The sequence below is a fragment of the Pholis gunnellus genome (assembly GCF_910591455.1).
Source record: "Pholis gunnellus genome assembly, chromosome: 20".
NCBI lineage: Eukaryota > Metazoa > Chordata > Actinopteri > Perciformes > Pholidae > Pholis > Pholis gunnellus.
In genome coordinates, this window is record NC_136547.1 from 948,686 (window position 1) to 1,074,310 (window position 125,625).

Below are 125,625 nucleotides of genomic sequence, written 5' to 3' on the forward strand. Positions count from 1 at the left end.
TAGCACACGGGCAGTATCAGTCCATGGCAGGCCGAAGCTGCAGAGCAGTCTCTGAGCTGTCTGCAGTCTGAAGGCTGTGAAGCGTGATGCGATCCCCACCAGGCCCTTTCCTCCCTCCTGGACCAGCAGGTACAGCATCGCAGATCTCATCCAGTGAAGCCCTGACCAGAAGAAGTCCACAACTGCCCTCTGGATTTCTTCAATCAGGCCCTGTGGTGGAGGTAGGACTACCAGTAAGAGAGCTGAGGTAGCACTCATTTCCATTTAGACAGTCTGGTACACACTCTCTCCATAGCACCCTCCCAGTTCTGTCTTTGAAACTCCTCTGTTCCCCAAAAAACACCCAAAACCTTCAAGCCCTGCCTTCCCCATCTGATGTTTCCTGTTAGCTTTGGTGTTTCTTTGTCTGCCCACTGCCCAACTTGCAAAGCTTCACTTTTCTCCCAGTTTACCTTTGCTGAAGATGCCCTCTCAAACAAATCTAAACTGCTGCCTAGGAACTTGATATCCCTCTGGTCTTTGATGAACAGATAAATGTCATCAGCATATGCTGACACCACCAGCGAGGGGCACTGAGGCAGACGGGATCTAAACCTGTTCAGAAGAGGCTCAATGGTAATGGTATATAGCTGTCCAGAGATAGGACATCCCTGTATGATGCCTCTCTGGACCTGAAATCCAGAGCTCAGCACGCCCCTCACCTTCACCAGACAAGTAGCTTCCTTGTACATCAAACCCAACAGTGACACAAACCCTTCAGCAAAACCAAATGCTCTTAAAGAAAACCATGATCAACCCTATCAATGCTGATCTAATGTTATAACACCAACATCAATATTGTACAGTTTACAAAGATCCAACATTTCTGTCACGAGAGCTCTACGATACCTCACATCAATAGAGACCGGACCAAACTATGTGTATAAATGTGTGTGTGTAAACCCTATGGTACCGTACAAACAATGAAAAAGCAGCTGCCGTATTTACGTCTAGATGATGTTATTGAGTATTGATAGAGCTGCTACAATGTTACCATAGTCTAGCACCGATCGATCCGAGCTCCATTGAGAAAACAAGTACAAATCGGCATCATTACGTAGTTATTTCGGAGTTAAATCACAGCCAAATCAGTTTATTTTGTGTTCATACAGCTGTAGTAAACAACCAACGTGTAGCTTGCTATCTTGAAAATCTCCTTTTTTCGGTAAAATAGATTTTATTGCTCTCCTGCAACTGAGAGGCAGCAATATGTCTCTAAAACTCTCATTAAAAACAGTTAAAAGATCTTTAACCATCATGCTCCAGAACTCTTTGTAGAACTCTACTGGGATCCTGTCAATTCCAGGGGCCTTCCCCCTTCCATGCCCTGCAGAGCCGTGTACAGTTCCTCTACCACCAGAGGACCCTCCAGCCCGGTGTTCATGTCTTCTGGGACTTTGGGCAGCTCTCCACAGAAGGAATCAAATATTTCATTGTTATTGAAATGTTATTGGTGTACTCACTACAGTAGAGTTCAGAGTAGAAACTCACAGCTCTCCTCCGGATCTCCTTGGTGTCCCTAAGTTCCTATCCTGTAGTAGAGCGCAGAGCATGAATAAACCTGCTCTGCCCATTCTTCTTCTCCAGGCCGAAGAAGAACTTTGACGGTGCGTCCATCAGCGCTAGCTACATTGGTGACCTAACCAGTGCCCCCTGAGCCTTAGTGCCCAGCAGGTCTGTAAGAGCAGACTTTTTAACTTGAGATCTTTAATGTGATCTTGATTTCCAGTGAATTCTGCTGAACTCTGCAGCTCCACGATTTCAGTCTCCAGATCCTTCATAGATGTTAGGATTCCTGTCTGCTCCTAGTGTGTGCTCCTCTGTTTTTCCCCAATCACCTCTCCTCGCGTGTGTTTTTATTCCTCTGTCTAGTTTGTTATTGAGTGCCATGTGCTTGTGTTTTGTTTTTCGTGTCAGCCTGCAGTTTCCACCCCCGAGTTCCGCCCACTACCACGCCCCTCTCCATAGGCTCAGCTGTAGTGCATTCCGGTGATCATCTCCAGCTGGCTTAAATACCCCGGTTTTTCTCCGGCGTGTCGTCAGTCCGACCGTTTACCAGTCCGGTTCCTAGTCGTGTAAGTCTGAGTAATTATTTCTGAGAAGATCCTGTCCCGACTCTCTGGCTGTCTTCAGCACTCGTGCCGCTCAGTGTAGATCGGGATTCCCTCGGGAATGACCTGTGCGAAGAGGCCGTCCAGTGTCGTACCTCGGAGTACACCTGCCGACGACCTGGCAATCCTGTGTAGGTCCTTGAGTTTCCACACAGTTGCGCTGTCCTGCTCATTGGAGGTCTTCTGGCGCTGGTTGCCTGCCGTGTCCACGGCCTCAACTGATCCGGTCCGGACCTTTTCCCGGTGAGAGAGTTCAGTAGAGTTTTCCTCCCGACTCCGGAGGAGAGAAGGAGAGACTTTGGCCCACTGGAGACTGTGCCTCTGTTTAGCGTGTAACCTGTAATAATTCTGCATATGAGCAATACAATCCCTAGCTGGATTCAACCTGATGTGTCAGTGAGCGTTTGGGTCCGCTTCCTACACTATCACATAACAATAGACCTGGTAATGTCCAGTGTGACATTGAGCGTGTACTGCTGACAGAGCTGCTTTATCTCTGCCTTCCCACAATGCCACCACTGTTTTAAAGACATGTTTTATGCCCTTAAAACCACTCCAACAAAACCTAAAACACATGTGGTTATGGGTATATCCATGAACTGACTGTCAAAAAAGCACAAGGTGTCATTGTTTCCAAGCATCATCCAAACATCTGCCTTCAGGTCTCTGTATCTGCTGTAAGATCAACAGGTTAGGACACATTTGAAGCTCTCCTCAACACACCATTGCAGTCACTTCACTTGTTAAGACAGTTGTTAACATGTTTAAAGGTAGGTTTGTGGCCAGGACTGATTTCCTTCTGAGAGATGCTTGATAAACACAGAAGCAGTTCTGCTAATGGGCCCAAAACAAGGTGGTACATCTTTGACTTTCTCAGCATTGGACAGCTGATTTGCATGTACCTCTCTTTAATATTTTAGTTTGAGGAAGCAAAGTGCAGTGTTAAGTTGCCACTTGAGGAGAACGGAAGCAGAGTGGCTCTTTGCAAAAGCACTGCAGTGCTTGTTATGCATATTAGGGAGTGGATGCATGACGGTTTCCTCCTGTAACTGTTGGTTACTCATGAAACATGCAGAGAACACTGTCTTTCACTCACTGTAGGGGAAACACTTTCTAAACCAGGGGTATTCAATTCAAGTTCAACGAGGTCCATTTAGAGAGAATTTCCTCACGCAAAGGTCCGGAACATCACAATAATGTCTAACTTGCTAAGATTTAGTTCCATATATATTGAATTAGCCAACAGTTGTATTGACGTCTGTATGTAGACAACTACTGACTGTCAAATCAAATAAAGAAAGTTCAATTGAATAATATCTCAACAATATTTATTGTCATCTTTCAAATTGAACTGGATGAATTATAAATGATACATACTCTAATAATAAATAAATGCTCTTCTCTTGTAAAACAAGGGCTGGATTGAAAAATAGATTCTAATTATTATTAATTAGAATCTATTTCTATAATCTATATTGTTAACGTTCGTCATTATCGCGATTTAGCCCTCAATAAGCTATTTTTTGCATTTTTTGCAAACTTTATTTGCATCGTTCTAACAAAGTGATTGCACATTGTATTTGTTTTTGTCTGATGGAGTAATCTGTCTTTACTTGACAGTCATTGCAATTTTATTCTATTATTTGAAAAAGCACAGATGGAGGAGTTCAACATGGACCATTTTGTTACAATTTTGTTGGGGCGGTGGGGCATGAACATTTTTCCTCCTCCAAAGTGGGGCGTGACTATATATATATGTATATATATATTAGTGCTGGACAATGATTAAAATTTTTAGTCGCGATTATGCGCAAAGTTCAATAATGAATTCAAAAGTAGAGTATTGTGCACTTTTATTTTAAAAGTACTGCTATATGAACAAAAGGGCAATAACATTTGTTTTGCAAACACTTTAAACAATTAAGGTTATTTTTAACAGCAGTATTGTCTTTACACAGTAGCAGTTATATCTCTTCACTATCTGTGTGACTTTATGTGAAACGTTCCACTGCTGTGCAACATGAATAAAATGTTCCGCGCACATTTCAGCAAAATGTCTGTCTTCTGTTTTCATGACAGTCAGAGCATGTGAATGCAGCTCTACTGTTCATCAATGTAATACTGTAACTCAGACGTGATGATGGTTACCCAGCGATGTCCAGTAGTCTCCAGTGAGAGCAACAGCTGGTGCACGTTGTAACACTGTAGCTTTTGTAGTCCTCTCGTTTTATACAACTCGTGTGTTCTTCTTGTGATGGTGTGTCTTGAGGCTCATACGTGCCGTCATTCGTTGCGATCCCAAAGGTTCGTTCACACCAAATGCGACGCGAACGCACCTTGAGAACGTTCCTCAGACCGACATCTTCCACCATACTGATCAGCTGCAGTTTGTATCCACTTCTTTGTAGCATTTGTTAGCTTGTCTTGCTTTTATCTATACTTCTCCCACACGCTGCATCAACGTAGTCTGCTGAAGACGTCCTCCACCGCTACAAGTGAGCAACGGACTTTCAAAATAATAATAGCTTCCAGCACTAATATACAGTATACACACACGCACACACACTACACAGACAATGAACGTCATTCTTCCAGCACTATGTAGGGCGTCATATTGTGAAGCTTAGTGCCACTGACCAAGCTGTGTTATTTGATGGATTGTGGGAGAATGTGTTTCAGCCTCAGTGACGACAGGGACAAAGGACAAGGTACAGGTCGTGGTAGAGATAGTGGGGCCCCTGTTAGGGGACGTGGCGTTCATATGAAAAGCTCTATTGAAATTAAAGCGATCACTGATCACATAGTCAATCATTGCCTCTCCATTAGAGAGGTTGGCCAAAGGGTTCAACCAAACCTGAGCCGTTGCATCAATTGTTCCTACGTTCAATGAAAAGTCACTTCGCCGGACTTTACAGGCAATTTACTGTACTGTATTTCACTGCATTTTTGTCATTCCATTTTCTGTTAAGGGCTTTGTGAGCTGTTTTTCAAACTGTAAATGGAAAAAGATCCCAAAGCAATCAAGAAAAGCTGAAACTAGGACTTTTACCAGGTGGAGATATGTGAAGACCATGACAGCTTCTCTGTGGGTACATCCCAAGTCTCTTAATTGCATCCACGTTTCCCTCACTTGTCTCCTTTCCATGCGTCTTAGTCCGTCCCACCAGGGATGCATGGAGAGATGCAAGGAAACCATGCGAGGAGAGAGGAAACGAGGAAATATGTTTGAAGAGATATGAGACTTCCTTTCCTTTGTATCGTCACATGAATCAGAATCAGAATCAGAATCAGAATCAGCTTTATTGGCCATGTATGCGTACGCATACATGGAATTTGTCTCCGGTTTCCACTCCGCTCTCAATGTACATACACTATTTTACAATAAACAAGACAAAATATATAAAGAATAAGAAAGGGCAGCAAAAAAGTAGAATAGATGTTGGTATAAACATTTAACAGCTATATACAATATAAGTATAAATATATATCCAAGAAAAAAGTGTATATATATATATATACACACACACACACACATGTGAACATAAACCTATAAACAATGGCAGTGCAAACAGAGGTAGTAGCAATATGACTTATTTATTGTTCATCAGAGTGACGGCCAGTGGAAAGAAGCTGTTCCTGTGTCTGGTGGTTTTGGCGTACAGAGCTCTGTAGCGCCTACCAGAGGGGAGGAGTTGGAACAGCTTGTGTCCAGGATGTGAAGGGTCTGCAGTGATCTTTCCAGCCCGTTTCCTGAGTCTGGAGGTGTACAAGTCCAGGATGGAGGGCAGGCTGGAACCAATGATCCTCTCTGCAGACCTGACAATCCATTGTAGTCTGTTCCTGTCCTGTTTTGTGGTCGATCCAAACCACACAGAGATAGAGAAGCGACGTCTGTTTCTGATGACGGCGGCTCTGATCACAGCTGGATCAGCTATCAGTCGGCTTTAACAGCTGGAGAGACTTTTGAGAAGTTTGTGTCTGTACACATGATCACTGTACTTAACTTAACTAATGACACTAATAACTAATAAAGACACACAGTAATCATCACTGTCAGAGTAGAGGCTCTGTTACCTCTTTAACAAACTGTGTTCTATTTCCCGTTTATAAGTGCAGGATCGCTTTCTACCGGCAGAATGCATGTGACTTATTTATGAATTATTTGCATCTGTAGGTTTTGAAATTCAGATTGTGACATCATTATTAATTAACCCAGAATATGATTATGGTTTCTCTTGAATACTGGAATTAATTTATTAGGTTCCATGTTCCAGATCATGAAAAAGACAAATCTTTCTAATCAATTAAGAAAGTTGTTTGTGGTCCTTTTGTTGTTCAGTCTACAATGAACATATATTTAGACCAGACGGTGAATCAGAAAACTAATCAAATATAAAGCTTGAGTTTAATCTGTGATCTGTCTTCACTCTGGTATGAAACTCGATGGATGATGGATGATGGATATGATGGATGATAGATATATGGATAGATGTATAGATGGATGGATTATATATGTACAGATGGATGGATGGATGATAGACGTATGGATGGATGATAGACGTATGGATGGATGATAGATGGATAGACGTATGGATGGATGATAGATGGATAGATGTATGGATGGATGATAGATGGATAGATGGATGATAGCTGGATAAATAGATAGATAGATAGATAGGTTATGGATAGATTGATGATGGATGGATGGATAGATAGATAGATGAACGGATGGACGGACAGATCGAATGTCCACTAAATAAGTAATGAAGTGCATGGTGTTGTGTTTAGGGCTGGGGAACCTACATGATTTGAGGTGGTGATGCAAAAAATCTGGGCAAAAACACTTTATGCTGCAAGTCTCATTTAATTTCTGTATTTCTTCAGGGAATATTACTTTACATTTTACATTTTTTACATTCATACGTTGAATGAATGATGAAGGCACTGCAACTACATACCACTTGGATAATGTCTTTATGCTTGGTCCTGGTGTGCTGGTAAGTCTGCTAGCCGAGAGGCTGATTGGCAGAAACAGGAAGTTTCCCAGTGCGCTGCGAGAGCCGCTGACAGTGACAGCGTCGACTAAAGATCATGTAGGCTGTTGTTTTAGGTTCTTTAGTGTGATTAGGTTTATGATCCATTCAATATCCACTTCATACAGCAGCATTTAGCAGTAGTCTAACTTAACCATGAGTAGCTCTGCTTGGACACACATGCTCTGTGACCCCTGATCTCTAACGCATGATGACGTAGAATGTCTTGAATTACTTAGATTACACGACGCAGAACCCGGGTAGAAGATGAGCAGTGAGAAAGGAAGAGAAATATGAGTAGATTACAAAGACGAGATGGAGATTAGTAAAATGTATGCAAGGAAATCGTGAACTTACGCTGGCGGCTTGAGAGTGAAGCCACAGAATAAGTGCCAGAAGTTGATGTGTGCTGAAAATGAGAGCAATACATAGTAAATATATAATTATACAGTACATTTCCAGTATAATGGGTTGTGAACTAAAGGGGGCTGGCCTAAGGCATGAAACTCCCCGGATGAAAATGAGTCCCACTCCGGCCCTGCCTGCAGGTACAGAACACTGAGTAGAAAATGTATTAGTTTATTGGTATTAATTATATTCAGTCAATAAAATTAATTTAACTTTGATTTGGCCCAAAAAAAAAATATCTTTCATTGTGACACGTCTCAGAACTAGATACAGTTGTTGAGTATAACCTTTAAATATATGACATCAGGTTTAAAGAGCTGTAGAATGTGCAGCTGGTAAGTTAGAATTAAGCGCTACGCATCGAGAGTGCATTGAGTGGTAATATATATAAATTAATTTACACATTTACAGGATTAACAATTTTCTGCCAGCATATTCTTCATAGTTATCCATTATACTAACCTGTTTCTGTTCACTGAAGTAGGCAGCAGGCCATTTAGTACAGTAATAATGATGCACCATTCCTATAGTTGTAATACAACGATATAGCTTACTATCACAATTTTTTTTAAACAATAGTGTATCGATACATCCGTGACTGCTAGCAATACAATAAATAAAACAATAATCCTGTTTTAAACAGATTTAAAATATCCTTTAAATTGCCTCAAATCCCTGTGTGTGTCAAACAACCTCTTCCTCCACTCCTGTAACACTAGATGTCGCTGCCAATTACTGTTTAAGCTAAGGCCAGTGACCTCCCGGCCTGTCACATGATCCGGCCAAAATCCCAACATGGCGTCTAACAAGCAAGCGGCCGTAAACTGTAGAGACACGCTATGTGATCCTGACTCACTGACACATGATGGATGTAGCAGTGTAGTGCCAGGGTGACGAAACACCACAGTATGAGAGCCGTACAGGCAGTAACATGGCAAAGTTTCTGAAAACTGAACCTGGAGGAATGGGACATAAATGTGAAGGACCCAGCCATAGTGACAGACCACTTTACTTAATGCACTTTATTTCTTGTGATGTAAGGAGTGATCAGTGACACAATAAGAAAATAATACAGTATGTATTTTATTTTCAAATAAAGTTGTGGCAAGTGCATCTTTGTAAAAAAGTGTTCAGCTACATAATGAGAATACAATATGCACTTTATTTTCATACAATTTTTTATGGCAAGGGCATTTTATTTCAGTGTGTTCACTGCTGAGTGACTATGTAATACAATTACCTTTTGATGGAGTTTTAATGCTAGGAGGACAGAAACAGGAGAATGCCTAAAAGCTGAAGTGTAGCGGGTTATGAAACACATACACAGAAGTATACAATCTGGTATACACATTATAATAATAATCATGGCTTTAGTTCTGATAGCACATGGAATTTAAATTTGAGGTTCAGTTGGTTTTATTTGGGTGGCAAGTTTGGAAGGTAATATATGGCAGCTAAAAAGGCACTGGAGGCAGACATACATTTGACAGTACATGTTGGGACATCTGACTATGCATGTATTGTCAAGAAAAACAACAGCTGTGTGGCAGAAACAAAATGACTTCTCTACAAAAAACAGTGTAAAGAGAGAGCGTTGTTACTTAAGGAGAGACTAGCATGAGACATGGCAAGGATAGGCAAACATGACAATGGACTTTGTGGAACCTTTAGAATACAACAAACTGTGAAGCACCTACCCATGGAATGCCACCATTATTAGGAACAAACAGCAAGGGTATATGCTGCATTATCATGCCTGGACTCAAAGACAGTAGAGATGAAGAACCTGCTTTATCCCACTGAGAATTAGTAACGACACCAGCGCACTGGCTGCTCACTTTGCAATTTAGCAATAGGAATAGAAGAGATGCCAGCTGGGACTGTAGATAGAAGACTTATAGAACTGGAATTACATGTAGTAGCTACTATTTCTATTTTGGGCTTGATTTTTGGTAACCAGCAGAGGTGAAGGGATGTGATATACTCTGCCTGTAATGGTCAGGCCATTGAGCACCGCCCGACTAGGGGTCACACAACCTAACCACATGTGCACATGCAAAACCATTTTGTACGGTTCACTTGATGAAAAATGTCAACGTCTACTTTTAGTTTTGCAAAAGACCAAAAGTGCAGTTTGTTTGACCCATCCAACACCACTCCCCTCCTTCCTGTGTGGACTATCTCTTGCTCTGACCATCTAATAATGATGCTGGTGGGTTTACATTGGAGTTAATTGAAAATCCAGTGTGTCTACATAAGATGCAGAGGGGCACTGACCAAGCATCACTATATGACAAGTTGGGAGACCTACAAGCCAGGGCACAATCATCCCAATTATAGCTAGCTAGTGACGTAACCTGAGCAACATAAGCTAGCCTAGAAGTTAGCAGTCACCTACTAGAACTACTAGTCACCAGAAGTCATAAGTGCATCTCCTTTTTTAAACAAACAGAGAAGGGAAGTTGTGTGGGAGAACTTGGCGTGATTGAACACCAGATGAGCTGCAGCTTTCTGGACAAGCTCAAGAGGTCTGATGGCCGACGCCGGGGCTCCGGCAAGTAGTGAGTTGTAATAGTCCAGGCAGGAGATAACAAGAGCCTGGATTAGCACCTGCGCCGTCTCGTCAGTGAGGAAGGGGCGAATCCTCCTAATGTTGTAGAGCAGGAATCTGCACATTAATAAAAGTATCAATATCAATACGATTATTGACAAATATTTAAAATAACGACATCAGGGACCAATAACCAAACTATACATTAAGTCTCAAAATTGGTGTTCACTCAAAATGTACTATTCCACATTCAGAGTGAAGGTTTGAAATCGAACACAGGCCACGATATCCAGCTATTATCACAATACACATGCACAAAGTAATCACAGAAAGCTGCTCTTTAAATTATAACAGAGTTTATTCAATTCTAACAATACTGATCAAGTCAAATAATATCTAAAACTAACAACAACTACCATACAATTACGAGCCAACTATCTAAAATCAACAAATAATCTGTGGTAAGAGAGAGAGTGTGTGTGTGTGTGTGTGTGTGTGTCGGGGGTGAAGCGAGAAAACTATCAAAATGGTGGCTGTAGTCTCGTACGTGATTACACTACGCAAAACTATAAAAATGGCAGTGGGGCCATGATAGATGCCGCGTTTACACACAAGTTGCATCTGAGATGAGTATCAAAACCTATATGTGTGTGTGTGTAGTTCAACAAGAAGGCAAAGAAAAAGAAGAAAAAGAAAAAAGCACGTTACACATACACAATAGCACGTTAACATTACAGTAAACTTAGAACAACACAAAAAAAGGGAACAAACACACTATGACCTATCTCTGCCCATCCACAAGCCTCTTACTCTGAGATGGCTTCATAGCAGTCGATGTGTTTCTTTGAATTTCTGTTTTTGAATTCGGGATCTGGAGCTTCACTTGTTCGGTGGCAGTGGGAATTCTTCGTAAGTTACGGGAATTTTTCTCCTTACCACCAGCAAATGTCGACTTGATTGGGAAGAGAATTTGTCGTTCTCTTCCTCTGAAGAATGTGCTGCTTCCTTCTGCAGGTTAAACTCTTTAATACCTAGCCCTATTTTTAGGCCTCTGCTCAAAAATTGCATACCCATACCAAAAAGACTGTAGTTCTGTAACTACAAGGTCTATTTTAATAATTTTATGTCATAATAATGGAAACACTTGTGAGATTTGTTTAGATGTGTAAATATCAGTGTATATATTACTGGTTAAGAGTAAATGAGGATGGAACACAGCTCAAATTGAAAAGTGTCAGGTTCGCCTGGTTCGCCTTGTTATTTTGTTCTTGAAATGAGGCCCTGGCTAGCCTAAAAACTCTCCCAAATCATAGCACATGTCCATCCATCCATCCATCCATTTTCCTCCGCTTATCCGGGGTCGGGTCGTGGTGGCAGCAGGCCAAGCAGGCTGACCCAGACTTCCCTCTCGCCCGCAACATTTTCCAGCTCATACTGGGGGATCCCGAGGCGTTCCCAGGCCAGCTGGGAGATATAATCCCTCCAGCGTGTTCTGGGTCTTCCCCGGGGTCTCCTCCCAGTTGGACGTGCCCAGAAAACCTCCAGTGGGAGGCGTCCAGGAGGCATCCTAATTAGATGCCCGAAGCACCTCAGCTGACTCCTTTCGACGCGAAGGAGTAGCGGCTCGACTCCAAGTTCCCTCCTGATGTCTGAGCTCCTTACCCTATCTCTAAGGCTGAGCCCGGCCACCCTACGGAGGAAACTCATTTTGGCCGCTTGTACCCGCGACCTTGTCCTTTCGGTCACGACCCAGAGTTCGTGACCATAGGTGAGGGTAGGAACGTAGACCGACCAGTAAATTGAGAGCTTCGCCTTCCGGCTCAGCTCTCTCTTCACCAAGACGGTCCGGTGCAGCGCCTGCTTTACTGCTCCAGAATAGAGATGAGGTTCTTCCTCTCTGCTGTGATGCAAGACAGTAGGCAACAATTTGGGGATGTCCCCAGAAGGAGGGTAGAGGGAGGGGGGTAGTGATATGATGGGGGAAGTAGTAGTAGATTGAGGTGACAGAAGGTGAGGAAAGTGAGAGGGGATGAGTAGTTCTCGGTCTACCAACACTAACTCTACACCCTCTGCTAGACACTGCTCTGCATGCGTGTGTGGCTGGCTTATAAGCGTTGTAAAGTGTCAGCATGAATAATTGATGCTGCCCAGATGTCAGGCACTTACTATTCTGTCTGTTACACAAAGAACATCAGATCAGTTTGAGATGTTTTTTTGTGAATGGGTGGAGTAGAAGTCAGGTTCAGTACCGGGTGTGGTGAGATAAAGACTCGGTCTCAGCCGATGCAGCAGAACGAGGAACATTGTGTCTCTAAGAAGAAAAAGATCAGTGGAGCCCTACTGGCACAATAGCCAGCTGTCCTCTGGGCCCCGACACATCAGTGTGACTGCAGCACCCACGTCCACATTCCCTCCATGCTGGGTGTGGGTGATGTCATCAGGAGGAAACACTGGCTCTGTGGAGCCACAGGACACCGGGGCGACAGTTGATAGATGGGAGAGAAATGAGAGAGACAAGGGAGAGAAAGATGAAAACCTAGATCAAAGACTCATCTCATGACAGGTATCGTGTGTGTTTGTGTTATTTATAGAAAGTTTTGTTTCTGATAGGAGTAAACTCAATTTGCATTTGTTGTGCAAGTAAGGAAGTTCTCCCTGGATCTACTTTCTGATATGAACAAACATTGTTTTATGTTTTTGGGTTGTCCGACCGTCTTCCAGATGTCTCAGGAGGGCATTGATGGAAATTCTTCAAATTTGGCACAAAAAGTCTGATGAGAATTTGGTGATCATAGGTCACTGCATCCTCACCATGAATCAAGAATTGACATGCTCTTTTTAAGTCTTATCATCACAGTGACATAGTGAAGTTGCCAGATATGGTACAATTGCGCTATAATAACAACAGCACAGAAGTGCTGGGCGGATGGATAAACTTGTTTGTCAAGAAAAAGTGAAGTCAAGAAATGCCTTTGTAGATGATCAGAGCGGCTGAAAAGATCTGATAATGTGACATGTGTTACTATTTATTTAATTTGTTGCACACACCTGGTTGTCCTGCCAACCAGGATACCATATCACAGTAGCTAGGGAATCTTCTTCTGATGACATCAAGAGTAATCAATAATTTACGTTTGTTTGTCTACTGTTGCATTAATTGTTAAAGATAGAGCATATACATCTCAGTATGTAAATTATACGTGTTGAGGTAGCACAGGTAACACATTTTCTCTAATACTGTTATTATTAGAAGATATTAAGAGTTGCAAAAAAATCTGAATTTTAAAAGTAATACAACTTACCACAAACAAAACATCGCTTCTCAGAGTCATGTTTAGTCAAACTGAAACACACAGACATAATTTTGAACATGGAATTCTAGTGGGTGATTCTCAAAACCTTCATTGTGGAGGCGGCTTCAGGGAGTTGTGTCTGGAAGGTCGTTGGTGATGTGGGACAAAGTTCAGAGTCCTTCTCTGTATCCTCTGTATAAAAATGCATGAAGTTCAGCTAAAGCTAATATGAGGTTCCATCTTACTCATCTTCCTAGGCAACAATATGTTGTTGTTTTTTCAAATTTCCTTCTTTTGTTTCCGCAGACAGTGTTTCCTTGCTGAACAGCAGTAGAGGAAAAGTAACACAAAGCAGGCTTTATATAAGCCATTACCGATCCATGAAAATATGCTGGGTTTGACTCCAAAATGTTCCTTAGAAATGACTCTCTAGTTTTCAGACACAAAAGACACAGAACAGAATTTCAAATCATTAAACAATATAAGAAAATGTGACCAGTGACTAGTAAAAAATACTTTTATTTTACCTTTTTTTAAGGCAAGGGAAGGCAAGTTTATTTGTATAGCACAACAAGGCAATTTGAAGTGCTTCACATAAAACCATTAAAAGCATCAAAACATAAGGCAAAAGAAAAGGAGATTTAAAAACAATTAAGAACATTCATTGAAACATTAAAAAGCAGTGTAAGAAATAGAATACAGTAGTAAAATGCAGAAATGCAGGAAATTGATTAATATCCTTGAATCTGGTTCAATTAAAGGCAGCAGCAAACAGAAAAGTCTTCAATCTGGATTTAAAGGAGCTGAGGGTCTCAGCAGACCTGCAGCTTTCTGGGACTTTGTTCCAGATATCTGGAGCAGAAAAACTGAACGCTGCTTCTCCATATTTAATCCTGACTCTGGGAACAGAAAGTAGACCGGTCCCAGACGACCTAAGGGGTTGGTATGGTTCATGAGGTAGGAGCAGATCAGAGATGTATTTTGGCCCTAAACCATTCAGTGCTTTATAAACCAACAGCAGGATTTTAAAGTAAATTCTTTGTTGGACAGGAAGCCAGTGTAAAGACCTCAGAACTGGAGTGATGTGATCCACTTTCTTGGTCTTAGAGAGGACTCGAGCTGCAGCGTTCTGATAGACTTTTTACAGAGACCTGTAAACACACCGTTACAGAAGTCAAGACTGAAGATAAATGCATGGACAAGTTTTTCCAAATCCTGTTGAGACATAAGTCCTCTAATCCTTGATATATTCTTCAGGTGATAGTAGGCTGATTTTGTAATTGTTATGGCTGCTCGGGTTGAGGTCTGAATCCATAACTACGCCGAGGTTTCTGGCTTGGTTTGTGGTTTTTAACATCAGTGATTGAAGCTGAGCGCTGACTTTCAATCGTTGGTATCAAAAACAATTATTTGAATTATTACTTTGTTTAATTGAAGAATTGAAATTCTGGCACATCCAGTTGCTGATTTGTTCAATGCATTTACCCAGCCCTTGTATGGGATTATAGTTCCCTGGTGATAGTTATGTAGCTTTGTCTGTCGTCTGCATAATTATGATAACACACTTTGTTTTTTTCCATAATCTGAGCTAGTGGAAGCATGTATATGTTGAACAGAAGAGGCCCCAGTATTAGGGGTGGGAATCGCCAGAGATCCTGCGATACGATATTATCACGATACTTAGGTCACGATACGATATTATCACGATATTGCGATATTATCACGATACTGCGATATGTTGAGTATTGCGATAACATATATTGCAATTTATTACCTTTTTTCAACTGCAAATGATGTCCCCAAAGGAAAACGGTGTCAACATGTTTTATCTAATAAGATAAAGTTTTCAGTCTGTTCATCTCACTTCAATCATTTTTATTGCAGCAAAATGGGATTGTCAAGCAGACAGACTGACCAACACTGTCATAAAAACCTGTCATAAATGTTGCACCTGACAAACTGAACTGTTTGTATTACAGTCTACATAGTCCAACTTAACTGAATGCAAACGTGTCTATAACTTCTATAAGTACGATATAAGAGTTATATAACTCTGTATAACTTGCGATGCGTGGACGTCGAGGGCAGAGAGCCAGTTATGCGCTGCACTCTCCCCATGAGCCTGCTGCTGTTGGCAGATTTAACGCCCGTTGTGAGGCCAGAGATGGGCAAAAATACATCAAAATGTATTTTGATACAAAATACAAAATACCCCCAAAGAAATTTATTACAACAAAATACAAAATACAAAATACTGGTGCCAGAAAATGTAACAAAATACATGTATTTTGTATTTAAAATATAGGAAATACTTTTTTCTGGATTTTCTGTTTACTCACAATTTGGTATAGCAGAGCATTCAGGTTTGGGCTATAATGTACACAAAGCTCTAGTGAACCCCACAAACAGGAAGAACAGTCACAGAATGTTAGTGTAACTAAGCAAAGCTATTGAAAGACAACAACTTGATTATGTATATATATATATATTTTTATTAATGGGACTTAACAGCCCATAAACTTTGGTTTGTATCAACAAGAAAATATTCATCACATATGACATACAAGCTCCCAATCTCCCTCTTCCTATAGCTAGCTACTCGACTGATAAGCTAACTTGCTAAACACTGGCTATGCACTAGCCTAGACAGCATGCTAGCGTCATTAGCATGTTAGCATCGATCGCTAGCTTGATATTATAACCATCACCATGTATATACAATAGGCTATGTAGCCAGACCCAGCATAAGTTATACATCAAGTTAGTTGACATCTGTCACACTCAGATAAAATATTTAACTTGACAGATAATCCGTTGAACTTGAAGATCTGAAGACTGAGCTCGTGAACTGTTTTTTGATTCTGGAGAAAGTATTTTGAGTATTTTAAATACAAAATTACTCCACTCTAAAGTATTTTGTTACAAATTACGTTAGCTTTTTAATCGGCCCTATCAAATTCAAATTACAAAATACTCAAAAGTAATTGAAATACGTATTTCAAATACAAGTAATAGAAATACTGCCCATCTCTGTGTGAGGCCAGATTGAGCGTGTGAGCGAAACACTTCACATGCAGGAATCCCGCTAACTGAACGGCAACGCCCACATTAGAAGCGTTGTCGGTTACAACCCCCAGGTTTTTGTCGGCAATCCCCCATTCTTATGCTGCATTTAGCAGAAGGTCTGTCATGTTTGCCCCGGTGTGACTTACATGTACTGTTCTAGTTTGGAGAATGAGAGACAGCAGTCGCCAGTCCTCTGTGAGATATTGTGCTGTTATAGTCACATAGGAATCCACTGCGCTTGACGTCAACGCATCGCAAGTTAATGCAACTCTTTCTGCTGTACTCAAAGATTCCTCCACTTTAAGCTTCACTTCTCCATAGAGCTTGGGCACGGCTGTGTCTGTGAAAAAACTCCGCGACGGCCTTCCTTGTCAAATAAAAAAATCCAAATAAGTCCAGACGTCTGATTCAAACATGGACGGCGCATTTCTGATTTCTTTCTCCGATGTCTCTATCTTGGTTTTGACCAACTTCCAACTTCCACACTGACCCGGGAGCTCTGCTGACTTCACCAGAAAACAACTCAGCACCATCTAGTGGACTGAAAAAGCAAATGATTTTATTTTTCTAGTACCAAAAAGTGTATAGTTTATACATAGATTTATAACTAAATCCTTCAATTTCAGTCGAATACATGTGCTATGTGGGTGTGAGTGGTGTTTGTCTAGTTTCTAATGTGTGTATAAATGTACAAGTTTGTCATCTAAAGAATCTAAGTTAACTCACCCTCTGTGTTGTATTGTGTGTACGTTGGTCCATCACTAGGGGTCCACTCCGCTTGCCTGCCGCACCCCCCCAGTCTGATGGCTGATTGTCGATCCCTCCCCCCACTCCTTGTTCATGGAGGATGAGCAGCCTCTTCTTTAATGTTCAAGCTGCCACATTTATGGCACACAGTCTTCAGTTGGTGTGTGTCAAAGTCTCAAAGTCTCTGCCCCGTCTTTCAGCTTCCTCTCATGGCCTGATACCTTATCAGCTGGGCATCCTTGCATCTGTGCTGACAAAACGTCTCTGTCCATGTCACACAACTGTCTTGTGTGATGTTTTCCAGGCTCATGGATGGCGGAAAGTCTTCAGTCAGGGCTGACACTGTAGATCTTGAATGAGTCTCGTTCGTCTTCTTCATCCTCGGCGTGTTGAGTGGTGGGTGTTGTTCAAATAAAATATTGGTTAAATGAACCAATAAACATTGTGAACTATGACAAAATATTCTTCTTCAAGCAAACATAGATCATTTATAGGAGAAACAAAGAGTTGAATACCTCTGTCATCTTAACAAAAGATCAGAGAGTGAATAAAATAGAATAGAGCCTAGTCAGCATCGATGCATCAGTTTCAGTGGTTAGCCGGATACATTTTCAACCCTTATTTTCCAGTCGTTTATAGGAATTCCCTAAATAGATACTACAGTAGCCCAAAAGCCAGCAGTGCTGCTTTTCTGTCAATCTGCCTGCGAGAAACATTTCATATGGTCCCATAGTAAATATATGAGGACAAAAACCATCCAACTCATTCACATCTACAAGGTGAGGCAATAACCTCAAGCTGTTAAAAGAGAAAACAGCAGTTTATGCTTGACCTCGACCAACAGCACATGACAAAACATTCTTAACTCAAGGTCCAATGTGCTCCAACAAATAAGTAAGTAGAGATGAGTGGCCATTGTTTTTAACTAATTCTGCTATTATTAGTGGAAATGGATTTCTCCAGATGTTTAATATGTGGCCTACTGTTTAAAAGATAATGGCACTACTTTTCCTGGTTTACTTTGAACTCTAGTAATGTCATGTTTTTTTGAATTACAAATAAATTAAAGAATAGAACTGTTTATCTTAAGAACTAAACAGAATCTTTACTGTAATGGGTTATTGCTCCATATATATATATATATATATATATATATATATATATATATATATATATATATATATATATCTTCCATATATAGTTTACAGTTTAGACATAATGACAATTACTTTAGACCACAGAGAGAAAATACATAGGAGAGCTAGTGTATAGTGATTGAATGCTATTCGAAACACTCTATGATCAAGTATGGCAGTTTGATCAACAACTTAGTTTGATAAGGTCTTGTGCAGAACATGCTTCTGTTTAAATATACAACCCATGGTGCTATTTTTTCCTAATGTGATTTGGGTTAGCTTGCATTAAGGTTACTTGTCCTTGAGTTAAGTTGTCATGTACCCTGCATTGCCGCTCTGTATTTATAGCAGGGCTTCTTAATGTCTTTCCTTGTTATTGAGACACAGAGTTCACTGTGCACCTGCTGTTCTGAGGTTGGATTAATCCTGTCTACTGTAAAAGGACCACATCTTAGACATGCAGTGGAAAGGGAAGATCTGCTTCTGCCTGTGTGTACAGTTATCTGGCTGTAAGGCATTATGTTAAGGCCAGTCACTGCAGGTAGATAGAGAAAGGGGTGAATCTGTACTGGAAGATTTGGCTCAAGCCCAATTGATGATCAAGGAAGATGAACACAGATACAAAGGAGGACAAGTGCAGAGGGAAGCTACAGGCATGTAGTATCAGAAAACAGGAGACCCTGCGACTGTGTGTATGAGCCGTGTGGTCATGTGTGTGAGCGTATGTGTGTGGGATGCCCTGGGAGCAGTGCTGAGCTGGTTTGCTGCTCGCCTATGTGCTCTGGTGCTGGATACAGCTGATGCATTGAAGCACTGGAGAGTAAGTAAAACGTTGACATTTATTTATTTATTTTTTATATATATATATATATATATATATATAGATAGATAGAGAGAGAGAGAGAGAGAGAGAGAGAGAGAGAGAGAGAGAGAGAGAGAGAGAGAGAGAGAGAGAGAGAGAGAGAGAGAACAACTTGTATGGAGATCATTTGTGATTGTTTCAGAAACAGTGTCACCTGTAACACGATTTTGCAGAAAAATCACTGTATATCTTCTTGTTTGTTTTGACTTGTGTGCTTAGGTCAAAATTGTAATCATCAAAACAATTTGTTGCAATGATTTTATTGTTCCAACTGACTCCATGCATTATCCTATGGTTTTAATGAAAGATAAACATACCGAGTTACGTACAGTACAAGTGTTGAAATAGCAAGCAAAGAGTAAAGTCCAGTCGGAATGAAGGCTAACGTTAGCAAGCTAGGTTAACTAGCTTCCACTTTCTGAGTAGAGTACAAACTAAAGCAGTGGTTCTCAAACTGTGGGGCGCGCCCCTCTAGTGGGGCGCAGCGGTATTGCAGGTGGGGCACAGGGGGAAATGCAGAATCTTTTTGTTTCAAGAACTTTATTCATACTTGCAGACTTGTCGCTATTCGGAGAAATTCGCCGTTTTGAATCAAAATATATCATCCACGTGAATTGTGTAGATCCATAGAGTTGGGGGGGGGGGGGGGGGGGGGGTTTGCAGGGGGGGGTCAGCCAGCGTTTCTCAGATTGGAGTGAGACGAGGAGAAAAGGTGATGTTGTGATCTTCACAATAAAACAACTTTGATGTGACGTGTCGAGTCTTGGCCAATCAGCGTTAAGGTGTCTACAGCGTCTTTCCCTCCGTTAAAGTTTAAGTTCCGTTATGTTCCGTTACAGTTCAGACTTGCTGGGTTAAATTAACGTCCACTGCATGCGGAACTTTGTGGACTGTTAACGTTCGTCATCATCGCGATTTAGGAGGAAAAAACGTAACGTGATGAAACATGCATCCCCCCCCGTGTTCCGGTTCAGTTCACGCGGTCACTCGTTAACGTTAAACCCGAATACCGGCGGATCTGGTTGCAGGTTGTTTGTTTTAACTCAAAGTAGAATGAAAGACCCAGATACTGATGAGATGATGAGGTCAAAGAGCTTCAGGAAGAGGAGGCTGTTAGTGTAGCGCAGCTTGACGCAGGGCTGAGCTGTGAAGGAGCTGGGCCTGGATAAAGGTGGAGGTGGGCCTGGATAAAGGTGGAGGTGGGTCTGGATAAAGGTGGAGGTGGGTCTGGATAAAGGTGGAGGTGGGTCTGGATAAAGGTGGAGGTGGGTCTGGATAAAGGTGGAGGTGGGTCTGGATAAAGGTGGAGGTGGGCCTGGATAAAGGTGGAGGTGGGTCTGGATAAAGGTGGAGGTGGGTCTGGATAAAGGTGGAGGTGGGTCTGGATAAAGGTGGAGGTGGGTCTGGATAAAGGTGGAGCTGGGCCTGGATAAAGGTGGAGGTGGGTCTGGATAAAGGTGGAGCTGGGCCTGGATAAAGGTGGAGCTGGGCCTGGATAAAGGTGGAGGTGGGTCTGGATAAAGGTGGAGGTGGGTCTGGATAAAGGTGGAGGTGGGTCTGGATAAAGGTGGAGCTGGGCCTGGATAAAGGTGGAGCTGGGCCTGGATAAAGGTGGAGGTGGGTCTGGATAAAGGTGGAGGTGGGTCTGGATAAAGGTGGAGGTGGGTCTGGATAAAGGTGGAGGTCTAAATAGACGTGAGTACAGCTTCCTGCTGTCACAGTGTTTTAAACACATTGATAAAGCAGGGTATGCTAAATGCAGCCTCTGCTCCAAGGAGATAAAGTACAGCAACAAGGGCTCACTGTCCTCTCATCACACACAGACACTGTTCACTGTGATGACCACAGACAGTGGACTTCCGATCCCAACAGTCCCACGTGCAGTTAAATCACAGCTATTATTTTACTCTTGATAAGCTACCTTAGCCAGAGTAGATTATCATTTTCATTTAAATAATTTAACTGGATTGATTGCATATTAATTGCAAATAGAAGATAGGCCACAATTCTAACAGCTTCTCAGTAACAGTATAATTAATATTAAGCCATACAGTAACAGGGTTCAATGAAAACTAATCACTTTATTTGTACAGGCGATGGTTCTCGCTACTCTTGCTATCTTTGTTTTTATATGACTAAAACTTTTAAAGGTTAATAATAATAGAGCTGAAATACTGATTAATAACTGAATAATAAATTAGTTTTTTGCTGAAAGTAAATGTCTTATCACTTCATTTTCTTCTCAGAGTTCACCAGAATGCTACATTTTAAAGCTCATATTTAAAATAAAATGCATTTTATTTAGTTTTTCACACGTTGCACTTTATTATTATCTTGAAAATATATTCAGTGCAAAACAGGTTAATTGCAGCCACTATTTTTTGCCAAATATTAGTTATTTTATGGACAGATAGAACTTTATTTGCATTGTTCTAACAAAGTGATTGCACAATGTATTTGTTTTTGTCTGATGGAGCAATCAGGTTTACTTGAAAGTGATTGCAATTTTCTTTATTCTAGTATTTGAAAAAGCACAGATGGAGGAGTCACAAAATGTTGTTATTTCAATAAAAATTCAACATGGACCATTTTGTTACAATTTTGTTGGGGCGGTGGGGCATGAACATTTTTCTTCCTCCAAAGTGGGGCGTGACAGAAAAAGTTTGAGAACCACTGGGTTAAAGTAATGCTGCAAATGGTAGTTGTGGAAGTTAACCCCTTATAGTCTATACCAGGGGTGTCAAACTCATTGTTGCTCTGGGGCCGCATCGGCATCATGGTTGCCCCCAAAGGGCCGGTTGTCGGGGGGGGGGGGCTGCTGCTGCCACATACGCTGGTGGAGGTGTGTGCGCGCGGATCGGGGAGGAGCTCCGCCGTGCGCGATTTCCATTTTTTTTTTTTTTGCTGGTAGGTTTGCGGGCCACATAAAATGACGTGGCGGGCCGGATCCGGCCCGCGGGCCGTATGTTTGACACCCCTGGTCTATACAGTACAGCATTCTGACAGTGTCTCCTAGCAACTCTGTCTCTCAGTATATGTCATATATGTCCAAAAACAATTTCATTCCCTTAAAAAAAATCCACTTTGAAAAGGTGAACAAAAGAATATTCACAAGCAGCGATAGTATAATTTATAATTGATATTTCATTACAAAAATGTGAGAAATCAAGTTTTAGTTTAACTTTGTAACAAAACGTGTCATGCAATGGACTGAAATAATTTCATTTTCATCTTTCATTTTTCTCAAAAACATGTTTGCTAACTTAAATAGAGGAATGTTTGATAATGTTTGTTAATTATACACTAAGTGACTTCAGACAGATTGGTACTTTTATATATTGTATATCTTTGAACTTGTTGATTTAGTTGACTAACTGAGGGATAAAGTCAATGCTTTACATATTGCCTTCTAAATGATGGCTCATCAGTGGCTGTATGAGGATCAGCTTTGAAATTCTTACTAGCATTGTGCTCGACCCACTTGATCTCACACTCTTCTTCTTTACTGTGTCCACAGCCCCAGGAAGCTCTTGAACACTCCCCCCACCTCTCTGAAGGATTAGGCTTAGAGGAAGAGGATTTGGGAGCTGATCCCCTGGAATGGTGTGAGAGAGGAAAAGGAAAGGGTGACACTTCTGCTAAGTATTTTGACTCCAACTCTTGGCACAGCGACACTCTGTCAGATTTTAGTCTGGGCGGGGAAGACTCTCTGGATGCTTTGCTAGGTCTTGAGGGGACCTCCCTTGGTCGGCGAGCGACAGGCCGAACCTTCCGCACAGGGCAGAGAAAAAACAGATGGAGAGAGTCAGTGACGGCCAAGGACGACCACAGAGATGCCACAGAGACATATGTTGGACGGTTTAGATGTAGCAGGAGGAAAAGCCCAGACAGCTATGTGAACCCTAATATTCCCTCCAAGCTCAGCACTAGAGACCTGTGCTCAGTTCAAATTCGACCCTGTCCAAGAAAAGAGGAACTAAAACAAGACTTGCACCATGAACAGACCAGTTCAAAGGCTGTTTGCAAAGAAATTCAAGTCAAGGTTAGAACGGATTCATACAGTTTACATGTACAAAGCCAACATAACACAGACACCTTTGACAAGAAGATAAATAATCCACTAGACACTCGGGAAGAGAAATTGCATTTACAACCTGAAAAAAGCAATCCCATCAGACTGAATGAATCTACAGACTCAGAAACATGCATAATACATCTAGATACCACAGAGGACAAGATTGTGGAGACACAACAGCAAATCAGACACAAGCAGAGTGCAAGCTTACAGACAGGAAACAAAGAAAGTAAAAACTTAGAGAAGAAAGACAGAGAAAGATTAGAAATCTGTAAAGTTCAGGATGTAGACTTAGAGAATCTTGATTTACTCAGAACTTACTCTGTAAAGAAAAATAGAAGCTTCAATAGATGCAATAGCGACAATAATGATAGACATTACAGACAGAGAGACCATTTAGAACACCGGCGTATAATCAATGAAGACAAAGACATACAGGCTCTAAAAGTGGACAAGGACAAAAGGGACTTGTGCCCAAGTGTGGGGACATATTGTAATGGAAATCATCACAAAATAGTGAGTAACTGTAAAGACAACACATGCATAGCTGATACACATTTCACCGACCTATTAAATGCACAAATACCTGACAGATTTCGAGCGTGCTCTCGGACATATACTGAGACAACATACACAGACCCTCAGTTAATTACAGATATTGTTGTAGCAAGTCCAAACATCACAGAAGCACAAAGCGCAAATACAAATAGTGTGTCACATAACACAAAGTCAGCAAAGCTCAGAGACACACTCAATACAGTCAGTATATTGGCAGACAAGTTAGATATTTGCTATTCACAAACTCTGTGTGAAGAGAGCTTCAACAGAGGACTGTCAGAGATCCACCCTCAGGTTTGTACTATAGATACAAAGCCCCAGGATAAGGCAACGGTGTCGGATGTCTGCTTCCAGGAGGAGCAGTTTGGGTGTGTTTGTACTACAACAGAGGGGACAACGCCACCTGGGACAGTAAATGAAATATGTTCCTCCATTACATTTTCCACAGAGACCACAGCCTCTTTTTCATTGGATACCTGTTTTACTGAGCTGACTGTGGTTCCAAAGGTTTCTACACTATCCTCACCTGTACTGTTAGCAGACTCAGATAGGATGGAGCTCACTGACAGGCAACCAGATCAAAAACAACTTCAGGGAGCAAGGTTACAATCATGGCAAATTCCAGGTCAAACCCATGGTTTAATACCTAATCACTTGGATCAGGGGGATGCTATGATGGAAATACCCACTCATATGCAACTCCATTCTGTGGACAAGCTTTTCGAGAGGGCACAGGCAGGCTCTGTAGAACCAGGAACTGATTCAACTCAAATCCAATCTGACACTGGTAAGGACTCTGAGGAATTTCTGTCTCATCACCCATTCTCGAACCAAGAAGCAGAGGATACATCCACTCTATTATCAGAGAACTGTGGAGGAGAGAGGAGGAGGGAAGGATCACCATGCTCTCTTATTTTGCAAAACAAGCAGCAGGAGGTGGAGAGTAGTCATGTTTATCATGACCAGGAGTCCATTCAGGACAGTAGTAGAGAACACCCAGACATTGCTCAAAAGGCAATTTCCAAGACAAACATACAAACTACTGTCAGCAACATTTCTAGTCATTGTAAGCAAGTTCAGCTGGTACTAAAGATCCCTGAAGCTCCCTGTGGCCTGAATGTCTCTTTGTCTCTGCTCTCAGACTCCAACAATAACACCAATGCCAGTATAAATGGAGTGGGGAGAGGTGAGGGCCTAGGCTATTTCTCACAGGGAGCCCAGAGAAACTACGAAAGTAATGAAAGAATAATTTGTCCCGTGGTTGAACCATCAACAAATGTGACCACTGACTCCTTGGAAGATATAGATAAGTCCCAGGAAGATTTGGAGGTGTTCCTGTCTTCACTTGACCAAGGACCCAACCGGAGCAGTGAGGACACTGAATCTGTGCCTTGGAAAAACTTTGAAAGCCACAGCCATTTAAGTCTGGCTCATGCAGATGAGCAAGAAAAACTAAACAGAGAAAATAGTACTGAGGATAACACTGTCTTAAGTCTAAAGTGCAAGTGTTCTAACTCAGAAAGACCCTTAGTGTTATGTTTAGAGAGCAGAGGGCTATTAATGGAAAGTGAATTCAATGAGAGAGAGGGGCAATATTGTAGCCAACCAAGGGGTCACAGCTTAACGAACAGAAGAAGAGCCAGCCTATGCGAATCATTTGAAGAATATACAATGGCTGAGAAGTATAGAGACCACACACAGTTCAGATTGCCAGCTCCACAGCAGGAGGTGAGGGTAGTAAGGTACTCACACCCTGATGTCAGCCTCAACCTGCTTGCTGTCAGTAGTTTAGAGCCAATTTTGGAGTCTGAGCGTTCACCAGAAAATTGTGGCGTAACAGAGGATGATTTAAAAATAGAAACACAGAAAGAATATGATGTCATAAGGCATGCTGAGGGAGTTGGCAATATTACCAACCTTTCAGTGGACATATCCAGTCCCAAGAGTCCACACCACCAGCCTGAGCAGGAAGAGGTATCTTTCACTGCTGAGATAGAACCTGAGGTGAACCCAGCAACACCTGTTCTATGTGGTAGTAGCCAAGAGCACTGTAGACCTATGACTGTTGCCTATGATGCTGTGTCTTACACCTGCGATGAGTTGGAGGATCCTCACTCTGCTATTTCAGCCAGAAAGGCCAACCTTGACAAAATGACCAAGAGAAGCAAAACAAAAGGCAACCAAACAGGAAATAAAGGCTCTAAGTTTTCTGTCTTTGCTCAAATGCCTTCTTTTAGGAAGGCAAAGGGCTCAAAGGGTGCCAAAAGTGAGGAGGTACCCCAAGAGTCATCAGATGGGGGAGGTGAGTGCCTTCTGTCTGAGCAAGGGGAACAGAGGGACGACTCAGATGATGAGTTTTTTCACAAAGGTGACATCCTCAACCAAACAGTCCCCCAAACATTTTCCTCATTGCATTACAAGATAGAAGAAGAGGACTACGGCTTATCCCCCTCTACTCCCCACACTTGTCATGTCCGTCAGCTAGTCGGCCAAAGGAGTAGTGGTGAGGATAATGAAGGACCAAGCCCACACAACCCCTTCCTCAGGCAAGTCCAGTCACCTAATGGGCAGACCTACCAGAGGAGCAAGAGCAATGACAGTTTAAACATTCGCATGCACTTTGCACAAGCACACAAGTCCCTTTCCAGGCTGTTTGAGTCCCATTCAATGGATAAGGAGAATGAGGAGCAGGCTACTGTGGGCTTTGACATGGATTTTGGTAGAGCCAAACAATCCTGGAGGAAGCCAAAGAAGACCAAGGAGGCTGAGCTGCTAAAAATAACTTTTTCAGTGCCAGATGGGGAATGTAGCAACACAGCTTCTTGGCGTGGCTGTGGAGATATACCATCTTCTCCACTCCTGGACAGTCCAGGGTCACTGTTCTCCCTCAGAGCCCTTCCCCACACTGACCCCATCACCAAGCGGGGAGTTCCACAAGGGAGGGGAAAGGAAATACCCCATGGGTGTAAATCTGAGGGCCAGAGAAGAAAATGTTCACCAAATGGTCTACATACCCCACTGTGTATGTCTGGCCTACCTCCCTTTTTAGATTACATTGCAGTCCCACTGCCAAATCACACCAGCCCTATTTCACCTTTAAGCTCCTACTCACTAGCCACCCATACTCATCCGTTTTCGCCATCCTGGGCCAGGTCGCACCCAGTGGCCAGCGAGGGCTTGTCTAAGAGCCCCCTTCGGCCAATGAGCCCTAAACCTAACAGTCCAAGGCCAGCGGCTCAGCGTAAACATTTTTGCTACCCCCTCTCACCAAGGGCCAGTTCAGTCTGTCCTATCCTTCTGGGACAGTCGGTAAGCGTGGAGGGATTAACAGACCCCCCAGAGAGACCTAAGACCCTTAAACCATCAGCTAGCCCTCTGGGTCTTTGCCTCAGTCCTCTGGATGCAGCTGAAGGCAGAGTAGACAGCCACCCACACATCAGCCTGTATGCCATTGGCTCTATCAACGAATTACAGGTAAGGAAAATTAGTTTGTCATGCAAAGAGCAAATTTTGTTTACATTTAAATAGAAATGTGTAATATTTTGATACGTAAATTATAATCTTGATAATAAGTAACAATGTTTTTTTGTGTGTGTAAATGTTGTAAATGCCCTTCTTTTTTGTATGTTAGACATCCCTAAAAGGTTGTAAAGATGAAACAGGCTTGTTCAGGCCTCAATTGAAATGTCAATGAGGTTCCAACTCCCTGGGAAAACTGTTTCTTCCCTGCCTACAACTCACACACACTAGCTCTGGCTTGGAATGAAAAGGCAAAAAATCCAACACCAGTTAATCTCTTGCTCTGCAGACGAGAGTGTTTGTGTGTGTAGGTGTCATGGTGGTTGCCAGTGTAGATCTGTCAGTATCTGAGTTGGGACAGAGAACAAGTCCCTCTTTCTTTTGGACTCTTTATAAACTAGATGAAGAGGAGGAGAAGAAGAACAGGAGAGTCAACTCTTGCTCATTCTCAGCCCCCAGTAGTTTGGTAGATTTCCATTCTCTGAGTTAGCTGGTTACCATAGTCCCACCTCCCTGGCAGTGCCTACAATGGTCTTGTGATACACAGCCAGAGCAGGATAATTTGAGGATTAGCTCTCCCTTGTGGAATCCGGCCATTTGATGTTCAATCTGATAAAAAAATATTGCTTTGATGTATGATCTGGCAAAAAAGAACAACAGTATGATTTTGACCTTAAGCAGTTCATTTTTTTTAGAGTTATCTTATCTAAATGAAGTTGCATCGAAAAGGCAAGGATTGCTTTGTGTCCCTACATAAAGCTTAGATTCCCTCCAGCTAAAATAAGCTGTGTGACCTAATCAAGCAGTTAATCTAAATAACCATTATTTTTCTCATACCTTTGACTGTTTCACTACTACTTCTCCACTTTAAAAAGACCTGTACAACTGTACAAACAGACATTAAAAAATGCATGCATTTTCACTGTTGATTTATGCAGTGGCAAGATGAAATTGAAGTATAATTCAGGTAGTGGTTAAAAACACAAAATTGTTATATAGAGAGTTTAGAACGCCTGATACTATTTCATCTCAGAATTTTGAACATAAACAGACATTTAAAGAATTGTAGTTATTAAAGGAATGTATTCACGATTTGTACTGAGCAGACTTGTTACATAGGCTTGTCAGTGCTCTCTGGTGGAGAGTGGTTTATTTTTTTAAACCTTTATTTATACAGGGGGTAGCTTTGTGGAGAGCAATAATCACTCTTTCAGGAAGGCCCTTGATCAAGAATATCCATAAAGGAGACTGTTTCTGAATGATGTGAAGAGTATCTTTATTCTCTACTGCCTTGTAATACACCATCACATCGGCAATATGCTTAGATTGGCCAATAATATCAGCCAGCGACTCTGTGTTAAAAATCTGCTGTTTTTTTTTATCAGCACATCTCCTGAAGTGCAGTGGCTGGCCAAATGATATTCACCAGGCTGACTAATATCACACATTTGCTGGATAAAATTAGTTTTCCAGTAGGCTGCATGAGGATTATACAGGAAGAAAACAGCCTTGGTTTTATTTGTTCATTCATTGGTCTTCTTTCCAAACAGTGACATTTCAATGCTCATGACGCTTGGAACCTCCATCAATCTTTGCAGACGCCGTTAATAATTTCAGAACACAGCAAGAGAGTTCACTCTGTGAAAAAAAAAAACACAGCGGGTCCCTTGATGTGCTCATGTCATGCACGTGTCACAGTCAGTGTGGATTATTACATTTAATCGGTTATTTGTTTCCTTTTTCCTTTTCATTCCTTTTCAAGTATTTGTGGAATGCAGCTTATTTTATGAAATATGGAATCAGCTATTTTGGAATATTGGCAGTACAAATTAATTTCTGTTGAAATAAATGAAAAAAAAGGTAGTGGAAGCCTCTCTTCTTACCTAGAGACACAGAGGTGAAATGTGATTGGATAAAAGCTCTACTTAAAACAAGCTGCACTGGAAGCAGAGCAACTGAAGAAGACAGTAGCTGTGCAATGAGAAAATAAGCTAAAGGGAAAAATAATAGAATACATATAGTGTATTTATGAAAAATGATTAAATTATAAAATAGTTATAACTTTGTGATTCTGTTTAGGCCAGCAGAGAAGGCTTTGCTGGCCCTGACGGCCCACCACTGCATTATACAAATATGTTCCTTTGATAGTCTTCACTGTCCTGTATCCAAAGTTACAATCACAAACTAAAGTTAAAAGTAGACAGTCCTGCACTGTACCTGGGGGACTAAACGGGAGTGGAGTTGTTATAGAAAACGGTGACTGGGACTAACCAGTAAACTGTGCACTCAAAAGGGCACACAACGCGATGCCAGCCAGTCCAGATCAAGAAGGCTGTTGGAGCTGAAGGATGAAGGGAAGACCTCTGTGGGTCTTGGTGGGCTGAGGACTGGCTGCTGGATGGATGTGGGCTTTGATGGCGGTGGCCAGCAGCGAAGACGAACATTTTCAGACGACATCTGGTTTGAAGAGCAAAAGAAAAACAAACGCAAACTGGCCAGAGCCATCAGGGGGAGCTTGGGACAACTCAACACACTGTTATCTGAGGACATGGACAAAGTAAGATGTGGCCCCAGCATTGTGAGCTGCCAAAGCAAGGATCCAAACCTTGGAAGTCTTTGTAATACTCATCTTCTCCCTTCTCTGCCTTGCTTCTGAGTTTCCATTCCTCCTGCACAGTCTGTTTCTCTCTGGTGGTTTCTGACAGGTTACCTTTGATATGAAGCCTGTTATCACTAAACCTTCTGTTTCAGGCATGGCCTCCTAATTTCCACTCTTCTTTACATTCATTTATTTATCACCATTCTTCTTCTATTCATTTATTTTACTATTGCATTTTACTCAGTTGTATTGATTTTTGTTCGCGGGTTCATGTCAAGGTCGTCATTAGCAGACATTCGGTGATAATATCCGTTACTTGAAATAATCATCTTTCAATCCCACAGACCGATGCTGAAGTCATCTTGGGGCCCATTGAGGCCTTCCGGGGTATGCCCCTCAAAGCCCACTGCTTCTCTCAGAGCACCCCCATTGGTCTTGACTGCCTGGGCTGGAAAAGACACATCTCCTCCTCCTGTAAGTACCCAGTCTGGTCAAATCTTTTTAGAAGTTTTAAATAGTTAAGATTCAACTAATTTGAACCTGTGACATTTTGGTAACTAGATAGTCAAAATCATGTTTTATGCCTCTGCACACACAATAGCCATTGTGTTTTTGGGTTGTTTGTCTGTCCGTAGCATTCTTGTATGTGTTTCACACAAATGTCTAATAGGATAAAATGATGACAATTTGGTGAGACATGGATGTAAACTACAACTTGAGTGATTGGTGGAGGCATACAACCGCGAAACAGTTGTGTCGGGCGTCACTTTGCAGCCTTCCATTGAAAATTACTTGTAGACTGTTGATTTGTCACTCGTGGTATGAACACAGCACAAGTTGTGTCCTTGGGCAAGACAATGACCCCTAAATTGCTCCCGTAGGCTGTATGAATGGGTTTGAATGGTTAGACAGTGGACAGATGGCAGGTGGAACCTTGCATGGAAGCCCTTGCCATCAGTGTGTGAATGGGTGTAAATGGGTGAATGTCATCTAGTGTAAAAATCACTTTGAGTGGTCAGAAGACTAGAAAAACATTACACAAGTACAAGTCTATTTACTATTAATATTTAATTAACACTTAACTGCAGGGTTGGCAATTTGAGCCCTGGTTCCTCCTGTCCACATGTAGAAGTGTCCTTGAGTCTAAACTACTGCTCCCCAACTCTATTCCTATTGTATACATAATACCTATTGGTGTCCTGATGATCTTTGAAGAAAACACTGGAATCAGACAGAATTTAATGCAATAGAGTATATTCTTCAAGCAAAGAACACAACCCATGTCATTCTCCGAAACATTATTTATTCTGTTCTTACATAGTCTTATATAGTGGGACTGACATCGCTTTTGCCCTTTTAAGCTCTTCCTCCGTTTCCCTTTTCCTGTCATGTGGATGTGAGTTATGTTTGTATGGTTTCTAATGTGTGTATTGCATGTACCAATGTGTCATCGTCAGCTTTATCTTTCTAGTGGGAGTTGAAAGCCTTTTCCTGATGCTGCCCAGCATAACATGAATCTTTTTTATCACAGATCAGCTGTTCTTTCACAGCCCGAACGGCCTTCGCTTGCGTTTTCCATGATAGTCTTACCACACACCTATGCCTCTTTAGTAGTAAAGACAGCCTTACCACACACCTGCTACACCTCCTCAGTAGTTTTTTTCTACAAGAGACCCATTCAGACCACACTATATTCACACTATTCTCAATATGCGAATGTCATGTGAGTTTCAAATATTTAGTTATATTTAAATAAATAGATATAATCCATGGTGCTATTATGATAAATCAAACTCCAACACTACTCTTCATACAATGACACTCTAGGTACCCCTCTAGGGTAAGTTTTGCCCTCAGGGATGGCATGTCTGTTACTTTCCACTCATTACATGGTGAGTGTCCTTACAAAATAAACTTCCAGTGTATCTTTAACCCGTCTATCCTCCTCTCCCACCCGCCCTGCGCAGATTCTTTTAGCTCTTTATACTCCGTCAGTTGCTCTGATAGGGTCTCATAGGGACAATAATGGATTTACGTTGGAGTTAGTTGAAAGCCTGGTGAGTGTCATATAGATGCCACTGTCCATTGAGAGCTCATTCTTGCATCTTGTACTGTACGACATGGTATTCAAAACAAAAGATAATTGACTGAGCTTAATTTGGAGATGTACCTAGTCCCAGTTTAGTCTAGTTGAAGCTAGCATTAACACAGAACCATTGCAGTTCTTTACTTAACCTGCTGGCTGCAGTAAGTCCTCACTGTAAGGTCCCTCTTACCTTACAGATGTATGCAAACAGATACTAATGTGCCATCGGGGGCCTCATGCAATTTTATTTTTTGAGGGGCCCTTGTGACAGAGAGTTCTACATTTATCAGACAACATAAAACATTTGAGTCCAGCCAAACAAGAACTTCACCTAAATAACTAGCCAATTTATTAATTATATGAGGGAATATCTTGCCAAAGGTAACAGGACTATGAATCTAACCTAATAGGTGCAGATTTGAACACACTTGAAACTCTTTCATCTCTCATTTTCATCAAAGTTTCTAGCCAAGCAGTACAACAAACTAAAATCCTAATATCAAGATATATCAATTTAAACTTGATCCATGTAGGAAATATACAGGACTGTCTCAGAAAATTAGAATATTGTGATAATCCCCATACGTGTGATTTAGTTTACTGAACCAAGCTGAGTGTTTTTCAAGGCTCAGGAAACCCTTGCAGGTGTTTCGAGTTAGACGATTCAAGTGATTAGTTGAATACCCTACTAGTATACTTTTTCATGATATTCTAATATTTAGAAATAGGATATTTGAGTTTTCTTAAGCTGTAAGCCATAATCAGCAATATTAAAAGAATAAAAGGCTTGCAATATTTCAGTTGATTTGTAATGAATCCAGAATGCATGACATTTTTGTTTTTTTTAATTGCATTACACAAAATAAAGAACTTTATCACAATATTCTAATTTTCTGAGACAGTCCTGTATATATATTTTTTTTATGACTGCCACCTATTTGGTTCTTGTTGATGTGTACAACGGCCTTTCAGAAGCAGCTGTGTGGGGGCTTAGTTTTATATTGTAGCATGTTAGGTCACTTAGCCTCTGTTAGCACCCAGTTGCCAGTTTATTTATCTAAAATGAATGCAACAGTCATGTAGTAAATTATACCTTCATCAATGTTCAGTTTTGTTGAACTGTGTGATAGAGGTGTACATTTTGGAGGGGCCACAGAAGTTGTGATAGGCAAGGCAAGGCACGTTTATTTGTATAGCACAAAGTGCTTCACATAAAAACATTAAAAGCATCAAAACATAAAGGCAAAAGAACGGGAGATTTAAAAACAGTTAAGAACATTGATTGAAACATTAAAAAAAACAATGAAAAGCTAAAAATAGAATACAAGTTGCAGTGCAGTTTAGCAGTGGTGGGCCATGCATTTTATACCTGGGCCTTCTGTGCTGTCCTACTACAGTTGAATTACCTCCTAATAACCTCATTATGACCCATCAATCCAGCAGACCTGCAGCGAGGAGGAACACACTAGCTGTGCAATGAGAAAATAAGATAATGGGAAAAATATTTTTATAAATTATGATACATGTAGTTTCAGAAAGATTATTAAATTATAAAATAGCTATAACTTTGTGATTCTGTTTAGGCCAGCAGAGAAGGCTTTGCAGGCCCTGATGGCCCACCACTGAGTTTAAGAAATAGAATACAGTAGTAAAATGCAGAAATGAGGAAATTGATTAATATCCTTGAATGTGGTTCAATTAAAAGGCAGCAGAAAAAAGTCTACAATCTTGATTTAAAGGAGCTGAAGGTCTCAGCAGACCTGCAGCTTTCTGGTACTTTGTTCCAGATATGTGGAGCAGAAAAACTGAACACTGCTTCTCCATGTTTAGTTCTGACTCTGGGAACAGAAAGTCCCAGACGACCTAAGGGGTTGGGATGGTTCATAAGGTAGCAGCAGATGAGAAATGTATTTTGGCCCTAAGCCATATAGTGCTTTTTAAACCAACAGGAGGATTATAAAGTAAATTATTTGTTGGACAGGAAGCCAGTGTAAAGCCCTCAGAACTGGAATGATGTGATCGACTTGCTTGGTCTTAGTGAGGACTCGAGCTGCAGCGTTCTGATAGACTTTTAATGAGACCTGTAAACCAGTGGCGGGCCGTGCATTTTATACCTGGGCCTTCAGTGCTGTCCTACTAGTGTTGAGGCTGGAACTTCACGAGAGGAGGTAGGCTGCAAACTTTCGCCGCTGCTGACTTCCAGCAACGGAGACTAATCAAAAACGAACTGGATCCACTTAAAAGTCAAAAATAGTATTTAATAAAAAGATAGCAGATACAACTGCAACCACGAAGGTAAACAATGCAAACTGATGCACTCAATTGCAACCTAATGTTTTACAAATGCAATCTGAAATACACCATGCATGGTAATGTTCTCGAGAACAGAGTCCACGTGCAATTTCACTCACAGGTCCGACCTGGCCGGGTTCTGAAAAACGAATATTGCCGAGAACTGAAACTTTCTCTCTCAAACATTCTTTTTATGTTCTTTGATGGGCGGAAAGCGTCCCACGCTGTCGCAAAACATAAAGGTCGTCATCCGGGGTCAGTGATTGGTTTCCGATTGATCTGACCCCACCTCTATCGATCCGTTGCTCATCTCAGTGGCTGGTTCCTTGTGACATCACCTCTGACATCACCTCTGACCTGGGACCGCATGGTTTTTCCCAGGAGTCCTCTCTGTTATATGGCCGTCTGCTTCCTCATCAGTTGTCTCCGGTTCTCCTCCTCCTTCCTTGGCCATTTGTCCAGCACCTCTGTGTCCCCTTTGATGTCTCTGAAAAGCCTTGCCTTGAATACCCTAACTTTCCCTGATGGCTATTCTTTACAGTGTTTAAATCCTCCAGTGTTTATGCATTCATGATTTCAATACATTCAATATGTCAATATACTGTAACATATAATATCCTTCATGTAAACATATTACAAACATAATTCATTCTTCAGCAAATATTTTGTGACTCTTACATATTTTACATTTTATTATTGTGACACTTCTATTCACCACTAAGGGTGCTACAAATTCTACTACTTCTACTTCTTAATACTGTAATTCTCCACAAATCCCCCCTAATTCGCTGTTCACAGCGAATTAATCAATTCCCTGGAATTACACAATCCCTCTCTAGGTGGTCCTTTATGGTCCGAGGGTGTGTTCCCTTAACTAAACAGTAGCCATCGACAATTCAAATTCATCCTCATCTTATACACCTAATTGATTGCCCTACATGTTTGTCTCACTGAGCGCAGTATCAATAAGCCTGTGTCAAGTCCACGGATGCAAGGGATGGAACAGCATCCACGAAGGACAAGAACTATCTGGGCTGCCTAGTTGGAACATGGCATGTGCATGAGGTTGACGATGGAGGAGATTGTGAGGTTGCTGGCAGGAGGGCTGGTTGGAGATGGGTTGAAGTCAGGCTCGCTTGGTGTGGGTGGTCCTTGCTGGTGCTGCTGGACCAGGTGGAGGACATCCATCGAGGTCAGGATCCATCCTGTAAAGTGAGGGATAGAGAAGGAGATTTCTGAGAAGCTTTGTCTGCTCTTTTTACAAAAAATTCTATTTTCTAATTCCTTGCAATTCTAAATCCCAATTTGACATCAAAACAAAACATAAACAAAACAATTTCTCAGAGTAAATTTCCCAAATTTCAGTATCTCACCGGATGTTTTAGAAGTCTTTCTGGACTGAATCAGGTCCTTTAGATCCCAGTGAAGATGATCAGGCGCTGTGTTGTTTGGAATGAAAGTACAACAGGCAGATCCAAACATTCTGCAAGGCCATTAAACTAGTTTTCTCTAGCTGTGCGTAAAGTCCTAATATGGCGTCACTAGTGAAGTTTACAAAACGCTGTTGGTTATATTATATGTAATTAATCCAATCGACATTTTTGTTGATTGAGACCCTTCAGAAGAAATCTGATTTCTGGCTTTAAATTAATTAAGCACCCCCCTTGGTACTCATAAGTCATCAATGTAAACTTGGCTATAAAATGAGCCTCTCGGGCTATCGGCATCTCTTTGGATCTTCTGTTGACCTGTGTGCGTAAGGAAATTAATTCTTCATAAGTCGTGTCGTTTACAGGTAAAATATATAATGGCAATATAAGTTGCACAAACGAGCATGTGCCTGTCCAATTACTAGGCAACATTGGATCTATGGTTCTGTTTGTTAATTCTAGCTTCCCACACTAAGTTTGAAACTACTGCTACTGAAATTAAAAAAAGAATAATAACTGACTTCCATAACCCACTGAATCTAGGTTTCTGAATGGATGTCATTGTTTAAGCTGTGGGGGAGGCATCGTTTCTAGTGCCATCTAACCCCTCTGCTTGTATGCTTTCAGATTCAAAATATTGATTGTGCGATGTTCAATCGAGTCTCTGCGATGGTTCGACTCGGTACCTTAATAGAACAGGAGCCTGCTTTCTCCCGTCAGTGGCTACCTCTGTGTTCGCCACCTGTGAAAACAAAACTTGACTCATGTTAGTTAGCGCTCTAGTTCATCTTATTGGTCAGCGCCGTCCCAATGCCTTGGTGGCAGCTTGGGCATCTGTTGATGATGGGAGGTACAGGTAGTCCTGGCGGACCTGGTCTTGAGTACTGCTGATGTTGTGGTGGGAATGGAGCCTGTCGTGGTGGTGCATTGGACTGTCTTCCTCTCCTTTTATGTGGGCAGAGTCCTGTCCAATGACCTTCTTTTCCACATATGTAGCATGTATCTTTACTTGCGGGTCTTTCACACCCCCCTTGCTGAAGTCCTCTTCCACTGTACTGTGGAGGTGGTCGGTTGTACACCACTGTAGGGGGCGGGACTGCTGGATATGGGGTCGGGGGTGCTGCTAGATGTTGAGGCCGTTGCGAGGCCTGAGCCTCGGCTACTGCCATCTGTTTCCTTGCCCGTTTCCTTTGATCTGCTACTCTATCGGCCTCCGCTATTTTAATTTTCAGCAGCCGCTGCATGAGTTTAGTCAGATCTTCCTCTCCGTTACTCCATCTTTTCCCCTCTTCTTTACTCTCTCTATGTCTTTCCTCTATCTGCAGTCGTAGATTTTTTCTGGCGCGTTCTTGTTTTCTTAATTCTTCTCCCTCTTCTTTACTATTCCTTTCATACCCTCTCTCTTCCTGCTCCACTATACTCAGCACGTCCGATAATGTCATTGCTTGTCTGTAGACACCATTGTTGTGCCTTGTGGTCTCTCTTTCTTCTTTTCTCTCTTTGCTCTGTCTATACACCTCCTTTTTCTCTCTCAGCACTTCCTGTCTTTGTCTTTCCAACACCCCTGCAGCCGAAGTTGATGTAAACATTATGCAGCCTAGGAGCGTTCCCTTACCTCTCAACTATCTCTATCCTATGGATCTCCTATTCTGTCTGTAGCCCTCACTGAGTGAAAAATCAAGTTTTTTCTCAAAATTAAAAAATTAAAATTCTGAATTAAATTAAATAAAAAATTCTGAATTAAAATAAAAAATTACAAATGTTGGAATCAAAGTCAAAATCAACTATGCAAGTTAAAACATTGAATCAAAGTTAACAAATATAGGATCAAATTGGATTAAAGCTGAAGTTAAAATATTGGATTAAAACCAAACTTACCATCTGAAGTTAAATTGTTGAATTTAAACTAATTACCAATCGAATTATCTACGGTAGTCTAAAATGCTATATTGATACTAAGCAACAATTGAAGTCACTATGCAAGTTAAAAGATTATAGAGTCACAAACAATGAATGCTGCAAGTTTATCACCGAAACACTTAATTGCAATTCATCTATCAATCCTCTAGATGGCGTACTTTCCTTCAACTATTTTCAGTTTCAAAACAATAGCTCATTCCAACCACTGGTGGCGTAGTTCTGCAGTTCTAAATCAACTTCGCCTCTGGGTAATGGAGTTTTCTGTAATTATCATGCAATTACTCATCCAAACCGCTAGATGGCGATGTTTACGGATTCTTCTTCTATGGTTTTTCAAAACATGTGTCTCGAACCAGCTCGCAGCTAGAGAACAATAGGCTAATGCTACAAGTTATGCTAACCGGCAACAACGTATCTCCAGCTTACGCACAAAGCACCGTATTTTAACTCTCACAGCATGCTTGAGCATGAGTTCACACACATATTTCTGCTAGACCGTGCTTTGACTTCTCCACATGCACCGGTTATTTTATAATCTCCTCGTTTATCTAAATATCTATAGTAAGCTCCGGAGCAGGCCTTTAGCTCCCGGCTTCAAACAATTCATTCACACCGTACGTTACCCTTTCTTACAACACAACTTTCAACAACACTACAACATTTATCACAAAATACAGCTGTTACAAAACAAAATGCACAATTCGCCCCATTCATTACCTATTACCAACCCCCAAATTAGATTCCCCTGAACTCAGTCATACCAGCGTTTCGCGACAGCTAGCTTCCAACCAGTGGAGCTAACAAAAACGTGACCCGTTCTTTCGGCTTCTTAAGCTCGTATTCAATTTGTACCCTTCCCGTTAGAGTCGTCGTTTCACCGAAGATCACTCGACACTCAGAGCCGCTTATGCCACTCTATTAGCCCGTAGCTATATTAGCTTCTTCAAAGCTTGCGTTCTCTTGACGCTCCGTTCTTCTGGACGGACCGTACTTCTGGACGGACCTCACCGGTAGGATTTCGCAACAATATTTAGAGCCCGAAGCTCATAGAGTTAACAACACTAGTTAAATAAGTATTTCAGTTTGCAGATGCAATACATACAGTACTCTAAATTTGACTCCTCTCGTCTGGCTGTCCAAGGCGCCGGCCACGATACCTTCCCTAAGTTTTCCTATAACTACCTACACAGATTTTATTAAAAAGGTTCTGTTTACCTGTTTATATGTGGGCCCGGAAGGTATCGCCGTCAACGTCCTCGTTCAGTCCAGTCCAGGTCTGCTTGATGTCCTGCCGCAAGGTCGCCAAATTTGTTGAGGCTGGAACTTCACGAGAGGAGGTAGGCTGCAAACTTTCGCCGCTGCTGACTTCCAGCAACGGAGACTAATCAAAAACGAACTGGATCCACTTAAAAGTCAAAAATAGTATTTAATAAAAAGATAGCAGATACAACTGCAACCACGAAGGTAAACAATGCAAACTGATGCACTCAATTGCAACCTAATGTTTTACAAATGCAATCTGAAATACACCATGCATGGTAATGTTCTCGAGAACAGAGTCCACGTGCAATTTCACTCACAGGTCCGACCTGGCCGGGTTCTGAAAAACGAATATTGCCGAGAACTGAAACTTTCTCTCTCAAACATTCTTTTTATGTTCTTTGATGGGCGGAAAGCGTCCCACGCTGTCGCAAAACATAAAGGTCGTCATCCGGGGTCAGTGATTGGTTTCCGATTGATCTGACCCCACCTCTATCGATCCGTTGCTCATCTCAGTGGCTGGTTCCTTGTGACATCACCTCTGACATCACCTCTGACCTGGGACCGCATGGTTTTTCCCAGGAGTCCTCTCTGTTATATGGCCGTCTGCTTCCTCATCAGTTGTCTCCGGTTCTCCTCCTCCTTCCTTGGCCATTTGTCCAGCACCTCTGTGTCCCCTTTGATGTCTCTGAAAAGCCTTGCCTTGAATACCCTAACTTTCCCTGATGGCTATTCTTTACAGTGTTTAAATCCTCCAGTGTTTATGCATTCATGATTTCAATACATTCAATATGTCAATATACTGTAACATATAATATCCTTCATGTAAACATATTACAAACATAATTCATTCTTCAGCAAATATTTTGTGACTCTTACATATTTTACATTTTATTATTGTGACACTTCTATTCACCACTAAGGGTGCTACAAATTCTACTACTTCTACTTCTTAATACTGTAATTCTCCACACTAGAGTTGAACCACCTTCTAATAACCACATTATGACGCCACAGCTACGGTTATTATTTGTTTCTAGGGGTGTAACAATACATGTATTCTACACTCAACCTGGCAACATGCTGTCTGACACTTCCACCCCGGAACCACAACATTGTACCCTGGTGAGGCGCGTGTGTTCTGGGAGGCACACTATGCTAAACTAGCTTAGCAAGAAAACAACGGCAGCGCACAGGCTACAAACTCTCCCCGCAGCGTTTAGGCAGCTGTTCCCTACTGATTCAAACAGGGCTAAAGCAATCGCCACACAATCCCCATTTCTCCAGACCATAATTCTTGCTTTGTACGCATATAGTCAAAATCAATGTAATTAACACAATGACAAGAACAAACTCACAAGAACCAGTCACATATATTTATGACAACAAATTGATGACAAATCAATCCAGCAACACTGCAGCGCTAGAACACGTATTCCGCCGCACACTCAAGAGCACGAGCCATTCAAATATTATTCACATCAGAGGGAACAATATTAACTATATCATAAAAATGACACCATATACAAATGAACACAGTAGTAATGCTACTGCAGATGTAAAAAAACAAAAGCACTTCACTTACCAAAGCTGCTGTTCACTTAAAGACAAACTCCATCCTCCTTTCTTTGTTAACAAAGAGTTTAATGACACGGTTGTATAGAACATTGGTGCGGTTCAGTTTCAGCCAGAGGTCGTCCTGCGAACTTTTTCGTTGAGTTGTAGATCCACTCGGGTCTCAGCAAAAGTTTTCAAAAGCACCGTAGCTTGTAAGTGTCCTGCTGTGCTATGGTGTCGTGTTGCTGCCTTGGTTAACCACCTCAGGTTAGCATAGCATAGCTCCAAACACCAAGACGCTCAGTTGCAAATGAAATGCATTCCCAGCCATACAATGTGCAAAGCTTCTCAAACGCTGTTAGGCAGGAATACCGTTCATACAAATCATTTTCCTGGCTGGGTCAGGGCTGCTAGCTGTGGGGTTGGCTGACCCTTTCATACGATGTCCATTTTTTCCTGAAATGTCCTCCAGAAAGGCGTTGCCAGTAACTCCGCCACCAAATCTGTTTCTCCTCCTCCTTCAGCCATTGAGTTTAAAAAATAAAAAAAATAGGTAAAAAAAAAGAATCTACACCAAGCAAAATGCTAAAAATGTCATGTCCATGTTATAACTTCTTACATATCTTTCAACTTAAACTCTTACTACTAATACTAACTTCTGGTAGCTGCTTCAGTTCGACAACAGTGACGCTAGCCCACTGACCAATCACGGCGCACGTTAATGCTGAGCTGCATGTTAATGCTGACGTACTTGTAGACTACCTCTGGCACGTCAAAGAACACACCCAACATGTTAAACTAAAGATCTGATTGATTGAAGACTATGACAATCAACAGTATCGTCTCCATTTACTTTAATCTGCAAAGTCTATCTAGAGGGCATCGGGCCTCTCTTCTTACCTAGAGACATAGAGGTGAAATCTGATTGGATAAAAGCTCTACTTAAAACAAGCTGCACTGGAAGCAGCGCTGCAGGCTGGAAGCAGAGCAACTGAGGAAGACAGGAGCTGTGCAATGAGAAAAATAGCTAATGGGAAAAATGATTATAATACATGTAGTGTAGAGTGAAAAATTATTACATTATAAAATAGCTTTAATTTTGTGATTCTGTTTAGGCCAGCAGTGAAGGCTTTGCTGGCCCTGACGGCCCACCACTTCTGTAAACACACCGTTACAGTAGTTGAGTCTACTGAAGATAAATGCATGGACAAGTTTTTCCAAATCCTGTTGAGACATAAGTCCTCTAATCCTTGATATATTCTTCAGGTGATAGGAGGCTGATTTTGTAATTGTCTTGATATGGCTGTTCAGGTTGAGTTCTGAATCGATAACTACACCTAGATTTCTGGCTTGGTTTGTGGTTTTTAACATCAGTGATTGAAGCTGAGCGCTGACCTTCAATCGTTCGTCCTTGTTACCAATGTTGTCTTGTTACCTTTGTTTAATTGAAGAAAATTCTAGCACATCCAGTTGTTGATTTGTTCAATGCATTTACCCAGCCCTTGTATGGGAGTTTAGTCCCCTGGTGATATAGTTATGTAGATTTGTGTGTCGTCTGCATAATTATGATAACACACTTTGTTGTTTTCCATAATCTGAGCTAGTGGAAGCATGTATATGTTGAACAGAAGAGGCCCCAGTATTGAACCTTAGGGAACATCACATGTCATTTTAGTCAGCTCTGATGTGTAATTAGCTACAGACACAAGTATTCTCTGTCCTTCAAGTAGGATTCAAACCAGTTAAGTGCTGTGCCAGAGAGTCCTACCCAGATTTTTAGTCTGTCTAGTAGTATGTCATGGTCAACCGTGTGGAATGCAGCACTGACATCCAGTAATACTAAGACTGAAGTTCTGCCATTGTCTGTGTTTAAGTGGATGTCGTTGAACACCTTAACAAGAGCAGTTTCAGTACTGTGGTGCTGTCGAAAGCCTGACTGGAAGACATCAGACGAATTAACAGACTAGCTATCATGTATATATAGTATAATACTGCTGCAGTGACGTTAACCTCATCATCATCATCATCATCATCACCCTTTCAGCAACAATACACACCTGGGTTGTGGTTCCTGAAAGCATCCCCTGTCTGGGACACATCGGCACATTTAGAAAAATGGCAAAAAAAACAATCCATGCAGATGTGTTGTCTAGATTTGGAGATAATGCAGATCATGTTGTGAAGGATAGGTATTTCCAGAGAAAACAGCTGTTCTGTGGGTTATCCAAACTAACAGGGGCACTGTCTGTACAAAGCTGTGAGCACCTCAATTGTATTGGGGTGGAGGCAGAAACAGCAACAGAAAATATGATCTAGTTCAGCCACTATCATCCCCCTCCACTATGGCAATACAAGCTTTATTTATTTATTGTTTGGTCTTATTCTATTTTGGATTGTACTATACTGGCTTAGTAGGCTATAATCCATTATATATATAAGAATCAATCACTGATTTTGTGAATAAAACATTGGTTGGTGTCAGGTATCTATTTGACCAAAATGATCTATTAGAACATAATGTATTACATAGATGCTGCATGTTGAACATTATCAACATAAAAACAGAACCAGTACGTCAGAAAATTCTGAAGCCTGATATTTGCTCTGTAACTCACTGTGGATTTGAAAACCAACAGGGAGTGAGCACTGTGTGTGTTTGGGAGGCGGAGGAAGGTGGTGGGGGCTATTTTCATCTCCTCTGGATGGATAGGCTACTGCACCATTAGTGAGCCGTCCATGCTGCAGAACCCCCCTGCAGGACCCCCACTGATGTCAGTAGAGAGAGAGAGAGAGCGAGCGAGAGAGAGGAGAGTAGCGCTGCTTCAACTCTGCTCTACTGTGAATGGAAGATGGAAGCAGCAAGTTGACAGCTGGAGCTTACCTCAGCGAATAGAGCCGCAGATATCACCAAGGAGGCTTCCTCCTCCTCCTCTTTTTACTCCTCCTCCTCTGCGCTCTCGCCTTGGGAATAACCACCTGCTCAGCCGTCTCGCCTCCTCTTCATCTCCACTTATTTCCTCACTCCACACCTCTATTTCCCCTCTTTTTGTGGTGCATTCAAATCGGGATGCGGACCCAGCAGGGCTTGGAGGTGGGCGTGTCCCTGCCTGGGGGCAGCTGTGGCAGCAGCGGCAGCTTAGGGCTGTCGCCTGGGTCTGACTCGGACGGAGGGAGCCCAACAGCCGAAAGGGTGGACAGCATGGCGGACGGAGGTCTCGGGGTGGGTGGATGTATGGGTGGAGGAGGTAGTTTGGGCGGAACTCTGAGGGGGGTCCTGTCTCGCTATTGGAGCTTGGAGAGTCTGCATTCGACCACAGGTAAGTGCCTTCCACACACGATGCAGGTCTGTGCAGATCTCCCTCCAGATCACTGGATTGCTGAGGCCTATATTATTAAAAAGTCTCCTTTTCATGCACATGGGTAGGCCATGCTCTCTATGCTATATGTGACCACACCAGCAGACCGACACATTGCCATGACGTTTGTTTTTCAGGGTTGGATTGGATGTACAGTGTGTGTGTGTGTGTGTGTGTGTGTGTGTGTGTGTCAGAAAATACCAACAGCTTTTACAGCTTCTTTCAATCCCTATGTCTGCTACACACATGCTCGCATATGTGCTCTCTGTGTTTGTTGCACTCAAGGTCCTCCGGTAGCATGAAGAATCAGGAGTCAGGACTTGGACTGGGTATCATTTGAAGTTATTCAAAGTCATTGCTGAGATGGAATGCATATTTTGGGATATTTCTGTCAGGTTATTTGAAAATGACAGCACGTAGATGAAAGAGAGAGAGGAGAAAAGGAGGAATGACATGAGCAACAAAGTTTCCCAAGCGTAGTCAAACCAGCAACATCAAGCCGTGGCCGCCAGGATGCCAATGTTAAAGGCTACTTTGCTCCATATCCTATTTTAAGAAAAATAAACATTTAACAAAAATCTCTTTTGCAAACACAAAATATCTGTAATGTCAACTCAAATATAACATAAAATATTCTGAAACCAACAACATTTCCCAAAGGTTCCCAGAGCCCAAGGATGACATCTTCATATTGATTGCTTTATTTGACTAATAGCCCAAATGTCAAAGATATTACATTTTTATCTAATTTACAAAGATGTCAAGCTTTCTGACAGTCGAGAAAATGGAAACACAATGTTTGACTTTTTTACTTGATACATAACTTAATGATTAATGATGTTTGTTAACGAGCCCTCTTCTCTCCTAGAGGCAAAAAGGCAGGAAAAAAACTAAACTAAACTGCTAAAGGTAAATGGTAAACGGACTGTACTTGTATAGTGATTTTCTAGTCTTCCGACCACTTAAAGCACTTTAAGACTACATGTCATCATTCACCTATTCATACTCATTCATACACTGATGGCAGGGGCTACCATGACCATCAGGACTAACTAACATTCATACCCTTGGTGTCTTGCCCAAGGAGCAAGGAATCAAACCGCTGAGCTTCTGTAGGGATGACCCATTCTACCTTCGGCTCTGCCTTCTGAGCCGTCGCCCTAAGCAGTACCTGCCTTCATGTGATTTGGTGTGGTTAAGCTACAGTACATGTAAATCACTTGAATTTATTAAGTTGCAAATTAATGTATTATATTGATGTCAATATAGATAATAGAAGAAGCCTACATATATAAACTCAAACACTTGATTCCCTCAATCTTCTTCTTCAACAAACCAGTTAGAATGGAGAAGATAGCTGAGAACACATTTTGTTGTTAAGCAGTTTCTCTGAGCATTGCATTAAGATTAGGCAAAGGCAGAGTGCAGTATCTATTATGTCTTTTATTTCACCTTTATTCCAGGAAGTCCCTTGAAGGAGACATGACCAGAAAGACAGCACAACAGTTACAGTTTAGATATAAATAAAACACATCAGACAGGAAATACAATCATCAGACACACAAGGAAGAGACTAATTCCAGCTCAAATAAAGCAGTTAAATTTCTCAATTACATGGACTACTCTTAACATGGCTTTACATTTTATGTAGGGGAGACTGCTGGAGGTCTGCGTCAGGAGATTACACAAGGGGAGTTTCTCCAGCATGACATAGTATACAAAAATATACAAGTGAAGATGTCTCTGTAGACTTAGTGACAGCCAGTCTACCAAATTTAAAGTGCACAATGATGAGTACAGGAACCAGTATTATGAATCATAAAGCACTGTGGTATGCACAATCTAAAAGGTATACACGTATAAAAGAGGCAGTATGTATTTAGACAACTTCCCCTGCAGTTCAAAACGCTTCAAAATGCTGCAGCCGCCACCTTTTTTCTGGCTCACGTGGTAACTGCACTATGCCTTTGTAGGGAAGGACTTTGGTCACCTTTTAAATATTTCTGGACACTTAATACATAAAGAGAGAAGCCTTTAACTCCCAGCACTTTGTAAACGTATAGAACTTTAAACTACTCATGAGTTTAGCAACAATACATGTATCTAAAATTATCTCCAAATAAACATCATAAATTCCCACATCTTTTAATAAGCAACCTCAGTTACCATGCCAATGGTGTCTGTGGTTTGCCAGGTCTGTGGTCTAAGGCCAAAGTGTCAATACCAGTACTTAATGGCCACCCTCTTTTCAAACACTTTTAGATGATTCAAAGAACACTTTGAACACATGACTCAGGCCTGTATAGGTGCCTGAACTCAACTAAACCTTACTTATAGTGGTGGTGGAACAGAAAGCCCTCATATGAATCAATACTGCAAAATAACGACATGCTGATTGGAGCATTATAAGACTCGAAGACTTGTTGGTCAGAAAACATGTACAAGTATCTACCTAAGGCTCGTTTTGTGTTGCGGAGGGACTGAAAGGCAGTTTGGGGTGGAGATTTAAATTGATGAGATCAGAAGAGAAGTTTAATGTGATTCATGTTGGAGGATGTTTTCTCTTCTTTTTTTGGAAGCAGGGGCACATGAAATGGCCCTCCAGTTAGTGCTGGCAAAGTGACAGAAGGACTTCCTTCTCATGTATGGATCAGTCACACCAGAAAATGGCTCAGCAAAATTAATTTGCAACTCATGGAAGAGAAAAGCTCCACTGGTATCGCTGCTTTTTCAGCAGAGCAGGCTTTTATATAGAATTGCAAAGTGCAAAACACCTTATATGTTGCTGTCAAAGATACAGTAAACACGTTTGAAGGTTTGAATTCACCGTTCTAATTCTAGTCAAGCTCTTTGACAAAGTGCTCCGGAAATGCACCCTACCTCTGTGAGTGAATCCATCGATTCTATTTGTTGAAATGAATTCATTTTGACATGCAATGTTTCTGTTTTAGATTATGGTGCAGTGGGTCCCGAAAAGCAAGAATTAACCAAACTTATCCTGTTACTTAAGGGTCCCAAATTTGCAACACCTTATGAATGCAATTCTGCTCATCATCTGAATATTTTTCTCTCTCTGTAACCATATATAATATTCACTGTGATGGAACATGTTATAAGGATTTTTAGAGTAGGAATGAAATTAATAGCTACTAAGTAGGAAGAACTCAGTTGTTGGAATCTGGCTGCAAAGATTTGTCCCCATTCAGAAACAAGAATATTATTGAGGTCCAACACTGATGTTGGTGATAAGGTCTGGCAGTCAAGTTCTTCCTTGCCAAACATTTCTTTGTGTAGCCTGTTTGAGCATGGGGCATAAGTCATGTGTTTCCTTTTTGGGGATTTATGGTGTATGCTTGTTTCTGCTTTCTGTCTTCGCACTGGAACTAAGCTAACATGCTGTACCAAACAATTATCATCAACTTTGTAATAGTAATGTTTTTTGTATGTTGAAACAACAAAGGGACACACAAACTGTTGTCACAAAGTTGAAAGCAAAGTTGAACTATCTTAAGTATCTTGGTTTATTTTCTCGTCATTGGAAGTGAAGGGCCTGTACCAAACCAGGAAAACACAAACCCAGAACAAATATATCTGGACAGGGGTTTCCACATACACTTGACAAAATAATTGTTGGGACTTCACCATGTGGCTGAAACTGAAGAGCCTGGACTGGTTTAACCACGCCATTCTTCATCAGGCGTTAAAATCTCACCAATGTGTGAGATTTGGTTCAAACCAGTTGGACGAAGGCCACAGGAACCCCAAGGAGCTTCTGTGACATGGCCCTGATGTCACTGAGACTATAAACATCAGCGCATACCTTTTCTATGCGCCATCCGACTCGGCTTGGATGAAAGGAAGCAGAACCAACGTTGTTGCTTTTAAGAAAACACAAAGAATAGTTCTGCATTGCTGGTCGAACAATAGACTGTTTCGGATCTCGAAAAAAAATAATTAATTTGTGCGGCCATTTCGCAGCAGTCTCTCTCCTCGTTCTGTGAAAAAAACTGTCTCTACCAGCTTCTATGATGAATGAGTAATAATTTCAGTTTTGGCCAATGGGTTTGACCCATGGGGGCGGATCACAGTTTTCGATTATTTTATTGGCTTAAAATTCTGTAAACAACTCAAAGAACATATGACTACACTGCCCACACTCTTCTGGATTCAGATCTGTGAGAATTGCGCAAATCGGCCAATCACAGGCTTTGGTGAGGTTCAATTGCATCCCGTAAAACTGAAACTGACGAAAATGAGCCATGTTTTACAGGTTTTTATATGGCCCAGGCTCTCAAAATGATGCCAAACTGCTGTATTAGATAGATTGAACACTATTAGTGATAAAAGAAGTGAAATATATAGTTATATATTATATAAAAGTACAATAAAATAGCTATATGTGCTCCTTCCAAAATCAGAATTGACGTTGGCTGACCTCAGCTGACCTGTACACCGGCATTGATTTCTCAGGTATACTTCACTCTATCAAAGCCAATTCTTTTTTAAAAGGACTGCTGACGTGTTGTGATATGATTAGGCCTTCGTGTGCATCATTTCAAATCAATAAAAGTGCTTTTTAGGCCAAAAAAAGTGTTTAAGAGGTTAAGTTAGCTGTACTGTTATCGTGTTGTGTATTTTTACGGACCGCCGAGTTCATTCAGTGCTGTGTAAAATTACTGTTGTTTCAATACTGTTGTAAGAGTGCTGTTCCATGCGGCTGTAATAGTGTTGTGTTTAGATAGTCACCACGAGTAAGGTTGGTAACTGTAACTTTATCAGTTGAAAGACCAATGCCGCAGCGGCCGAATCTGAGTTCACCAGTTGGTTTTCTGTGTGATAGAGAAACAGTTGCTGTATTTTACTGCGACAGTGAGGATCTGCCTTGCTTTGAGTGTTTCTTTCCTTTTCCTTATTGTTTAAACTGACCCACGCACACGTATACGTACTCATACACACATATAGTCTGTGCTGTTACAGACACACACACACAGAAAAACACACAGGTAGTATGCTTGTATTTTTATAGTAGTTTGTTGGTTTATGATATTATTGACTTGATCGGTAATGTTAAGTAAATATACTCTTTTATACTTTAAAGATTAGTTTTCTGTGATTACTTTGTGCATGTGTGTTGTGACAATACCTGGTTGTTGTAGTCAGTGCTCGGATTCTAACCTCCACTGTTCACTCTGAATGTGGAATAGTACCTTAACTATTAACAATTTAAGTGAACACCAATTTTGAGGCTTCATTTATAGTTTGGTTATTGGTCCCTGATCCCAGGGTGGATCCCAACATAGTGGAAGTAGATTTTAGTCCTGAACCCTGAGTCTATTCCCTCAACCCTTTTTAGAATGAATTCCCCTCCATTTACCATCATACACCATTGAGCTGCTGTTTCCCAGCAACGCTGCGTCCTGTCCTCTACAGGGCTTTGTCAGGCTTGACCCCAAACCACCATTACCCATGTCTCTTCCTTGCACTCAGTGCTGTACGTCCCCATTGACAGTACAATTAGTCCTCATGATGTTTCATGTGTGAAGTCATGTGTGTAAATATGGCTGTGACTGGCCCATTCTCGTTTTAACTCTTGCCTCTGTGTGGGCCTGTAAATCAAAGCAGGGCCTGCTGGCCACACACACACACACACACACACAACTGCCAAATATCCTCATCTGTGGGGCAAGAAAGAGTGGGGGAGGAGGGCGGGATGTCTGGAAGCATCCATCACAAAAGATGGGAGGCACAGGGCTCTCTGGGAAATAGGTCGCTGTGGAACAGCCATTCAGCCTGAGGCGTCTTCGTGTTTTACCTCTGCTGAAGTTACTTAGTTGAGATGAGGGCAGGGGAAACAAAGAACAGTACTACTGCAATGACTTCCTAAGTTTTCTCTCATTGTGAACTATACTTGTCATCTAATCCATCACCTTAGCTGAACAGTCTGTGTTAATAGGGCATGACCAAAGAAAGTGATATTTCCTGGTCACAAGGCATTGTGTCAAGTTGAGGACATTAAAGTAAAATAGCCAGCACAGCCACCTGCTGCCATCAAGTTTGCATTAGACACCAGGGGAAAGCGCTCTCAGTCTGAAAGCACTTTGTATGCTAGCATGCCAATGAAAGCCACAAATACGTGTAAACCAGACAACAAATTTAGTTGGTTTATACTTTCAACATATTTTGGGTTGTTTTTGTACACAAATTACATGACAAGAATTAGAGATTGACTGATAAGTCAGTTTAGATGATTGATTGGCGCATATAGGACGTTTTACAAACTATTGTTATAGGTGGAGCTGAGCTCCGATGGTGGCCGATGGCTGCACAGCCGCTACCACTCACTCCAGGATGTACAGTAGAGCTCTGCATGGAGGCTCCATACGCGATGTAATCCATCAAATAACACTTCAGGATGTTTTCTTACTGATTACTGATTCAATTCTGAGTCAAAAAAACACTGTATGAAAAAGTGGCCAACTTGCTGCAGAGGTAAAGCTTGTCATAAACTCGATGATGAAGAGGCAATTCATTTTCACTTTTCTTTCAAAAATGTTAAGTTCCTCCCACTTTGATTTTTTTATTATATTATATTATTTTGATGTTATATTCTTGGGGATCAGGTAGATTGAGACAAACTCAGAAGGATGTAGATATTATTTCAGAATTATCTCTAAACAACTGTTCATACTGTTTGCTCATCTCATTTTCTGGTTGGAACTACAGGTTATGAACATCAATCAGGCTGACACAACTTTTTCTGTCTTGTCAGCCAATAAAAGGTGATAACAGATCATTTCATTAAAAAAAATGTTCAGGTACTTGCAATTGTTCAAAATTAACAAAATCAGATTTGATATGGAATAAAAAGAAAATCTGATTTGATACTGGATTTAAATGTGAAAACATGCTATTGAAACTCAACTCTTGAAGGGCATCACACAGAATCACCCTAAAGACCAATGGTAATCCATATTGCAAAACATTGTCCTCGATCAATACAATGTTGTTGAACGTTTCCCTCCAGTGAACATGAGTGTCAAACCAGAAGCACCATCTGAAGTGCTGGGAGCAATTAACTCTGCTTAACGGCATTGTTGTCTCTAAACAGCCCATTACGTCATGGTGATTCCATAAAGAGATGTCGTTTGGGGGCACATGATGTCATGAAGCAACTGAGAGGTTTTTCGTCAAATCAATAGTCTCCAGTGTTTTTCCTTCAATGATGATTGATCAAACAGTAAATTAGAACTGAAATATCGTTTGTTTTTCCTCAGAATCATTCATAATCTTTTGAGAGTGGATCATAATGTCCTATGTTTTGTAATTCATGATGCCCATGATTTATGATAATTTATATTACCTAGTGTTCTGTTCTGTGACCCTCTATTTGTGTGGGGACAAATGTAAGTACATTCTGATGACACCTATGCTTGGTAGTGGTTTATGTGATTGGCCTTGCTTTAATACAAGTGGAACCAGTAGTCTAGTAGAGCACAGCTGATAGGGGGACACATGGAGGCCAACAATAATCATTTCCATCCTAAATATAATCCATCTAAACTTTTATTTTGAACCAAAATATTCACTGTTACTTATTAAATCAAGAAAAATAAACTTTGTATTTTTGCTGCTTTGTTGTAGCATTAAAATATGTAAACGGTACGATGGTGACCATGGTAAACATTAAACATACCAAACATCAGCATGTTAAAAGTTCTAAATTCAATATTCAGAACATTTATATCTCAAACAACTATCATCTATGTAAAGATGATGGAAAGGAGGTGTAAAGTCTACCTGAGCAGAAAAGGAAGTCTCTCTCCCTCTGTGTGTGTAGTTATCGGAGCTTCTACTTGCTTTGTTGATACAGCTGGCCGGCTACATGTGCATGTTAGAGCACGTCAGTGCATGTTGGTGCATGTGAGCGTCCACACCTTTGTACCAGATTAAACGTCAATTACTGAACAGCAGATGAAGTCTTGAATATTGTGTTTACACTTAATTGATTTTCTTTTTTCTCTTCATGTCCTTGGAGTCTCCTCACTGTGAGGTGCATAAACCAAACCTCTATAATGTGATGTAGCATTAAAAAAAACTTGATTTAGCATAACAATGTGTAATCAAGAGCCTCCCTGTGGCTGGCTGCACGTGAACCACACAGAAAGCTGAAATGATTTCTCTGTTGGAGAAAGTAGAGGGGATGAAAAAGGATGGACTCCGTCTCTGCTCTCCCATTGTGAGGATAGTGAGTAGTCTTTCCCCTTCAAATAGATTGCATCTGATGACAAAACATGACAACCCAGGCTGAGAAGAACTGAGGCCAAAACTCTTGTCCTCTTTCTGTGACTCATCATCCCATCCATCACTCTGGCTTTTCCTTGCGCTCACCTCGTTACCTCTCTGCCTGCCACCACTGGGAAGAGCAGAAAAGCGTGAGCAGGTTTTGCACGAGGTTTGATGGTACAGCGGCCTACATGCTGGCTGCTCACTTTAGTGTTGATTGACAGGCAGGCAGACTGGCAATTAACAAGTTGACACATGTCTATAGCTGCCACTGCACCATTTGCACAGCCACGCCTGATTTAACTCAAACATGAAAGCTTCTTCTTTGTCAATGTCCTTTTTATTTTTCTATATGAAGTACAGCATTTTAAAACAATTAGTCACTAGGAGCAGTAATTTCCCTACAGTCTTGTCTATAACATGGTGTTGATACATCTTTCCATGAGTTAAGTAGCATCTTCTCAAGAGCTGCAGTTTACAGCTTATATTGGTGTTCAAGAGGTTCCTGGTCCATGTATGAACACACCATTAGACAATCCAACATTAAATGTTGCTATTTGACATATCTGTGTTGTCTTGAGTCAGAAACACAATGGCTAACCAAATTAGTCTGGTTCAAACCTGACTTACAGAACAAATTTGAAGTCAATACCAATGTTTTAAACTGAAGGCAGTGGTCAGAGACAACTTGCTGTTGAATTCTCAGTAATTGTCCATGGTTAATATCAAATTATATTTGGGTTTAGTTATGTTAGAAAAATGTACTTGACACCGATGTAAAAATCATTAAACAGGACATTTATTCTTGCAAGAAGGAAACAGAGTTGAAACACAAACCGGTTATGCATCAAGGCTGCTGCTCAAAGGTCTGTCTGAGTCTGACATATATACTAAGGCTAACACAAGTGCATTGGAACAGAATGATTTGCATAAAGTCTGGACATCATTTGGATCAGTTTCTTTGATAATTCGTTCTGTCAAGGGTCATTTTATCCTAATCTCGGAAGACGTCATGGTTGCAAATCAGCCTACGTATATACTGACGTGAACACAACAGATTTACTATCTTCCCTTGACGCCCGGTCATAAGTAAACAAACAGATGAGATAGCCATTAATTAAGAAAGACAACTAAGACACTTAATGAAGAACACAGCTGAGAAAGCTTGTGTGAAGATTGGTTCATAAAAGGACTGTAAGGTTTTTGCAGAAACTAAAAGGGCTGGACCCAAATGCAGGGAGACACGGGAAACGGAAGGTTGGATAATAGTGGGTTTAATTAAAACAAAAAAGGTATTCAACACAAAAACGTGTGAATCACAAGTCCATAAAAATACAACATCCAAAGAATCAGGGAACACAGCAAAACGTACCAGACCCGCCGCCCTGTCTGCATGGCACCCGACCCCGATGCTTGTCCCTGCGGGTGGTGGGTCCACAGGGTGCCTGCTCCACGTTGTTTCTTCGGGCTGAGCCCGACCGGGCCCCATGGGCGAACGCCCGGCCACCAGACACTCTCCCTCCTGGGTCTGGCTCCGAGAGGGATCCCCGGTTTCCCTGGTCCGGGCGAGGTGGCTGAAGACGGTGGACTGCTTTTCATTGGGGTTATATTGAACCGCTCTTAGTCTGGGCTCTCCCCTGAGACCTGTTGGCTACTGCCCCGGACAACATAGCTCCCAGGATCACTGAGCCACTCAAACTCCACCACGTTAAGGTGGCGATTCGCGGAGGAGATCACATATCATCTGTTTATAATAAACTATTATCTTTTCTACATCAAACTTGTCTGACTTCAATCTCCTGATTGAAGTATTTTAGTGTCCTTTGGGCTCTCACCAATATCACTGATGCTAATGAATATCAGGGATGTTCTGGGTGGTTTTAATCACCCACTGCAGAACCCTCCCGTCCTGGGCTTTGCACAAAGAATTTGTAATCTTTCTAGTCAGGATGCTTTCTATTGTTCCTCTGTAGAACTTAACAAGAACGTGGCACAGTTTCCTTCAGAAATACAGCTCTTTCAAAGCTTTCTTAACCAGGGTGGAGTGTTTACCTTGCACGACAGCTGGATTCTTGTGTTTAGATCAGGCATGTCCAAAGTCCGGCCCGCGGGCCAATCACGGCCCGAGGTCAGATTTTATACGGCCCGCGCCTTCTGTCTTAAAATGCATTATTTATGGCCCGCCAGCACAGTCAAAGCGGAATGAATAAATCATACAAATTAAACATGCAATTCCTCTTTTCACCTCATGGTGGCAGCACCACTCTGTAACTGTCTGGCTTTTTTTAATTGTCTCTGACCCTTCAACTGTCATGGCTACGGCAAGTAAAACAAGGAAAGTCGAGTCCGAGGGCCGCCGCTTTCATAGTTTTTCACCGAAAACCAAAACAACTGTGTCTGCCTAATTTGTCATGAGACTGTTGCCTTGTTTAAGTGATATAATGTAAAGAGACACTACGAGAAAAAACATGCTAATACTTCAACAAGCTATCAGAGAGCGACCGTGCTGGAAAAGTGAAGCAACTCCAAGATAACTTGGCCACACAGCAGCGGTCTTTTTCGCGGGCCCACGAGTCAAATGCATACCTGCAAACGTGTTGCTTTTCAGCGAAATTAGCCGTTTTGAATGAAAATATATCATCCACGTGATCCGTAGATGTTTTCTCTTTAGGGGTGGGGGTCATCTGGCCAGCCAGCGTTTCTCAGATTGGATTGAGACGAGGAAAAAAGGTGATGACGTGATCTTCGCAATAAAACATCTTTGATGTGTCGAGTCTTGGCCAATCAGCGTTAAGATGTCTACACCGTCTTTCCCTCCGTTAAAGTTCAGACTTGCTCGGTTAAGGATAACGTCCACTGCATGCGGAACTTTGTTTGTTAACATTCGTCATTATCGCGATTTAGGAGGAAAAAAAACGTAACGCGATGATACATGCCCGGTTCAGTTCACGCGGTCACTCGTTAACGTTAAACCGGAACACCGGCGGATCTGCTGGCAGGTTGTTCTTTTTAACTCAAAGTAGAATGAGGATGATTTCGTGGTGACAATAACTTTTAAGACCACGATGATGAGGCCCAGATACTGATGAGATGATGAGGTCAAAGAGCTTCAGGGAGAGGACGCTGTTTGTGTAGCGCAGCTTGATGCAAGGCTGAGATGTGAAGGAGCTGGGCCTGGATAAAGGTGGAGGTCTACTCTAAACAGACGTGAGTACAGCTTCCTGCTGTCGCAGTGTTTTAGAAATATTGATAAGGCAGGGTATGCTAAATGCTGCCTCTGCTCCAAGGAGATGAACTACAGTAACAAGGGCTCACGTGCCCTCTCATCACACTCCCAGACACTGTTCACTGTGATGACCACAGCCAGAGTACTTCCGGTCCCAACAGGGCCCTGAAGTAATGATAGAGAGGGTTAAGGTGCCTGTATCTTCATTTCAGCAGCTTGCTAATGCAGAGGTGTATAGATCACAGCTATTACTTTACTCTTCATTCTAATTTAAATAATTGAACTGGATTGAATGCATATTATTTGCAAATAGAAGATAGGCCACAATTCTAACAGCTTTACAGTAACAGCGGAAGTTAATACAGTAACAGGGTTCAATGAAAACTAATCACTTTATTTGTACAGGCGATGGTTCTCGCTACTCTTGCTATCTTTGTTTTTAAATGACAAACTTTTGAAAATGAGACCTCGTTCTCAATGGATTTTGTCTACATAAAAGGTTAATAATAATAATAGATTGAAAAAAACTATCCAGCTGTTCAACCAGAGCTGAAATACTGATTAATAACTGAATAATAAATTAGTTTTTTGCTTAAAGTAAATGTCTTATCACTTAATTTTCTTCTCAGAGTACACCAGAATGCTACATTTTAAAGATCATATTTAAAATAAAATTATCCCTGCTGTGTCATTGAAAACATAATTATTAAATAATAGTGTATGTATAGGCAACTTGTATTGTTTAAAATAATGTCAGCAGGGACTGTTGGCCCTTGGGCATCTTCACATTATCAAATCTGGCCCTCTTTGAAAAAAGTTTGGACACCCCTGGTTTAGATAGATAGATAGATAGTCACTTTATTAATCCCGCAAGGGGAAATTTTTTCGCTACAGCAGCATTATGATACAGGTAAAGCTATAAAAATAACACAGTAAAAAATATGAAATACGAAAATGAAAATATAAAAATGAAAATGCACAATGTATACAATAAAAACAGAGTGAAAATATGAAATATAAAATGCACAATAGTATATACAATGAAATAGAATAATATTAAAATGAACTAACTAAACAACAGTGCAAAGATTTAACCAAACAACGAACAACAACAACAGTGTAGCGGTGTTATAGTTGTGTGAATGATTTGGCCAAAGGTGATTTTGCCAAATCACCTTTACTTAGCTTGTCTATTATGTGTTTCGTGATTGCGTTTTCATAATTTATAAATGATGTAAAGTCTTATTGCAGTGGGCAGGAATGTTTTCCTGTATCTGTCCTTGTGACAGCGGAGCTGGATCAGTCTGTTGGAGAAAGTGCTCTGCTGTCCCTGCAGTAGGTGTTGGTGAGGGTGGTCCGGGTTATCCAATATGGATAATAGTTTCTTTGTGTCCTCCTCTCCACCACCTTTTCCAGAGTGTCCAGTTTACAGCCAATGATGGAGCCGGCCTTCTTAACCAGTTTGTTAAGTCTGTTGATGTCTCCGGCTCCAATGCTGCTCCCCCAGCAGACTACGGAGAAGTACAGTGCACTGGCCACAACAGACTGGTAGAACATCTCCAACATCTTGCGTTGAAGGATCAAAGTTTCCTCAAGAAAAAGAGTCGACTCATCCCCTTGTACACGGCGTTGATGTTGGTTTTCAGTTTGTCTTCAGTCTTCAGTGTGTCAGAACCACAGTGGTTCAGACCAATCATAGTCCTATCAGGGGTGGTTTAGGTGTATGTGCCATGACGCGAAGAGGCGACTGTTCTTTCAATAGCATCAGTTATATCTGAGCTGCAGAGTATTTCTATATTGAAACAAGAGCAAAGAACTGCACTCAAGGCTTTTCTCTTTTCTCTTCTCCTGACTAACTTCTTCCTGCCACATATTTTTTGAAAGGGCCTGCCCTTTTCCAAACAGTTTCCAATGACGGCTTCTCAGAGAGTTCTGTTTGACGAAACCTCTGGTGCATCAGGTTAGAGATGTGTCATGACCATGTCAGGTTCTCTGTGATGCTAATTCCCAGGAATTTAAAAGTAATGATAGCTGACAGCTGTTCTGGTGCCTCGGCGATTCTACACAATCATTACAATTTGCATTTCTTCTTCCACGAGCCTCTCATTGACAGCTCTAATGAGTGCTGGCAAAAATATTGATATGCAATGATATGCAAACAGATGTTAGAGGGCATATTCTATACGCCTTTGGGAGTGCCAATAAGGCTCCTGCACAGACGCCCAGTTCCACAGTGATTGAGATTTTAAAAGTCTGAAGAAAATAATGCATATTACTGTTCTTGTGCATACACTACATTTTTGTTGTGAATCTACACAGAGATTTATGCAGAGTGCAGCAGTGAGATAAAAATGCCTGGGAGTCTATTTTTCTGCATCACTGATGGTTTTCAAACTTGTTTTGTTGTTCAAACCTTCATTAATGACTGTTGTGAGCACAAGTCACATGGAATCCACTGATACATTTTCATATCAATTCATCATTTAACGTTTTTGAAAAGTGAATTATGCTGCCCGTTTCATAAAGTAGAAGCAGGGCAAGCTTCCAAATGTCATTCATTAATCCATCCATGATGCAGCCTATGTTTGAACTGACAATACTCTTCTTCATGACTTTCCAATTTCCATATTGGTTTTGTGATGTGTTCAATCAATACAGAGCAGACAGAGAAAATAACAGAGAGCTACAGTGTTAGTGGCATCACAGCAATGTCTACCTTTCCCTCCTCAGCTTGTCCTCCATCTGCCCATCCCCCCCTTTCACTCCTCTTCTCCATCCTGGCCTTCCCCATTTCTTTGATAATAATGCAGGCGAAGGTGTGCAGCAGCAGGAGGAGAAGGGATGTCAAGGTTTGGTAACACTTTATAATAATTACACACTATGAAGCATTAGTTAAGTATGAGTAAACACTGAATTCATCATTTGTAAAGCATTGTTCCTACATTAACACTCATTAATATACAATTTATAACAGTTATAAATGTTTTATCATCTGTAAATGAAGTATTATATATATTAAAAACCAATTATTAAGGAGTTGTAAATGTTTAATAACTTATTTAGATGTACATTATGCATGCATTTACATATATAATGATTTAGATATGCACTAATGGGTAGGGACTATGTTAATATATGCTTTATAAATGCGTATTAATTCTGCAATTCATGCTTTACAAATGATGAATTAAGTGTTTCCTCATACTTAACTAATACTTCATAGCGTGTAGTTATTATAAAGTGTAACCCAGACCTGCGTGTGTGTGTGTGTGTGTGTGTCACATTCCATTTAGTGGCAGTAGTGTGCTTGTGTCCTGGTACTGTTTACATTCTGGCTTTCATATACTGGCCATGTAAGGCAGAGAGCCAGAGGAAGAATTCAGCTCAGCCTGGCACTTCCTTGCACACACTTTAACCCCCCCCTTCCCCTCCTCCCTCCTCTCTCTATTATTCCCACACTTTCTCTCACTCTGTCATTTCTCCCCGCTTCACTTGGTCGGAGCCTGAGTCCTCATCCGAGAAGATCAGTTGTGAGTCCTCACTTCGCTGTTTGTTGCACAGTGATGCCGGGCTGTAAACGTTGCTGTCATTGTCTTTGTGAGGATGTGTGCCTTTAAGAGACCAGTATATTAGACTGGTATATCAGAGGCCTTTTAACACTGACAAGATTTTATTACATTTTTTAAAACTACTGCTCCCTCCGCATACTTGTTATCCATGCACTGTATTTATCTGGGATCCTGTGTGTATGTTCTTTCCTTGTGTGGGTAGAAATCAGATGTTTTTACTGAATGCGTGCTAAACTAGTGCTGCACCTCAGCTCAAAACATCCTGCCGTTTGCAGTCACACGTGTCAGATTTAAAACACAAGTCTGCCAACTAGCTGGTTTGGAGGCTGTAGATTTTTTTACACAATATTAATTTACATTTGTACATCATATTGATTATATAACAAAGAGGAACATATTTTGTAGACTTGGACAATTGGGTTAAAACTGAGATGTCATAACATTAATGATGAGCTGTTTTCGACTGTTTATTTCCCTGAATAAGTATATTTGCTTTCTAAGTGAGCCTATAGTACAGACTCTACAAATATAGATATAATGTGAGTCACATGATTGATAAAGGAAGCGGAACACAGTAAAATAAAAGTGATATTTCTACAAGCTTGATCATGTCTGTCCTCCACTAATGGAGTGGCTGGTCACATAAAGAAGTGAGGGTTGATAAGAGAAGACAGTGTATATCTGACCCAGCGTCTGTTTGGTACGCTGATCTGTGTCAGCCTGCAGTGTTTGAAGATAATGTCATTGACTGGCTGTAATTACTCCTCTCTGGCCTGTTAATCCCAGTGGATGTGACACACACACGCACTGTTAGACCGACAGACAGTTTGAGATGATCCGCTGCACAACCTGCCACATGCTCTTCTGATCCACGTCATCATTCACTCTCATAATTACAGCACACATAATCCTCCCTCCAAAACACACAGCACTTTTTCACCTCTGTGATTCCACCCTAACCCATTTTCCTTTAGTCTTCATTCTGAAAACAATACTCCCAGGCTCAGCTGTTTTGAAACCCACCTGGAAGCCTTTGCACTGGACATAAGAGGACAATTCCATTTTAGTAAACTGGAATATACAGTTGTGTATTTCCTGGAGGGAGTGATAGGAGCGTTACTACTGTGTGAATTTGTCTATGGTGTCGTTTTCATGATATGTTTAATATTGTTCCCTCTGATATGAATAATATGTGAATGGCCCGTGCTCTTTAGTATGTGGCGGAATGCGTGTTTTAGCTCTGCAGTTTTGCTGGATTTATTTTGACTGTATGCATTGTCCGTTAACGACGCAGCATCGCGTCATGCGGGTATTCATGTATCTGCACTCTGCAGTTAGTGTATTTGTAGGTGTTGAGCTTCATTTATACACGAAACAAATAATAACCCGTAGCTGTGAGGTCATAGTGAGGTTATTAGGAGGTGGTTCAACTGCAGTAGGACAGTAGTGAAGGCCCAGGTATAAAATGCACGGCCCGCCACTGGAAGACCAGATAAATAGATCTTCACTCTTCGGACCCTGTTTCCAGAAAAGGTTCCTATGATCTAATTTACTGTGACCTACTCTTATATGTATTGATATGCACTAGGACCAGCCTGTTTTTGCAACGCATTCGTCATAATTTATATGTTAATGCAAACCACAGGATTCTGAAACGGAACGAAGCAACACAACAAAACAACGCAATATAGTAAAACATCACAACAATGCAACAACGTTACAACATAACATAACTACCATAACAATGCAACATAACAATACAACATAACAACAGAACGTAACAAAGTAACGTAACTACCATAACAACACAACATACCAATGCAGCGTAGCAGCACAATTTAACAACGCAATGTAACAAAGTAACGTAACTACCATAACAAACAATGTAAGAACAGCACATGGAACGTAACAACATAATATAACTACCATAACAACACAGTGCAACAAAGTAATGTAACTACCATACCAGCGCAATATAACAACGCAGCAAGTCGGTCTCTCTGTTTGAAGAGGTTTAAGTTTTGATTAGTTCAGCTGATATTCCTATAGTGCTAAACCTACACTAACCTTCAATTTTTATGGTAAAGTCTGAAGAAGAGCTTTGCTAAAGCAACATGTTGCCTGTTAATTCCAGCTTTTTCTATGCTGCTGTATTTTGAAACTCTTGACACTGAAATACTGTTCCTGTTCAAATCTAAGCTTCCATTTTATTTTACCAATGAGTCAGGTATTGCTTACAGGATATTTGTCTCTTTCAATTGTCAGTCTGGTTGAACCATTGAACAGTGTTTTCTCCTTCTACTAAACTAAATAACATACAGTATATATAAAAAAAAGACTTTCAACATGCTAAATGCTTGAAAGACAATTCGGGCTTATAGAGTAGTCCTCTCAAACAGCTGACTGGACATAATCATTACATTACAGTCAGCAGACGCTTTTATCCAAAGCGACTTACAATAAGTGTATTCAACATGGGTATTGAAGAGAACTACTAGTCACCAGAAGTCATAAGTGCGTCTCCTTTTTTAAACAAGCATCTAAGAGCATAAACCAGAGCAAAAGTGCAAAAAAACAGTGCAGAAACAAACTAATACAATAAGTGCAACAAACTAATATGAATACAATAAGTGCAACAAACTAATACGAATACAATAAGTGCTAAGTGGAAGGCTCAGGGTAGTACTTCTTGAAGAGGTGAGTTTTCAGCCTGCGCCGAAAGATGGGCAGTGACTCTGCTGTCCTGACGTCAGTGGGGAGTTCATTCCACCACTGTGGGGCCAGGACAGAGAAAAGCCGTGACCGGGTCGATCGGCCACAGGGACCTCTGAGCGACGGGGCAAACAATCGCCGAGCAGAGCAAAGTGGTCGGGCAAGGGTGTAGGGCTTGACCATGGCCTGGAGATATGAAGGAGCTGTTCCTTTCACTGCCCTGTAGGCTAGCACTAGCGTCTTAAACTGGACGCAAGCTCTTACAGGGAGCCAGTGTAGAGAACGGAGAAGGAAGTTGTGTGGGAGAACTTGGGGCGATTGAACACCAAACGAGCTGCAGCTTTCTGGACAAGCTCCAGAGGTCTGATTGCCGACGCCGCGGCTCCGGCAAGTAGTCAGTTGCAGTAGTCCAGGCGGGAGATGACAAGAGCCTGGATTAGCACCTGCGCCGTCTCCTCAGTAAGGAAGGGGCGAATCCTCCTGATGTTGTTGAGGAGGAATCTGCAGGAGCGTGTAACCGATGAAATGTTTGCTGAGAACGACAGTTTGCTGAGAACGACGCAACAATGTGTGCCTCCACTTGAGTGTCACCGGGGGGAAATGACAAGACCAGCTGGGTATCATCGGCATAACAATGGTAAGAGAAGTCATGCGAACAGAACCCAGAGATGTTGTGTAGAGCGAGAAGTGAAGGGGGCCCAGAACTGAACCTTGTGGAACCCCCGTAGTCAGCACGTGTGGTTCCGACATGGCCCCCCTCCATGTCACCTGGTAGGATCGGCCTGTCCAGTAGGATGCAAACAGGGAGAGTGCAGAGCCTGAGACGCCCATCGCCTCGAGGGTGGAGAGGAGGATCTGGTGGTTCACCGTGTCAAATGCCGGAGACTAGTCCAGGAGAATCAGGACAGAGGAGAGAGAGTTAGCTCTCGCGGCGTGAAGCGACTCTGTCACCGCAAGGAGGGCTGTCTCTGTCGAGTGACCCACCTTGAACCCGGACTGGTGGGGGTCCAAGATGCTGTTCTGGTGGAGATAGGAAGACAGTTGGTTAAAGACAGCACGTTCAAGTGTTTGGGATAGCAAGGGTAGAAGAGAAACCGGTCTGAAGTTCTTGACATCAGACGGGTTAAGTGATGGTTTCATCAGAAGGGGGGTGACTCTGGCAGTCTTGAAAGCTGTGGGAATCACTATCAAGCTTTGTGGTAGCAGATTCCAAACTTTTGAGGGGCAGTGTAGCTCAGTAAATAACCATAAATGTAGACAATGTGAGCTGATTTGTGTTACTTGGGCCAGATATCCCTGCAGTAGAGATGAGGGAAATCCTCTGAATTTCGAATAGGTTTTTTGTTCCTCACTTCCTGGAATTTAGGATTGAGGGGAAATAGAATAGATTAGAGAATGAAAGAATTCAAGGGAATGTTCTCTCAAGTAGAGTAATATAAACATGTGAAGTTGGCTAATCAGCATTCATTCAGTTTGTTCAAGAGATCCTCTCTGTGTTTATGTGTGTGCTACTTACTCATCATGTAAAGCATGCATTGATACCTGGAAATAATCACTTACTAGCTATGATGCTCCCAATGACGGACTGCCAGGAAATAAACCTTCTCTTTCAAGAATGATGAAAACAATGGCATTAGCGCACTGTATGTGTAAGGGAGAGAGTTTGTATTGTTGAACTTGACATGAAACAACAAGTGTTGTGTGTGCTGTAGATGCTAGTAGGAAGTATTGAACAGTTTGATGTCAACAACACTGTTGTTGTTACTGTTAATTCATATGGGAATAGGAGACAGTGTATCCTTCTTACTTAGGCAGAAAAGCAGCTCTGACTTTGAGTTAAACAACTGTGTTGTGTAATGTCAGGTGGATTTATATTTGTGTCTGAAGTGTTTAGCTTAGACTAGCGTCAGCATTTCCTTCTGCTACAAAAACAAGCTTCAAAGCAAATGTATCAAATTATATATAAGAAAGAGAGATATAACATCTCTTTACCATCACACAAAATATTCACGCATTGATAAAAGACTTAATGATTTACGATGGTGTTTATAGTTGTGTATTTTTTATGTTTTTGGCTCATGCATTGTGTAAGTGACCAGAAGCTAAGACCAATAGAACAACTTTCCAATGAATCCAACATTTAGTCACTCACAACATTCAACTGTTGACATTATTCATAACAACATTGATATCTGATGTGCTTCCTGTTACGTTAGTACAGGGTATTCATGTTTTTGCAGGTTCCTTTTCATTCGGACAGATAACTGGGATTCTTGCACTGTTAGATTACACTTCTTTATGAAGTGTTTTTTTTTTTCTTGCTTTACCACCGACAGTTTTTTTCTGGGGCCTTTATTAATCTAAATTGCAGAGAGAACTATGTCTTTGAATATAGGTGTATTTATTTATAGAGAGAGGTTAGAGACAGGTCCTTGGTCCTAACTTTCCCTGTTTTATGAGTATATATCATATTTTAGTTAGACGCTTCCCTGTTTTCTGCTATGCCCCTGTTTTAATGGAAGAGAGATTTCAGGGGTGAAGAAGTCATCTGGTCTGCGGTGGAGTGAGCACATCAGTTTGTAGTAAATCCAAAGCCGCTGGGCGAGGCTTACAGGATCTGCAGCCATGTACGGTCAGCAGCTCCCCAAACAATAACAGGAAGGAAATAATGAGTGTGTATGCGTGAAGAGTGAATGGCAGATGTATGAGAAATAAACTATGGGCCAAAGCATGAAAGAGTATAGTCTTCCTGACTGAATTTACGGTACAGCTTCATTTGTTTCTACCTGATGTGTTGTGATTGGTATGGTGATATTCAAATGTAACTGATCATTGAGATCATTGAGATCATGCTCAAATGATCATGAGCATGATCAAATCATCATGTATTGGCAAAACTTCTAAAAGTGGTTGTTCCTTTAACCCCTATATTAATTATGCTAGGTAGCTTGATAGCCAAAAGGGGTGGGGGTGGTATTTAGGGTATACCAGCAGAGATCTTAAGGTGCTGGATGGTTTGTTGTAAGTGCTGACTCATTGTAAAGACTCTGGTTAGACAGTCCAGCCATGTAATGGAGTCCCACTTTTTTAGCAGTGTCTGTCCTAGTCTGAAGTCGAGGTATGATTCTCATCATCACTCGTTGCTGCACCTTCTTTTCTTTATCTTCCTCCTCACTGATAAGATGTTGTCTAGAAGGGTCTTCATCACTGATCTGTTGTTTTGTCAATGGTGGTTTGGGTGAATTGAATAACTGGTATGTGTGAGTTGGTTTTCTGTTCACCTTTATCTCTACATTTTTTATGCTTGTGTCATTTAACTCATGATTTCCACTGAGAAGCTGCAGAACAGTAGGGAGTTTCTCAAGTTATATAGGGTTGGACTAAATGTGTCTTATTGGGAAAGTACATTTAAATGTGTGAATTCCTCCAATGTCACCCTGAATGATCCAATGAATACTGCCGACTGACTTCATCACATTTTCACACATAATAGAATAATAGAAATCTCCAGCTTTCAACCACCTTATTTTTAAACTCCAAACGCTGAGTGGATTTCTACGTTTTTGTTCCCGCACACATGGAAAAGCATGGTAACAAAATTAGATTTTTAGAATTGGGTTTTGCCCACATTTGCAATGGTGAGTTTCAGGGCACAGCAGGGTCCCAGTGGAGAGCTGAACTTGTCAGCGACTTCTTAAAATAATCCCCATCCAAACCCTGACCTGATGGCCAGCTGGTGATTCTGTCACCTTGAAGGAGCATTTGGCGAGTTGCCCAACTTCAATCCGTCACTTCCTGTAACACCTTACTGAGCTGCTTCCTAAACGAATCATATTTGTAATGTATTTAACTGCAATAAACCCCTTTGTAGTTAATGGTGAAAAAAACTAAGGAGAGCTCCATAATGTAAACTAGCACATAGACAGAGAGCATAATATATCTAGTGCCTCCACAGGGGTCTCAACATGTGGACGGCTGAGCCGGCTGCTTGCAGCCAACGGTGCTAACAGCATAAGAGTGCAAACACAGGCAACAGTGCTGACAGAGCTAAGAGTGTTAACGTGGCTCTCCCAACAAAATCCTCAATAAACTCCAATATGTTCAGAACTCTAACACTCAACTGCTCACCTCCACCCGCCGCTATGAGCACATCACCTAAATTATGATACATGTAGTGTATTTAAGAAAAATTATTAAATTATAAAATAGCTATAACTTTGTGATTCTCTTTAGGCCAGCAGAGAAGGCTTTGTAGGCCCTGACGGCCCGCCACTGGTCAGACCACCAACCCACAAACAAACATTTACAATAAAGCTTCAGAAAAATCCACCCATCGATAATATTCCAACAAAAACGGTCTTGTTATATTACCAAAGGTCCAGACGATCCAATCCAGTAAAATATTTAGTCCAAAATACATTATTATGTCCATAAATACCCACGGACTGCTGTTGCATCATTTCAAATTATCTAACTATCTATAGATAACTATCTATGTATTTTCGAACATAACTCCAGTTCGCATGTAAACATTGATGATCTCTGTGTCTCAAAATGTTTAGATGGACACCTCATTTGACCTATTAGGAGCTTCCATGTCTTGTCTACAGCCTACAATAGCCAACGAGAGTCCGCGTTGAAGGAAAGTGCCTGCCCCTCTTCTTTCGTGTAAAGCTCGAGCCAATTGCAACCAATCATTCTGATGACTGACGCTTCGTATAGCCAATGAAATTTCGAAAATAACGATATACAGCAGTGGTCCCCAAACTACGGCCCGCGGGCCGGATGCGGCCCGCGTCCACATTTGGTCCGGCCCCCTGAACAATACCAGAGACGCATTATGATTTTTTTTCAGCATGATCGTCTGCGATATTGACGTTTAAAATACGGGCTCTGCTACATATCAAATCAAACGCTTCCTGAATCAGCCAACCACCAGGGGGCGAACGAGATGAGAGCTGTCATGCGCGCACCCTGTAGAAGTAGAAGAGTAGAAGAAGTAGAAGAGTAGAGATACGGGAGCTTGAAGGACGAGTACTTGTGCTTAATTTATTTACACGCCGGCATGTCATGTCTGTCACTACATGGTCGCGCGTTTTCAATTCCCCTGCTCTCTGTATCGCGCACGGCGGTGTTCCGCCCCGATCCGCGCACACGATGCAACAGTCGCTCACCTGCGAGTAGCACGCACGTAGCACCCCCCTCCCCCCCCATAATCGGGCCCTAGGTCAAACGATATGTTCAGTGATGTGGCCCTCACAGGAAAAAGTTTGGGGACCCCTGATATACAGCTTCAGGGGTTAGATTCAGAGGCAGAACACGGAAGTAATCTGCGTAACCTTGTGTCAGGTACCTATGTCCGTGCGTTAAATGCAAAGTAGGTTTTTAAGTTTTGGAGACTTTAGGAAAATAAATAATGGCGAAATAACTTATAGATTACTGTATTTAGACATAAATAAGCTTTAGATTGAATTATGAATGCACATTTGTACACAGTCTAGGTATGTTACCATGCCAGCCAGCCAGCGTTTCTCAGATTGGAGTGAGACGAGGAGAAAAGGTGATGTTGTGATCTTCGCAATAAAACATCTTTGATGTGACATGTCGAGTCTTGGCCAATCAGCGTTAAGATGTCTACAGTGTCTTCATTTCGCTCCGTTACAGTTTAAGTTACGTTAGTTTCCTTTATCGTTCAAACTTGCTGGGTTAAGTCAACGTCCACTGCATGTGAAACTTTAGCAACTGTTAATGTTCGTCATTATCGTGAATTAGGAGGAAAAAACGTAACATGATGAAACATGCAGCCCCCCCCGTGTTCCGGTTCAGTTCACGCGGTCACTCATTATCGTTAAACCGGAACACCGCCGGATCTGGTTGCAGGTTATTTTTTTTTAACTCAAAGTAGAATGAGACGATTTCGTGGTCATAATAACTTTTATGACCACAAAACATGAGGCCCAGATACTGATGAGATGATGTGGTCAAAGAGCTTCAGGGCAGGGCTGAGATGTGAGTGGAGCTGGGCCTGGATACAGGTGGAGGTCTAAACATACATGAGTACAGCTTCCCGCTGTCACACTGTTTTAAATATGTTGATACGGCAGGGTATGCTAAATGTAGCCTCTGTTCCAAGGAGATAAACTACAGCAACAAGGGCTCACATGCCCTCTCATCACACTGCCAGACACTGTTCACTGTGATGACCACAGCCAGAGTAGTTTATCATTTTAATTTAAATAATAGAACTTGATTGAATGCATATTAATTGCAAATAGAAGATAGGCCACAATCCTAACAGCTTTACAGTAACAGTGGAAGTTAATATGAAGCCATACAGTAACAGGGTTCAATGAAAACTAATCACTTTACTTTGTATAGGCGATGGTTCTCGCTACTCTTGCTATCTTTGTTTTTATTTTTTCCCCAGTAGAGCAGTGTTGCTCACTGATGTGTTTTAAAAAGGTTTTGGCCAATAAGGGAGCTCTATGGCAGAGCATGACATGAGAATATAAACTGTATCAGGGTTTGGAAACACACACACACACACACACACACACACACACACACACACGCAATACCAGTGGCGGGCCGTGCATTTTATACCTGGGCCTTCACTGCTGTCCTGCAGCTGAAACACAGCTACGGTTATTATTTGTTTCGTGTAAAAATGAAGCCAACAGCTACGGATACACTAACTGCAGAGAATACGCCGAGACTGCGTCTCCTCTCTTCTCTGACTGCAGCTGGGACTGCTGCGCAAGGCTTCTGTGAGAGTACCCGCCTGTGTGTGCTTTGGGGCGGTGGCGGAGGGGCTCACGGCAGCATCCGCTGCTCGTTCATTAGAGTGCAGAACGTACGTGCTTTCACGTCAGTCAAAACACCACAAAAGTCTCTAACAACACCACAAGTCGCAAGATTTGTCACTATTAGCTTTTGACAAAAAAAGTCGCCATGAGGGTTTGGAAAGTTGCCAGATTTAGCAAGAAAGTCGCCAAGTTGCCAACACTGGCACCGACTAAATATGTCCCCAGAGCAACATTGGACGTAACAATGGTTCCTATCACAAATTAATCCAAACAAAAATCCATCTTCATAAAACCAAGTTGTACAAATAACAATATGTAAACAAGCATATTAAAGCTACTGTAGATGTAAAAACAAAAGCAGTTCACTTACCAAAGCTGCTGTTCACTATTTAAAGACAAAGTCCATCCTCCTTTCTTTGTTAGTAAAGAGTTTAATCCCACGGTTGTTCAGTACATCCGTGTGTTTTAGTTCCAGTAAGAAGTCCTTCTCGATTCATGGACGCCAGTTAAGAGAGTCGAGCCTCCCCAGTTGTATTTCTTGAATAGGTTTTAATGTGTTTGAGGGCTGAAAATATCCGCTCGACAGAGGCAGCAGATTTTGGGATTGTCACCACCCAACATGTCAGGCTAGCCCACTGACCAATCACGTATGGCTAAGCCAGCTAGCATGCTCTGGCACGTCAAAGAATACGCCCAACATGTCAAACTAAAGATCTGATTGGTTGAAGACTATGACAATTAACAATATCATCCCCATTCACTCCTGAACCCTAAGCCTATTTTCAGGCCTCTGCTCAAAAATTGCATACCCATACTCGAGAGAGTGTAGATCTCTAATTACAAGGTCTATTTGAATACTTTTTTTATAACAGAAACACTTGTGAGATTTGTTGTTCAGATGGGTAAATATTGTGTATATGTTACTGGTTAATAGTAAATGAAGATGGCTCAAATTGAAAATTGTCAGGTTCGCCTGAAAAAAAAGCAATTTTATTGTTAATTTTTTTTCATGAGGCCCTGGCTAGCCTAAAACCTCTCCCAAATCATAACACAACAGGTCAGGAGTTTCTCTGCTAACTTTACTTTGATAAAGTAAAGAATAAAACAGTTATAGAGGTTTCAGTACAGAGAATTCAGTTGAGGTCATCATTTTGGAACCAGCTATTCCATTGTACTTTTATATACTATATATTTCACTTGTTTTATCAATACTATTGTTTAATACATCCAAATCCAGCAGTTTGGCATCAATTTGTGAGCCAGGGTCCTCTCAGAGCCTGTAAACCATGGATCCATTCTCGTCTGACTGCAGTCTTCATGTGTGTGAGTGATGCTTTCTGGGCCATTGATTGGTCAAATTCAGACTATGACACCTCTTTCGACACGTCAGAGTCTCAGGGAGACACTGGGCATAAGCTGGTGTTGATTGACAGAATCGTTAGCCAGTAAAAATCTAAAATTCGCCGCCCTGCGCCTCGCGTAAAATGGATTCGCTGAAAACTCAAATCCCTACCCCCCGGTCCCCCAGGCTTGTTTTACCCCCTTTTCACCAGGAAACAGTTAAAGAAACACCAGATATACATAGCAACACTGTAGCTTAGCTGGGAACGGATTATTGGACCTTTTTCTTCACGATTCTTCTCAAAGTAAAGAGCTTTCACACTTTTTTCTGCTGTTGAGTGGCTTGGTGTTGTGGTGCTTGTTTGCTTGTATCTCTGTAATGGTTTCACGGAGAGAAATTCTGATTCGTGGTCGAATTCTCTTGCTGTTAGACGTATTGGGCGGCCATGCTAGTTGTTAGCTCTTTGTTTGTAGCCTTCTCCGGAGTGCGAAGCTTGCCAACTCATGGCGAAAAATACATGATATTGTGGACAATCTTCTTAGTTAATTAGTATAATGGTGTATAATTGTATTTGCAGTGTGTAAAATGGTTTACATGATTAAGTTGCTCAGAATTTCTTTGTTAATTCGGTATATAGCATGTGTGTAGCATTAATAATATTTATTTATGAAAAGTCCATTCTACGACACAAAATGCATTCGCTCGGATCCGAGCGAACCCCAAATGGGGCTCGTTCGGGTCCTATTCTGCACAGGGATTCACTTGTGAGTCTGAAGGCTGGGGCCTCTGTTCTTACCTAGAGACACAGAGGTGAAGTCTGATTGGATAAAAGCTCTACTTAAAACAAGCTGCACTGGAAGCAAAGCAACAGAGGAAGACAGTAGCAATGTGCAGTGTGCAATGAGAAAATAAGATAATGGGAAAAATATTTTTATAAATTATAATACATGTAGTGTATTTAAGAAAAAATATAAAATTATAAAATAGCTATAACTTTGTGATTCTGTATAGGCCAGCAGAGAAGGCTTTGAAGGCCCTGACGGCCCGCCACTGCTCAATACTTATCACAAAAACTAGAACAGATTTCTTAAAGTACTTTGGTCTAATGTCTAATGATCTCTGTAACCCCCCCATCCCTGTTCCTGTTAGCAGGCCAAATGGATGAGGGCAGCCGGTCGAACAAGGCTGTCCAGTCACGCACTGCTAGTAGTGCCCTGCAGACAGCAACACACACATCTAATGAAAAAGTAACCATTACGCTTGGGTTACTGGCCTGACCACACACACTCATGGCAATGAGTATTGAATGTTTTCTGGGCAGACAAATTTGATTGACTATTATGGCTAACCCACATCGAGAACCCCAGGATGATTAAAAGCTACAGTCCTAACACACAATTCAATTCAATCTATTTTGTTGAGCCCAAAATCACAGATTTGTCTCAGAGGGCTTTACAATCTGTACACATACGACATCCTCTGTCCCGGGACCCTCACATCGGTACAGGAACAAATATCCTAAAAAAAATCTTTTAACAGGGAGAAAAAAAAGGAAGAAACCTTAGGGAGAGAGACAGAGGAGGATCCCTCTATCAGGATGGACAGAAGTGTGATAGAGAATGAACAACATAACAGAGTTACAACACATTCAATGCATATAACAGAAATGATTCATATGAGACTAGTAAGTATAATAATGATGGAAACATTACGACAAATAATAATAACAGCAGCAGTGGATATAGTAAAAGAATAATGATAATAAAAGCAGCAATTGTATTGGTAATAATAATAGCAATGTGACTAATAATAATAATGTAGTAGTGGGTTTCAGCAGGTCCACGGCAGGAGGCTGGACCAGGGTCCAGATATAACCACGATCCATGGAAACCTGTGAGAAGAAAAAGCACAAAGATTCTGGGGAAGGAGCAAAGTTAGTAATGTGCATTAATGAGGTGTTAATTCATACAGAATGAGAGAGAGAAGAGGAGAGAGGAGCTCAGTGTATCCTAGTAAGTCCCCCAGCAGTCTAGGCCTAAACAGGGGCTGGTCCAAGGCAAACCTGAGCCAGCCCTAACTCTAAACATGAGCCAGCTCTAACTATAAACCTGAACCAGCCCTAACTATAAACCTGAACCAGCCCTAACTATAAACCTGAGCCAGCCCTAACTATAAACCTGAGCCAGCCCTAACTATAAACCTGAGCCAGCCCTAACTACAAACCTGAGCCAGCCCTAACTATAAACCTGAGCCAGCCCTAACTACAAACCTGAGCCAGTCCTAACTATAAACCTGAGGCAGCCCGAACTACAAACCTGAGGCAGCCCGAACTACAAACCTGAGCCAGGCCTAACTATAAACCTGAGCCAGTCCTAACTATAAACCTGAGCCAGTCCTAACTATAAACCTGAGGCAGCCCGAACTACAAACCTGAAGCAGCCCGAACTACAAACCTGAGCCAGCCCTAACTATAAACCTGAACCAGCCCTAACTATAAACCTGAGCCAGCCCTAACTATAAACCTGAGCCAGCCCTAACTACAAACCTGAGCCAGTCCTAACTATAAACCTGAGGCAGCCCGAACTACAAACCTGAGGCAGCCCTAACTATAAACCTGAGCCAGCCCTAACTACAAACCTGAGCCAGCCCTAACTATAAACCTGAACCAGCCCTAACTATAAACCTGAGGCAGCCCTAACTACAAACCTGAGCCAGCCCTAACTATAAACCTGAGCCAGCCCTAACTACAAACCTGAGCCAGCCCTAACTATAAACCTGTGCCAGCCCTAACTATAAACCTGAGCCAGCCCTAACTATAAACCTGAGCCAGCCCTAACTATAAACCTGAACCAACCCTAACTATAAACCTGAGCCAGCCCTAACTATAAACCTGAGCCAGCCCTAACTACAAACCTGAGCCAGCCCTAACTATAAACCTGTGCCAGCCCTAACTATAAACCTGAGCCAGCCCTAACTATAAACCTGAGCCAGCCCTAACTATAAACCTGAGCCAGCCCTAACTATAAACCTGAGCCAGCCCTAACTATAAACCTGAACCAGCCCTAACTATAAACCTGAGCCAGCCCTAACTACAAACCTGAGCCAGCCCTAACTATAAACCCGAGCCAGCCCTAACTATAAACCTGAGCCAGCCCTAGCTATAAACCTGAACCAGCCCTAACTATAAACTTGAGCCAGCCCTAACTATAAACCTGAGGCAGCCCTAAGTACAAACCTGAACCAGCCCTAACTATAAACCTGAACCAGCCCTAACTATAAACCTGAACCAGCCCTAACTATAAGCGTTATCAAAGCGGAAAGTCTTAAGCCTACACTACCTAAGTGATGAGTGTGTCTGCCCCCTGAAACTGGAAGCTGGTTCCACAGAAGAGGAGCTTGATAGCTGAAGGCTCCCATCCTACTTTTTAAGACTCTAGTGACAAGTAACCCTGAATTTAGGGAGCGCAGCTCTCTAGTGGGGTAATATGGTACTATAAGCTCTTTAAGATATGATGGTGTCTGACCAATTAGGGCTTTGTAGGTGAGGAGAAGGATTTTAAATTCTACTCTAGATTTTACAGGGAGCCAGTGCAGAGAAGCTGATACAGGAGTAATATGATCTCTTTTCTTAGTTTTTGTTAGTACACATGCTGCAGCATTCTGGATCAACTGGAGAGATTTAAGAGACTTATTAGAGCAGCCTGATAATAAGGAAGTTCAGCTCTGTCTCCACTTTGTCTCTCTCTCTATCTTTGTCCCTGTCTCTGTCTCTCTCGCTCTCTGCCTGTTTCTGTCTTTGTCTCTGTCCCCGTCTCTCGGTCTCTGTATCTCTGTATCTCTCTCTCTCAGATGATACCAAATGTTGTCAATCGACCAACTCGCTAAACTTCAAGCATTAGGACATAAAAACCTTGATGACCTGCAACTACCTGATGTTAAACTCAGAAAAACTGAACTGAAGTTATTCTACTAGGAACACCTCCGAAATCAATTTTCTAATGATATAGTTTCTCTAGATGGCATTGCCCTGCACCATAAAGAATCTCCATGTTATCTTTGATCAGGATGAGTCCTTTAACTCCCACATAAAACGAATTTCAAAATCCTCAAATAAACTATTGTTATGTAGAAAGTCACACAACTGATATAAATCAGTGTTCTGTTCTGTGATCCTATCAGCCTCTGTCTGAACACACACATACTGTATTTCTCAAGGACAAGCTGATTAGCCAAGCGAGAGGCAAACAGTAAACTGTGATGACCTGGTGGCCTGTATGAAGCTGCTGCTGTTCAACAGATGACGCTGATTGCGTTTGTTCTCTGAGGATGATAGCAGAGCAGAGGCGGAGCCTTCTATTATCACTGTTACATCCCATAGTATATTGTTTAGTTGTCTCATCCTCATGGCAGGGCTTTACTGAATAAATCACATGAAAATTATATTTTCACCTCTCTCTGTGTTGAGTGGCTAATCCAAACAAACCTAAAGAAAAAAAGGTAAGGTGGGGAGTTGCCAACATACACCTTTCATAAAGCATGCACAGAAATATAGTTTGCTCAAAATAACTGAAAGGTCATTTATTAAGCCATAAACTCTGGTTGTTTTCCAGAAGATGTCAAACTTATCTTACAAAGGATTCAGAATTATTTTTGAAATGCAATGCTTGGAAAACTTTTACTCTCTCTCTTCATCAAAATCCCAAAGCTCGTAATATGGCTCCAACAGTACGGAAAGCAACAGTTAATCTCAGATTAGTATATCTCAAATATATATGACGATAGAACAAGTCATTGACTGTTGCTCAAAGTGTGTCAGGTAAAGACGTACTCTGCTGCTAGACTGCAGCTCTCAGTGTGCTCTCCCAACATTTTGTTCATGTTGCTCATGTGCTCACATTTAGTAGGTTTGTTTTTCAATTTAGGGACATTTTTAGTTCAAACTGGCTGAAGTTTGGTGCATTTTGTTAGGTGGTGCAGCTGTCTTCCTTGCACAGCTCTCTCTGTCTCTCTCCCTGTCTCTGTCTCTGTCTTTCCCTCTGTCTCTCTCCCTGTCTCTGTCTCTGTCTTTCTCTCTGTCTGTCTCTGTGTCTCTGTATCTGTCTCTTTGTCTCTCTCTTTCTCTGTAGCCCACATTCTGTACAGCCTATTCCCATTCAGCCATTATAAATGATTACTTGATTAATAATCAAGAAAACCGTTAAACTGTGTTATTTCCTCTGACAATAACTCTTATATCAAAATATCAGATATTGTGTATCGTTTTATTCATTATTGATTCAACACTGCAACTGCTTCAAACCCCTGATCCATGAGGGCACTGCATGTCAGTCGCTTATTTGACTAATTGCAATATTTTAGGTATTTTGCTCTACAAAAGTACAGTAAAGTACAATATGGACACTGGCAGGTTTTGCAGCATCGGCTGTTCTAGTGGAGCCGTGTATCCAAACCGAGCTATAAGACCTTCACTATCACCTACATCTGCTGAGGTGAAGCAGCAGCAACACATGAGTTCATCCAATTGATCAAATTGACACACAGGAAACCTGGAACCAACCAGTATACTCTGGTCTCTGGGCCTATGACGAAGCTGCCATGTCTGTCTGCTGTGTGCATTCTACTAGGAGGGAACAAGAAGGCATCAGTGTTCATAACAATGCATGTACACTGATGAAGGGAGGGCTGTAGTTGGTCAATAGGGGAAAAAAGCATGCCATGACTGTGTCGTTGTTGTACTGTAGGGCAATGTTGCACGTTTATCGTTGTATTGGTAATGTAGAAAGAGTTATGCCATAATGCAATTGCTGTTTGAGTTGGCATGCAGAGCAGTGCCTTGTTGGAGAATTCATGTGGCGTTCACCCCTCCATGCTGCTATAGACTCTCTGCACATGAATAAAGGCCAGTCGATACCTGGAGCACCTCCATCTCTCTACACAGCATCACACACCACCGGTCAGGGTGTCCTACACTGCCCCCACAAGGGCACAACCTGAAACCTCCACGGCCGCGATGAAGGCAGTGATGATAATGTTACAGTACATAGGGTTATGTGATGTGTAAGATGCTGCTGTTCGAGGTCAATACCTTCTTAGGAGCCAGGTATGGCCTGTGCCATTTTGTACACCCTTTTTTGTCACTTCCGGTAATTGAGTCACCTGGTGTTGAGGATAGCAATGGGGATATATGCTGTTCCGTAGTTTAGTTGGATGAATGGAAGGAGACGGGGTGAGAGAGGGAGTTTTATTTTTTTCTGACCGCTATTTACACTATTTACGCTATTTACACTACTATTATCACTATTATTATTTGATGCTGTTGATCGCTGTTGAGAAGGAGGAGAAAGTATTTTGAACGTTTATGAATGTTTGTTATCCACCACAAAACTCAGCCACTGGATCCGTGAATAATTGTCTGCCAGCGCGTCTGCAGGTTGGTCTCCCCTACTCAGCCTCTCTGTAACTCATTTTAAGTTGCCGATAGTCACCTACACCTTCAGTAAAATATCCTTACTGTTGCCCAACTGCATCTTATTGTGCGTTCTTTCATAGCTCTATATTCTCTTCCATTCCTATCTCCGTCTCCACGGTGATTTGTCACAACAGATACGTCCTCCATGGCAACAGCTGTTGGCGAGGCAGCCAATGGTGACACTTATGATGAGGTGTGACAGCATGTGTATTTTTAGCTCATCAGCCAGGTAGCCACAAACACTTGAGAGGATGTTTCTGTGATGGGAGGAAACACAAAGCCTCCTTTGTTCAAACCTCACAGAATGGAATAATATATTCAGGATATATGAACATATGAAATCTCGAGCTATAACGTTGCAACTGTGGTTTGTAATCATTTGAATAGGAAAAACAGCTTCAGATTGGTTGTAAGGAATTCAAATAACATTTGTTGATTATCTGTTGTCATTCATTGCATGAGCCAACCTGACTCAGTCAGTCTACATCATACCCATTCTTATTTAGTTTACCAAATGGCCAAAAGCCATGCAAAACAATGGCTACCATCCTGTCTGTCACCCTTGGCATTTCAATGAGGGAGGTTGCTGATCCACTGAGGTTTTTTTCTGATTAATGATGTCTGTTCAATAGAAAGACAATATTTCAGAAAAAAGCTGTTTTCGCACTTTTTAAACTATTTAGGAATAGTTCCTATTAAGAATCTTAAGAAGCACTGTCTTGCTGCAGAGAGGTTGTCAGAAGATGGGATGATGTCACAGGCTGAGTTCTTGGTTTCTTCGCTCTGGTTATTTCACAGCACAGTAACATGCAGTGACTGCGTGTCTACCCCTACCCAGTGCTCAGCTGCACTGTCACTGTGTCTGTCTCCCAGCTGATTGTCCTGACAGCCAATGAGAGTAAGGACACAGCCATAGATCAGAGTCTGCCTGTCTCTGTTTGAGGTCATAATGATAATGATATTTATGATTCCATTTAAAAGCCCCCTCTACAGCTACCAATCATTATATCTATAGCTTATACAGCTTATTATCCACCCTCTATGGACCAACGTACATTTATAACAAATACCACACATATTAAGGTAATCAGCGTTGCATATGTGTCTGACCAAAATACCAAAAAAAGAAATGATTCATTTAAATTATTTTTTACAGTTTTTAAAGTGTTTTTGTTTGGAATATGTATAATAAGCATATCCTTTAGTTATCGCTACTGAGAATTTAACAAACATTAAAAAAAAGAAAAAAACATGACGTAGATAGGTTTGCAGTTTTCAAGAAGTATATTTCAAATTGCATCTATTACACACATGAAGATAAAGTTGTGAACACCGGCTGAATATCTTTCATCAGAATCATTATAACTGTATTATAACTGCTACTGTGTAAAGGGAATACTGCTGTTAAAAAGAAACTTATTTGTGTAAAGTGTTTGCAAACCAAATGTTATTGCACTTTTGTTCATATAGCAGTACTTTTAAAATAAAAGTGCGCAATACACTACTTTTGAATTCATTATTGAATTTTGCGCATAACAATAAAAAAAATCATGCGATTAATCGCGATTAAAAATGTTAATCGTTGCCCAGCACTAATTATTTATTGTTTTAAATATCAAAAGTAATTCTGACCAGCTCAAACTCTCAGGGATTCAAGTCACATCATAAAAAATAGGGAAAAGCACAAACTCCACACTTTGATACATGGCTTAAAATTGTGTTGTTTTTTTTGTCATATTGGATGCTAAGGACTCTGCAGCTATGGATAAAGTTTATGATTATCATGATTTTTTTTTTCAACCCAGAGAATTTTGTCCCACCGACACATTATTGCCTCTGTCAGTTACTGTCCCATGTTATTGGGACTCTTAAAAAGACAGGCTGTTCTTGTCTTCAACCATACAGTTAGTACTGAATTATGTATTTGTGACAGTGGCGGGCCGTGCATTTTATACCTGGGCCTTCACTGCTGAAATACCACCTTATAACCACATGATGGCGCCACAGCTAGGGTTATTATTTGTTTCTTGGGCTGTAACTGTATAACATTACGTTTTTGTATTAAACTGTTCGTACGAGGCTTACAAACCGAACAATACATTTGAATAATACTAGTGCATTTTATAAAATACAGAAGCTTAAATTGTAGGAAATATAATGTTTTCTGCGCTCACGTAGGAGGCAGCGGTCTGTGTGACCTCTGAACCGGAACCAAAACAGCTGAGTCCGCAAGTGTTCCAGGAGGCTAGGCTAACTAGCTTAACGGCAAAACAACAGCAGCAACACACATTCTGCTACACACTCAAGGGCCATTCAGATATTAGATGTAAAAAACGAACCAGTTGACTTACCAAATGCTGATCACATCCGCTTTTCTTTGTTAACAAAGAGTTTAATCCCACGGTTAAATCCCAACTCACAAATACGTTTATCCTCCTTCAGCCATTAATTGATAAAAAACAAAGCTAGGTAAAAAAAAAAAAAGAATCTACACCAAGCAAAATGCCAAGAATATCATAATTTCATTCATATCTTTCAATATGAACTCTTAAGACTCTACTAAGCCTCTGCTGTAAGTTTCGTTTCACGACAGTCACGTGCTCGCCCACTGACCAATCACAGCACACGCTGAATCTCAGAGCTGCAGTAATGCTGACGTAGCTATAGGCCTGCAAACCGCTCTGGCGTGTCACAGAATGTTAAACTAAAGATCTGATTGGTTGAAGACTATGACAATCAACAATATTGTGCCCATTCACTTCAACTGCACATGGAGGCACTGGTGAGTCTGCAGGCCTGGGGCCTCTATTCTTACCTAGAGACACAGAGGTGAAATCTGATTGGATAAAAGCTCTACTTAAAGCAAGCTGCACTGGAAGCAGAGCAACTGAGGAACACAGTCGCTGTGCAATGAGAAAATAAGATAATGGGAAAAATATTTTTATCAGAAACAGAATCAGATCAGAATCAGAACCGTTTATTGCCATGGAAGTTTGCACCAACAAGGAATTTGACGTGGCGGGTGGTGCGTAACATTTAACAATAAACAAAACATTAAAACAATCAACAACAGTCAACACAGTGCAAGTTATGAAATTTACAATAAAATATAATATATAAAATAAAGTGCGCAACAAAACAAAACAGATACAGGACTGTAAGACAAGTGAGTGTAAGTGAAACGTTAAAAGTATCGGGTGTGTTTAAATAGATGTGAAGTTTAAATAGATGTGCAGGGGAGTGGCCAGAAGGAATTATCCTGGGGTTGACAGAGTCAGTGGGGGACCCGGGCTCTGTTAATGAGCCCGACTGCAGACGGGAAGAAGCTGTTCATGTGGCGTGAGGTCTTGGTCCTGATGGACCTCAGCCTCCTGCCAGATGGAAGGGGCATGAACAGTTTGTGTCCAGGGTGAGAGGGGTCGGCTACAATCTTCCTAGCTCGCTTCAGGGTCCTTGAAGCGAACAAGACCTGGAGGGACGGCAGATTGCAGCCAATCACCCTCTCAGCAGAGCGAATGATGCGCTGCAGCCTGCACTGGAGGTCCTGGGATATTATGGAGCCCAGGAAGCGGAAAGACTCCACAGAGTCGACGGGGGAGTCACACACAGTGATGGGGGCTGGTGGGGCTGCGTTCTTCCTGAAATCCACAACCATCTCCACTGTCTTTAGAGCATTGAGCTCTAGGTTGTTCAGGCCGCACCAGGTCACCAGATGTTCAATCTCCCACCTGTCGGCAGACTCATCTCCGCCAGAGATGAGTCCAATGAGGGTGGTGTCATCTGCAAACTTAAGGAGCTTGACGGACTGGTGACTGGAGGTGCAGCTGTTGGTATACAGGAAAAATGATGATACATGTAGTGTATTTAAGAAAAATTATTAAATTATAAAATAGCTATAACTTTGTGATTCTGTTTAGGCCAGCAGAGAAGGCTTTGCAGGCCCTGACGGCCCGCCACTGATTTGTGAATATACTTTATGTATGTGTGTGTATGGCATTGAACCCCGACCTGCTTATGAAGAATTGGTTAAACACCCACAGTTTCAGGCTGGGTCAAAAACTCAACACGTGTGTTAACCACACTGTCTGATGTTTTTGTCCCTGTCTCAGCGGTGGTTGTCCCTGACGGGGCATCAGAGAAGGCAGGCCTTGGGGACGAGCTCGGCAGTGAAGAGGATCTGCTGTATGAAGAGTTTCGCAGCTCTGGACATCGTTTTGGACACCCGGGAGGAGGCGGAGGAGAGCAGCTGGCCATCAATGAGGTAGGCAGCATGGAGGTGTGGTCTAAATTTCACCAGGGTTATGGTTAGAAGCACCGTGATTGGCCCAGAAGAAGTTCTTTTCGATCGAAGATTTCGAAAGCAACTTCATGCAGAATTATTACGTGAATGTATCATATTTCAAATGATTCTATATTTGCGCATGCGATATTGGCTTTTTGGTTTCTGCTGCCATGTTTAATGTTTTTAAGAGCACCTCGAAATGTGTTATTGTTTAGGTTTGAGCTGTGATATGGTTTAGATACAAAACTGGTTTGGTGCAGATTCACATAAACCAGGTCTGGGATCTTCAACCAGGAGATTTTGAGTGTCACTTCACACACTTATTTCCTGCATTATGGTACAATTGACAATTGAAAATAAAAAAATATAATGGAACATAATGCAATAAGGCTCACAGGCATTCAGTAATGCTTTCAGATAGTTCTACTCCTCAACTCTATCAACTCTTCTCAATTAATGTTATCTCAAAATTCTCAATTAATATTATCTCTCTGAGTCAACTTACATGTAGTCATGATTTACGCTTCCCTCCTCTTTTGTGTCTCTAACCTCTTTAAATGTGCATGTGGAACCTTTTTACCTCAATAATGATTCATTTGAATTGATTTATAAATTGTGTTTCAACAATATTTCTGCTCTTTAAAAAATTCTCTGCACATTCAAAACATTTCCCATATATCTGTTTGAAAAATAATATTTTGAAAAAACAGTAAGAATAAAGTCATAATATTTCAAAAGAAAATCGACCCTATAAAACAAAATCACTTCTGATCAGGTATAATTTTCACCATTGTGTGGCTTATGTTATTGTCCACATGAATGTTAACTTCACCACCTCTAACATGTCATAAACAATCAAACCAGTAGTTCGAACCCCTGGAGCTCAGACGAGAGGCCACTGACGATGATGAAGTGATCATCATCGGTTGTAGAAATCCAACATCAAATAGAGCAGTGGTTCCCAAACTGGGGGGCGCAGTGGAACTACACGGGGGGGGGGGGGGGGCACGGCTTCATCAGCAACCCGCACACACCGTTAAAACAATCTAAAATAAAATTATAACAAATACAATTGCAAACAACTTGTAAAGATAGGGCACTATATCATATGGTTGCACCTAAGAAATACAAATAAAATATAAATTAATCAAGCGGAACCAACGTGACATGCGCTGTGTTCCAACCGTGCCCGCCAGAGCGGCTCATGTTGCAGACCGACTAGCGGCAAAACCAGAGAGAGAGAGAGAGAGACACACACACACACACAGCGACACAAAGAGAGCGAGACAGACACGGAGCGACACAAAGAGAAAGAAAAAAAGATAAGAGATAGGAAGGAAGCGATGTACCAAGATGGACAGATTTGTGACTGATATAAAGTGCAAATCAGATGGCAATCTGTTACAGCTGTAACAAGCGACGCGACCACCACAACAACGGCACAAAAAAAGGTAAAAGCAAGAAAATATAACGAGGCGTATCTGTCCCTGGGCTTTACAAGCACTATGGTCGGCCAAGAAGAGAGACCCCAGTGTGTTGTGTGTCCTAAAATACTGGCGGCAGACAGTATGAAGCCCAACTTACCACTAAATTGAAAAGACACTTGGAAACCCACCCCGATCATGTGAACAAGCACCTTGAGTTTTTAAAAAATAAATTGGAATACTGTCATGCCCAGCAAAGTCACTTTGTAAAAGCTGCATCTGTCCCTGTGAAAGCACAGAAATATACGTTGTTTGCACAGAAATTAAGTTAATTCTATTTACAAATGAATATGTCAGAAAGCCATTTACATGTAGGAATAGGAATTTGCCTATGGATAGGAATGTGATCTATGCAGAGAAAGCACTCAGTAACTTGCACATCTTGCACATCTTGTCTTTGATCAGTCATTATTCTATATGTAGGATTTTTTATTTTCTTGCACACTAATTCAGTTTGAAAAACCTACTGTTAAATGGGGAAATGTAAGTTGTTGCACTGATTCTAGCTTCAATTTTAACATTTTAAGTTCATTTTAAATATATTCAAGAATGTAATGCAATTAATACAAACAAATTACTAGAATATCACTGCATTAGTGATATTGTTGGATAGAAGAAAACTGTTGAACATAAAAAAGGCATACCCAAACCGTCCCCATTAAAACTGAATAAATGCAATTAAATTGAGTCGAGAAAGCAAACCCTTTTATGTTTTTACATCATCAATCACTGCAGGTAGTTTGGAAAGAGTTGCTTGTAGTGACCAGTAACAGCAGGCACCTGTTTGTAATGTAATAATAATGTTGTTCCCACTGATTCATTTTGACATTCATTTCAGTCTTCACATTAGACGGAATGAAAATAACCAGTCCGGTCTTGATTTGGTGATTTTAAAACCATTTATTCTGTCTGCCTTGTGGTGTAGTAGTCTGTCACTGGATCCAGATGTGAAATCAGTTATTCTTCTCCCTCTTTCAGCTGCATTTGGTCTATTCTGTTGGGTTGGTTGATAGTGACAGATCGACAGCCAATCAAAATGGGTATCCAGGCAACGCTGCAAATCAACCAGTTTTCAAACAGACCGGTGCTTTGCTGCCATCCTGTGGGTCAGCATGGGAAATGTTTATTGAAATGCAACATGATCTATCATCAAAGGATATGCTTCACATGCTTTCAACAAAGACCCTGACCAACAATAATTATATTAATTAAAATTAGTATGCGGGTGTCCAAACAGGCCTCATGTATCTTATTCCTCTGGGCCAAAGAACTCAATTTGTTGTAAAAGAAAAAAGAAAAGAAAAGAAAAACGATAAGTTTACATTCTTTTAACATTTTAAAAAGAAGTTTAACAGTTTTTTTCTTGGAACAATTGTTCCAAATGTCCGCACTGCAAATAGATCACTTACTAACGCAACCTTTCCTACAAAGGGAACGTTTTCGAACGTTTGTGTCGATGTCCAATCAGTTCACCCTAACTATTACCCCAACTAAGATGTGAAAATATGGTGGCTCTACACACATTTTCACATCTTACACAATTTTTTCTGTTTGATACGTTACTAGTTTGCAAAAACACGTGAAAAAATAAGGACATTTTTCAATGGCATCGCGCTCCACAGCTACTGCACCTGAAGTAGTACTCTGTAGTTCTTCAGTGCCTCCAACGACGTCACTGTCACATCACTGGATAAAGGAAGACCAGATTTTGCAGCTGCACCCCAGAGACATAGAGAACATCTGCAAGAACTACAAGTATTTTTCACACTATGTGTATTAAAAAGAAAATAGTACCCAACTACTTCCTCCTGTTTGAGTAGCATTTGACAAAAACTACAGTGGCCAGAGGACTGAAACTTTTTTTCTAAATGGAACAATATTTGTGTTTTTACATTTGTTATCCTCAGTAGGAAGAAACTGTCCAGGTATATCAGGGTAGCAAAGGGCATTTATGCATGGAAAATCAACTCACGGACGCAAATAACATGTGTCCATTACTAACTACAAGGCCGCCCCACACAGCTGTGACAGCGATGCCTTCCTACCGGAGGCAATTAATGATTACTATGCACACATCAAAGCCGTGAATGACACACCCACCAGAAAGACTGCACACACCCCGATGACCAATGACTGCTCCGCCAAATATGACTCCAGTCATCATATTATTCATTATTCATAGATAAAACAACACGAGTGGACCTCATCAGCAACTATGAGACAGAGGCGAGGTGGAATGGCTGGCTCTCTGGTGTCAAGATAACAACCTGTCTCTCAACCTTCGATGACAAGACAGAGATGGCCTCAGGAAGGCCCACGCTGCCCACCTCCCTCTTCTCATGAACAGATGGAGCAAGTCAGGAGTAGCAGGTTTATTGGTGTGCAGATTGCTGATGACCTCAACTGGTCATGCAACTGCACCCCCCTCACCAAGAAGGCACAACAGTGTCTTCAATGCCTCCACCGTATGAGTCCATCATTGGGACCTCTCTCTGCTCCACGGACCATGGTACGGAGTGTGGCTGCAGAGGTGCCGGTTCACCTCCTGGGCACTGAACCACTACCTTCTGCTGCAGCACATTGTTTGTATGTACTGTACTGCACTGTACACAGATGGATGCAAATAAAGCCTCTCTTATCTATACCTGTTTCTGTAATTCATATTTATTTGTTTCTTTCTTTTGTGTCTGCGATCAAATTTGATATCAATCTGTTATTTGCTAGATCAGTTAAAATGTACGGTATATGTGAATGCAGCAAATAGCACTCAACCTTAAACCACTGCATATGTTTGCATACAAAAAGACATATACACACTATTTCCCTTGAGATCCATCCATTATTCTGCATGGCCTCCACCGTACCCCTCCCTCTGTCCCTCGCATCCTAACACCCCACCCCCCACCCACACAGGGGTTGCTAGGGCCCTGCCTCAACTACTCTGGTATCCAGGATACGTTGAACACACTCTGCATCCTGATTGGCTGCCAGCTAGGCAAGGGTGGGCACACAGAAAAGAAAGGAAAGGAAGGGGAAAAAAGAAAAGAGGGTGCTCCTGGTTGTTAGATGGATGGCTGAGGCCACACAGCTCCAGGCAGAGCACCGAGCTCCATTTTAGCAGGAATTCTTAACGGAGAGAAAACGTGGGCTGAGACGGAGGATAGAAGAGGACAAAAGAACCAGAGAAAGAACAAATGGCCAGTTGGATTAAGAGGTAGAAACATCTGAGTAAATGTAGGCGAGAGAGAGAAGAACGAGCCGGAAAAACAAAGGGACGGACGGATAAAAAGGAGAGGGAGGGAAAGACGAGCTGGCATGAGCACGAGCCAGAGAGATGCAGCATCCTGTCCTCCGTCTTTTATCCTGACAGCCGACCGAGAGATAGAGAAGAGGAGGCAATAGAAGGTAGAAAGAGAGGGCAGGTGCCTGTTCCTAAAAGAGGAGAAAGGGAGTAAAGGAGGACAGGGGTGTTGGGGAGGGGGGCTGGGGTGCTCAGCACGTAGGCTAACACACAAGTAGCTTCACTGCGTGCAGATTCACACACACGCTGACCCAGCCTCCACTGGCAGGCCGGGGCGACGCTGGGCATCGGCAAGGTGGCAGGAGAAGCAGAGAAGGCGACCGCCGGAGCAGAGCGGAGGAGGAGAGCGGCACCAGAGGACGACGACGGAGATAGTCGAGCAGGAGGACAAGGTGACGCGGTGTGGTGTGGAGGCTCGGCGCTGAGGGAGAGACGACGGGGGAGGGGCAGCGGTGCTGAGGAGGAGGAAGAGGAGGAAGCCACAGGACTAATGGCTCGCGGCAGCGGCTCAGGGAGGTGGAGCAGGCAGAGGTTGGGATTCTTTAGCACCATGCTGCGCTGCAACCTCCCCCCAGAGACACAGAAGGTGGTGGTATTCCTCATCATGATGCTGCTCATCATCATCAATGTGGTGCTGATGTTCCTGCTGGCCTTCCAGTAGAACACACACACAGACCAACACCCTCTCACACAAACACACACACATACACACACATCCATTCTGGATGGAAGAAAAGACCAGATAAACTAATACAGAGAGGGACCGAGGAGCAGAGGAGGACAGAGCGGGGCTGCTGGGATTGATGGGTGTCCAACATGGCAGAAGCAGAACACAGGTACAACCCGGAGGAGAAGGAAGATCATTTTGTGTGAGAATGGATGAATTGTGTGTCATCAGAAACATGAACATGTAAACGAGAGGGTTTGCTGTATATGAGAGATGGACCCTGTACAGGGTGTGTTCATCACTTTTTTTTCTTCTCATACCTCTATTAATAAGTATTAATGCAGATGGTTTGATTTGTCCGGTCTCTGTGTTCAGTCTCTAGTCTATCTTTTACTATTTCTCAAAAAATTCCATGAATCAACAATACTGTCTGACTTCCCTACCCTGTCTGTGGCTCCTATGCCCAAACCCATTGGTTCCTACTAGTTACGTAAATATATAAAAACCTCTCATAAAGATATAGTTTCATTTAAGAATAAAGCTCAGCAATTTCCTTAAACAGCTGGACAATGTAGTTTTAAACTAACGTCACTCAAACTGCAGGAAATAGTACATTTGTTGGGGACTATTTTAAGCAGCAGGAAGAATGTTGAACTTTGATATACACACAATACTTTTAGTCATACATTGTTGTAGGTTCTGCACATGGAATTTGTTGACTGACAGTAATAGACTGAGAAATACAGAATATTGCCAACCTTACCATAACCATAAACACACGACTTGGCAGTTTCAACAAAACTGAATAGACAGGGTTGGTTTGAAATGATCACTAATTTAATGCCATATATTATAATATGATATTAATATAATATATTTAAAATATCAACTTGTTATGACATGACTGCATTTACCATTTTAGTCACCATAGTACCCCCCCTCCCATATTTAATTATCAACTGGCATTCATTCATTTGTGTACTATCTTTCCTCTTGAGGTTTTACAGTATTGCAGTACTACTTGTTATACTTGCTGTTGTACTTGCTACTTTACACTAGCCACTGAGAATTCTTGATCTAGTGTCCCAGTGTTCTTTATTTTCTTGTAACATTCACTAAAACCTCACACCTCTGACACAGGTATTTGTTGTTGTCAATGAATTTTCCAAGATTACATGTAGGTAATGTAGCAACAGGTCTGACAGTTTAGCTAAATGAGGGCTCTAACATTGTTGTGGGGCTAGTCTCCAGGTGTTCTCACAGTGGGCTGCTTTAACACTTGGTAGATAAAACATTGATTTCTACTACGTGACTCGTCTTTCCCTCTCTTCTCTCTCACACCTGTCGTAATGCTCCACATGTTCAGTATACAGTAGTAATGTCACTGGAGATGGTATTACTGGAGAACAAGAAGCAGTCACGTTAAAATCCAAAACAATATCAATCGCCCACCTCTCTTAAAATTGTCTTTGCTCCAGGTCAACCCTTTTTATTGGATGATAAGATGCAGCTTCTTAAATGTGAAATAAAGAGGCAATTTGTATGTTCTGTAGCCTTGGTACAAAATTACGTGATCATTAAAAAACAAATGTTGGGGGGCCTTTAGCCAAAACTGAAGCCTAAGCTGGTAGAGAAAAGTGAATATTGAATTAAGATTCAATAGATGGCCTGAAATATGTTCATGTTACTCTGTGCAACTGTAACATTCAGCAGATAAGCTAATGCTATCTCACAACTGTGTTTCTGTGTCTTTGTTTTGGACTCACTTAGTGTTAAGAAATCACTTAGTTCAGTTTTAAAACACTGATGAAAATGTATAAATTTACTTTCTTTCCTTTGGTAATTGACTGCAGGGGAAACACCACTGTGCTACGTATTGTGTCGCTCTTTACCCCTACCCTGTCAACACATTGTCCCCCCAACATGTTAGAATAATATTACCGCACCTTAGTCAATGCTCCTGTACTTTAAGCTATGACGTTCTACGTTAAAAAAAAATTCTGTCTTCTAAGGAGGTTAGGTTTAGGCAACAACTAGGTTTACGAGTGTGGCCTGACTAAAGCTTTGTTGATACTCGTGCATGGCGCTATAGCACGAGCCTCCGCAGACAGTGCGCAAGTTCCGAGCATGGACGGAGGCGTTTATACTCTATGGGCTGTGTGCTGCAATATTCTCTGAAACATCAGAGGGCGTACAAACAAAATAAACTGAGGAATCAAAAAGACAACGAGTGTAAAAAAGCCATAAACCAACCTCTACAATGACGAAGAGATTTTTAAGACTAAACCATCTCAAAAAGAATTAGCCTTCTTTGTATAGTCCCTAGACATCTAAATAGTGTTTTTATCAGCAAACTATTTGGGACAGTCACATGATTGTGTGACTACTCAATTAATCATCAATTACTTGTTGTGACGACAGTGCTAACCACTACACCACATGACTAGTGAGTGTGACACACAAGTTAACGTTTACTTCTAGTTTGGTACAGGACACAAGCAGTGTTTGACCCATCTACCACTTTCCCACCCGTGTGAACAATCTCGCACTTTATACGACATCAATTGCTTTGAGCGTGTAATAAGGACGCATGTGTTTGTACTGTAGTTGGTGGCAAGCCCGGTGCGTCGCATACACACACTAAAGAGTGCCTCTGTTGCAGTATTTGACGCATTGAGAATGACAACAGGTTGACCCAGAGCTTTTTGAGGGCATCACTTGAATTTACATGACTCGGATATGAACTAAACCCAAACTCTTTGGTTTGACCCTGAAAAAGAACCAATATCCAGTTGGGACCCCTCATCATAAGATGTAAGTCTGTGAGCTGTGAGAAGTTCAACCAGAGTGTCTTTTCCCTCTCAGATTGTTTCACTTTAATACAATGACTGGCCTGACAAGGTGAAATTACTTCAAAGACTCAATAAAAGCTAGCTATTTGTATTGTTGTGGCATAGAGTACATGAAATAAAACATTTTATTTTCACAGGTAACATTCAGGACTGATGTGTTTATGGAGACCTGACCCGCACCCAGCTGCACACATTAGGATCAGGGGGCACAGCTGCTTGTGTGAGTGTGTGTGTGTATGTGTGTGTATTAGCCATTGCTGTTTACGATAGTGACACTTGTGCTCTATGAGCACTGTCATGATACTTGACCCGTTTACAACAAACTGTAAGCAGCTGTCTACTATCACAACATTTAATGAGAAGATTGTGTTCTGTCATGTAGTCAAAGAGGATTCTAGAGAGAAGGGCAGCAGAGAGGCAAGATGATGTGGGTGTGTTGCCTAGCAACAGCCATATCGTCTGTTTTCCTCATCGCCATGATGGATCAGTGGAGCTACAGTAAAAGCCAGATAGCAGAAAGGAAAGTGAAATGTCTTTAACAACACTAGTGACGGTGTGTGAAAAACATCCAGACTCTCCGGCCTGCTGAGAGGAGGGGTGGTGGGCTGATGTGGTTCAGCAGGATATCTGTTGTCTCTGCAGGAATGAGGGGCTGAGCACCATAACGGATGGTCTCTGTAGAGTATGGGCCATGTTGATGCAGTGAACCTGGCAGTGTACGAGGCGGTGTGAAATATGACCACTGCAGTGTCTTCATCAGTAACACTGGCTCTGTCTCCTTCTGGTCATTCTCTTTGTTTGCGTCCTCGTCCTCTGTCTCTTACACTTCCTTTCCTGTATCTCTGTCTCAGTCTACTTTCACGTTAGCTTCTCATTGATTTTTTTCATTCTACACCATGAGAGCCTTTATCATAGCTTAAAGATGACGTTTAAAGGGGCCTGCCCTTAAACCATTCTTTACTGGGTCCCACACCCATATTTGATACTCCATGGAGTGCACACTATGCACCAATGTTGAAAGCGCCTTATTTTGGCAGTTAATGGGCTAAGTGAGTTTTTTTACTTTAAACTATGCCGGTTTAGTTGGTGGTACTCCGTGCCGAATCCCCGTGCAGACTCCCGCTTTGTAATCCCCAGAAAGTTCCTGTCTGGTCCATTGCTGAGCAGTCACCGGCAAATCGTGCTCTCCGAGTCCACTAAACACCAACGGCTTCCCCTGTCGGCGCGCACCTTCTCCTCTTGCGTCACTTCCGTCCCGTCACAATTTATACAAACCAGGACAACTAAAATAATAACAATAACAATAACAGACCCTATTCGTATCCTGTGTTAATCATTAGGCAACTAATAACATTCATGAATACAACACTTTGAAATATGTGAAGGAAAATAACCCTTAGGTTCACCATTCACAAATGCCGTACTCAAAGGCAGACTTTTGCGATCATTACAATTGGTCGGAAAGACTAGGAAAGCGCTATACAAGTAAAGTCCATTTACCATTTATTTGTTCACAAATAGAAAAAGTTTACAATTTATTACACACAAAGTACATGAACATTGTATCAATACACGACAGCACCCTCGTTCTAACTGTAATGCAGAGTTAATTTCTCAGAGCCGACAAAAGTCTTCTACAGTCACAAAGGCCAATATACGACAGAGTGGAACTGACCTTGATGATGCAACTGACCTGTGTGTAAGATTGGTGGAGTGCCCTTTTAATAGTGTCCATTAATAAGGTTCCTATGGGTGGTTCGAAACACATATTTGATGGAAGCAATTTTGCAAGTTGTGTTTAGGTTCACTACATGCATCCAGACTGAAACATCTGGACATCCATCTTCCCAAGTATGAATGATGACTGTGGTGGTCCTTTGGCTTTTCATCCAGCACCCCATGAGGTCTACGTTGTGGCTATTTAGTGATATGTCTCACAAACTATTGGAGAGATTGTCCTGAGATTTGGTTCAGACAGTCAGGATGAATCGTAATAACTTGGTGATCCCAGGACTTTTAATCAGATTAAAATTTTTATTTCATTAATTCATTATTTACTTTCGTGATCAGCTAAGTGAACCGCTGCTGCTGCCCCTTGCGAGGCCTGAAATCCCGGAGGAACTGCGGAGAATTAGTCGGGGTTGCAGAGCTGACGCTAAGCTGAACGCGAAGAGGAGGAAGTATAAACCTTCGGTACCAGCGATTCTAATGGAGAACGTGAGGTCCTTGGCCAATAAGACGGATGCACTTGGTGCACTTGTAAAGTCCCAGAGGGAGTACCGCGAATGCAGCATCATGTGTTTCACCGAGACATGGCTGCACTCACCACAGTGTGACCGTACCCGGCTTCAGGACTGTTCGGGTGGACAGAGACGTTGTACGGAGCGGTAAGAAGAAAAGTGGGTGGGATTGCAATGTATGTGAACGAGAGGTGGTGCAATCCCAACCATGTGTGTGTGAAGGAACGTTTCTGCAGCCCGGACAATGAACTTCTAGCCATGGGGATGCGTCCTTATTATTTGAAGATTGAATTCTCATCTGCCATTGTTGTTGTGTACGTTCCTCCATCAGCTGACACGGAGGCAGCAGTGGACACCATCCACTCCACTGTGTCTATCAACATCCTGGTGCATTTTTGGCAATTACTGGAGACACACTGGATAAAGCTCTGCCAACTTTTCACCAGTATGTTAACTGCCCCACACGGAACAATAAAACTCTGGACCTACTGTATGCTAATGCCATGGATGCATACAGTGCTACTGCCCCCCCCCCACCCCTTGGTAGGTCCGACCACAACTTGGTCCTGTTAACCCCAAAGTATGTTCCTCTGGTGCAGAGGCAGCCTGTGACCACCAGTACTGTGAGGAGGTGGACATAGGAGGCTAAAGACTGCTTTGAGTTCACGGACTGGGATGTGCTATGTGGACCACATGGGGAGGACATCAACAGCATGATGGACTGCATCGCAGAATACAATACATTCTGTGAACACACCACCATACCATCCCGGACAGTAGACTGCTTCCCCAACAACAAGCCATGGATCAGAATCAGAATCAGAACCGTTTATTGCCATGGTATGTTGAACATACAAGGAATTTGACATGACGGGAGGTGCATAACATTTAACAATCAACAACAATCAGTGCAAGTAGAAACATATTAAAATTTACAGAGAGATATAAAATAGAGTAAGATATAAAATAAAGTGAAATATAAAATAAAGTGAAATATAAAATAAAGTGCACAAACGAATAGATAACAGGACTATAAACAACGAACAGATAACAGGACTATAAACAAGTGAGATGTAAGTGTAGTGCAGTGGTGGGCCGTGCATTTTATACCTGGGCCTTCTGTGCTGTCCTACTACAGGTGAATTACCTCCTAATAACCTCATTATGACACATCAATCCAGCAAACCTGCAGCGGATCTACACATTCCACCACACAAGAGCACGAGCCATTCAAATACTATTCATAAAAACGACACGATAGACAAATTAACAGTAGTAACGTTACTATGTAAAAAAACATCGTTTCAGTTCCAGTAAGAAGTCCTTGTTGATTCATGGAGCCAGTGATGACAGTCGAGCCTCCCCAGTTGTTTTCGCCAGTCTACTGCGGCAGGTTCGCAGCGGGGCCGGGAGCACAGTCTCCACAACCGCACGTCGGGCCGCGGTTCTGGAGATGTTTCCCTGTGAAAGTGTTCGTTGAGTTGTAGATCCACTCGAGTCTCTCCAAAAGTTTTCAAATGCTATGGTGTCCTCAGGTTAGCGTAGCCTTTTCCTGGCTGAGTCAGGGCTGCCAGCTGTGGCTTTGACTGACCATTTCTTACCATGTCCAGCTTTCCCTGAAATGTCTTTCTTGAGAAAGATGTTGTCAGTAACTCCGCCACTAAATCCGTTTCTCCTCCTTATTCAGCCATTGAGTGCTAAAAAAACAAAGCTAGGTAAAAAAATAAATAAACTACACCAATCAAAACCCTAAAAATGTTATTTCTTCCAATTTGAACTCTTAATCCTCCAACTAAGCTCTGCTGGCAAGTTAAGTTTTGTTTTCCAATAGTCACGTGCTCGCCCACTGACCAATCACAGCACACACTGCACCTCACACCTGCAAAGTGAGCTGGAGTAATGCTGACGTAGTTGTAGGCCAGCAGGCCGCTCTGGCGCGTCGAAGAATCTCAAACTAAAGATCTGATTGGTTGAAGACTATGACAATCAACAATATCGTGCCCATTCACTTAAACTGCACATGGAGGCACTGGTGAGTCTGCAGGCCTCGGGCCTCTCTTCTTACCTAGAGACACAGAGGTGAAATCTGATTGGATAAAAGCTCTACTTAAAATAAGCTGCACTGGAAGCAGAGCAACTGAGGAAGACAGGAGCTGTGCAATGAGAAAATAAGATAATGGGAAAAATATTTTTATAAATTATGATACATGTAGCCTATTTTTAGCCCTGTGCTCGAAAATGTCCTACCCTTACGCAAAGGGGCTTATCTCGCTAACTACAAGGTCTATTTGAATAATTTAAATGGCAAAATAACACAAATAAATGTGAGCTTTGTTAATATGTGTACATATCATTGTATATGTTACTGGTAAATGCTGAAATGAATGTTACACACAGCTCAAATTGAAAATCTTCAGGTTCGTTTTTTTTGTGTGCCTAAAAAGCACTTTTATTGATTTTAAATGATGCACAGGCAGGCCTAAACTCTCCCAAATCATATCACAACATGTCAGCAGTCCTTTAAAAAAAATTGGCTTTGATAGAGTGAAGTATGCCTGAGAAATCAATGCCGGTGTACAGGTCAGCTTTGGTCAGCCAACGTCAATTCTGATTTTGGAAGGCGCACATATCGCTGTCTTATTGTACTTTTAAATTCTATATATCTATATATTTCACTTCTTTTATCACTAATAGTGTTCAATCTATCTAATACAGAAGTTTGGCATCATTTTGAGAGCCTGGGCCATATGAAAACTTGTAAAATATGGCTCATTTTCGTCAGAATTTCAGTTTTACGTGATGTATTTGAACCTAACACAGCCTGTGATTGGCCGATTTGCGCAATTCCCACAGATTTGAACCCGGAAGACTCTGGGCAGTGTAGTCATTCGTTCTTTGAGTTGTTTACAGAATTTTAAGCCAATAAAATAATCGAAAACTGTGATCCGCCCCCATGGGTCAAACCCATTGGCCAAAACTGAAATTATTACTCATTTTCATCATAGAAGCTCGTCAGAACAAGCAGAGACACGGCTTTGAAATGGCCACACGGATTAATTTTTTTTTTTTTTCGATTTTCATCCAGGAAACATCTAAACGGTACGGAGCGTTTCAATGTTTATGATGATGGGCTGAGTTGATATCTGTGGCAGATCAATAGTAACTTTATAATGGTTTAAAGTAGAATAATTTGGAGGCGATAGTTCGATGCAGTTTGTTGTGCTCGTGCTCCTGGATATGAAGTGTGTGCGTGAAAGTGCCGTAGATCGCGGCTGGGATCGATAACGGAGAATATTGCTCGCCTTCTCTTGGCGAGAAATAGGTGAAATTGTGGTATTACTTGTAGTACCTTGAAGTACTTTGTGTATATATATGTTTTTGAGTGATTAAAATAGGTTACATGGTCCTTTTGATCAGAATCTCTTCGTCATGTACGTAAAATTATTAAATTATAAAATAGCTATAACTTTGTGATTCTGTTTAGGCCAGCAGAGAAGGCTTTGCAGGCCCTGATGGCCCACCACTGGTGTAGTGTAACGTGTTGAGTGTATAGAAGGGATAGAAGGGATGCAGGGGAGTGACCGGTAGGAATTTGTCCTGGGGATGACAGAGTCAGTGGGGGTCCCGGGCTCTGTTAATGAGCCCGAAAGCGGATCGGAAGAAGCTGTTCATGTGGCATGAGGTCTTGATGGACCTCAGCCTCCTGCCAGATGGAAGGGGCATGAACAGTTTGTCTCCTGGGTGAGAGGGGTCAGCTACAATCTTCCTAGCTCGCTTCAGGGTCCTTGAAGCGAACAAGTCCTGGAGGGACGGCAGATTGCAGCCAATCACCCTCTCGGCAGAGCGAATGATGCGCTGCATCCTGCCCTTGTCCTTGGCAGTGGCTGCAGCGTACCAGACCGTGATGGAGGAGCAGAGGATGGACTCAATGATGGCAGTGTAGAAGTGCACCATCATTGTCTTTGACAGGTTGAATTTCTTCAGCTGCCTCAGGAAGTACATCCTCTGCTGAGCCTTCTTTGTGATGGAACTGATGTTCAGCTCCCACTTGAGGTCCTGGGATATGATGGAGCCCAGGAAGCGGAAGGACTCCACTGCGTCGACGGCGGAGTCACACAGGGTGTCCAAGTTTATCATTCCGCACCAGGTCACCAGATGGTCTGTCTCCCACCTGTAGGCGGACTCATCCCCACCAGAGATGAGTCCAATGAGGCTGGTGTCATCCGCAAACTTCAGGAGCTTGACAGACTGGTGACTGGAGGTGCAGCTGTTCGTGTACAGGGAGAAGAGCAGAGGGGAAAGAACACAGCCTTGGGGGGAACCGGTGCTGATGGTCCTGGAGGCTGAGACGTGTTTTCCCAGCTTGACGTGCTGCGTCCTGTCAGACAGGAAGTCTGTGATCCACTTGCAGGTGGAGTCGGGCACGTGCAGCTGGGAGAGCTTGTCATGCAGCAAAGACGGGATGATGGTATTGAAGGCAGAGCTGAAGTCCACAAACAGGATCCTGGCGTAGGTTCCTGGGGAGTCCAGATGCTGGAGGATAAAATGAAGGGCCAAGTTGACTGCATCGTCTACATACCTGTTGGCTCTGTAGGCGAACTGCAGGGGGTCCAGGAGTGGGTCGGTGAGGGTTTTGAGGTGGGACAGGACAAGGCGCTCAAAGGACTTCATGACCACAGAGGTTGGGGCGACGGGCCTGTAGTCACTGATTCCTGTGATTTTGGGGATGGGGATGATGGTGGAGACCTTGAAGCAGGCTGGTACGTGGCATGTCTCCAGGGAGGTGTTGAAGATGTCTGTAAACACCGGAGACAGCTGATCAGCACAATGCTTCAGGGTGGAGGGGGAGACAGAGTCTGGGCCGGCTGCTTTGCGGGGGTTTTGCTTTTTAAAAAGCCTGTTGACGTCTCTCTCCAGAATAGAGAGTCGTCACTGGAGAGGGGGGTGGGGAGGACACTGGGATGGGTGATACAGAGACATGGGCCCCCTGTTGGGCTGGGGGAGGGGAACCTGTTGGTCTGGGGCTGGTTGATGGAGCTGTGGGGGATGGAGTCAGGACTGTCCCATTGTCCATCAAAGCGACAGTAGAACTCATTCAGCTCGTCCGCCAGGCGGAGGTCATTCATGGAGTGTGAGGCTTTTTGGCTTGTAGTGATCTGTCTGAGGCCTCTCCAGACAGAAGCAGAATTGTTTGCTGAGAGCTGGTGTTGCAGTTTCGCAGAGTACAGTCGTTTAGCGTCTCTCACCACCTTGCTAAATCTGTACTTTGACTCTTTATACAAGTCCTTGTCCCCACTCCTAAATGCCTGTTCCTTTTGCAGTCTTAGCTGTCTGAGTTCCGCTGTAAACCAAGGTTTGTCGTTGTTATAACTCACCCTGGTGCTTGATATATGAAGTTACAGCCTCTGTGTACTCATCCAGACTGTTGGTAGCAGTCCTGAAGACATCCCAGTCTGTACAGTCCAAGCACGCCCAAAGATCCTCCAGCTTCACTGGTCCACTTCTTGAATTTCCTCACCACAGGTTTACAGAGCTTTAATTTCTGCCTGTATGCAGGAATCAGATGGACCATGACGTGGTCAGAGAGTCCAGCTGGAACACAGAGTCCGGTATCGATCCAAAGAGCCAAGTCTCAGTGAAGCACAAAACGGAAGATGTAGAAAAGTCTCTGTCTTTCCCCACCAGTAGCTGAAGTTCGTCCAGTTTGTTGCAGAGTGAGCGGACGTTTGAGAGAAATATGCCTGGCAGCGGTGTGCGAAATCCACGTGTGCGAAGACGCACCAGCGTTCTGGCCCGTTTCTCTCTCCTACGTCGTTTCACTGCATGTGCTAAGGTGAGAGCACCTTCGACTAGAATGTCCAGTAATTCCACAGAAGTTAGCAGAAAAGTTGGAACTAAGTCCGCTGGAGTTGTACCCCTGATGTTCATGAGCTCATCTCTTGTGAAAGAGCTCAGAGTATCGCAGCATAAAACTGAATTAATGACAAAATCACAAAACAATGCGCACCAACACGTCGAGGCAGCCGTCCGTGGCGCCATCTTGATGTGATGATCACCAGTTACCTGAAAGTTAACTGAAAGTTCTTCTTAATAGGAAGAAAGCAGCCTGCCGGTCTGGGGACAGGGACGAGCTCAGGAGAGTACAGGGAGAAGCTCAGGGAGTACAAGGACTCCTACAGGAGGAAGCTGGAGGCCAAACTCTAGCAGAACAACGTGAGCGAGGTGTGGACAGGGATGAAGCAGATAACCGGCTTCAAGGTTGGAGGAAGACAACCAGTGGGCTCCCTGGAGAGGGCCAATGAGCTTAACAGTTTATTCAATAGGTTTAGTTCACAGCCCTTATCTGTCTCCTCCACAAAACACACCTCCCAAACACCTCTTCTGCCTCCCCCCTTCCCCCCCTGGTGAGCTGCATGGACACAGAGCCCTCAACATCAAAGGGCTTTTCCACCAATAACCACCCTCCTCCCTCTTTCTGTGACGACTGGCCAGTTTAGGAGACAGCTGGAGAGACTCCACCAATGCAAGGCTGCAGGACCTGACGGCATCAGCCCCAGGGTCCTGAAGACCTGTGCCTTCCAGCTGTCTGATGTCCTGCAACACCTTTTCAACCTGAGCCTGAAGCAGGAGGAAGTCCCGGTGCTGTGGAAGACATTGTGCTTGGTTCCTGATCCAAAGAAGACGACTCCATCTGGCCTCAATGACTACCGACCGGTTGCCCTCACATCTCATGTGATGAAGGTGCTGGAGAGGTTGGTCTTGGCCCACCTCCGACCGCAGGTGAAATTCTCACTGGACCCTCTACAATTTGCAAACCAGCCTGATGTGGGAGTGGATGACGCCATCATCTACCTGCTGCAACAAGCTCAATCGCACCTGGACAGAAGCGATGGCTCTGTGAGAATCACTTTCTTTGATTTCTCCAGTGCATTCAACACCATCCAACCACTACTGCTGAGTGAGAAGCTGCGGATGGTGGGGTTAGACACGTCCACCGTCTCCTGGATCACTGACTACCTCACAGGCAGACCACAGTTTGTCCGACTGGGCAGTGTGCTGTCTAATAATAATAATAATAACTTTATTTATATAACACCTTTAAAAACTGAATTTACAGTGCTTTTACAGACAAAGCAACAAAAGCAAGGCAATAATAACAATAACAGAAAGCTCAGTGAGACAGTCGATATGATAAAAGCACTGTACTTCTCCGTAGTCTGCTGGGGGAGCAGCATTGGAGCCGGAAACACCAACAGACTTAACAAACTGGTTAAGAAGGCCGGCTCCATCATTGGCTGCAAACTGGACACAAAGAAACTATTATCCATATTGGATAACCCGGACCACCCTCACCAACACCTACTGCAGGGTCAGCAGAGCACTTTCTCGAACAGACTGATCCAGCTCCGCTGTCACAAGGACAGATACAGGAAAACATTCCTGCCCACTGCAATAAGACTTTACAATAAATCACCTCTGGCCAGATCATTCACACAACTATAACACCGCTACACTGTTGTTGTTTGTTTAAATCTTTGCACTATTGTTTAGTTAGTTAATTTAATATTATTCTATTTTATTGTATATATTTTTATTCTGTTATTTGTATTGCTTTGCTTTAAATTTCCCCTGTACTTATAAATGCTGCTTTAGCAATGTCCCCTTGCAGGATTAATAAAGTACCTATCTATCTATCTATCTGTACTTTGTGTTTAGTGCTAATTAGGAAATGTTAGCATCCAAAAACAATAAACTAAGTTGGTGAACGTGGCAGCACGTAAGCCTTCTGACTTAAGCATTATTTAGCATATGTTCCATGATTGAAAATCATGCCAATGTGGTCCTAGAGGTCAGATGTCAGAGCAGCACAATGAACAATCCTTCAGTCTCACCTCCCTTCACATACTTTGTCAACCTGTGGGAAACAATGGCAGAAGAAGATCACTGGTTAAACTGAGAAGGTTTGAACCCTGTGTTACACTGAAATTGTTGAATGTTACTTCATCATTTTCGTGGCTGGTTGTTGACCCTTGATATTCATGGTTTGACTGAAAGTGCTCCTGTTGCAGCCATGACCCTTCTGGTGCTTCCTCTGCAGCTGATCAGTGATGGCAGCGTGGTGTATGCTGAGGCACTCTGGGACCATGTCACCATGGACGACCAGGAGCTGGGCTTCAAGGCCGGTGATGTCATCGAAGTAGTGGACGCCACTAACAAGGAGTGGTGGTGGGGTCGCATTATGGAGAGCGAGGGCTGGTTCCCTGCCAGCTTTGTACGGGTGAGACAAACTGAGTTGCACTGTTTGATTAATGACTGCAGCTGCTGCAATACTGAGAGTATTTTCAATGGATCCTCAGTAAGACTTGGCCCATGAAAAGCACGTTATGTTATCACAAATGGGTCCACAAGTCATTAATAACAACTTTAAAGATTATAGGCGAATCAAAATGGTTATAATAATAATAATCAATCGCTTATTAGTCCTGCAGTGGGGAAATGTATTCTCTGCATTTAACCCATCCCTAGTACATAGGGAGCAGTGGGCTGCTGAGAAGTGCCCGGGGAGCAGTCAGGGGTTTAGTGTCTTGCTCAAGGACACTTTGGCACAGCACACGTAGTAGCCAAGGATCGTACCGCCTACCCTTTCTACCCATGAGCCACAGTTGCCCCCTATTAGATCACTAGCACAACAGTAAACCAGAAGCTATCACAAAATTGGAATTGCAGTTCACATTCATGTGAACATTTTTGTGAAGAGAGAATTGAAAATACAATAAATGCACAGGTAATTGCTGGGGAAAACCAAAAGTCTTCCTGGGGGTTAATAGTTACTTGTGTCCTCCTCAGTTGCGTGTGAACCAGGATGAGCCCATGGAGGAGTATCTAGCTCACCTGGAGGAGGCTCAGGCTGGAGAGGAGAACCGGGCAGGTCTGGGCATGTTGCTGGGACCTGGTTTACCCTGCAAAGAACAGATGAGGACCAACGTCATCAATGAGATCATGAGCACAGAGAGAGACTACATCAAGCACCTGAAGGACATCTGTGAGGTCTGGATTTGATCATGTTTAAACATTATGTAAAACAAGTAATTTATTGATACACTTATACACACATTTATACACTGTTATGCATCAGCTTGAATTTACACAACCGTTTACCATTACCATGGAAAAATGATCTTTTCTGATTGGCTGTCAGGTCTCAGGTCTTGGTATGGGCTTACTTGCAGTGGAGCAAGCAGCTAATGCTTATATGGGTTATTGTGTATGTATTGTGTGTGATTTCATGATGTATTTATTCATATGTTGTGTTCCATGTCTGTTCAGCATGATCTGATTTTCTGTTTCCTTCAGGGTTACATCAAACAGTGCCGCAAGAGGACAGATATGTTCACTGAAGAGCAGCTTCGTACCATCTTTGGTAATATTGAAGAGATCTACCGATTCCAGAAGAAGTTCCTGAAAGGCCTGGAGAAGAAATTCAACAAAGAGCAGCCACACCTCAGTGAGATCGGTTGCTGCTTCCTCGAACATGTAAGCTGAGTCAGAACTGACCCCAGGCATAGGTATAGGCCAGGGGTTGGCAACCTTTACTGTCCAAAGAGACATTTTGCCCTATTTTCCACCAAATCAAATTTGTCTGGAGCTGCAAAAGCTATTTCATACCACAGCTTATACAGTTTTATATATAGTTATAGTATATACACAAAAACTATAGTTTGTTGTATTTATGAAATTATAGAACAAGAATAAAGACAATTCTTGACATTTTACTGCTATTTTACCTGTTATAACAATATCAAACTCTTATGAAGAGGAGAAAAAAAAATACACCGGCATGTGTAGGACTACATTGAGGTCAACTAAACACAGAACTATGCCTGGAGTCCTCCCCATATTTGTGGAAAATAAATAAATTAACTTTGAAATAAATTAGTGCTGGGCAACGATTACAATCGCGATAAATTGCATTGTTATGCGCAAAATTCAATAATTAATTAAAAAGTAGTATTGCACACTTTTATTTTAAAAGTACTGCTATATGAACAAAAGTGCAACAACATTTGGTTTGCAAACACAAACAAATAAGGTGCTTTTTAACAGCAGTATTCCCTTTACACAGTAGCAGTTAAAATATTTATTGTATATTATATATATTATATAAAATCAACACAACAAAAAAAGTAATGTGTGTTGAAATAATATTCTATGAATAATTTAAGCCACTATAATTGAATCAAAAATCTTCCCCAGATTGGACTGCTTAGTATGTGTTGTGGGAGTCCCAGATATCAGGAAACTAAACACCATCTTGTCTGGTTCATAACAGTCCGGAGGAGCTCCGTGGATTTTCATCAAGGTGTATTCACTGTGTCTAGCAAGCCACACGTCGGCTACTACAGCTGTATGAACACAAAACAAACTGATCTCCACTAATATGAGGTAGATTTTTGTTTCTGAACATCGCTGCAGAGTTTCTCTATTTCAGGGCTGTAAGATGTGACTTTGAGCTTCACACAGGACTGCAGGCTGTCATCTGTGAGGCGGGAGCAATATTTAGATTTGATGTAGTTCATGCTTGAGAAAACCTGCCTGCATAAGTACGTTGATCCAAAGATGGACAGGACTCCAAATGCATACTTCTAAATGCTCTTGTAAGTGCCGGGAATGGCATTCCATGTTTCAAACACAAGTTTGTCGGGTTTGAGGAGGTTTTCAATATTGCTCCATTTGTGCTCTTTGGTGAGGATGGCCTTCTGACGGGCGACATCTTCGAGACCCATAAGTCTTTATCAGCTATGTCCGCTAGTTCAATTACTAGATCAGGTTGACTTCAGAATACGAACATGTTCAGCTGGGACGGGTCGATGTCCAGGGGTGTGACGGGGAAGGATAATGTGCTTTTTTCCTCCCTGAACTCACTGAATCTTTTCCCAAATGCAGTTTGCATTCCGATAATTGCATGCTGTAAATATTAATGTATGTGATTATTCTCTCTCTGGGAGGGGAAGTGAGAGAGCATGCCTCTCTGTACCTCTCTGGCAAACACTGTCATCTTGCGCTCAAACGCCAAAACATCCTCCAGCATCTGCAGAGCTGTGCCTCCCTTTCCCTGGACACTTTTGTTCAGCATGAACAGCACATGAAGCCCCCAAATTTGGGGGCTAGAGGGGGGGCGACAGAGTACTGTTGAGGCTGAAGTTTCTCAAACAGAGGAGAAGAAGAGCACAGAGGAGAAGAAGCAGCCCCCCCCCCCCTTGCTCTCTTTGTTCCATCAGCAAGCAGGGCCAGAATCAAATGGTTCAGGTTAAAATCAAAGGTATTTAATATTCAACAGAAGCCAAAACAAATGCAAACTGAATTACACTATCGACAGTAAAACAAACATAATATTCCATGAAATATGAGGCCCCGTTCACACCACAGGACAGAATGGTGTGTCTGTCCCATGATGGAGGAGGTCTGAGGATCTTCTGCAATTCGAAGATCCTTTATTCCTGCTGAGTCTCTCAAAAGTATCATGTTTCACATTCCACAGCCAATCGATCAGCTCAGTGATTGGCCGAACCCTTCGGACTTCCGTCGGCCATCTTCTTGACCCATTCCTCTAAACTCTTCAGCAACATCCCCCTCTCTCTGATCTTTATTAATTTATGGCAGTGTCATAAATTCTCTGGTTTCTCTCACAGGGCACAATACATTCAGTAACTCCTTTTAGTTTAAACCTTCTACAAGTAAACATATTGTAACACATAATATCAATGCTAGGAGCGCTTTAAAACTTAAATCCCTCACAGTACACACATGTAGTACAAATTACTTCTGCGAACGATTAAAATGATATTTTATGATATATCAAAAACCTACGTAACGAAGAAATTCTGATAAAATGTAAGCTATTTTACTCACTCAAAAACATATATATACACAAAGTAATACAATGTACTCAAAGTGGTACCACAATTTCACCTATTTTTCGCCAGTACTCGGCGAGCTATGTTCTCCGTTACCGATACCAACCAAAAACTACGGCACTTTCACAGACAAACCGCATATCAGAGAGCATGAGCATTCCACACTGAATTCAACCATATCTTCCAAATTCCTCTCCTTCAAACCATTAAAAAGTTATACTCCATCAGCCACAGACTAACACACAGCCAAACAGCAAAATATCGTAAATGCTTCGCACCTTGAGATGGTTTTCTGGAAGAAAATCGCCAAAAATCCCAAATTAATCTTTTCAGCTATGTGCTCCCGGTCTCTGCCTGACGTTCTGTGAAAAAAGTGCATGTATGATGAAGAGGTAGTCTTTTTCATTTTCGGCGAATAGGTTTGACCCTTGGGGGTGCGCGCCACGGTTTTCAATTTTTATTGGCTTAAAATTCTGTCAATTAACTCAAAGATGCTGCGTCGTAGGTGAAAATCCGCCAATCACAGGCTGTGTGAGGTTCAAATGAAGTCTGTGAAACTGGAATTCAGACGAGGATGAGCCCTGTTTTACAGGTTTATATAGGGCCCAGGCTCTCAAAATGATGCCAAACTGCTGTATTAGATAGATTGAACACTATTAGTGATAAAAGAAGTGAAATATATAGTTATATAGTATATCAAATGACAATAAAACAGCTGAAAGTGCTGCTTCCAAAATCAAAATTGACGTCGGCTGACCTGTACAAAACCATCGATATTGCTGGCCTGCTTCACTTTATCAAAGCCTTTTTTTTGAGAGACTTCTGACCTGTTGTGCTATGACTTGTGAGGGTTGATTTGGGCATATCTGCATCATTTCAAATGAATACATTTTTTTCAGGCGAACCTGAAAATGTTCAATTTGAGCTGTGTGTTATCTTCATTCAGCATTAACCAGTAACATATACACTAATATGTACACATATTAACATGTCTCACAAGTGTTAGTGTTATTATGCCATTGAAATTATTCAAATAGACCTTGTAGTTAGAGAGATAAGCCCCTTTGAGTATGGGTATGAAATTTTCGAGCAGAGGCCTCGTGTTAAAGAGGTTAAGTGACTTGTCTTAACTACCATGAAGTGCAACTGACACCATGCCACTGACACCATGCGGGTTGTGTTTATTTCTTTAGCTTTTAAACAATTCATAACAGCCTCACAAATGTCCTCCCCCTTTGCTTGCCCTTTTAGCGGTGTTAATTCAATGATTTCTTCCTGTGGCCCATCAGAGTTCATATATCTGCAACAGTGCTGTCTGCTCAATGTCGTTTACATCTCTTGACTCATCACAGGTGATTGAGAAAGCAGGAGCTGAATTGATGTCCTCAATTTGCTGACTGGTGATGTTTGTTGCCATTTTAATGGACAATGAACAATTTCAAATCCAAGAACAAATGCTCAGATACTTTAATGAACGATTCTTTCATGTATTCTCCATCTGTGAACAGCTTTCCACGCCTTACTATCTCATGAGCTGCCACAAAACTAGCAGCAGTAGTTGAGTTTGGAGACTTGATCCACTTCACGAAAGTATATTTACTTTGCTCAGTTTGCTGCAGCAGTTGAGAAATCACTCTTTTTCGCTCATCTCCATCATGATACTTTTCAGCAAATGCTGTGTGCTTGTTCTGGAAGTGTCTTTCAACATTCGATTTTTTTGTTGTTTGCTAATTTCTTGCCACATATCAAGCATTCAGGTAAGCCAGCATCATTGGCAATGAAACAAATTAATACGTACACGCAGAATTTTTCTCTATTTTCCTTCGTGACTTTTCTTTTTTTGGATTTATCCATTGATAGTTTACCGAGGGCGGGGGTCTGCAAACATGATTAGCCACCTGCAGGGAAAGGCGCCTGATAGCGATGTAATAGGATGTGACGCACATTTTAGTTGACAAAATATTAAGACATTTTTTATTTTCAGTGACACAGTATCACCTCAAACTCCAAGATAAGAGGCGTTCCATTTGAAAGATTGTCCACTCTGCAAAAAATAAATAACCGTTATTTATTTCAATGTTATTCTTTGTCAAAGCCTCAGGGAGCCGCAACAGAGGGGCTGAAGAGCCGCCGCAAATGTCGACCCCTGGTATAGGCGAATGCTAGGGCCCCGTCCATCCATGAAATCAGGGAAGAAAAAAAATCTATATTTATACCTTTTATTATATACCTTTTAATATTACTAGATTAATACTTTATATATTATTTTGAAATATTTCAAAAAAGCCCACAATAACATAATGACGCAGCCCATTAAATAATAGGGTCTCGGGAGCCCAGGAAAGAAAAAGAACAAGAAAAGAGGAGGAGGAAAAAGGTGAAAAAGAGAATGTAATGATTTAATAGTTTTATCTATTACATAGTAGTTACCATTGAAGCAGAGTGCTACTAGCATACGTCGGAAGAAAGTCTGATCTGTGTAGCTTGATCTCAAAGACATGAAGCTAAGCAGTTTCTGTACACTATGATTGGTGGTGGAATTGGCTGCAATGCAATCAGCACCAGCTAAAATCTTGCCCAGTTCACCAAATTGGTTAGGGCCGGCTCTGAGCTGAGTCCCTAACTCAGTCAGAACATTTTGATAAAAGGTTTCTGCGTAATTCCACTTCACATTGCTACATTATCACACCTTGTTCGCTTTGTTTTCCAAAACCATCAAACTAATGAAGCTAGTGTAAATTCATGCAGGACACGGAAGTTATATGCCCCAGCTGTAACCAGCTGACAGCCAGCCGATTGAATCATAGCTTCCGATCGGCCACGCACCAATCACAGCCCACTCTCACTTCATGGAGGTTTATTTAAATATGGCTTCCTTCTCACTGATTCATTCTACATCTACGCTGCTACAGACCACACTGCTGGCGAAGCTTCCCCCCCTCACCCCAGCCTCCACCTCTTTGTTAGTTCATCTTCTGGCAAATGTTTGAAATGTATTTAAAAAATGTACCCCTGTCCTGTAAACCCGGGGGGGTTATTGCTCGGTGCTCCCAGTCTTAGCTCAGTAGCTGCTGGCTAATCCGGGGAGCATTCAAAGAGCGGAGCCATTATCGCCAAGTTTAACTGTATTCCATTTGTTGCAATAAATGGTTAAAATCTATAACGAGAGTGTTCCTGACTGAAATATTTAAATAGTTTATGAACAATGTTCTTACAGTAATGGGAGTGCATACCTTTTTACTGTCTACCCGAATATTTTACCTTCTTCTAACCCTTTATCTCATTGTTATTTATGTGTAGCAAACAGATTTCCAGATCTATTCAGAGTATTGCAACAACCACCCCAACGCTTGCATCCAGCTCTCTAAGTTAGTGAAGGTCAACAAGTACGTGTTCTTCTTCGAAGCCTGCCGACTCCTCCAGAAGATGATCGACATTTCCTTGGATGGCTTCCTACTCACTCCAGTTCAGAAGATCTGCAAGTACCCGCTGCAGCTGGCTGAGCTGCTTAAATACACCAACCCACAGCACAGGTAACTGCAAACTCTTAATGTGTTCCTACACCCTCTAGATCAGGGATTCCCAAAGTGTGGGGTGCGCAAGCTGCCTCTAGGGGGTGTGCGAGAGGAAAAATATGATGGTGGTCTAATAGTGTAATAATTAATATTAAATATAATTTAAAAAAATGTAAGTGGGATTTTTCACAAAATAAAAACATGAATTTTAAAAATTCCCTTTATAAGTTAAATTTAAAATTAGAAACGTACAATTTAATAAATAAATGTACTTTAGCTCCTGCCACTAGACTGTACTGTCTTACGTACACACTAGCTAGCGTAGCTTGTGCAGCTAACGTCAGCTAACAGCTAACATGCAAATATGCTAAACTGGCTGAAATTTGGGAAACTGTCAGGTGGGACATCTCAAGCTATCAGTCATAAAAGAGGAGAGGGACAGAGAGAGAGTGAGGAATCGTAGGTGAGAGAAACAGAGGGGTGCATTGGGGAGAGACGGACGAGACCGAAAAGGAGGAAGGGATAGCACAGACAAATTGGGAGCACATAGGCCCATCGCGGAGTCAAGGTGAAAAAAAGAGGAAACGAGAGTGAGCATCAGACAGGGGGAAAAAAAGAGGAAATATTATGAAAATGATCTGGTCTGGGCTTCACTTGGATTGGCAATGCAGATTGCCCAAAGCCACAGTGCGTGGTGTGCAGTGAGGTTCTGGCTAACAGCTGTCTGAAGCCCTCTTATTTACGTCGCTACCTGAACACCAAGCATGCCAGTGCAAGTCAAAAGCCCCTTACATTTTTTATATTGAAATTGGAGGAGTTACAAAACAGCCAAAAACCACTGCAGTCTCATTAATGTGTTGGGTCTACAAAACACGCACTACGGCCTTCATATCTGGTCAGTTACAGAATAGCAAGAAAGGGGCTACCTCACACAATCGCCGAAGACGTGTGCTTGCCAGCTGCCAATGTAGCCGCTATGTATGGTTAATTGTAAATTAAATGTGATTCAATCTGCCTCTGAGCCTGTGCGTGTGTCCTCGCCATCGTTATTGCTCTTTAAAAGTGCTCTTTAAAAAAGTTTATTGAAACTTTGTTGCAGTGTTTCAGGGCATTTTCACACCTGTAGTTCGTTTGCTTTGTTCCGATTCAGGGATTAATATGATACAATGTTGCAGTTGCCCCTTTGTTCGGTTTGTGTTCACACTGCAACATTTAACATCTTGTAAACAAACGCCACGCGCGAGCAAACTGTTCTCTCATTGGTCCGATTTTTATGTGGCTATAAATAGGCTCTGTTGCTTTTTTTTTTTTTAAGGTGTGGGAGATTGGGGGTGCGTGAACCCGGTCGGGATGTAGAAGGGGGTGCGTGGCCTAAAAAGTTTGGGAACCGCTGCTCTAGATAATCGCCAGCTCTCATTGATCAAAATGGACAGATGCATATCATGAGATGCATATGCATATGACAGATGAATGCATATCATTGATTGATAACCATCATTTTTGACATTGGAAACAATAGTTTCACCCCAAAATCTTAAGTCAAGCTCCGTTAACGAGCTATATTTGACTTTTTAACAAAGTATCTTGTGGCATCCCAGTACATGTTTGTGTTTCTGTTTTCACAAATTACGGCACCCTCATTATAGCATGGAGCTGCTGGTATTTTATGTTTTCTTCCTGTCAATAAATTACATGAAAACACCAAAAGTCTAATACCTTTAGACTTCTCTACTCTGCCTGTGACTTTCTTCCTCCTGAGGACGTTAAACATATATAGTTTAATTTTTTGAAAAGGATCGGTAATTTACTAAGACAGCTGCACACTGTAGTCTTCAGACTCGTACTTAAACAGGAGGTAATGGTGCATTTGTTGGGGACTATTTTCCACGGTGGATTAATCCACATTTGGTGCTCTAGTGAGTTTTAGTGGTAGCAAAATAAAGTACAGTGTGTGTGTGTGTGTTTTCATGGTGATGAAGGAACAACATTGCGACTAATTAATGTGTTTTTAATGGAGCTCTATGGCACACAGGAAAGAAGAGATATTAGGCTGTGATACACACACATAATACATATTAGTAAGATACATTCGTGGTTGGTTTGGTATTTTCATGGATTGTCGATGAGAAAATATTAAATATCATCAGACTTATCCTTGAGCTTCACCTTCACACACCGACTGCATGGTACTCTCTGTACATTAGGGACTACAAAGATGTGGAGGCAGCCTTAAATGCCATGAAGAACGTGGCCAGGCTGATCAATGAGAGGAAACGGCGTCTTGAGAACATTGACAAGATCGCCCAGTGGCAGAGCTCCATAGAGGACTGGGAGGTCTGGCAAGAAGCACATTTGTTCTGAAATATTCGCTCACTTCATTCTAATACACCGGCAACAGGGATGGGTCGCAAGTAATAGTTATTTGTTTGTGTGTGTGTGTGTGTGTGTGTATTTGTGTGTTTCGACCCATGCAGGGAGAAGACGTCCTCAGCAGGAGCTCTGATCTCATCTTTTCTGGAGAGTTGAGCAAGCTGTCCCAGCCTCAGGCTAAGAGTCAACAGAGAATGTTTTTCCTCTTTGATCATCAGATGGTCTACTGCAAAAAGGTGCCTCAGCATTTTGCACTAATTTATGCTGATGACAGTATGAGTAAAGAATCATCCTAAAGGGGAGGGGAAAGTGAACTTATAGTATCTCTGACTGTGGATGATAATCATACTTAAAGTACACACTGACCTTCTCAGCTTTTGGTTGGGGCACTCCAAGGAGTCACAAGATTTATATGATAGGGCAAAAAAACATTTTAAATTCTTAATACTTTTCAGTCTGTTGGCCACCTTCCATTTGTTTTATTTGTGCACCATTTTCCATTTGCACAGCAGTGTTGGTGTCATAAATGGGCATAGCTTCCTTGAAGTTAAATGAACTAAAATGGTGTAAAGAAATAGGTCGAAATAAAAATAATCATAATGATATTAACTCTATGCATTGTAGTGCACTTAAATGTCTTCGTTTAAGTAGCAGTACTCAAATAGCATGTGCAGGAACTATATGAACTGGACTATATGAACTAACTAAAACTATATGAACTATAGGAACTGGAGAATATTTCTTCATTGAAAGAAGAGCAAAGAACCCATTGAAGGCTTCATCCATTCAGCTGTATTTTTGAAAGGGCCTCCTCTTTTCCAAACAGTTTCCTACAGCTTCTCAGATGGTTCTGTGTAACAAACCATCTGGTGCATCAGCTTAAAATTAACCCACTAAGTAGCTAAAGTTAGCCTGCACCCCTCCCTCTCCGATTTCTGCCACTTTCTGTGCACTGTATATGTATTCGGTAGTAATTAGTAATAGTTAGAACTATCTATTAGTTCTAACTATTAGTTAGTGTATATTTAATTATTAAGGAAATATACACTAAAGTGAAGTGAAATTTTAAAGATCTAGAACCGGATTTGACTCAAGACTGTGTAAGCTGGGAACTTCTGGCCCCTAAGGGTCTTGTGGCCCAAGGATAGTTGAAAATGACCGTTACTCCAAACAATACATGTATTACTCGATTATTTCATCAAAATGAAAATATGTTGCTCAACTATTCTCCAGTACACCGTGGTTTATTTACCAAAGATATGCTATATTGACTTAACATGATCCCTCTCTTTGTTCAGACCTGCGGCACGAGACACACCATTTATCAATCAATCAGCCATGTTGGCTCTTGTTGGTTCCGTGGATTACTTACTTCTTGTACTCTTCAAAAGGATTCTTGGCTAAATGTGGCATCTTTATCATTGCAGGACCTCCTGCGGCGGGACATGCTGTACTACAAGGGTCGGATGGACATGGACTACATGGAGGTGATAGACGTGGAGGATGGGAAGGAGAAGGACTTCAACATGAGCGTGAAAAATGCCTTAAAGCTGCGGGCGCTGGCTGGTGAAGAAATCCACCTCCTGTGTGCCAAGAAGCCAGAGCAGAAACAGCGCTGGCTGAAAGCCTTCGCTGATGAGAGGATCCAGGTCCAGCGTGACCGTGAGACAGGTCAGATATTTGCACAGTAAACACAAATAATAAATTAAAGCTGCAAGCAGCATTGGTCGGGCTCTGTTCAGGACTCTGGTTGACGCGGCCATGCATTTCTGTGACCATCAAACACTGCGTGCATGAGTTAGATGATATTTCCTGTGTCGACCAGCAGCTTAGCAATATCATGTTGCAAGGTCTCAAGCCTCAAATGTGTTGAGTGTACCTCCGATACAACCATAAATGTAAGCCTGTTAAGATCATAAAGGAAATTAAAGCTGCAAGCAGCGATGTACGGGCCCTCGCATCCTCCCGCACGTCGGGGGTACTGGCGGGATGCCGGCAGAAGCGACCATCAGAAAGCGAGCCCACAAGGTAGATATATTTTTAATGCTTGGACTGTGTGACACTGGCAATTATGTAGTACAAATATTTCACCAGTTCCTGTATCCACTATGTGGCACTAGAGAACACGCGCAAACATGCGTTATGTTGCTCTATATCAAGTATAGACCACATCATGTAAATCCAATTCAGTGTGTCACATAACGCTGTCTTCCTGTTGCCAGTAGGTGGCACTATGACTTTAAGTGGAAATTAGCTCATAGACATCCTCAGGCCATGACTATTATCAAGTATGGCAAGTTTGGGACAGATTTTAGCAAGTCCAGTGGAGTTACATCAGCTTGTTGTTTAACTGCGAATTACTTAAAATGGCCGCCATGCCACAGCTTCGCCATTCCATCAAACGTAAAGCTTTGAGTAACTTGTAATTGTGAAGGTCTTTAGATTATACTGACCAAATTTGAAGTGGATCTGACAAAGTCCCTAGGAGGAGTTCGTTAAAGTATGGGGAAATTCACACAAAAATCAAAATGGCCGACTTCCCATTAAATTTAGAGCATGGTCCCAAGACACTTTTTTGTGATACACGTGCCTACTAACTTGCATACATGTAGGTCAAACGTAGCGCTGGGGCTGGGTTTTTGAATATTTGTAGGGGGCGCTATCGAGGCAATTTGAAAGGGTCAAGCCAACGAAATATTTATTTCCATCACCTATGACACCTGTGCAAAGTTCCAAGGCTTGTTGAGCATCCTAAGTCACAGAAAAATAAGCTTAATTTTTCATGGCGAATGACGCGTTGCCACAGCAACAGTGTTTAATGACAACTCACAATATTCACGATGAAGCATCATCATGTCTTACGGCTTACCTTACCAAATTTGAGACTGATCTGGGAAACTTCCTAGTCGGAATACATCAAAGTATAAAACTTGTCATTTCCCTTTGCCAGTAGGTGGCGCTATGACTTTGTGAAAATGTTGGCATGGAAATGTGCTCAGGCCTGGACCAGCATCATGCATAACATATTTGGGGCAGATTGAATAAAGTACCTTGTAGTTACAACAACTTCCTCTTTCATGGCGAACGGCACGAAATGTGCCTGACATGGGCGCCACATAAAACAAAGGTCGTTCAATGTCAGTACACCATTTCAGTAACATTTCATCATTAATGTCTTTAGATCATCTTGACCAAATTTGACGTTGATTGTATAAATTCTGTGGGAGGAGTTTGTTAAAGTACAATGCCTGAAAACAATGAAAAATGCCTCAAAATGCAAAGAAATGGGAGTATTACTGCATCGCCCCCTAGTGGTTGTATAGAATAAAAATTTAAGGGTATGTTACAGGACACAATGTGAACATATGCTACAGATTTTGTGATGATAAGCCACATGGTTTTGAAGTTATACATATTGCTGTAGAAGGCCAATGCAATAAGATATCAACACATTTTTCATAACTTTTGATGATATATATCCAATAATGATTCACAGCAAATTTGGCACCAATCAGACCCAGGGTCTAGGAGAAGTGATTTTTTTTTTTTTTTACAAAATTCAAAATGGCTGAAAATGTTGGAAGGTGGAGCTTAGGGTCCCAAGAGGATTTTTCGTAGAACTCATTCAGATGCTCATGTCGGTAAAATTGTAAGTCATTTGGACATACAGGCTGTAGGGGCTTGCCTTTCTAGCATCTAGGGGGCGCTAGCGAGTAATTTTGTCATGATCGAGCATTGGACCCATAAAATATAAAAATTTCCCGCAGTCCTGATATGCTCGCCAAATATGGGGAGGTTGGGGACATGACACATACCCTTAAACGCATTTTCATCCTAGGGAAAAATAATAATTCCTACAGATACAATAGGGACCTCGCGGACCCGACGTTGTCGGTGCTCGGGTCCTAATAAACATTCGAAAAACAATAGGTCCTCCGCTCTGACTACGTCGGTGCTCGGGCCCTAATAATAATAAACATTCGAAAAACAATAGGTCCTCCGCTCTGACTACGTCAGTGCTCGGGCCCTAATAATAATAAACATAAACATTTGAAAAACAATAGGTCCTCCGCTCTGACTATGTCAGTGCTCGGGCCCTAATAAACATTCAAAAAACAATAGGTCCTCCGCTCCGACTACGTCGGTGCTCGGGCCCTAATAATAATAAACATTCGAAAAACAATAGGTCCTCCGCTCTGACTACGTCAGTGCTCGGGCCCTAATAATAATAAACATAAACATTTGAAAAACAATAGGTCCTCCGCTCTGACTACGTCAGTGCTCGGGCCCTAATAATAAACATTAAAAAAACAATAGGTCCTCAGCTCCGACTACGTCGGTGCTCGGGCCCTAATAATAAACATTCGAAAAACAATAGGTCCTCAGCTCCGACTACGTCGGTGCTCGGGCCCTAATAATAAACATTCGAAAAACAATAGGTCCTCCGCTCTGACTACATCGGTGCTCGGGCCCTAATAATAAACATTAAAAAAACAATAGGTCCTCAGCTCTGACTACGTCAGTGCTCGGGCCCTAATAATAATAAACATAAACATTAAAAAAACAATAGGTCCTCCGCTCTGACTGCGTCAGTGCTCGGGCCCTAATAATAATAAACATAAACATTAAAAAAACAATAGGTCCTCCGCTCTGACTACGTCAGTGCTCGGGCCCTAATAATAATAAACATAAACATTAAAAAAACAATAGGTCCTCCGCTCTGACTACGTCAGTGCTCGGGCCCTAATAATAAACATTAAAAAAACAATAGGTCCTCAGCTCCGACTACGTCGGTGCTCGGGCCCTAATAATAAACATTCGAAAAACAATAGGTCCTCCGCTCCGACTACATCGGTGCTCGGGCCCTAATAATAAACATTCGAAAAACAATAGGTCCTCCGCTCTGACTAAGTCAGTGCTCGGGCCCTAATAAGAAGAAGAATAATTAACATTAGAAAAACAATAGGTCCTGCGCTCTGACTATGTCAGTGCTCGGGCCCTAATAATACACAAACCTGTGATATTCTAGTTAACCTTTCAGCCATGCCTCCTTTTCTGCCATGGACATGTGATCTATGTACTTTACCTTACCCTCCTCACTTTGTGGTGCCACAGGAAGAGTTGGGCTGCCAGCAGTAAATGGATTTCATATGATGCTGACCAAAAGAATAGACAAGCAAAATGTCAGCCAGGCTTGTGTCTTGAGTTGTGTGGTTGCTTCACTGTGACACAATGAATTATGAGGAATGAATGTGTTGGACTTACGTTGAGTCCAGCACATTTCCATCCATTAAGTCCTTGTTGGCTTGTATTGAGAATGTGGATAGTCTGTTTGGTTCACCTTTTGTGAACAAACAAAATGAATGAATAACTTATTGAGAAAGCTTTATAGTGATACTAAGTTAAATCTACAAATGGTGTTGTATGCTCTATAGATGCAGTTGATACTGGGCTAAATAAATAAACCTGACTTTATAGTGATACTCTTTCTTTTTCTCTTTTCAGGATTTTCTCTTACAGAGGTCCAGAAGAAACAGGCTATGCTTAATGCCTGTAAAAGCCATCCAGCTGGGAAACCCAAAGGTATGCACCAACAAGCGTTCAGGAAATATAAAACCCCTGAGGTCACCTTAAGTGTCTGTGTAATATCAGTCTTAAGATGTTCTTCCTCTCTCCCATGGCTTGGACATGGGTCAGCTCACTATGAATAATATATAAGCACTGATCTATAACGCAAACAGCCGCACTTTTTACCTGTATTCTTCAAGCATTTCAAAATCACTTCTAGGAATCACAGTAAAGGTTTGAGTAGGACTAAAAATAATCTTCCTTCTACCGAACAGGACAGCAGAGTTATTTATCAACACTCTCTCAATAAGACAACAAATGATAACAAATGTTAGTGATCCAATCGCTTCTATATTGCTATTCTCAAAAAAAGAATCATCACCTTTCTTGATAGACTTTTAATAATGCAACTAGACAGGTGTTGGGTTTTATTGAAATAAAGACAAAGTAAAGGCAATTGGCAATAATTAGTGAATTAAAACACTATTTGTGTTAAAAAGAGAAACTCAGAGCAGTTGTGTATGGATTTTAATATCACTCTGTTGGTATGACATTCCACCAACCCTAACATGAATGATGATGTAATTTCTCTCAGTGGCTACATTGTGCATTGTGTGGATACATCATCTTCCTGGCTGTTTATTTGATTGGCAGTCAGATGTTTCTAGCAGTTTCTGAAAAGAAGATATACAGGACGGATACAGGACCAAACTCGCTGCTTCTAAGTTAATGGACAGTTGGTGCTTTTGCTTTTAATGCAAACTCAATCTGTCAATGATTACATGCTATCACAATAAATTCAGCATTATGCATTTATTTCTACATCATTTCACAACAGTAATGTTACTCTGTCACTAACAGAAATATTGTTGTTATTCACTTCTTTTTCAGTTGCTTCTACTTTGACGTTCTTTGGATCTGAGTTAAAAGAGTTGTTTTAAGAATAATCATTCCATTAAATCAAAGGAAGATAAGTTGAGATAAGACAAGTTAGTAAACGTCATGATATGACAAGACAAGATAACACAAGACAAAACAAAACACAAGAGAAGTAAAAACAAATAAGAATGTATCAAATAAGTTATACACAACAAAGAAAAATGAACTTGACTTTATACAACTAGTATGAGCTTAGAAATTAAAATATGAACTATTCAAGATCAAATAAATAATAATATAAAAAATGTCCCCCTTTTCTAGTATGTGTTTGATGTGAAACATTAAACTCAGGAGGTTTTGAGTTGTAGTGATGGTATAACTTAAAGCTGGGATTGGCAATTGACAAAACAAAACACAACAAGACACAAAAAGATACAACAATACACAACAAGACATGACAAGCCACAAAAAGATACAAGACACGACAAGATACTACAAGACAAGCTACGACAAGACACGACAAGATACTACAAGACAAGCTACGACAAGACACAACAAGATACGACAAGATACTATAAGACAAGCTACAACAAGACACAACAAGATACGACAAGATACTATAAGACAAGCTACAACAAGACACAACAAGATACGACAAGATAAGCTACGACAAGACACAAAAAGATACAAGACACAAAAAGATACAAGACAAGACAAGCTACGATGACACACAAGATACGACAAGACACGGCAAGACAAAACAAGATACAACAAGACACACCAAGATACGAAAAGACACAACAAGATACGTCAATAAAGACACAAGACAAGATACGACAAGACACAACAAGATACGACAACACACATGAAGATACGACAAGACACGACAAGATGCGATACCACACAACAAGATACGTCAATGAAGACACATCAAGACAAGATAAGACACAACAAGATTAGACCAGACCCAACAAGATACGACAAGACATGACAAGATACTACAAGACACAACAAGACAGAAAAAGATACAAGACAAGACAAGATACAACAAGACATGTAAAGATACAAGAAACAAAAAGGTACAAGACAAGATACAACAAGACACAAAAAGATACGACAAGACGCAACAAGATACAAAAAGACACACCAAGATACAACAAGACACACCAAGATACAAAAAGACACACCAAGATACGAAAAGACACACCAAGATACGAAAAGACACCACAAGATATGACAAGACACAACAAGACACGATACAACAAGACAGAAAAAGTTACAAGACAAGACAAGATACAACAAGACACAAAAAGACAAGATAAGATATGACAAGACACAAAAAGACAAGACAAGATATGACAAGACACAACAAGATACAACAAGACAAGCTACGACAAGACACAACAAGATACGACAAGATACTATAAGACAAGCTACGACAAGACACAACAAGATATGACAAGACACAAAAAGATACAACAAGACACGACAAGAGAAGATACAACAAGAAACAAAAAGATACAACAAGAAACAAAAATACAACAAGACAAAAAGATACGACAAGACACGACAAGACAAGATATGATAAGACACACCAAGATACGTCAATGAAGACACGACAAGACAAGAGAAGATACAACAAAATACAACAAGATACGACAAGAGGAGAAACAACAGAAACAACAAGATATGTTAATAAAGACACAACAAGACAAGATACGGCGAGACATGACAAGACAAGATACGACAAAGCACAACAAGACACGACAAGATACGATAAGACACAACAAGATACGTCAATGAAGACACGACAAGACAAGATATGATAAGACACAACAAGACAAGAGAAGATACAAGACACAACAAGATAAGACAAGACATGACAAGATACAACAAGACAAGATACGACGAGACACAAGATAAGACATGACAAGACAATATACAACAAGAAACAAAAAGATACAAGTAGACACAAAAAGATACGACAAGACAAGATATGATAAGACACAACAAGATAAGACAAGACATGACAAGATACAACAAGGCAAGATACGACGAGACACAACAAGATAAGACAAGATAAGACAAGACCTGACAAGACAAGACTAGACAAGATACTACAAGATTTGACACATCAAGAAAAATAAGATATATATATATATATATATATATATATATATATATATATATACAACTTGGCATACGACTGTGGCTCAGTGGTAGGGCAGGGTCATCCTTCAATCACAGTATCGTCCTTTTATTATTTATATATTTAATGTGAAACATCTCCAGAAAGCATTGGGTTTCATTGATGGTATAGCTTAAAGTTGGGGTCGGCTAGTGTACGTCAAAACAAGACAAGACAAGAAAAGATATGACAAGACAATACAAGATACAACATGTATTATATATGTCAAGACATGACAAGACAGGACAAGATGCATTAAGAAAATCCTTATTTGATCTCCAGGTAGTAAATTCAGGTGTTGACGCTGAGAACAGATTACATGTCAGTCATTTAGCAGACGCTTTTATCCAAAGCGATTTACAATAAGTTTATTCAAGAGAACTACTAGTCACCAGAAGTCATAAATGCATCTCCTTTTTTAAACAAGCATCTAAGAGTGTAAACCAGAGCAAAAGTACAAAGTACATAAGTGCAACAAACTAATACGAATACAATAAGTGCTAAGTGGAAGGCTCAGGGTAGTACTTCTTAAAGAGGTGAGTTTCAGCCTGAGCCAAAAGATGGGCAGCGACTCTGCTGTCCTGAAGTCAGTGGGGAGTTCATTCCACCACTTTGGGGCCAGGACAGAAAAAAGCCGTGACCGGGTTGATCAGCCACAGGGACCTCTGAGCAACGCCCCGACGCAGCAGAGCAAAGTGGTCGGGTGGGGGTGTAGGGCTTGACTATGGCCTGGAGATATGAAGGAGCTGTTCCTTTCACTGCCCTGTAGGCTAGCACCCGAGTCTTAAACTGGATGCGAGCTCTGACAGGGAGCCAGTGTAGAGAATGGAGAAGGGAAGTTGTGTGAGAGAATTTGGGGCGATTGAACACCAAACGAGCTGCAGCTTTCTGGACAAGCTCCAGAGGTCTGGTGGCTGACGCCGGGGCTCCGGCAAGTAGTGAGTTGCAGTAGTCCAGGCGAGAGATGAAAAAAAAACCCGGATGAGCACCTGCACTGTCTCGTCAGTGAGGAAGGGGCGAATCCTCCTGATGTTGTAGAGCAGGAATCTGCAGGAGCGTGTAACCGATGCAATGTTTGCTGAGAACGACAGTTGGTCGTCCAGGGTCACACCCAGATTCCTCACAGTCCGAGTTGGCGTCACCACGGTATCATCAATGGTGATGGACAGGTCTTGGTGCAGGCAACACCCGGAAGGAACAGTAGCTCGGTTTTGTCCAGGTTGAGCTTCAGGTGGTGTGTCGCCATCCACTTCGAGATGTCAGCCAAGGATGCAGCAATGTGTGCCTCCACTTGAGTGTCACGGGGAAATGACAAGACCAGCTGGGTGTCATCGGCATAACAATGGTAAGAGAAGTCATGCGAGCGAATAACAGAACCCAGAGATGTTGTGTAGAGCGAGAAGAGAAGGGGGCCCAGAACTGAACCTTGTGGAACCCCCGTAGTCAGCATGCATGGTTCCGACACGGCCCCCCTCCATGTCACTTGGTAGGATCGATCTGTCAGGTAGGTAGGATGCAAACAGGGAGAGTGCAGAGCCTGAGACGCCCATCCCCTCGAGGTTGGACAGGAGGATCTGGTGGTTCACCGTGTCAAACCCCGCACAGGTCCAGGGGAATCAGGACAGAGGAGAGAGAGTTCGCTCTCGCGTCGTGAAGCGACTCTGTCACCGCAAGGATGGCTGTCTCTGTCGAGTGACCCACCTTGAACCCGGACTGGTGGGGGTCCAAGATGCTGTTCTGGTGGAGATAGGAAGACAGTTGGTTAAAGACAGCACATTCAAGTGTTTGGGATAGCAAGGGTAGAAGAGAAACCGGTCTGAAGTTCTTGACATCAGAGGGGTTAAGTGATTGTTTCTTCAGAAGGGGGGTGACTCTGGCAGTCTTGAAAGACACTTCCAACCACCAGCAGTGGTTAAGGACAGCTTCCTACTGATTGCTCATTGTCTGCCAGGAGTGCAAGCCACTCCCCTGGCACTAAACAGGGCAATTGACCTAGTGAAACTAAACCACACCTACCTTACACAAAGAGAAACTGCAAAAGCATTAACACTGAAGCAGCCTAGGTACAGATAATAGCAACTTGTAAAAGCAAGAACAATATACTTCTATACTTCTAAGTCTATTCTAGCTGAGTCAAGTAGTTCAGTATCCCTCCAGAAGCCAAATACACTCAGATAAATATAGAAGTAAAAAAATACATAAGAATGTATAAAATCAGTAGCCAATAGCCCTAGCTCTAAAAGTCTCTAAATCAAGTGAGAAAGTCTCCAACACTGACCGCCGTCCCTTTAGGTCTCCCTCCAAAGCCACTCCCCCACAATTATCATGAATGTAAACAACCAACATGACCATTGTTTAACAGGCAGGTATGTACACAGTCAGGTAGGTGACAGGTAGGTAAGTAGACAGACTCTTTTGTTGTTTAACTTATGGAATTAGTGCTGTGTACATGTAAGCCAGTAAGTAATTTCTCCCCTGCACAATACCAACTGACAGCAATACTTTCATTGTTGGAATACCTACTTTTATTTTAGAATGTACTGTATGCTTCACTCTGAGACACTTAAAATACATATCTGGAATATTTCAGAATGTATGCTTCCTAATGCTTTTCTTCATAAGAATGATAAATGTAATGCTATTGTCTCTTTATCTTCTCCTCAGCAGTGACCAGACCCTACTACGACTTCCTTCTGCGACAGAAACACCCCTCTCTTCCCACTGCTTTGCCCCAGCAGCAAGTCTTCATGCTGGCTGAGCCCAAGCGCAAAACCTCCACCTTCTGGCACAACATTGGCAGATTGACACCATTCAAGAAGTAAAGAAAATTAATCAGAAAGGAAAAGCAAAGCTGTGGAGAGAAGGAACAGAGGAAGAGGAAGAGAAGAGCTCTGATAGACCCTTTTTAATAATCTCTTTTCTTTCCTACTCATAACATTGCCCTAATTGACATACTGATTTATTGTATAGATGAGGATGATTATTATGAGGAGAAGATCATTTTGTGAAAGCACTTTATAGATTGGTTAACAATCAGACTTAAGAATGGTCTCCTGGAGACACTGAGTCAAACAGGGAGAGTGAACTCTTGCTTAACTTCCTACTACTACTACTACTACAACACCCTCAATCAAGCGCAGATTGGTATTAATACTACTACTGTACTGCCGTGAGTGTGGGACTCCTGATTGTGCTGCCTCTGTGAAGACGTTGGCTGTCTACAAAATTGTGTCATTTATTTCCACTTTGAATTGTTTTATGATTTCACAGATGCCAAGTGATCACAGTGCCATGCGATATTGTGTTATTTCTTTGTTTTGTTTCTGTTTATGAAAAAAAAGGGAAAATTGAGCGGGAGTAATTTCCTGTTCTTTTCTCTGTGCAAATATATAATGATGATCGTTTTGTCCATCTGTCAGGATTTGGTTCTGTGTCTCTGTTGCATTTATGATATTATGCAAGTGCTTGATACATGTCATCAAATGCAAGAAGAAGAAGATTCAACTTATCACAGATTGGGAGCTTTCTATTTAAACAAACAGCAACAACCCACACTGGCAACACATTCCTCGGGTTTGATCCTCGACTCCTACCATGTCAATGAAAGTAAACCTGTTCTTTCTTTTTTTCTTTTTTTTAAGTGCCATTTAAAGTGTGCCATGGATGACTTAAAATGACATGCATGGATATGATCAAAAAATACTGTGAAGAATATTTTTTTATCTCTGAAGAACCCTGCTATATTTAATCAGATTCAGGAACTGAGGTTTCATGTGCTACTAGACTGACAGCATCACAAACTGACGTTCTTTTATCTGTGATAGCCAGTATTCCTGCTCTGTGTTCCTGGTCTCCAGTATTATCTAATTTCAGATCAGTGCAGCTTAGTGATATGACTCTGTAAGTGCATTCAGTGAAATGTGCTTCTTTTACCTTTATGTTCAAATGTTTTAACTTCTGACGATATGGAACATTAAACATTCCTAATCTTACAAATGTTACCGTCAGTGTTGTTCTACTCAGCCAACATTAAGTGGAAGTATGGGCACATTGTGATGGCGTCCTGTCTTTAGCCTAGCAGCAGGTTTAAATTTCAGGTTAAACCGGCTTCTTATGATATTCAAGTGAGGTCTAAAGTTTAAGTCCCTAAACTTCAAAACTTGTATTCATAAAAAAAATGTTATAACAATTTTCAAAAGAAAGTAGAAGTTTGGATTGTTTTTGTATTTTTCCTTTACAGGCAGCCATATCCTATATTCTTTAATGTGTAGTATGGTCAATTGGTGGACTCTTGAGACTTGCTTAAATTGTTTCATTTATCACACTGAACACCAAGTCTGCTTTTATTGACAGTGCAGATCATACAGACATTCTTTAACATCTATGGCTCTTTTTTACGGCCGCGACCAATGTTTTTTAAAATAATAATGTTTTTCAATATCTGCACATGGTAAAAGGGTGGGGAAACATTGTGGTTGCTGTTGATGATTGCTGCTGATTTCAGGTCTGTGATGAGATGCAAACTCGAGTTTCTAGCATTAAAGGGAGAGCCCCGAAGTCATACAACCCCTTGTATGAGGTACTTATCCATTGTCAGTGTATTACCTACAGTAGATGGAGTTTGAAGAAATAGCTTAATACTATTCACTCTCAGATCAGTTCCCCGTCAGAAAGAGCTGAGTGACAGAAAGATAAAGCGGTGAAAATATTTTAAATATAATGTTCTCTTAAACTGAAACAATTTTTGACTTGACCTTACTTGAATTGGACTCTAGCTCAAAGGCTTGAGACTTGACTTAGATTCTTAGCATCTCTGGACTGTAGTTGCCCATTTAGTTGTTGTAGAGTGACATGTGTGGTGGAAAAACATATTTTTAACCTCCCGGTGAGAATTAAGCGAGATGAGAAAACTCTTAAACAATTAAAAACATATTTATTGAACAGAAACTAATAATAATTCAGCTGAATATATAGAGCTCTTTCCCCACAGATGGTTTGGAGGTCTAACAACAATGAATTGTTAAAACAGAGTATATATGCACATTATCTCGTCTTTCTCCCCCCCTCCCTTCGCAGATGTCCTCCTTCTCCTCTGTCTGCCGATGCATCAACCAAGACCAGGTTCCCAGCCTTGGTATTGTTTTCGTGCGCAGATGACTAAGTGGTGAAATCAGGATGACATCATAGCAAGCCAGACATGAGATGCCTTAGATATGATAACATTTATTATTATTTGGGTTTAAATAAGTCTAGTTGGCGTTGTCTGCATATATGCAGGTTTAAGCGATACAAGTTATAACTAAAAGAACGATATGATACATTTCCACAACAATTCCCCCTTTAGCCATTCCTATGGCCATTAAAGTATTTACAATTTATGAACTGTGAACTTAGCATATTCATACCACTTGTTATTCAATGTTTGGCTAAATGGTTTTACAAATGGTTTCTTCAATATAGTGGTTGCTGGTTTTGGTTCTTCTCACTATAATTGTTTGCATTTGGTTGTACATTCTTTGGTTGCCATGGTTTCTCATGCATCAATTATTAGGAAACACAATTATTATTGCACAGAAGAGCAGAAAATACATTGAACCTCTTAGGCCACACCATCCCGGAGAGAAAATGGAGATCTGCCTTCCATTGCGACGTCATCTTTGCACATATGATTTGACCTCCTACCAGACTGATTTCTGTGTGACAGCTTTGCAGTTTGGGAAACTCGGGTTGCTCCCCTCCTCTCTCTCCCCAGCCACACAGAATGAGTGAGGTGATCGGCTACATGTTTGATGCGTTGTTAGCAAACAATACATTTTCTACAAATACTAAAAAATAGTGAACCCTCTTGTGTACCATGCTAAATTAATAAAATGTGATATGTTATAATTTCTTTACTTTGTTTCCAGTAACTGTTTCTTTGAGTCTAGTTTTAAAACCTGAGGTCTACAGATAAATGATGCTACTTAGTTATTCTCTTACAAATCACTACTGTAATTAAATACCCCTGCAGTATAGTATATTGAACAGTTCTTTGTTTTCTCCAATGTTCCTGAGTCAAAACTGATGTGATGTAACTGTCCCTTTGGTCAACGTACTGTGTGAACAGTGTGTCAAGTTTAGGTAGTTTAGGTCAGTTTGTTATGCGCAGAAAGATTTTTACCATGAATCATGGAAGAGAGGGGTGCCTCTCTTTCTGAATAGTTTGGATCCATTGTCTATGCTATGATGTCATTCCTGAAAAGCTCATCATTTGTGTCTTAGTTTGTGGTTTAGGCACAGTTTGAATTGCCTGTATTCTTTTGGGACCTGCTGCGATCACATGTCCCAGATGTGAAACTTTATCGAGAGCAAATTGCAATTTGGACGGATAGCCTTGTGAGCATTTGCAGCCAAAGATTTAAGTAGGATAACTGCAATTGTAAATTACTCTAATTTGCATGCTTCTGTGGGACTGCAAATCATGATGTCATCAACATATTGTTACAAGGCAGAACCATTTGGTAAGTGTAAATTAGCCAAATTGTCTCTCACGGCTCTGTTAAATACACCAGGGCTTTCTGAATATCCCTGGGGACACCGAGTCCAGATAGAGCCTCTTCCTTTAAATGAGAAGCAAACCATGTGCTGAAAAAAAAATGCATCGGCCAAGTCGACGAAAAAAAAATGGGTCGTGTCTGGAGGGCTGAGTGACATAATGGTGTTTGGATTAGCAATTGTAGGTGCTCGCAGGTGCACCGAAGCATTAACTGCTTGTAAATCTTAAACAAATCGTCACTCAGTCGGTTCCCCCCAGGTCTCGAATTGTCTTTACCGGAAAAATTGGTGTGTGCACCGGTGAATCATAACATTTGACTATTACACCAGCCTTCAATAAAGACTTAAGAATGGGTGTAATACCATCAATAGCCTCTTGTTTCAGTGGCTATTGCTTCATGCATGGACGGAAATCAGATTGTGGGTGAACCACCAGAGGTGTCGCACCCCTCACCAGTGCTACGTTATTTGTGCGCAGACCATAAAGAGGAGGGCACCTCGGACAGCTCAGCCATGTCGACAGATGGAACATTTTAAACCATGGTGTGTGTTTTCTTATCAAACATAAGATTAGTGACTCTTTTAACTGTTGGCAATGATGTACATCTTGTTTTGTATACGTCGCCTTTCCCACTGTACAGCTTATCAGGATCCTCTGTGGGACTGAAGTGAGTGAGCTCAGTCTGCCTATCCAGCCAGTCAAATATGTCCTCCTCCATTTCTGGGCCCCATGCCAATGATACATGTGGACACACCCCCTGTAACAACTCAGATTGTATGGAAGACAGAGAAACAGAGGCAGCAGCAGAATTTTCTGTCCAATAAATGTCCATCATACATAACTTCTCTATCTCACTCTCTCTTCCAAACCATACTTCCTCAAATCCCTCATCTTGTCCTTGTGACGTGTGCTGTGTGCAATGTAGTGAATTAGCCTGCATGTAACATTCTGTATGTGGTTTATGTTCTGTGGAAAAATCAGTTAGGTGTGATGCTGTTGTACCGCTTACAGATGGTTCGAAAGACCACTCGTAGATGTACAACAGATCTGTTGGGTCTTATTTCATCATTTGTTTGTAGGATTCTTGTCTGCTCGATATCAGGCCATCAGAGCCCGATGTGAGGATTATTCCAAATACACACATCAAATCTCTTCCTAATAAATTTATAGGGCAGCAATCAGAAAGCAGAAATGAGTGTTTAACTGTGATATCATCTAATGTAAAGGACAAGGCTTTGTGTATGGCTCACTACTTGTTATGCTTCCTGAGCCAATGGTCCCGCAATACCTTCCACTCTTTTTGGGAGGGACAGGTAATGCAGATGTAAGCAAAACTAAAAGCGTGGCTCCTGAGTCAACTAAAAGTGTAAAATGCTTACCTTAATAGTTAACATAATCTGTGGTAACTTTCTAAAACCTTTATTTTCATTCGAATATACATGGTATGCGGGTGTGAGTGGTGTTTGTCTAGTTTCTAATGTATGAATTGCATGTACAAATTTGTCATAGTCAGAATCCAGAGTT

At 41.7% G+C, this 125,625-nt stretch overlaps 1 protein-coding gene across 1 annotated transcript; it reads left to right on the top strand.

Annotated features, from left to right (window-relative positions):
• Positions 1 to 43,609: 43,609 nt before the first annotated feature.
• On the top strand, positions 43,610 to 120,388 carry arhgef4 (Rho guanine nucleotide exchange factor (GEF) 4; the record flags this gene model as incomplete). The annotated part of the gene is made up of 11 exons (XM_079181526.1): positions 43,610 to 43,859; positions 80,415 to 80,566; positions 99,230 to 99,409; positions 99,979 to 100,179; positions 100,486 to 100,665; positions 106,347 to 106,579; positions 108,766 to 108,895; positions 109,036 to 109,167; positions 110,359 to 110,602; positions 114,437 to 114,514; positions 120,231 to 120,388. 11 exons carry the CDS (start codon positions 43,610 to 43,612, stop codon positions 120,386 to 120,388), a joined length of 1,938 nt encoding a protein of 645 aa, XP_079037652.1.
• Positions 120,389 to 125,625: the final 5,237 nt, after the last annotated feature.